Source organism: Cryptomeria japonica, chromosome 10 (genome assembly GCF_030272615.1).
Source record: "Cryptomeria japonica chromosome 10, Sugi_1.0, whole genome shotgun sequence".
In the NCBI taxonomy this organism is placed as follows: Eukaryota; Viridiplantae; Streptophyta; class Pinopsida; order Cupressales; family Cupressaceae; genus Cryptomeria; species Cryptomeria japonica.
In genome coordinates, this window is record NC_081414.1 from 227,510,850 (window position 1) to 227,627,192 (window position 116,343).

Below are 116,343 nucleotides of genomic sequence, written 5' to 3' on the forward strand. Positions count from 1 at the left end.
ATGACAAAATAATGATATTAAGACAGTAAATATCCTTAATCAGTTATATCCATAATCATCAACAACCTTCTCAATATCCTTATTGAAATGCCAACAATCTCTCATTGTCTGTTATAATGTCAACAATCTCCCCCTTTGGCATTGATGGCAAAACCAATTTATTTGACCTAATTGATTCGGATTCAGATTGCTGTGAAATGCTCTCCCTGTTATCAGATTTCTCCCCCATACATTAGTCTTCTCCTTTTTGTTCATCGATCTTCTCCCCCATATATTAGGTTTCTCCCCCTTTGACAACAATGCTAAAAAGTAAAGAACTAAAACATAATTTCTTTCGTTGAGAAGTGAATTCCTTACTGATATGTGTCAACTCAGTCTTGGTCAGAGCATTTTGTCTTCAATTCTTGTTCCCTTTTTATTGTTTTCTGTACACCTTTAGAAAACCTCCTTAAGTGTGTAAATCAGCATCAACTCCTAAAAGATATTTTGTAGAGTCATCGAATTGATGCTTTCACCAAACTCGGTAAGTGAATGGAAGATAGGGGTAGGACCCCTAACTTGCTTCTGAGATATTCAAAAGTGTCCCTTGGCAGTGGCTTGCTGAAGATGTATGCAATTTGTTCCTTTGTGCTAACATACTCCAACACCACTTTCTTCTCTTGAGCTTCTTCTCTAAGATAATGATATTTGATAGAGATGTGCTTTGTCTTAAAGTGCATAACAGGATTCTTTGAAATGTTAATGGCACTAGTATTGTCACAGAATATAGTTGTTGGCTCGATAACTTGCTCATTTATGCCTTCCAACAATTGTTTGATCCATGCTATATTAGTGCAATTCAATGTTGCAGCAACATATTCAGCTTCTGTTGTTGACTGTGAAACACATCCTTGTTTCTTGCTAAGCCAACTCACTAGTCTTTCTCCTAAAAAGAAAGCTCATCCACTTGTGTTTTTCCTGTCATCAATGTTGTCTGCCCAATCAACATCAGTATAAACTTTTAAATCAAAATCATTTCCTTTCTGATATACTAAGCCATAATCTTTAGTGTATTTCAAGTATCTGAAAATTCTCTTGATTGCTAGCATGTGTGTTTCCTTGGGATCTACAGAAAATCTTGCAACTATACCTACTGCATGTGCTAAATCTGGTCTGCTGTGAACAACATATTGCAGTTTACCAATCATAGATCGATAAAGTGTCTCATCAACAGATGCAGAATCATCATTCTTTGATAATTTACAGTTGGTAGTCATAGGAGTATTTACTGGTTTTGAATTCTCCATTCCAAATTTCTTCAAGATTTCCTTTATGTACTTGGATTGGGTAATGAAAATCTCATATTTCATTTGCAGTATCTGTAAACCTATAAAATATTTTATCTCACCGATTAGTGACATCTCAAATTCTTTTCTCATTTCATTTCCAAAGTTCTTGCATAGAGTCATTTCCACAAAATATAATGTCATCAACAAATATGGCTGAGATCAGTATTCCATTGTCTTCATCATTCTTCATGTACATATTGTTGTTTTTACTTGTTCTTATAAAACCAATTTTGATCAAATAAGAGTGCAATCTCTCATACCATGCTCTAGGTGCTTGTTTCAAACCATATAAAGCTTTGTTAAATTTACATACCCGATCTTTATTCTTGTCTTCAACAAATCCTTCAGATAGTTCAATAAAAACTTCTTCTAATATACCATTCAGAAATGCAAATTTGACATCCATTTGATATATCAGGAAACTCTTGTAAGCAGCATATGCCAACAATGTTCTTACTCCTTCAAGTCTTGCCACAGGTGCAAAAATTTCACCATAATCAATTCCTTCTTCTTGAGCATAACCTTTGCAAACTAGTCTTGCTTTATTTCTAATGACCTCACCTTTTTCATTCAGCTTGTTTCTAAAAATCCACTTTGTACTTATTCATTCTATCATTGTAATCATCAGATTCATCAAGATGAAAAGAACTAACTCAAAAGCATGTAGCTTACCAATGGTAGCATCTAAAGAAACTGACATATTGGGTACAGACCTCAATTCATTGATTGCAAAGACTCGGATTGCATAAGCTGGTAGAAGGGTTCTTAACAACTTACTTGTTATATCATTTTCTTCAATAGTTCCACTTGCTCCTTTGATTTGATTGACAATCTCTTTTAGCCTTGTACTGTGTTGGAACCCTAAAATTTGCAATTTTTAGAATTCCAAATTCCAAGACAAGGAGTAAGAAATTTTTTATATATATATATATATATATATTGAATAGGTACAAGTAATATATTTTATATTTGTTGCACAATATGAAACCATAACATAAAAACAATAATGGGCATAAAAAATGGAGTGTGAAGCACCAAAGAGGGTATTTACATCATTTAAAGACCATTTACCCATTATATATCCATAAAATAGCCTTAAAATACCTCTAATATGCCTAAACAACTTGTAAAGTGACAATTAATTACATAAACTAAGGCAATTTCGGGATTTGGAATTATTTTTATTTAAAAGGGGGGTGTCTTTTCACCCAAAGGGGTATGAAAACCATTCAAACACATATATATGTGTGATGTAAAATGTAAAAAGAGAAGAAAAAGAGAGAATAGAGATACAAGAGGTGGAGACAATTTTGTACTTTTAAACTTTTTTATCAAAAATAACCAGTTGCATTTTCTTTCTCATATGTGTTGAGAGTTAACATATTTTCAGAAGGCAGTTGTTTGTGATATTATCTAAAGGAGATAAGGTTATTTGTGTTCTTCCAGTGAAATTTTGTATTTCATATTGTAGATTTGGATCAAAAAAGATTTACTTGTGAATTGTAATTGTTCCTTGTATTTCTTCCTTGGATGGTCTCTTAAAGTTAGGGTTAAAATCATTCAAGCGGTTTACAATATAGACATTGAAGTAGAGCTCATAAGAAACAGTAACTGACAGACTCGCCGAGAGGGGGTGGGTTTAAAAATTGTCTCATAAGTTTACACAATAAGTCCTGAAGCAATATAAGACTCAGTAGCCCAAATAAGAGGAAAGGCACTGATCATTTGTAAACAAACCCTTTAACCATACCAATCACCCTTTACTTTTAAGCATTAGGATTAGTAGAGTAGGTATAGTAGGTAATTTAGCCAAAGTGTAACATATATACTTTTGTAAGATACATAGATCAATACACACATCTGAAATCAATCTGTTCTCAGAAAATTATGCCATTCTGAGACTAGGAGATATCAGATTAAGACACTAAATCTGCTATAAAAAGCATTAGTTGAAGGAACAACTAGTGAGTAGGTATACCCGCCTAGGTCCTGCAGAGCCTAAAGTGAGAGAGTTAGTAACCAAATAGGTTCACTCTATAAGTTGGCCAAGTCAATTGGAGGGTTTGATTATAGGAGTTGGCATTTCCTTAGAACCTATCCAATCTGTTGATTTGAGACCCAACATACTGTACTGGGTTATGTTCTCACCTTCATTCATCCTCATAGATTCAAGTTGTCCTCTTAGACTATCCACTTTAGCTCTTTGAACACGTTCATCTCCACCATACACAGATATGAGCTTGTGCCACATTGCATTTGCATCATTGCAGCCTTCTAGATCATTAAACTCTGAGTCGGTCAATACAGATGTTATTTCAATCATTGCTTGGATATGTTCTTGCTTTGCCTTTATCTCTTCCATTGTCAATGGATAGGTGTTCAATGTAATGAAATCATTCTCCAGATAATATACAACATATTCTCCAACTCCTGATAAGTGCAGTTTCATCATTTTCTACCATGTAGAGAAAGTTGACTTATTCAGCTTCGGTGCATCCCTCTTATACATCTTTGGATCTTTTGCTTCAAGTCCCTTAAAACTTTTTTTCTTCTTGAGTCCAAAGCTCTGATACCAATTGATAGTTCTGATACTAAATGTTTAGTACAGATGCCAAGCTAATAAGATGGGGGGGTGAATCATACAAACTTAATCTTCCATAAAAACAACAGATTCAACCTCGGTAACCTTATCAGAAAAACTGTAAAGCATGCAAACTCATAAACAGATAAGATCACAAAACACATAACACCAGATTTAACGTGGAAACCCAAATAGGGAAAAACCACTATGGGATTTCGGACCCACTAAAAAATATACTCTTCTAGAGTATGCTCGGTTAAAAGCAAATCTTGTTAAAGATTACAAACACATTGCTAGATGTGACCCGGTTAAGGGATTTCCCTCAGATCTGTTAGGATCTTCACTTTGTTAGAAGTGACCTTATCAAAGGATTTCAAACACTCTATCAGAATGTCACCTTGCAAGAGGATTTACAAATAAGACTGTTAAGTCCACTCGGTTAAGAGATTTTTCTGCTACTTCACAAAATAACAGTAATAAAAATCTATCTGGAACTTCACATCTAAAATGTTAAAGGAGATTCTTATTTGTTCAATACAGTCTATTCATAGGACTTATCTTGTCCTTCTGCTGGGCTCTATACTCTGTTTCTTAAACAGGTCTTCAAGCTTCTGTGTTCAGTCTCAAACAGGGTTTCAAGCAGATCCGAAGCAAATATTAACTAGCAATTATATGCAGGTTTAAATACAAAAGATAAAGGAATAAAATAGGACACAGATAACACAGAGATTTAACGTGGTTCACCCAGAATGGGTTACGTCCACCATACACAGTCGTCCAATCTTTCTTATTATCCAACAAAAATAGTACATCAACATTACAATGCCTTAAGCATCTCAGTCGCTTATAACATGCGTTTTTAGGGCAACAAACAAAGTTGGCCTTTTTAGGGTTTTATTACAATGTCGGTTTTCATCAACAAAAAAAAATGACAAAAAATACGTGCTGAGTGTACAGTACTTTGCTGATCAATCACCATATTTCAACAATCTCTCACTTCGAGACTGATCAGGCTCCACACCGAACAATCTCCCACTTGGAGACTGATACTACACGACACCATTGTACATGCAACATCCTCTGGATAAAACACTAGGACTCGACTGGTATAAATTCCACAATTATCAATCAAGAAGACCAATAGAAACTGATGAAGAAATCAGCTTATCATGTGGAACTGCCTTTGTGAACATATCAGCAGGGTTCTCACTTGTGTGAATTTTCTCAAGTCTTAATTGACCCTCCTCCAAAACAGTCCAGATGAAGTGGTACCTGAACTGAATGTGCTTTGTCCTTGAATGAAAAGCAGAGTTCTTCGCAAGATGAATGGCACTCTAGCTATCAGTATACAATGGGCGATCCTCCTATGTCTGACCCAATTCCTCCAGAAAACATTGTAACCAAATCATCTCCTTGCTGGCTTCTGTAGCAGTAACATACTCAGCTTCAGTGGTTGAAAGTGCAACAACCTTTTGCAGCCTAGAAATCCAACTGACTGCAGTTCCCCCTATAGTAAAAACATACCCTGTAGTGCTCCTCCGTGAATCAATATCACCTGCCAGATCATCTCCTTGCTGGCTTCTGTAGCAGTAACATACTCAGCTTCAGTGGTTGAAAGTGCAACAACCTTTTGCAGCCTAGAAATCCAACTGACTGCAGTTCCCCCTATAGTAAAAACATACCCTGTAGTGCTCCTGCGTGAATCAATATCACCTGCCAGATCAGAGTCAACAAATCCACTCAAAGCAACATTAGATCCTTTGAAACATAATGCCTTTGTAGTGGTTCCTTTCAAATACCGAAGGATCCATTTTACAGCATTCCAATATTCCATACCCGGATTACTCATAAACCTACTCACGACTCCCACTGCATGTGCAATATCTGGCCTTGTGCATACCATTGCATACATCAGACTGTCAACAGCTGATGAATACGGGATGTTAGACATTTTCTTTACCTCTTCCTAGGCCTTTGGGCACATCTCCTTAATCAATTTGAAATGACTAGCCAAAGGTGTACTAACTGCTTTTGCATCCTGCATGTTAAATATTTTCACCACCACCTTTATATACTCACTTTGGAACAAATTCAAGGTTCTATTTTTTCTGTCCCGTGTAATCCTCATACCCAGAATTTGCTTAGCTGCACCCAAATCCTTCATAGCAAATGACTTGGCCAATTTATGTTTAAGATCATTTATGTGTTCCATGTTAGACCCAACAACAAGCATGTTATCAACATAAAGCAATAGGATAATATAACTATTATTATCCAATCTCTTAAAATATACACAATGATTAGAATGACATCTATGATAACCGTGTTCAGCCATGAAGCTATCAAATTTTAAATACCATTGTCGAAGTGCTTGTTTTAGGCCATACAAACTTTTCTTCAACCTGCACACCACATTCTCCTTACCTTTGACCTCATATCCCTATGGTTGCAACATGTAAATTTCCTCCTCCAAATCTCCATGGAGAAAAGTTGTTTTCACATCTAATTATTCAAGATGTAAATCATCTGCAACCACAAAACTAAGTACAGTTCTAATTGAAGTCGTTTTTACAGCTGGAGAAAATATTTCATCATAATCTATACCCTTTTTCTATGCAAAACCTTTTACCACAAGTCTGGCCTTATATCTTTTCTGACCTCCTTCCTCCTCCTTCAGCCGATAAACCCATTTGTTAGGCAAGGCTCTTTTTTCTGCAGGTAAAGGGACTAAGTCCCAAGTCTTATTTTTCATCAAGGAGTCCATCTCCTCTTTCATGCCTAGCTCCCACTGTTGTTTGGCATCCACCTGCATTGCTTCTTCATATTCTTCTGGTTCACTAGAATCAGTTAATAATATAGAATACAAAGAAGGAGAAAATCTTTCAAGGGGTCAACTTGACCTCATAGAATGTCTAACACTTGCAGGAGTTTGTGGGACATTCTGTTGTTGCTGAGCATCAGGTACCTGTGGCATTTCATTTTCAAGAATCTCATCCAACACCACATTTTCTTGCTTGTCATGTTCATGCTTCTTTTCCTGCATCTATTCTTTATACATAACCTTCTCATTGAATATAACATCTCTACTTCTAGTTATTTTCTTATTTTCAAAATCTCATAACCGATAGCCATATTCATCTATCCCATATCCAATGAAGGTACATTTATGAGATTTAGCATTAAGCTTGGTTCTGTTTTCTTTATCAACGTGGACAAAAGCTTCACAACCAAAGGTTTTCAGAAAAGAATAATTTACCTTTTTACCAGTCCATACCTCCTCTGGAATACCACCATCCAAAGGGGTTGAAGGTCCTCTATTTATCAAATAGATAACAGTATGTACAACATCTACCCAAAAATGTAAAGGCAATCCAGCATGCAATCTCATGCTCCTCGCGCATTCCATGATAGTCCTATTCATTCTTTCTGACACACCATTTTCCTGTGGAGTTCCTAGAACTGTCTTCTGCTTTCTAATCCCATTTAAGAAGCAGTAATCTTCAAATGCCTTGCTGCAATACTCACCTCCATTATCCAATCTGAGACACTTCAACCTTTTTCTTGTCTCATTCTCAACCAAAACTTTCCATTTCTTAAAAATTTCAAAAACATCTGATTTTTGTTTTAGAAAATATACCCATGTTTTTCTTATTGAGTCATCAATAAAAATAACATAATAACAAGAGCCACCAAGAGATGATACCTGAGCCGGTCTCCATACATCTGAATGCACAAGCTCTAACTTCTCACTCTTCTTCTCTTTCCCAACCTTGAGAAATCTGACTCTTTTCTGTTTGTCATAAACACAGTTTTCACAGAACTCTAAATCAATCTTCTTTAGTCCTGGCAATAGATTTTTGGAGTGAAGAATTTTCATCCCTTTCTCACTCATGTGCCCAAGCCTATGGTATCACATTATCGAATATGTTCTTGCAACATCTATTGTTGTTGTCCCTGCAGTAACTTTATCTGTAGCAGCTAAGGTAGAGTAAGTGTTACCGGTACATAGATATAATGTGCCTACCTTCGCACCTTTAGCTACTACTAATGATCCTTTACTGACCTTCCAGATACTGTCTGAGAAGGTAACTATGCAACCTTCACTACCTAGTTGCCTTGCAGAAATTAAATTTCTTCTTAAATTAGGAACATGTCTTACCTCCTGCAGAAACCAGTCATTACCATTCTTCAACTTGATCTTTATCTTTCCTTTTCCAACAATTTGACAGTGCTCATCATCACCCAAATATACCTGTCCAAAATCACCTTGAACATAATCTAAAAAATATTTTCTATGGGGTGTAGCATGAAATGAAGCCCCATAATCTATTACCCAGGAATCATTAACATTATCCAAACATAAGATTAAAGCCATCTGTAAAATATTACTTGCAATATTAGCTTCCTTACTGTCGTTCTCATTTTTGTCTCCTTCTTTGTTTTTCCGAGACCAACAGTCTTTCTTTAGATGACCAGACTTTCCGCAGTTCCAACAACCTTTCTTTCCTCTAGATTGAGAGCATCCTTTCTTTGACTTCCCTCGTGACTTCTCATTCCAAGGGCTTTTTCCTCTTTCTTTTGATCTTCCTCTGTTCTCCACATTCAAAACACTACTTGATGATGTTGGAGACTCACCTGTGTTTTTCCTTTGCATTTCCTCGCTTAGGATAACACCAACAATATCATCAAATACCAAAAAAAATTTTCCAGAGACAGAGTTACTTACAACCATAACCAAGCTATTCCAACTTTCTGGCAAAGAACATAAAACCAAGAGAGCCCTAACCTCTTCTGCAAAAGTAATTTTTACTGAAGACAATTGACTGGTAATTGTATTAAATTCATTTAAGTGCTCCGCTACAAATCCTCCCTCACTCATTTTCAAAGTAAACAAACACTTCATAAGAAATACCTTATTCAAAGTCGAGGGTTTCTCATATAGCTTAGCCAATGTCGCTGTCAAATCTACAGCCATTTTTGCTTCTGTTATATTGAAAGCTACAGATGGTGCAAGGCACAATCGAATGGATCCCAGTGCCTTTCTATCTAAAATGTCTCATTCTTCATCTGACATTGTGGTCGCTTTCTTTGCCTTTCCTTATAATGGCCGCCACAAATCCTTTTGATACAGGTAATCCTCTATCTTCATTTTCCATAACTGATAATTCTGCCCGTTAAACTTTTCGACCTTGAATTTGGAATCCTCCATTGCTCCCACTCAAATCTGAAAGTCCTACCAATTTACAGAAAACCTCGCTCTGATACCAATTGTTAGGGTTTCAAGCAGATCCAAAGCAAATATGAACTAACAATTATATGCAGATTTAAATACAAAAGATAAAGGAATAAAATAGGAAACAGATAACACAGAGATTTAACGTGGTTCACCTAGAATGGGTTACGTCCACCATACACAACCGTCCAATCTTTCTTATTATCCAGCGAAAATATTACATCAACATTACAATGCCTTAAGCATCCCAGCCGCTTATAACATTCGTTTTTAGGGCAACAAACAAAGTCGGCCTTTTTAGGGTTTTATTACAATGTCGGTTTTCATCAACAACAAAAAAAGGGCAAAAAATACGTGCTAAGTGTACAGTACTTTGTTGATCAGTCGCCACATTTCAACATGTTGGTGTTGGAAATAAGCCACACCCAAACCAACGATGGACTAGTCCAAGAGGGGCCAGTAGGTCAATGGTAGAGCACTCCAGTATCGTATGGAAGGTCCTAGGTTCGAGTCCTAGCTGGTCCATGTCTCAACATGGTATCAGAGCTATAGTTAAATCGAACCTGAGGCTATTCAATTTTACATAAAATTCAAATCAAATATATATTCAACATCACAATCCTATCAATGTCTAGCGCTATCAGATTTGAAGACAGGCTTGTAGGAGGTGATGAAACCTGAGACTGAACCTGATCAAGCAATTTGGAGAGAAGGAAATGATAAGGCTATCAAAATAATAGTTGATGGGGTAAGGAACAATATTATGCCCATTATAAAGAAACATGAATCAACCTTCAACATGTTCAAAGCACATGAAGATGCTTTTGAGATATCTAATGCAAGTAAAACCTTGACTCTAAAAAGAGAGATAAATCATATAACCATGATAAAAGGAGAATTAGTCAATACCTACTTCCTGCGGATATCTACCTTAAGGGATGAACCAGCAACCCTTGGATATGAGATCCAAAGCAAAGAATTAACCCTTATTGCTTTAGAGGGGTTGCCTAATATCTGGGAAACGTTCGTCCAAGGCATCAGTGTAAGGGATAACTTTCCAAAATTCGATAGACTAAAGGTTGACTATCTCCAAGAGGAATCAAGGAAAAATAAGAAAGGAATCAAACAAAACAATATAGATGAAGATCTTCAAGTTCTAACTACAAACTCGGACAGAAAGGGCAAGAAGAAGCAATTCAGGAAGAGAAAAAGTCGTCATAGCAAGAACTCTTTCAAAAAAGACCTCTCTCAAATTCAGTGTTACAGATGTGACAAATTTGGGCACTATGTTGCCAAATGTCCAGAAAGAGCTAAACAAGCCACATTTGTCAAATCAGGAAAATTGAAAAAGGAAGAGGACTCCGAGAAGTATGTACTCTATTCAACACTCACACATCAAACATCAAACAAAGTGAACTCCTTGGTGATCGACAGTGGCTCATCCAGACATACCACGAGATTCAGAGAAGTACTAGACTTCATGAAAGAGAAAAATGATGAAGAGGTGACCATCGGAGATGACTCCACACACCCTGTCAAAGGAATTGGAAACTGCACCATCAAACTAAACTCATGTGTATCATTACAACTTAGAGGAGTGTTATATGTTCCAAGCATTAGGAGGAATCTTGTCTCAATATCAGCACTGGAGGACAATGGATACAAAGTGACTTTCATGGACAACAAAGTGTTGGCTTGGCCAAAGAACTCATCTATCAAGAAAGCTAATACAATTTGTCAAAGACAAGGCTACCTATATGAGCTATGCACAAAGCCCAACTTAGCCCTAATTCATGAAACTACAGATGCCAATGAAATCTGGCATAGAAGACTAGGCCACCTAAATTTTAGAGCTTTATCATCAATGGGAAACCTTGTCAAAGGTTTACCTAAGCTAAAGCAATATCATTCAGGGGCGTGCACAGGATGTGCCCTAGGTAAAAATACTAAGGGTGCTTTTTAGAGTAGTATTAGGAAAACAAGTAAAATTTTAGAGTTAGTTCATTATGATGTATGTGTATCTATGTCTGTAAATTCATTGGAGAGATTTTTGTATTATGTAATATTTGTTGATGACTACTCTAGGAAAACCTGGATCTACTTTCTGAAATGTAAAGAATCGGAAGAGATCCTTAATAGGTTTAAAGAATTCAAATCATTAACAGAAAACTACTCAGGAAACAAAATTAAAACCCTAAGAACTGATAATGGGGAGGAATACACATCAAAATTATTTAAATAGTTTTATAAAAATTCAGGGATTAAGAGGGAGTTAACAATACCTTACAACCCTCAACAAAATGGGATAGCAGAAAGGAAAAATAGGACAATTGTTGAAGTTGCCAAAGCTATGATTCTTGATCAAAATCTAAATATCAATCTTTGGGCAGAAGCAACTAGCACTGCAGTATACATTCAAAACAGATGTCCTCACTCTCATTTTGAAGACAAGACCCCTGAGGAAGTCTTTACTAAATCAAAACCAGATATAAGACACGTTAGGATTTTAGGATTCCCAGTCTATATTCATGTACCTAAGGAGAAAAGATTAAAATTAGAGCCCTCTGAAAAAAGGGGAATCTTTGTAGGATATAGTGAATCCTCCAAAGCTTACAGGATATATATACCCAGTCAAAATAATATTGAACTAAGTAGGGATGTGATCTTTGAAGAAAACTTAGCCTTCAAAAGAGCCCAAAGCTCTCTAGATCCTAAAGTCCATATTCCCAACCTCAGCTTAGATAGAGATCCTACTCTTGAGCTTCAGAGGGAGAATCCTGAGGAAACTATGAGTGAAATTCTAAGTCCAGCTAGAGAAAAAATCAAGAAAAGACCACTATGGGCCACCAAAACTATAGAAGAAGCTCAGAAGTTTGTTGATCCCTTAGGAACCTTCAGAGAAAGAAAAGGGCCTAATAAATTCACTAGCTATGTTGCCATTCTAAATTACCTCTCTAAAGCTGAACCAAACAATGTATCAGAGGCACTTCAACATCAAGTATGGAAGGATGCCATGTCTGAAGAGTATCAATCCATTATGAAAAACGATGTTTGGGAAATTGTTCCTAGGCCAACCAAGAAATATGTGGTTTCATCTAAATGGTTGTTCAAAATCAAACATGTTGCAGACGACAGTATTGAAAAACACAAGCTAGATTCGTAGCCAGAGGCTTCTCACAAAGGGAGGGAATAGATTATGAAGAAACATTTGCACCTGTTGCTAGGTATACATCAATAAGAGTTGTATTAGCCATTGCAGCAGCAAAGGGATGGAAGGTACACCAAATGGATGTTAAGACAACTTTTCTAAATGCTGAGATCTCAGAAGAAGTCTACCTAGAGCAACCTGAAGGTTTTGAAATTCATGACACAAAGTCTCATGTGTGTAGACTAAAGAAAGCTCTCTATAGGCTCAAACAGGCTCCTAGGGCTTGGTATGAAAGAATGGACACCTATCTCTCAAGACTAGGCTTCTCCAAAAATGATGCAGACCCTACTCTCTACTACAAAAGAAATAAAGGTGACATGCTAATATTTATTTTATATGTTGATGACTTATTAATCACGGGAAATGATCAACTTATAAAACAATGCAAGAATGATCTATCCAAAGAATTTGACATGAAGGACTTAGGACTCCTTCATTACTTCCTAGGATTGGAAGTATGGCATAATTCTGATAACATTATACTAAACCAAGGAAAGTACACCTTGGATATTTTGAAGAAATTCAAAATGCTAAATTGTAGACCCATGACCTCTCCTATGGAAACAAACTTACATAAACTTAAGAAGCAACAACAGAGTCACAACCCACTGATTCTACTCAATACAGACAAATGATTGGGTCCTTGATGTACCTGGTAAATACAAGACCAGATATCTATTATGCAGTTAATGCTCTAAGTTAGTTTATGTGTGAAACGAAGGAGATACACCTGGTTGCAGTGAAGCACATTATGAGGTACCTACAAGGTACTCTAAACCTTAGTCTCAAATACAAGAAGGTTGAAATAGACCTACATGGATTTATAAATTCAGATTGAGCTGGAAGTGTAACAGACAGGAAAAGCACTTCAGGGTATTGCTTCAGTCTAGGTTCAGCTATGATATCTTGGATCAATAGGAAGCAGTCTTCTGTAGCTTAAAGTTCCACCGAGGCAGAATACATTGCAGCTTCTATGGCTGCCCAAGAGGCAGTATGGCTTAGGAAGTTGCTTGTGGGATTGTTTGGAGAACCTATGAAACCCACTTTTATACATTGTGACAATCAGAGCTGCATAAAACTTTCAGTAAACCCAGTGTTTCATGACAGATCCAAGCATATTGAGATTCCATACCACTATGTGTGAGATATAGTACATAGGAATGCAATCCAACTGGAATATGTTTGTACAGGAGATCAAACTACACACATTCTGACCAAACACCTTTCCAGAGTGAAGGTTGATCACTTCAGAAAAGGCTTAGGTATGACAGAAAGGTAATTTGCTTTGTAATCTATATTTGCATACCTATAAGATGTTTAACGTGTAAACCTCTTTGTCATGTTAGGACAATTTTGGATTCTATCCCCTGGGTTCACATCTAAGAGGTGACGATCTCTCAAGATAGTGAACACTTGTATGGGGACATTATAAGGTGACGATCTTATAATGTCCAAACCAGTTATCATGTTGGATCTTTGGTATGTCATGGATGTGCCATGATTGTGTTATGATAAAACATTTGTATACAGTGTTAGTGCACTTATCACAACTAGGATAAGGTGAGAAATTAATCTTTCTCATATGATTATCCTTAAGTATTGCGTGTGTAGGCAATATTGATATCACATGCGTAGGTGATATCCTGTCAATCACAAGATTGATGTGATGAATTCAGTATCACGTGTTTAGGTGATACTTCATACCAAATGATTAGGTGGTATGATTTCCCATGAATGACTAAAATGATTACTATCAATTGAATTGCGATGCTTGAATATATTGTCTACATTCATCTTACCTAGCTAAGAGGGAGTGTTAATGCATGATAGCTTCAGTAAGATAAATGATTGAATGAGAGATAAATGAAGTCTCTCATTCAATCATTTATCATATCGATAACTATGATAAAAACCATCAAGCAATTAATTCATCCTTGATAGTCATTCCACATTTGCATATAAACAACCTATTGATAATCATACTATGTATTTTTCTCATGTTCATTGATCTAATAAATCTTGTATTTAGATGTATATCGATTAACATAAATAATGATGACACCGATTAATATATATCGGATTGTATATATTATATCAGGTTGCATATAACATATCGAGTTGCATATAATATATCGGGATGCATATCGGGTGGCAATATAAAGGTCAACAATAGTTATCGGTGTGTTAGTCTACACTGATAGTTATTGGTTGTCAAGGCTAACACACTGATAATTGTCGGTTGTTAGCATTGGGCAATCATCAATAAACTTTGGTTATAATCCTACTCCACACCGATTGGCATTTACGGTAAAACATGCATTTGTTAGTACAAACAAAAAGGCACGATCAAGTAATGTCTTGATCGGTCATGACCGATCAAGGCATTGCTTGATCGTACCCCATTTGTTATATACTTATAGTGAGTGGCATTTGTGAGATAGGATATAGAAAATATTAAATGTTCCTCTCATCTGCCACAAGCAAGAAGATAGTTAGATATATACAATAAGGCAATAATAAATACAACAAAATTAGATAATAGAATATAACTTGCATATTGAATGTAAATTGGAAATCATTTACAATTATTGTTGGGAAATGTACCATTAGTTGTGAAAAAATAACCAATCATGTGATGCCACATCAGTTGCACAAGTATTGGGGCCTCTTCTGCACGCCTATTGGTCTCACTTTTTGGGGGGGTTGTTTTGGACACCTTGGCAAAAAGCATGCTAATGTGGCACCATACTTGATGATGTGGCCCTGAAACCTTAGTTATAAGCAGGGGACTTGCCAAGTAAGCTATTGTAAAAAAATGGGAGTGATTTGAATTTTCAATGAAGGATTTTGAGAGGCACGAAGTTAGGGTGTAGAGCTACTGGGTCCTCTCCCCTAAATGACGTTTATAAAATATGTAAACAAAATCCCTATTTTTTGTCCTATAAAACTTTTATATACTTATTTGTCCATAAATTATTAACTAATTTTGTCACTAAATTTTTGGACAACATTTCTTCAAAAACATTAAAAGAAAGAACATTTCTTAAAAAAAATAAAAGAAATAATTCAATTATCTCTAATTGAAGCAAATTAAAAAATATATATATTACGTCAATTATCTTTTAGAAATTTGAGTCTACTTTTTTCAATCTTGCGCTTGAAAAGTTGTTTGTCGTTTTTCATCTTTTCATGATGGTCGGTTGCATTATTCTGAAAGATTCTAGAAACTTTACATGAGATACTACCACAAAGGTCAAACATATTCTTTCCTTTGGTCATATATCAATTGTGGCTTTTGAAAGAGTCAATCTTTCATATTTATGTATTGTTAATGTCTATGCCAACTTTAATGGTAATTGAAGTGTTCTACCCCTTTATATTTGGTTGATCTTCAAATGGTATTCCAAAATAATTGTCAAATTCAACCATCACATATGTAGATGGTTCAAGTGGAACACTTCCTAATTTGTAAACAATATTTCGAATATACCCCAGAGCTCTATTTAAAAGACTTGCCTTTATCCAAAGATTTGAAGTTAGCATCACCCTTTAATTCTTGTTGATCAATAACACTAATCAAATTTCTTCATTTGAACAATCTTATATTGTATTGAAACACTGTGTGCAACAAAATGCTTCAATGAATATAACATTATCTTGTTATGATTATGGACATTGTCATTTGTTTAGAATAAATGGACAACATTGTCAAACTCTTTGTTGCTTGCAAGATCTAAGTTAATAGGGGTTCTCATAATAAACAACTTCTAATCAACTTTTATGTTTGCATCTCTTAGATTTGTCAAAAGTTGACGAGAATTTTTTTGCTAAATGTTTTCTCCATCTTCTTTGCTTACTTTTATCTAAAGTAATCACAATTCTAAATTCTTCTCACAATAACTTTGCCTTTCTATTGCTATCATATGACCAAAATCATAAATATACCTAATAAAAAACCAAAAAAAATTGATTTCAAAATATGTACTAATATTATATCAATCTAGTGCATATGAATTATATTAAATATTCTATAAAATAGTTGGCTTCATTAGTAATCATTGAAAGTATATATGGAAAACTTTGTCTACACTTTGTGGGAATGCTTGTCTGAATCGAGAATCTATATTTTCTCGTTACATATGACTTTCTCGTTCCGACTATTCCTTGAATTATTCATTAACAAAGACACTCAATTTTGATTACTATAGAAGTGTTTCATACTTATGTTGATTATTTTTTGTTGTTTATCACTGAGTGTTGTTTATGAAATTGATTGCATTAATTGTGTGCTCTTCACTTTGATATTAATTAAACCAATCTATATTTCTGTTAATGTCTCTTCTGCCCAACATATCTATTTCAAAAACTTGCATATTTTGACCACTATGCAATCTAAATATAATTTATCATTCCAACATATCTATTTCAAAAACTTGCATATTTTGACCACTATGCATTCTAAATCTAATTTATCATTTATGCTCTATGGTATTTCATTGAACAACTTCATTTTCTTCAATTTCAAAATCACTAGTGTTTTCAACATTTTTTGTAGTTGTTGTTCATTGCACATGCTAAGCATTATAATTTAATGACTCTCACTTTTATATTATGGAGTTATCATCCTGACCAATATCTATTTCTATGTCACAAAATGACTTGTACAATAATATTAACTCTGTAAAACAGAAATCAATCCATTTATCAGGCTCACATGAAAAAATGGATACAAACCTAAGTAAAACTCTGACAATGGTTGTTATTTCCTTTGGCTTTCATTTCTTGTCTCTTCTTCTTTTAGGATTATATATCCATGATATAATTGCTTTAATTAATGTGACACCTTCCATACAAATAGGTCTTGTTTTATATCTAACAATAAAAAAATTTGTTTGTTCATCATTGTTCTCATTATTCACTGTTACAGGGGAAAGACATTTAAATTAACAAATCTTCTATTTCTTGTCATCACGAAAGTTCTAAAAGTATGTGACATGTTTCTTGAACTCTAATGTCTCTTTCTATAACAGTTTCTATCAGAAACCTTCTATATGCTCATGCAACTAAACCATTAGAGTTTTGCATGTTTGAAAGATGCATCAATATATGGTGATATGTTTTTGAGCTTTTCTTAGCTTTCGTTGCATATTTTGCAATGTACTTGATTACTGCATGTTTAGAAAGAATGGGTTGTCAATCTATATTTGCTTTCCATAATTGCAGTATGTGACGATTATGTGAATTCACTTTTATCATTTCTTGTTGATTCAAGTTTTTCCTCTATTTTTATTTCTTCATACAATTTTGATCACCTCAAATTTAATGGCCACTGAACATTATACCTATAATTAACATCAAGTCATCATATATTTTATTTTTTTGCTTGATGTATAATTTTGATATACAAATATTACTTGATAAAACAATTACCTGCAAACCATCCTTCTTTGTTTTTTCTTAGGCATGTACCATCCCTGCAAATTGTGTCATTATACATAGTTTAATATCTCTTCATAGTCATGGTCAATATCCATGCCTACAATATATATCAATTTTATTGTTAACTATATAAATAGTTAGTTTCATCTAATATATTAGATATCTATGTCTAAATATTTATTGAACATGATATATTTATTTGATGCGGATCTTCTATAGGATTTCATGCATGAATGGTACAGTAAAATACCTCTCGACATTTTTTTGTTCTTTCTCATTTGTCCATATTAATAGCTTCATTGATTCATACAAATCCATGCGCATGTGGTGAATCCCTATGTTGTCACTCATATCTACACCAATAATCTTTAACATTCATTCATTTTTGTAGAATCTATTTTTTAAATATTGTATATCTTAAATGTATGTAATGTGCAACTATATGAGGATAGTCAATAACATTATGATTTCTCCAATTTTGAACATCTTGTGAAATAGTTGATGATGTTTTTGGCATTAATGCATACAAATCAAACCAATACATATTTGTTGCATTTAAAGTAAAAGAATATTGTAGGAAAGCCAATTTGGTGAAAGCATGTCTGTAAATTTTGCATGACATTTAGCACAATATGATCTTATACCTCTCAAATTTATTTCAAACTGTATCAACCTATCAGCTAGATGAAACTGTGGTATGTTTTCTATATGTTGTCATAACTCGTTAATGGTGATAGGCAGTCTTGTAAATTTCCTTTTTGCAAACAATGTAGATGAATTATGTACACAATATCTCATTATCATGTTCATCATAAAATATATAAATCTTGGATGTTTACCAAAATGATGACCTTATACTGCAACAGATGCTATACAAATTCATGCAGATGCACTCACCTCATTCTTGGTTCTAACCGGTCACATCTATTATCATGAAACAATGTTGCAAATACCATATCAAGCAATCCTAATGTGACAATCATTAATTGGAGATGCACCTATACCTGGTCATTCAATTAATGTTGTTGTATTTACATCAGGATTATTAACCCCTCCATGGATTAATTTCATTTCTCTTTGGCCATTAGATAGTCTCGAATCTATTGACATTGTGTGTTCAACTATACTACCTTCATCAATCTCCATGACTAGACCCACTAATGTGATTTCATTTGCATCTGAGTCAAATTTCATCTGCACTGTTTTCAATTTGTCAAAAATATTTTCATCAGAATTTCTCAATAGCTCATTGAGAGCATTTTCATCTGCTCTGTATTTAAGTGTTTTATACACATGAACTCTATTGACCATAAAGTGGTAATTTGTACCATGTAATTCCCTTCTTTTAACAATAATAATTAGCAAATTATTTATTTTATGTAGCAAAATATTTAAAACATGCTCCACATTTTGGGAAAAACTAATAGTATGTCCTTTATGTTTATATGAAGGACACATGATAAGTTTTTCACAAAATGTAGAACAAATTTCAAAAAAATTGCCACATACAATGGAACATTTGTCAATTACTATTGCTAGAAGAAGAGACCAACGTGAATATCGTGTGTATAAAACTCTTAAATACAAAATAGACTATGACAAGTTTTATTCAGATGTAAGAATTAATGAAAATGCTCTCAATGATTTGCCAAAAAATTATTTTCAACAAATTGAAGACAGTGCACATGGAGTTTGATTTTGATGCAAATGAAGTCATATTTGTTGGTCCAATCATAAAGACAGATGAAGATAATATAATTGAGCACATAACATCAATGGCTTCAAGACACTTAATGCCGAAAAGGAAATAGAATTAATTCATGCATGGATTAATAACCCTTGTGCAAATTCAACAACATTGATTGAATGACCACATAGCGGTGCATCTCCTGTCAATGAATATGTCACATCAGGATTAGTTGATATGACGTTTCCAAACATTATTTCCTGATGGTAGATGTGACTAGCTAGAACCATGATTGAGACGAATCCATCTAAATGAATTTGTGAAGCATCTATTGCGATATAAGGATCATCGTTTTCACCAACATCCAAGATTTAGATATTTTATGATAAACATGATAATAAGACATCGTGCACAAAATTCATTTGCAATGTTTGCAAAAAGAAGTTTTCGAGACATTTTGATCACCATCAATGATTTGCGTCAACATATAAAAAATATGTCACACAATTATCTAGTTGATAGATTGATGCAGTTTGAAACAACATTGAGGGGTACAAGATCATATTAAGCTAAATGTCATGCAAAATTGACAAATATGTTTCATCAAATTGGCTCTCCTATAATATTTTTCACATTAAGCACAATAGATATGTATTGGTTAGATCTGCATGCACTAATGCTAGGAGCAACACCAACAACTCCATGTGAAGCTCAAAATTAGAGAAGACAAAATTTTATTGACTATCTTCATATAGTCATTCATTACATGCACTTAAAACATTCATTATTCAAAAAATAAAATCTAGAAAAAAGAATGAATGTTAAAAATTATTGGTCAATATGAATGGCAACATAGGGGGTCGCCACATGTGCATGGATTCATATGACTTGATGGAGCACCCAATATGGACAACATTGACTAGACAAATGAGAAGGAACAAAAAAAAATTGAGAGATATTTTCATTCTATTATCCATGAATGGAATACTAGAGAAGGCCCTCATCAATGAAATATAAAGACATGTTTATAATTATTTCAACATATATATCTAAAATTATACGACATATAGTACATAACTTATCATTTAATTGATATGTTAATATTTTCTATTATCACTTCTAAGCATTCTAAAATTTGGCCAACATCCATGTCTCAAAAATACAACACAACTTGCAAAAATAGACATTGACCATGACTATGAAGAATGACACATGGTCTGTAGGGAGGATGCATACCTACGAAAAAAAGGAAAAGATGGTTTGCAATCAAAATTTTCATCAAATTATATTCGTATATCAATATTATATATTGACTACTTAAACAAATAAATGAAATACTCAACTCGTTCATGATAGGTATACTGCTCATTGAATTTGAGGGGATAAAGACATAGAAACAAATGAAAATAATTTGAAATGACAAGAAATGATGATAGAGTGAATTCACATAACCATTACATATTGCAATTATAGAGAGCAAATATAGATTGACAGAGAATTAGAACTTCCATTGATGAAGAGTAGTAGAATATTTGTTAATCTAAATGTGTTAGGTGAAATGTTCAAACCTGTAACAGTAAATAATGAAAAGAATGATGATGGACAAACAAAATCTTTCATTGATGGATATAGAACAAAGCCTCTTTCTATGGAAGGTGTTGCATTGATTGATGCAACTAGATCATGAATATGCAATCTTAAAAGAAGAGACAACAAATGGGGACCAAGACAAAGAACAACTATTGTCAAAGTTTTTCCTAATTTTTTAAACACTTCCACATGAGTAGGATAAATGGATTGACTCTTGTTTATCAAAGTTATTACTGTACATACCATTTCATGATATTGATAGAGATATTAGTCGTGTAAATGACTCCATAAAAGCAAAGTGGAAATCATTTAATTATAATCCTCGACACATGGAAAGAAAAAAATCGCAAAAAAGTTCAAGCTACCAATCATTCAAAAATTGAAGAAAAATATAGTTGTTAAAAAAAATACCACAACTTGCATGAATGGAAAATTATATCTAAACTACATCATGGTCAGCATATGCAGCTTTCTAAAATAGATATGTTGGGGAGAAGAGACATGGATAGAAATATAAATTGGTCTAATGAATATCAACATGAAAAGAGGTGAAAAGTACATAGTTGAAGCAATCGGTATCATAAGCAACATGAAAGAGCATGAATATCTCATATATGATGATATACCACAATGCATCAACTACACAACCTTCAGAACAAGAAAGTCATATCTAAGTGGTGTCATTAGTCAATGTTTATAAAATCAGCAATGTCATGTCATTCTCCCCTTCTATTACTTGCACCAACAGGAGTTATAATCCTCAATATAGGAGCATCTATAATTCATTCAAAACTGAGAATTCCAACTAAAATGAACAAGTCTTGCAAGTTCTCAAAAATAAATGGCACATATCAAATATATTTTTATGGATGAAATGAGCTTTGCAAGTATACTTTCAATTAGTACTAATGAGACCAACTATTTTTTACAATCTTTAATATGACTCATATATATCTGATTGATATAATATTAGTATATAATTTGAAAATAAATTTTATTGATTATCTTTTAGGTATATCTATGATTTTGGTTGGAAATTTGAGTCAGTTGCCTCCTGTCAATAATGGACCAACATATGATAGCAATAAAAGAGCAAGGTTTTTTAGGGAAAAAATCAAACTATGATTATTTTAGATAAAATATTCAGACAAATGGAAAAAACATTTAGCAACAAAAATTTCGTCAAAAAACTGAAAAAATTGATGACTGGAAGTTGCTTATGATGAGAACCATTATAAACATAGATGCATTAATTAAACAATGACTTTCACAATGTTGTCCATTTGTTTTTTACAAATGAAAATGTTCATAATCATACAAGAGAATGTTATATTCATTGAACTATCTCATTGCACGTAGTGTTGCAACAAAAACAATTAAAATTTAAATAGAGCTCTAAAGTATATTCGAAAAATATTTTACAAACCGGGAAGTGCTCCACCTGAACCACCTACATATGTGATGATAGAATTTCACAGTTATTCTAGAATGCCATATGTAGATCATCATCCAAATACAATTCTAATAACATCAATACAGAGGAGCAAAACACTTCAATTACCATTAAGATTGACATGGGAATTGATGCAGAGAAAGTATTAAAATCCTCTTACAAACACAAACAATCACTCACTTAGTACTTTGGACAAAGATCATTAACCATTCCTTAAAAATCAAGTCTTCTTTCTAGTAGCCCTTCAAGAGGGTCTGACAAGGCATAACTCCCCACACAATCTTCATATCCAAAATCTAAAAACATATTTGGATACACTTTTGGCCATTTAAAAATATATATGGAAATGAGTGTGGGTTACTTTGGAACAAATGACTAAAACATTGACTGGTACTGCTACTACAAGGGTTCAAACTCAGAATTTTCATTGTGAAGTGCAACGAACAATCATTCATAACTTCCACAAAACACAAAAGGAGGTCAATCGCTTAGGTTAGATTGTAGGTAAAATAGGTACAAAAGTATTACAAAATTTACATAAATATCTAACAGTGGAAAGAAAAGTTATGGCATTTTTTCCCAAAATGCACTAAAATGGCCATAACTTGGTCTAAACTCCATGGAATCCTACCAAACTGGTTGCAAATGAAAGAAGACTTGAATCTTTATCAGTTCCAATTAGTTTCATGTCATTATCAAGTTGTACCTAACCATACAAATTGCTACAACTCAGAAAAATAAGAGGAAAATGACAAGAAACATGGACTATTTCATTAATTTCAATCAAATCTTCTTCCACCACATACTGCTCTCTCTTTCAAATGACCACATAAGGCATATTTAACCATTTTACAAATCTTTCCAAATTTTTTTCACCTTCCAACCGCTCAGCTACCTAATAACAACCCTTGACCTTACATATTCTTAACATGACAACTTTTCATTTTTAACAACTTGACAATTTCTTTTACAACATTTTGCATACTTTGTCAATTTGAAATCAAATGACCCTAAAGACATTATAAATGGTCTTTTAAGATCTTATTACATCACAAAATGACTTTCTTATGCCTAGACTCTAACTACTTGACCCCTTACATCAAAATTTGAACATGTTTTAGGTGCTCCTGCACCACGAATTAACAATACATAAATCTCATGGGTTCACTCTTTCAAAAACTAAAATTGGTATAAGATCAAAAGAACGAATAGGATTGACATTTGTTGCAGTATCTCATGTGAAGTTTCTAGAAGGTCTTTGAATAATGCCACCATCCACATATGACCATTATGAAAAAAAAAAGAAAAAATGGCAAATAACTTTCCAAGTGGAAGCTTTACAAAATAGACTCAAATATTTAAAAGATAATTTGATGTAATATATTTTTGGTCAAATTTGCTTCAATGACTATTAAGTAATGCATTATTAGTTGATGCAAAACATTAGATTCAAATTTTCTTCAATGAGAATTAAGTAACATATTATCTGTTGATGTAATACATCGTGTTCAAATTTGCTTTCAAATGCCTACTAAATGTTTTCATAAAATATGTTCAATTTTTTTTCAATGCCTATTAAATATTTTAGTAAATTATTGTACTTGTTTGATTGTTATTTTGATGCAGGAGCATCCCTGGTTCACAACAATCTTGCATCAACCAAAAACATTTTCGTTTATGTTTTGTTTCCTATTTGCAATTTCAATTTTTCTTTTTGTGTCTTGGTTTTGGCTCACCCGTTCCTGTGAGGGTGGATTCTACTTGAAGACTTGATCATCTTGATTGCTTTCTAACTGCATCTCATTTGGATCACTTTTCGGCAAGATATCGCTACCGATTTCCTTGATATTTTCTTGTTACTAGTTGTTCCTTTGTTACTAGTTGCCTGAGACCTATTCTAGTGATCTACCAGAACCCATTCTGAAGCTTGCAGAGCTTTGGACGCTGCTCTTGATGTTGCTTTGTGTGTGGCCGACCTTTTGCATTTCATCCTTTGGATTTTCTAGAGGAATCTCTTGGCAAAGGCCGACCTCATTCACTTTTGCACGTTAGGGTTTTGATCCTTTTTGGGCCGACCAGATCCTTTGGATCGACATATATATTTATAATCATGCTTTAGAATGTAATCAATCAGAGAATCAAGGAGTATCAGATAGATAGACTGTGCCTCAAAGATAGATCTTTTGATTCAAGGTCTCGGTGTGACCTATTCTACCAGGCCTGTGTGTCAGTATGTTGTAACCCGGTTGGATGTAATTAACTTTCATGCAATAAAACTATTTGTTATGTATTGCCTCCATCATATCTGTTATGTATTGCCTCCATCATTCCATTTAGATCTTAGAATCATTTAAATCTCAATCTTTAGGTTGTCATCTTAAAGAATCAAGTGCTCTTCCAAGCTAAAAGCCACCATGAATCTTGAAGATCCTTGGAGATAGAGGAACATGGAACAATTTTAAAGAGTTTAGATTCATTTAACTTGCTTTGTTTGGATTTCTAACCTCTAATGCAATGTTTCATGTGTGTGTTTGAATTGTTTTCTCCTATTATAGGTTGACACAACTTTTCCCGCATACATTTCTGGTGCCCACCGTGGGGCATAGCCCCATTTATCAAATCGTTTTTGATATAGGACTAACTCTGCAGGTACGCGAAAAACTTGAATCGACGCGTAGCGAGCATCCTCTAGCACATCTGGTCGGTACTTTAGCGCATCTAGTAGATTGTTTAGCGCATCTGGTAGACTGTCAAGACTAAACTTTAACGCATAACAGTTTTCCTATTTCCTGTAGGTCTCAGTGCTTTAATAAATCAGTCTAGCACATCCAGATAACAGTTTAGTGCATCGGGTCCTTCAGCTAGTGCATCAATGTCTTTCTGTAGCGCATCGGTTCCATTCTGTAGCGCATAACAGACACAAGCAGAAAAAAAAATTGTAACAGAGGCTTAAATTAGACTTGTAGAAGTCTACAAAAGGGAAAATTTTGATTGCTAACTAGTTTTACTATAGGTAACTAACAATTTCTTTGCAAGGTTTGGGAGATTGTTCTTCTTTTACTAAGGTTTTAGGCTTGGAGTTTAATTTTGCATTTCTAACTTTGTTAAGTTAGTTATATTAAATTTTCTTCATTTCCTTTATTGAGTAAAATTGAACTCACCTTTCATTTTGGGGTACCTAAAACGAACAACAAATAAGAATCATTTTCTTGCTTTCTTAAGAAGAAAAACACTTCATTTTGGAAAGCTATAAAAAGAACCAAACAAACTTTACTTTTGCAAATGTTTTAAAAAGAACCTCACCATCCTTTGGTGTTTAAAAGGATTCACTTTACTTTGCAAGTTAAAAGAACCTCATTTTAAGAGTTTTTGAGGCAAACCAAAAGAAGGAAGTCCTTCCCCTTTATCGATTTCATTTTGTTGACCAACCCGGACACTTTGCTTTGTTGACCAGGATTTTATTACTTAGCTTGGAAAATCATTGATTTGGGAGCTAAAAAGAACACCATGCTTTTTGGAACAACATCTCCAAATAGAAGTTAGCAAAACCATTATTTTAAAGGTTAAAAAGAAGATTATTTGCCTTGTCTCGAAAGTGAAAGGTATATGCTCTCCCCTTAACTGGGTGATCAAAAAGTCAAACCACTCTTACGCTTTCTTCATTTCAAGCATTTAAGTCTTTTAGCAAACCTGCCCTCCCGAGAAGCTAAAAACTCTTAAAGCCATTTTTGGCCAGTGTGAGGGGAACGACCTAAGTGGGAAACGACTTTATCGCCAAGTTTTCCAACCCACTATAATCAAAAGTGGAGGGTGACGAAAGTCCCTTTCAACGATTTCGCACAGCGATTAGCTTTCCCCCAATATCTTTACGATACGTAAAGCCTTTGTTCTAAAGGTTGGGAAGCCTCCTAAGGGAGTTTATCACTGACAGCCGAACAGGAAGCTTGATTACGAACCTTAGCATTAAAAACTTTGAGTTAAGTCAGTCACCAAACATTGGCAATATCATAGTCCAAGGGTGGAGAAGAATCTGCACCTAAGATTACTCATCATATATCTCCCAAGATAAATATTGAATTGTGAAGCAATTGACTTTGAGTTAATTTCTTGAAAAAGGCAAAAAAATGAGCGCCCCTTAGGTGGTGACAAAGTTGTTTGAGCTAACGGAGTATCGAGACTAATGGGCTATGATATTGCCAATGACCTTTGAATAAAGAGTCTATCTGATGTGTCTTTTGCTGTAAATCAAACCAGTGATAACATCGGGGATTTGAACACATCCTCAAAAGAACATACACTCAATGTTTAGCATTAGGATGACCATTGTCTTCATGTGTGTTATGTATTCTTGTCACAAATGTTAAAATATATTGCAAAGTATCCAACAATCAAACTCAAAAGTCAGTTCAAACAAGGAAAAATCATAAAGAGGAGAAGATTTCCAAAACCAACAAAGCATCTTTTGAGATGGTTATCAACATTTCAACTATCTTTAGGAAAGACTTTAATCCAACAAGATTAGGGGAATATCAAACCAAGTGATCAAGAGTTTATCTATTCGACTTAGTAAGTTTGAGTATCCAAAACAAAATCATACATCAAAATCACGTGTTAAAATTCAAAAATAGCAAAAGAAGAGCAATCATGGCAGTTTAGCATGCAGGAGCAACTTCCTAGCGCATCTGGAACATTCCCTAGCGCATACAACCAAGTCTTAGCGCTTTCATCAATCAAAATAGCGCATAACCAGTATCATATTGGTGAAATTTTAGGTAGCACTTGTCAGCATCAGTCTAGCGCATTTAGACATCAATGTAGCAATTCAAGACATATCATAGTGCTTTCAGTCCAAACAAAAGTGCGTAATCAGGACATATTAGCCCATAATCCATCCAGACCAGCCAAAATCAAGCAATCCAAGTTAGCACATAGAAAAGGCATCTTAGTGCATCAGGGTCTTCCTGTAGCGCATTTGGATCATTCTTTAGTGCATCTAGTCTATGGCTTAGCGCATGGTCAAAACTCAGAAAACCAGAGAGCAAAACAAGCCTTTCTGGAAATTTTTATCAAACTCCTTGAGCATCCTTTCAGGTCCAATATTGAACATGGTCATAAGAAATCAAATCAGAAACACTAGAGAAATCATTTCCAAATCAAACAAGTCAATCTTAGAACAAAAGTTGTCAAATCTAAAACTATCTAGGGATAAGACTTTATCCTATCAAAATCATGTATTATCATCACCTTGATCAAAAGGCCCATCATCTAACAGATTCTATCAAACAATTATACCTAGTTTAGACTGAAGTTGTCAAATCAAGTTTCCATATCGGGAGACTTTATCCATATCATTTGACACACTTTGTCGTGGAGGCGAATTTAACTAAGCCTTTACTTGATAAAGTAGGCTTCAATTTTCAAACGAAGTATCCCAATCCAAACAATCGAAGGAAACCATTGATCAATCGTGTATGACCACTCCTCATATTTTGAGAAGAACAAGTCTTCATCACAAAACTAAGTTGAAGAAGAGACAACCTAGTCCTAGGGCCCTTACCAAAAGGAGTAAATTTCTCTACATCAACTTTGATCATTTGTATGACCATTCATCATCAAATTGAGAAAAAGGAAAGTCAGTCAAAGGAAATGAGTCCTAGTGTAAATCAAGATCAAGATATCAGGATTTCCCAATCTAATCCCATCTTCGATAAAGATCCCACCTATCAAGAATCTTATGATGATCCCCTAATCTTTTGGTATTCCATCCATGATTATCCCCTTTCATCTCAAGAGAAGATTCTCATTCAACATCCATCTCCTAAGCAAGAGCATGATATCCCTTCCATCTCCTCCACTAATTTAATTCCAAATCAAGACGAAAGCACAAACTCAAATGGTCCTACACCAAATCAAGATCAAGATCAAGGAATCCTTTCATCCTCCAAATCTATCTTAGGTCCTTTCATTCCAAAGTAAAAATTTTCATCTTCCAAATCTATCTTAGGTCCTTTCATTCCAAAGTCACTCTTCTTCCTTCAAATCTATATTAGGTCCTTTCATTTCGCAATCAAACTCTCTATCCCTTCCATCCATCTTGGGTCCTTACCTTCCTCCATCCACCAATCCATCACCTCAAATGATCCATAAGCAAGATCAACAAAGGAACACATCTTTGAACTTCTTTCAACCCTCTATCTAAACATCTTTCCAAAATTATTCTTCTATCATTTTCTTTATCTATTTTTGGGTCCTTATGTCCCAAAATTCCATTTTTGTCTATCACTTCATCACTTCTCAAGTTGCATACCAACACTCATCTTGAATACATTTCCATCTATCCTCGCACAAATCTTCAAACATTCTATCTATTATCCAACACCTCTTTTCTATCCTTCAATCCTTTGCATAAATCTTTCATCTGTGAAATAGGCATGTGTCATCTTGTCACATACTTGCCCATGCTCAAATCTAATGTTCAGTCCTTTTCCTAGATATCTATTCATGAAATGCTTCAGAATCTGAGGTTGTTCCTCTTTAACATTTTATTTGGTTGGGATACACACTCAATCTAGAAAAGAACCACTTATCGTATCTTGGTACCGACATCTTTTGATTACTATATCTCATACACTTAATTGATTGCTCTAAATCATTGTGATCTCTTAAATTGAAGACTTGGCTAGTGAAAAATCTAAAATCTTGCTTCAACACCACTATAATTATCAGACCCATGTTAGTTTCATCACTTACAAGCCAATGCAAGAAAAATAAAGCTCAAAAAGAAATATCAAAAGCATGAGCAAAAAAAAAATGAATATCAAGAAAAGCAAAATGTAAGGAAATGCAAGGGAACATGCAAGTAACTCCATTGGGGCTATGGATGCCTGGCTGGCAATGGAGCAATATTTGTGAGATTACAGTGATAACCTCATCGAGGCTATGGACGCTCGTTGGCAGCGAGGCTCTATCCAAGATGCTTTTGAAGTCAAAGTAACTCATGTAGCTAGCCATGCTAGATTCTGAAGATTACAATGATCATATGAGCCGGAATAAACCCACTTGCACACACATGGGTAATCAAAGACTAAGTACCTTGATCCAGTTTGGGATTCTTCTTCCCTTTTGAGTCTACTTCCCAATTGCTAGAAATGTTCATTTTAAATTTTCTACAGGTTCTAAGTGTGGATTGGGTCTCTATCTTTGAAAAGTTTAGGAAAACTTATTCAGATGGTGCTAAATACTGTGACAATCTTACATATCACCTCTTTGCAAATGGAAACCTCTATGCTTGGGGGCAAATTTCATCCACTATATTATTCCTACCATATCTCCCATTATCCTTCCTCCAATATCCATTACCCTATCTAACTTCATCATTATCTACGATCTTGCTTCGCTTTATCCATACCATCTATCCTATCTATTCATTTCTTACATCATCTAGTATCTTGATTCACCTTATCCATATCCTCTAATCCATATCCATCTATCCTATCTATTTATTTCTTCCATCATCTAGTATCTTGCTTCACCTTATCCATATCCTCTAATCCATATCCATCTATCCTATATATTTATTTCTTTCATCATCTAGTATCTTGCTTCACCTTATCCATATCCATCTATCTATCTATTTCTTTCTTTCATCATCTAGTATCTTGCTTCACCTTATCCATATCCTCTAATCCATATCCATCTATCATATCTATTTATTTCTTCCATCATCTAGTATCTTACTTCACCTTATCCATATCCTATCTCTATCCATAGCCCTTTTCCATCCTTGATCTTGATCAAAACTATGGACAAAAAAATCCATTTCCACCTCAATGGTTCAATCATCCATTCATAACATTCCTTGTCTTGATATACATTGGGGCAACCAAATACATCTTTCTTCTAATCCAAAAAATCAAAAAAATCAAAATATCCAAAAACTCAAAAAAAATCAAAATATCCACAAACTAAAAATCGACGAAATCAAATAAAAAAATCAAAAATAAAAAACATGAAAGCATGAACCATCCATCAAATCAATTCAACAACAGAAAAACTCTCAAAGTCTACAATCAAAATGATCACATGTCTTGTTAATCAATTCATTACTTGAAATCAACATCAACATCAAACATGTCTTATACAGGGATAGGTACACTCGAAACCAAACAGATCGGTCTTATATGGGGTACTCACTCTTTGAAACCAGACATTCCTATCAATCATCGAGTCTTGATAATCAATCCATCTATCAACATCAACATCAACATGTCTTATACAAGGATAGGTACACTCGAAACCAGACAGATCGGTCTTATACAGGGTACTCACTCTTTGAAACCAAACATTCTTATCAATCATTGAACAAATCAAAACAATGATATAGATCAGTATAACTGCTAGATTTTGTCCTAATTAGCCTTATCTTTATCAATTGATGGTAGTACATGTTTCACAAATCATATTGTACATATCATATTCACCCATCTAAGACACCACCACAAATTAACAAATGCTTATCAATCTTGGACATACTTAGCGTAGTCATTGTCCTTGGTTTATCTGAATCAGTTATCCAAATCATATCCCACCATGGCTTGGAGATCAGTGTACATATCCATATCGAAATCGTATCAACAACGAGGGGAAAAATACTGACTTCGCTAGGGGCATTTCGCCTTCAAGATTTTCAACATCAGACCAAACACGTAGCAAGACAAACAAAGATCAAAACAACCAACAAATGACAAACGACAATGCAAGAAGGCTAGACATCATGGACTTGAACTAATTTCAACTGAACAAAAGATCTATTTGCAAGATGTTTTAATTAACAAGAATACATTTCCAATAGCATGCATGCTTACTTATGCTTGTTAATTTTTTCTTCTCATATCTCCTAAGTGACTCCAGGATGTCTCAACGACTAGAGAAGCAAGGAAGGAATGTGATGTTTTATTTATCTGCTATCTGTGAGAAGTCTTTTACCATGCAATTTTGTCCTACGAAGCAATCAGGTGGCATATTGTTGAGGACATTTCAGATTTGTATGGGAAAAATGGTTAACTCTTGTCTGTTTTACACAAGCAACACTCGAGTCATCTTGGTTCAATTATACCTCGATGCTTGTGTCGTCTTGCAATATCAAAATCTATGTAAGTTATACTCAGGTCATTATGGTTCAATTATACCATGAGGCTTGTATCAACTTTCAACAAATCAAGGCTCGATGATGAAAACAAAGGAAGCACTGTCACTTTGATCACAATAGATGGCAACATTGAGAACGAGAATGCATATTAAGATTTGCATTAGCTGCACATCATTGTCATCTTACATCTCGCATTTAGTTGCATAACATTTTAAATCTTCCATTTAGTTGCACATCATTATCATTATCATAATCATACATCTCATTTTCAAGATCTATCTCATAATCATCATCTAGTCACATTCATCATTGCATCCGTCGCATGCATATCTATCGCATCATCATGGAATCTTTCTTCACTTTCATATCTTCATCATTATTCCAAACTATCTTCTATCATGTCTTATACAGGTTGTATCTTTCCTGAAACCAGATGTTTTGATCAGGTCTTATACAGGATATATCGTTCCTGAAACCAAATGTTTTGATCAACTATTATACAAGATATATCGATCTTGAAACCAGGTGCTCGATCATCCATGTCTTATACAGGTGGTATCATTCCTGAAACCATATGCTCGATCATCCATGTCTTATACAGGAGGTGTCATACCTGAAACCAGACTTAATCTCAATCCAATCAATCTAATCAATCTTATCAAACTCATGCATGTCATCACTATCCACTCTTCTATATTTCAAATAGCATTCTTCTTCTTTTGAGAGATCATTTATTCCCTTAGTGCACGAACGATCTCCCGAGGGGGCATTATTGTATCAAATCTCGACATCAGTCTCATATAAACTTTTCATATCAACTCAATTCTTCATATCTGGAGCATCATCAATATCAATCATCAAATTTGGGGCATCATATCGACATTTCAACACACAGCATCATATCGACAAATTTCGACAGCATATCCGGCAAATTTTCTTTGAATCAACATGTGCCTACACATCACTTCAAAGAGGGGCAAAATGTAGACACCTAAAAGTTGCATAATGAATTAAGTGAATTTTATTCATTTAATTATTCTTAATTCTTCCTATTAATTAAATTAAGATTTAATCAATATCTCTATTCTTCTAATCGCCTATTAACTAAATTAAGATTTAATTAATATACCCTTCTTCTATCTAAGCCATTTAATTAAATCCCCCCACTTGCAAAATCCTACAAATGCAAGTTGCAACCACAATTGAAATAAATTAATTTTATTTTAATTAAAATATATTTTCCTCACCCACTTGAAAAATCTTACATCTCCCACTTGCCTCTTAAACCCCCTTCCCAAATTCTTCTAGAACCTATCTAATCATAATCAATTAGCCTAAACCCTTCAATTATTCTTTTTCCCTAAATTTGAGGATGTCACTTCTCAAATTTGGAGGAAAATCTTCCAAAAGCAATATAGCCTTTATGTCTTCAACAAGCTAACTTGTTGAAATCCTCCAAATTTGGAAGGACTCTTACAAATTTGTCCCCAAAGTCTTCCAAACCTTTAATGGTTAACTCAGCCTTGTGGCATGGTTAGAGACTTTTAGTCTAACTCAACCTTCATCTAACCCAAGGGTCTCATCAAACACTCATGGCTTTACCCTTGGTTATCCCTTTAACCCTTGCACAAGAGTTTATCATTTGGGTAAAATCTTTATCCAATGGATAATCCTAACCTAATCTTAACCCTTACCTTCTAAGGTAACCATGAGGTCTTTTCAAGCATTTAATGCTTCTTACAACTCCTCTCAAGCAGTCTTTTGTTGACAATTGTCACCATTTCATTGGTGAGAATTGAAAACATGGATTGATTAACTTTCAATCCTGGCCCTCGATAAGATTATCCAATCTTGACAATCCATTGCCCTATTTTCCCTATAAATAGAGCTCATTCCTTCTTCAAAACAATCAAGTCTTTGTGCATCAAACTTATAGTCTCATAACATTAAGCATATTATCTTTCTTTGATGGAATAGTGCATTTTAGATCATTTTGATAGCATTATAATCTTAGATATATCATGTTAATCTCATATCATGTTAGCTTCATGTTAGTATCATTTTCACATTAGTTTAAGCTTCATATCAATATCCTACATCATATCATCATCTAGTTTCATATCTAAATCATCACTAGGATCTTGGTTGCATTCTATTTAGATTTGAAAATCATTTAAATCTCATTCTTTAGGTTGTCATCTTAAAGAATCAAGTGCTCTTCCAAGCTGAGAGCCACCTTGAATCTTGAAGATCCTTGGAGATAGAGGAACATGGAACGATTTTAAAGAGTTTAGATTCATTTAACTTGCTTTGTTTGGATTTCTAACCTCTAATGCAATGTTTCATGTTTGTGTTTGAATTGTTTTCTCCACATATATTTTTAATATTATTTGTCATACATCTGGTTTTTTTAAATGTGTGGAATTAAATATATTTTAGAAGTCAATGTGTGGAAAATATATATAAAATATATATTTTTAAATGTTTACAAAAATTTTACACATTTTGTCCCCTATTAAATTCAATTTTCAAATTATTTCAAAAATATTATAATAGTAAGGCTCATGTTTACAAACATAATTGTGACAATAGATAAGACTTCTAATTCTAATATTAATTTTCATGTGATTTTCTCTTTAACCCTAACATTTTCTCCTTACTCTTAACATTTAATTATGTCGAAAGGCATCTACAATGATTCCAACACAACTTTTTGCATGCATGACTTTAATAGATTTATATTCTTGGTGTTTAGTATTTTAGAAAAATATTTACTTTACATATGATTCTCTTCTATTATAAGATATCTCTAGGCATATTTTACATATATTTTTTAAATATAGATATACTAGCTATATTTCTAACCCTAACCCTAATCATGATTCTAACCCAAACCCTAACCATAACCATAATATAATGATTATAAAAATAATATAATACTAATTTTAAAAAATAATATATTAATAACAAAAAAATTGTAATACTATTATATACGGTGAAAATGGATAGTGAAAACAACAATATTGAAAGACTAACAAAGATCCAACCACAAAACCCTAGCCTAACAATGAAAATGATCCACCATACACAAATGAAGATACCTAAGATCATGCAAACAAACAAAATAAACCAAAATATATCATTCACACGTCAAGTAGAGTTTTAATCTTCATTGTCTCTTATCTCCATTGATCTTGTTTGATATATCTACTCTCAGATTTTATGTGTGCACAAGTGCTCAACAAAGATTGGAAATGTGGTTGATAGCTTGATCACAACAAGGCTTAATTTTGTCGTTAGGGTTTACAATGAAAGAAACATCTTATATAAAGAACAATATAAGAAGTGGAGAAATAAGATTAAGAGGTGTAAAGATAAATGGTCCGCGAGGACTAAAGGGTAGGTAGAGGAAATAATTAAATGATAAATGGGTAGGTAAGAGAAGAACTAAGAGATTAATGACATGTGTCATGGGTGGAAAAGGCTAATGAATTAATTTAATAAATAAATATTTATTTAATTAATAGAGGAAGTGGGATCAATTAAATAAATAAAATATTTAATTTAGGAAAAAAATAATTTAAATAAATAAAATTATTTATTTAAATGAAGAAAGGCTTAGAAGAGGATTAATTAATTAAATAAATAAATTATTTAATTAATAGAAGACTTAGGATAAAATAACTAAATAAAATATATATTTATTTAATTAGACAGGACAATTTTAGGTGTCTACAACTATAATAGATAGGTTAATGAAACCTTAAGTCTAAATATTAGTAAACATTAAATCTTATTAAATAGCACATCTAATTAAATCATAATTAAAAAAATTAACCATAACACTAACTCTAACCCTAATCATAACATTATCATAATTATCATGCTAACCATTACACTAACCCTAACCCTAATCATTAACTAAAACCTATTATAACTATTATTAATATCTCTAATACTGTGACTCACTATAATCTTAACCCTAACCCTAACCTTAACCCTAAACCTAACTATATCTTTAACCCAAAACCTAATCCTATGCATAATCCTAACCATGATGTAAAAACCCTAACACTAACCATAATCCTTATACTCACCCTATGTCAAACCCTAACAATAAACCTTGCCATAATTATTAGTTTAACCCTAATTGAAACATAAACATAATTATCATGCTAATCATAATAGTAACCCTAACCCTAATCTTGAACTAAAACCCATCGTAACTATCATTCTATCTCTAATAATATCAATCACTATAATCTTAACCCTGACCTTGAACCTAACCTAATAATGACCCTAAACTTAAATATATATCTCTAAAACAAAAAACAAAACTTAATCCTAAGCATAAGCCTAACAATGATATAAAAACCCTAACCTTGAACATAACTTAATAATGACCAAGTAAACTTAAATATATCTTTAAATAAATAAATAAATCCTAAGCATAACCCTAAGAATGATGTAGAAACCCTAAAAGTAACCATAATCTTAACACTAACATGAACAATAATTATAATTCTAACCCTACCCTAACTCTTATACCTATCATCACATACCATCTCTAATGGTAATATTAACCCTAACCCTAAGCCTAACCTTATAATGACCCTTGACCTAAATATATTTCTAAACCAAAACCAAAATGTAATCGTAAACATAACCCTAACGATTATGTAAAAACCCAAAAAGTAACCATAATCAAACACTAACACTAACCCTAATTATAATCCTAATCCTAACCTTGACCCTAATATAATCCTAAACCAAACCCTAACCCTAATCCTAACCACAGTTATAATTCTAACCCTAACCCTAACTCTTATAGCTATCATCACATACTATCTCTAACTGCAATCTTAACCCTAAGCCTAAGCCTAACCTGATAATGACCCCTAACCTAGCCATATCTCTAACCCAAAACCTAATCCTCACCATAAACCTAACTATGATAATCACCCTAACCTAAACTCAAACAATAGGATGGGGTGTCAGGTGGTCTTGAAATTTTATGGAAACACTTGGAGCTATCAGTCAATCTATTGAAGTCTTAGTCAAATTAGACAGCAGTAAATGCATCTACATACCGATAAAAAGAAATGAAAAGAATAATTTATGGAAGAAAATAGTTAAGTTTATCAAAGAACACAGGACATGCAAATTTATTTTGGGTGGGAACTTCAATACAATACTCGAGGCAACACAAAAACAAGGTGGAAACTCAAATATCAATCAAAGTATGTTAGGTTTCAGAGAATTCGTGGACAAGGGATTGGTGGATTTCCATACAAAGAACGACGTATATACACAGTCTAATCGCAGAAGAAATTTCCTTCACATTGCAAAACGATTGGACAAATTCCTAGTACCTTCGGAATGGCTTAATTACAATACCCAATTCTGCCTCAGACCATTTCCCGATAGAATTTCAGATTTAATGGCAAATGTGAAGGTGCTAAAACATGCTTCAAATTTGAAAGTATGTGGTGGAGAGATGAGTAGTTAGTCAACATGATTCAAACATGGTGGAAAGATTGTAATGTAGGAGGATCGCTCAGTTTCAAATTTCCAAAGAAATTGCATCATGTTAAAACAAATTTGAAGGTATGGAACAAATCCGTATTCAAGAACATATTTGCAAAGATGGTAAGATTAGAACAATAACTTGAGAAATCAAATGAAAAAATTATTAGGGATGGAATGTTCAAGCAAGAATATGACAAGGAAAAACAATTGAAGGAAGAGCTAAAAGAAGTTCTATGTCAAAAAGAGATCATCTGGAAAGATAATTCTTGAGAAACATGTCTCAAAGCAAGATATTCTAATACTAAGTTAATCTCGAGAAACATGTCTCAAAGCAAGAGATTATAATACTAGATTATTTCATGCTTCTGCTAATGCACAAAGGCAGGCTAACAAAATAGAGTGAATTACCAAAAATAATGGAAATATTGCTTCGGGTTTGGATAACGTGGGTAAGGAGGCTACTGATTACTTTAAAAACATTCTTGGAAGTGATAGTGTTAAATGTGAAGGCGGCGGAGCTTGATGCAATACCTAAAATTCTGAGAGAAGTTGACAATAGCATGTTATGTGAACCTATGACAATGGAAGAAGTTAAACAGGTGGTATTTCAAATGAATCCAGACAAGGGCCCATGCTCGAACGGTTTCCTTGCGAAATTTTCTCAAAAGTGTTGGCATTTTTTGGGAAATAACATTTGGAAGATGGTTGAGGATTTCAAGAAACACAAAAGATTCATTAAAGACAAACAAATATTGTCATCACTCTGATTCCCCCCCCAAAAAAAGCATGCTCCTCTCTATGACCACATGCCAATTTCTCTATGCAACACAAAATACAAAATCATTTCCAAGGTGTTGGAAAACAAATTAAAAAAGCCCTTGAACAGCATTATATCTGAAGAACAATATGGGTTTGTACCCAAGAGAGATATTACCGATTGCATAATACTCACCAATGAAGTAATACATTTGATGAAGGCAGACAAGAACAAAGGTATCCTGATAAAGGGTTAATGCGGGATCAAGGGGGGCCAAAAAGTGGCGATGTGAAAAAAATAGCCTTCTTCACTCGACTAAAAATGCAAAATTCTGTGTTGACTTTTTGCTTGGCCTGGGTGTCTGTACACCTTGGCTTGGTAATTACCTATGCAAATCGGATATCGAATATCGGATAAAATCCGATATCCGAATTTTATTTGTAATTTTAATTTAAAAAATATATTATATGTTACGTATTATATAATACAATATTATATATAATATAATATAATATTATATTATATTATATTATATTATATTATATATTATATTATATTATATTATATATTATATAATATTGTATTATATATAATATAATATAATATAATACAATATTATATTATATATAATATAACATAATATTATATTATATAATATAATATATTATATAATATAATATAATATTATATTATATTATATTATATATTATATATTATAATATTATATTATATTATATTATATTATATTATATTATATATTATAATATATATAATATAATACCATACGTATTATATAATATATTATTATATTATATATGTTATTTAAAAATAATTTAAGTGTTGAAATTGGATATCCGATTTTCAGAGACTTTTATATTTTGACAGTGACAGTCCCGTGAGTCATTTTTAACTCACGGGTCACGCGAATTCGTCAAAATCCGATATCCGCTCCATCTGATATCCGGTGTTTTGACAAAAATTTGCTAAAAAATAGATTTAGAGGTAAGAATTTTGTCGTTTTGAATCATTTTCATTCATTTTTTGTATTTTTTGTGAATGTTTATTTGATTTTTCATTGAAAATATTGTTTTTTTCATGAAAACTAGGTTTTTTTTAAATCAAATACCTGATTGTTTAAATTTGTTAACTAAATTTAATTGTTTACATTCAATTAGGTTAAAAATGGGGGATAACAATGAAAACACTGACCAACCACAACTGTAACAACCAAACCCTCATTTGCCAAACCCCCCCTCAATTCAAGATTTGATTGCACAAAATTTGAATGAATTGAGGGGGATTGTAGAAGTATATCGTAGGATCCCTTGTCTAAACCCATTGTTAGATGACTGAGGAGCATGATGCCGCCCTTTTGTGGCAAGATTCTATGAAGGAAAAATATGCAGATGGCTTGTCGTATAAGGATATCAAGGATCTTGAGATATCCAAAGCCGAAATTGCCTCATTGTTTGTCAATCCCCGTATTAGTCAGCCCGTAGATCCCAAAAAAAAAAACTTTCTATCAAATGGTGCACAAATGATGGGATTGTGAAAAGATTTTGGGATCGTTGGTGGATAGTTTTCGACAAACCACCCAACAACAATCTTGATATCCCCTTCTATTTCATAAAAAAATTGCATGATGAGTTTGTTTTACACAAACATGTGAACTACTTTGACATCCAACCTTTCTAGGGTGTAGGTTTAGGTATGCCCCAAAATAGACCTGGGGCAGTCAGAGTAGTCCAGAGCCCATATGTCCCCTCTCCTCCTGTTGATCCCCCACCTGCAGTTCAGCATCCTGATATCATTTGTGAGGCGGCTTCACGGACCATATCGGTTATTCACTCTTTGAGTAGCCTTTTGGTTTCTCAAGCTGCGTCAGTAGCTCAGCCTACTCTTGATGGTAGCGATGCATCCGGTGCCGGTGACACATCATCCTCGGCTCCACACATATGCATGCCCCATAGTTGTGTCATGTGTAGACACGTATGCTTGGGTCCAGTTGGACAGCCTGTTGATCATCCTGTGGATAGTGCAGATTATGAGGTGCATGATGCACTAGATGTTATTACACAGACTGGAGGATACCCTGGGAGTCCTCACATGCTAGAGGCGAGGAGGCACCATCATCATACATTGATGATGTAGTGGTAAGATTTGTATTTTCACAGTTCATGTTATATTTTAATTAAATATTTATAAATTAGATAATATTAAGTACTAATTTTTATTTACATGGTCTATTTAACTGTTGATGACCGAGGATGAGTTCAGATAGATTCAGCAGGGCACCTTGTCAGCCATTTCATTTGGCCTGGATAGCTTGATAGTACATATATTATTGCACCTAGTCGTTTGTATTTTATTGTACATGCATGTTCATCATTTATATTTGTATTAATTAGATTATGTAGTAACTTGCATGTATATCTTATTTTACTCTTGTAGGGCACAAGCAGCACGAGTGCGGTGCAGTGTGATCTAGGATCTGGTAGTGCAATTGGAGACAAGGGAAAGGTAATTGAATGCAAATATGATTGAATGAATAGTTTAAATAACTTATAGTGATTATACATGTCTAGACATAGATTGATGGTTTCATATACTTCTTGTGTATATATACAGAGAACTCTTGGCTTCACATCCTTGATGATTACACCCAGTATACCTAAAGAAGAAAAAGAGATGCCTCAAGTAGATGTGTGTTTATTTTATTATTTGATTAGTAGATATAATTTGTTATTATCAGTGACAATTATATGCTAACTTGTATCAATGTCATGTTTCTGAACATATGTAGGTTGTGTATCAAAATATTCAAAACATACCTCCTCTACCCAAGACATACATTAAGAGTCCTGCAAAGCTGAAGAGAAAACGTGGAGATGAGGTAAACATGAATAGTTCAATTAAATAGTTCAATTTTATGTTAACTTTTCGAATGTGAATTATATAAAATAACTAATATTAATCGTGGTTTGTTTTTCTTGTGCAGGATCCTTCAGAGCCGAGCAGTGCGGCGAAGAGGATCGATTTTGATGATCCATCAGCAGCTTAGGATGTTATAGATAGTTTTGGGATGCTTACATGTCTAGTTGGCATGTATATTTTGTATATGGACATACATTCACGTATTTAGACATACATTTTATTTCAGTTGGCGTTCATGTCATATTTGTGTATGGACATACATTTGTAATAATTTGACATTTTTATATATACAGAAGTTGATATTCGATCATATAAATTATTGCTCATATGTGTGTGGTGTTATCATGGAAATCTTTAATCTTCATTCCAATAATTAACAATGGTTAATAATGGCTATTTAATGAACAATACAATTCATTTAATCAACAATACAATACAATTCATTCAATGAACAATACAATTCATTTAATGAACAATACCCTACGCATGCTCCTATTTTGCCCCCCCACTCGATCGAACGCTCGGGGTCATACCCTACCGGCGTCGTCCCTTGAGCGCCTTAAGTGCTCAAAATTGTCAAACACATACGGGCCCTAACTCGAAATCTGTGGCACCTGGGAATGATCCATTTGAACCTACAGGGCCACGAGAGGGGTCCCTACAAAAGCCTATCTTGGTTTTTCAAGTTTCCCTACGGTTTTATTAGGGCAGCAATTTTTCGGTTGGCGAAAAAATCGTCAGTCTCACTCAATCGAATGTTGTCGCTTGGCCAATTTCTCCTTCAGCTCGTCGCGATGATGAACCGTCAGCTCCGACATGTCCAGTTAGGCATAATTACCCTACGTATGGTCTTGTTTTGCACCTCCCACTCAATCGAACGCTCGGGGTCATACCCTACCGACGTCGTCCCTTGAGCGCCCTAAGTGCTCAAAATTGTCAAACTTTGACGGGCCCTAACTCGGAATCCATGGCACCTAAAAATGATCCGTTTGAACCTACGGGGCCATGAGAGGGGTCCCTACAAAAGCCTATCTCGGTATTTCAAGTTGCCCTACGGTTTTATTAGGGCAGCAATTTTTCGGTTGGCAAAAAAATCGTCAGTCTCACTCAATGGAATGTTGTCGCATGGTCGATTTCTCATTCTGCTCGTCGCAATGATGAACTGTCGGCTTCGACATGTCCAGTTAGGCATTATTACCCTACGCATGCTCCTATTTTGCCCGCCCACTCGATCGAACGCTCGGGGTCATACCCTACCGACGTCATCCCTTGAGCGCCCTAAATGCTCAAAATTGTCAAACTTTGACGAGCCCTAACTCAGAATCCGTGGCACCTTTGAATGATCCGCTTGAACCTACGGGGCCATACGAGAGGTCCCTACAAAATCTTATCTTAGTTTTTCAAGTTGCCCTACGGTTTTATTATGGCAGCAATTTTTCGGTTGGCGAAAAAATAGCAACCTCACTCAATGGAATGTTGTCGCGTGGTCGATTTCTCGTTCTGCTCGTCGCGATGACAAACCGTCAACTCCGACATGTCAAGTTAGGCATAATTACCCTACGCATGCTCCTGTTTTGCCCCCCCACTTGATCGAACATTCGGGGTCATACCCTATCGATGTCGTCCCTTTAGCACCCTAAGTGCTCAAAATTGTCAAACTTTGACGGGCCCTAACTCGGAATCCGTGGCACCTGCGAACGATCTGTTTGAACCTACGAGGCCATGAGAGACGTCCCTATAGAAGCCTATCTCAGTATTTCAAGTTGCCCTATGGTTTTATTAGGGCAGCAATTTTTCGGTTGGCGAAAAAATCATCAATCTCACTCAATGGAATGTTGTCGCATAGTTGATTTCTCGTTCTGCTCATCGTGATGATGAACCGTCGGCTCCGACATGTCCAGTTAGGCATTATTACCCTACACATGCTCCTGTTTTCCCCCCCACTCGATCGAACACTCGGGGTCATACCCTACCGGCGTCGTCCCTTGAGCGCCCTAAGTGCTCAAAATTGTCAAACTTTGACGGGCCCTAACTCGGAATCTGTGGCACCTTTGAATGATCTGTTTGAACCTACGGGGCCATGAGAGAGGTCCCTACAAAAGCCTATCTTGGTTTTTCAATTTTCCCTACGGTTTTATTAGGGCAGCAATTTTTCGGTTAGTGAAAAAATCGTCAATCTCACTCAATGGAATGTTGTCGCGTGGCCGATTTCTCGTTCTGCTCGTCGCGATGATGAATTGTCGGCTCCGACATGTCGAGTTAGGCATAATTACCCTACGCATGCTCCTGTTTTTCCCCCCCACTCGATCGAACGCTCGGGGTCATACCCTACCGGCGTCATCCCTTTAGCACCCTAGGTGCTCAAAATTGTCAAACTTTGACGGGCCCTAACTCGGAATCTGTGGCACCTGCAAATGATCCGTTTGAACCTACGAGGCCACGAGAGAGGTCCCTACAAAAGCCTATCTCGGTATTTCAAGTTGCCCTACGATTTTATTAGGGCAGCAATTTTTCAGTTGGCGAAAAAATCGTCAGTCTCACTCAATGGAATGTTGTCGCATGGTCGATTTCTCATTCCGCTCGTCGCGATGATGAACCGTTGGCTCTGACATGTCGAGTTAGGCATTATTACCCTACACATGCTCTTGTTTTGCCCCCCCACTCGATCGAACGCTCGAGGTCATACCCTACCGACGTTGTCCCTTGAGCGCCCTAAGTGCTCAAAATTGTCAAACTTTGATGGGCCCTAACTTGGAATCCGTGGCACCTATGAACGATCTGTTTGAACCTACGAGGCCACGAGAGAGGTCCCTACAAAAGCCTATCTCAGTTTTTCAAGTTGCCCTACGGTTTTATTATGGCAGCAATTTTTCGGTTGGCGAAAAAATCGTCAGTCTCACTCAATGGAATGTTGTCACGTGGTCGATTTCTCGTTCTGCTCATTGCGATGACGAACCGTCGGCTCCAACATGTCGAGTTAGGCATAATTACCCTACGCATGCTCCTGTTTTTCCCCCCCCACTCGATCGAACACTCGAGTTCATACCCTACGCATGTGACATCCATGAAGGCATATGAAGGGATATTTTGTAAATAATTAGAAACCTTTAATGATAATCAAGTTGAAGCCTTGAGATTTATGCAATATGGTTCAAGTCCAAAACTGTACCCTGAAGCCACACACTTTCCCTCTCCCAAAGTTAAACATAGAATCTGGAAGGATTTGATGAGAGCGTTTTGATTTTACTTATGTCTTGTGTATTATAATAAAGACCAATTTGCCAATGTGACATCTTCATATGAGAGAAAAGCTTCATTTTATCTCAATACAGTTGTACCTATTTCATTATTAGAAAAAATAAATATACAAAGATCTGTTATTAGTATCCTCTATATTATGGATTTGAATTGATGTTCTCAATTAGTTATTATCTATTCAACTTTTCTTCATAAGGCACAACCATGTGGTGGTTATCATATCAAGACAACCATCCATGACTTTCAAAGTAATTGATATTTATTCCTACACCTCACACTCACAAAATTAATAATGAAATGACATTTATGATTCATCAAATGCTAACAAAGTCTAATCAAATTTCAACTTCAAGATGTATACAACATATCATATTCAACTTCAAGATGCATACAACTTACCATATTCAAGCTCATGCCAACCACTTGGATATTGTTATATGTCGATTAAAGTACAATATATGTAATAAAACTATATAATCTTACAAAAAAGCCATCATAGACCATCTATGTTGATTAAAGTACAATTCATTTGTAACAGGGGCACACTCACAATCTGAAGTTGCAAAGCCCTGTGGGAAGCATCAAATTAGAAATTTACTAATCTGACTCATACTACTGTCAAAAGCATCAAAGATGCTACTGCTAGATAACACCATGCTCCATTGTGGAGAGAATATTAGGTGCATCTGATGTCAGCGTTGGAAAATGAAACAATGTTATTCAATTGCCAAAATCTAACTGACTTTATTTTATAAACCATTAATGAATAAAAATAGACAAGGTTAGCTGAGTGAAAGTTCGATGACCACCTTGACTAGTAGGTGTACTCACTATGTGCATGCAAAAACCGTGTTGCCAAAAAAAAACGTTCATCAATAGACCTGCATTTTGAACACATCCTTAATATACATGTAACAAACTTGAACATTAAGGTTTAATGATCATTGTTTGAAATGAAATGCATGATAAAAAAAATAAGGCACCATTAAAGACCTACTGCTCAAGTGTGCCTGAAGGGTCATCTCTTTGTTTAAGAGTATCTAGTATTGCTTCATGATCAGCAGTAGTCACTGTCCATAGCTCTTTGATCTTCAGTTTTGCTTAATGCTTCAGCAACTTGACATTTGTAGCTATAATAAGGTGTGAATACATTATAATGGTTTTGTGTCTCTCATAATCTTCAAATGCAGGTATGCCATTCTTTCTAATCATGTATGTTCGCAACCAAGTTCCCACAAAAACAACTGAACCTGTAGGATATGTGAACCCATCAGCATCTGTCACTGGTTGTGTTAGCTTATGTTTTCCCTATACACATTGTGCCAACCAATATTTTGATCTCTCTTCATTCCCTTGCGGTGCAACAACTACAAAAACATGTCATGGCTATACAAGATCTGATAGACGATCATACTCAAGTGAACTTTCCATGTCATCGTTTAACAAGGATATTGTTTGAGATAAAGGAGTTAGATAGTGGGGAACCCACGTATCAACCCACTCACTTGACTCGCACTGATCCCAATCACACCGAACACAACTCTGACAAAAACAAGCCAATGCTCGTGTCCAAATGGTCCATGTACTTGCATCTGAGCTAAGAAATGAATGCATCTTTGAAGAATCCTTAATTGTTTGACAATCCAATCTATCTCCCACTATTCCCTCCTCAACCAACCAAAAGAATTTGCTCACTACTGAATCAAGAGTACCTCCATGTGACAATGCTAAACTACACCAATCAACAATAGAACGTGCATCAGAGAAATTTGCACCTGAAATCCTCAATTGTTGCTTAACTAGAGCTCTCTTCAAACATGTACCTGCTCCATCATGCTCTCCCTTCCCATGCCCCGCCTCAAAAAAACACCAAATATGAGGTATACGCCTCTCCACATGCATTCTACTCAACCAATAAAACATACACGCATTCTTCAATTGACCCGTACAGTTATCTGACCATATTATATGTCGGTCAATTGCAATATCTTTCTCATGCAAGAACTCAAAAAAATTCTCGAAAGAATGTTGCACATACTCGGAGGAGTGTGATCTATCATCACTCATATAAAAAAGATACTCCCTGATTATCTTCATGTCCTCTTATGTACTATCAGGAGCATGTCTATATGTAATGTGAACAAAAATAGCAATCTGGACTGAATTGTAGTACTGAGACTGTACCTCATTCTATGGCTGCAATGTATAGTTCTCTGCAAAATCAACCACCGATACAATAGTTCCAATCAGGAAAGAGTTCTTACACATCCTGAACTGTTGATCCAACCACTGAGACCTATGGGTGTGCCTTGCATACTTGTAGAAAAGATTTTCCTTAAAATCCAAAATAAAATCAGCAATACTCACTTCTCTTGAGACTAATTCGCATCTAGAACCTTCACCTCCACTCTTCAAAGTATATTTCACTGTCTCGTATCTTTTTTTTTCAACATAATTATTTCCAAACTCGTGTTCGTTGCCCTCATGAAAACATGAAACAAACTTTGACAACCCACCGCATTCTGAGCACTTCTCATTCAAACAATCATTTCTATAGAAATAGCAGCCATCATCTCTAGGGCATAAAAATAGATCTTGCAAGTCTCTTGATGATCTCAGAAATAGCATTGCACCACACTCTTGCAACATCTCATTAGTATGCATCGTAGAACAAATATGACATAAAAGTTCATGGTACATTGAAAACTCCACATGGTACTTGCAACAACAGGTATTGTGAATCTTAAGAGGAACACAATAAAATGGTTTCAAAGATTCAAAGGCCCTTTGTGATATTTGCAAAGTTGGATGTAATTCACAAAAAAATTTGTACAACATTGTTTGGCTTGATTCCAAGAAATGTTTGGGATGCGGTGTGCGGTCTTGGTTGCCGATTCTTAATTTCAAAACGTCCTTTACATTGGGTGACACTCTAGAATTAGAGTGCCAAAATTGTTGAATCTCTTCCTTCACATTGTCAGTCAACTTTCTATCAACATGTGGAAGCCTCCCACCAAATGTCCATGTATCTTGTTGAAGTGGATCGTCAAGTCTTTGTCTTAGTGCAAGTGCTCTATCCAAAGTTTTACGGTTTATGTTAAAATCAACACAAGTTTGTCTCATTTGACGAGCCTTCCTCAATTGATGGCTTACTAAGGAGGTTGCAATCACTCTTCGAGCGGCTCTCTTATCTCTTTCTTTGGTATTCTTTCCAATAGAATTGAGAGCGTCAAATAGATTTTTTGCAATAATAGAATTTCTCTCCGTCTTCTTGTTCATACGAATCTTCAATTTCTTTAGCAATGGTCTCATATTTATCATCTTTAGCAATTGAACAAAGAGTTGGCATTGCTCGGTCAATGTCTTATTGCTAAAATTTTGGTTGAAAAGTTCTGTAGCCCACAACCGAACGGTTCTTGTTGACCTCTTGCCTTCAAGATTCGTAATAATGTTCTCATCGATTTCAAATAACCATTTTGGGGTTCTTGAAGGTCTTGGATTTGGAATTTGTCTTTCATCCATGAGAGGGTCTCCATTTCTAAAGTAATTAGGTGTTACATATGGTTCACTTGGTGAGGCAATTCCACATTCAATGTTAAAGTTTTCCACATTTTCACCTCCTATGTCAAAATTTTCCACATTTTGAGCATTTTCATTATCACTTTCAACATTTTCAAAATTTTCAATATTTTCACTTTCAAAATTTACATTTTCATTTTCAATAACTTGTGGCGCATTTTCAATTTCAATTTCCTCTTCAATTGAAGTAACATTAGCAATATTTAACATACCTTGTCTTCTCCTCCTATTACATTCTCTATCTCTTTCTCTATACACTTCAACTTGGTCATTTGAAAGTTTTCTTTTGCGTTTAGACTTCCGACAACTACTACTCCCCATTTCCCTCCACACATATGCTCCTTCGTGATTGACAATGTAAGTTTTCACTTTAAGAATCTCCCAAAAGCACAAATTTGTCTCTCGCTGTCTGAAACTCCGTGATCCTCGACAGAAAACATAAGACCCAGATTGTCGGCCGTTGGAATCTACAGAATGGCCCACAAACCCTTTTTTTTTGGTTTTTAGTACTAAAATCGAATATCGGATTTTATCCGATATCCGATTTTTGTACAAAAATATGTGGTCCCCCAAAAAAATTCTCGTTGCCGCCACTTATGAACTGTTGCCGCCATTTATGAACTAAACTACCACATGGCAAAAATTCGATATCCATTTAAATCGGATATCAGATTTTATTGGTCATATTTTAGAGAGAGAGAGGAGGAGAGGGAGAGAGAGAGAGAGGAGGAGAGAGGGAGAGAGAGAGAGAGAGAGGGAGAAGAGAGAGAGAGAGAGAGAGAGAGAGAGAGACGAGGAGAGAGAGAGAGAGAGAGAGAGAGACAATATGACCCCTAATATTATGATTTGGTGTCTTAAGGGGTCCTATGGTGTCGTTAGAGGTCATATTGTGTCTTACGGGGTCGTAGGACACAATATGACTCCTAACGACATGATTTGGTGTCATTAGGGGTCATATGGTGTCTTGGGACACCATAGGACCCCTTAAGACACAATATGACCCCTTAAGACACAATATGACCCAAAGCGACCCAATATGGTGTCATTAGGGGTCATATGGTGTCCTAAGAGGTCATAAGGGTTCATGGGACACCATATGACCCCTAACAACACCATCAGACCCCTTAAGACACCAAATCATGTCATTAGGGGTCATATTGTGTCCTACGACCCCGTAAGACACAATATGACCCCTAACGACATGATTTGGTGTCCTAAGGGGTCCTATGGTGTCATATGGTGTCCCATGAACCCTTATGACCTCTTAGGACACCATATGACCCCTAACGACACCATAGGACCCCTTAAGACACCAAATCATGTCGTTAGGGGTCATATTGTGTCCTACAACCCCCGTAGGACACAATATGACCCCTAACGACATGATTTGGTGTCTTAAGGGGTCATATTGTGTCCTACAACCCCCGTAGGACACAATATGACCCCTAACGACATGATTTGGTGTCTTAAGGGGTCCTATGGTGTTGTTAGGGGTCATATGGTGTCCTAAGAGGTCATAAGGGTTCATGGGACACCATATGACACCATAGGACCCCTTAGGACACCAAATCATGTCGTTAGGGGTCATATTGTGTCTTACGGGGTCGTAGGACACAATATGACCCCTAACGACACAATTTGGTGTCTTAAGGGGTCTTATGGTGTCACAAGACACCATATGACCCCTAATGACACCAATTGACCCCTTGAGACACCAAATCATAACATTAGGGGTCATATTGTTTCTGACGGGGTCATAGGACACAATATGACCCCTAATGACATGATTTGGTGTCTTAAGGGGTCCGATGGTGTCGTTAGGGTCCGATGGTGTCCATAGGGGTCATATGGTGTCCCATGAACCCTTATGACCTCTTAGAACACCATATGACCCCTAGTGACACCATATTGGGTCGCTTTGGGTCATATTGTGTCCTAAGGGGTCATATTGTGTCTTAAGGGGTCCTATGGTGTCCCAAAACACCATATGACCCCTAATGACACCATATCATGTCGTTAGGGGTCATATTGTGTCCTGTGACCCCGTAAGACACAATATGACCCCTAACGACATGATTTGGTGTCTTAAGGGGTCCTATGGTGTCGTTAGGGGTCATATGGTGTCTTGTGACACCATAGGACCCCTTAAGACACCAAATCATGTCGTTAGGGGTCATATTTACACCATAGGACCCCTTAAGACACAATATGACCCCTTAGGACACAACAATATGGTGTCATTAGGGGTCATATGGTGTCCTAAGAGGTCATAAGGGTTCATGGGACACCATATGACCCCTATGGACACCATATGACCCCTAACGACACCATAGGACCCTTTAAGACACCAAATCATGTCGTTAGGGGTCATATTGTGTCCTATGACCCCGTAAGACACAATATGACCCTTAATGTTATGATTTGGTGTCTTAAAGGGTCCTATGGTGTCATATGGTGTCCCATGAACCCTTATGACCTCTGAGGACACCATATGACCCCTAATGACACCATATTGTTGTGTCCTAAGGGGTCATATTGTGTCTTAAGGGGTCCTATGGTGTAAATATGACCCCTAACAACATGATTTGGTGTCTTAAGGGGTCCTATGGTGTCACAAGACACAATATGACCCCTAATGACACCATAGGACCCCTTAAGACACCAAATCATGTCGTTAGGGGTCATATTGTGTCTTACGGGGTCGTAGGACACAATATGACCCCTAACAACATCATTTGGTGTCGTTAAGGGTCATATGGTGTCCATAGGGGTCATATGGTGTCTTGGGGCACCATAGGACCCCTTAGGACACAATATGACCCCTTAGGACACAATATGACCCAAAGCGACCCAATATGGTGTCACTAGGGGTCATATGGTGTCCTAAGAGGTCATAAGGGTTCATGGGACACCATATGACACCATAGGACCCCTTCAGACACCAAATCATAACATTAGGGGTCATATTGTGTCTTACGGGGTCGTAGGACACAATATGACCCCTAACGACATGATTTGGTGTCTTAAGGGGTCCTATGGTGTCGTTAGGGGTCATATGGTGTCCATAGGGGTCATATGGTGTCCCATGAACCCTTATGACCTCTTAGGACACCATATGACCCCTAATGACACCATATTATTGTGTCCTAATGGGTCATATTGTGTCTTAAGGGGTCCTATGGTGTAAATATGACCCCTAACGACATGATTTGGTGTCTTAAGGGGTCCTATGGTGTCTTGAGGGGTCCTATGGTGTCTCATAGGACCCCTTAAGACACCAAATCATGTCATTAGGGGTCATATTGTGTCTTACGGGGTCGTAGGACACAATATGACCCCTAACGACATGATTTGTTGTCGTTAGGGGTCATATGGTGTCCATAGGGGTCATATGGTGTCTTGGGACACCATAGGACCCCTTAAGACACAATATGACCTCTTAGGACACAATATGACCCAAAGCGACCCAATATGGTGTCACTAGGGGTTATATGGTGTCCTAAGAGGTCATAAGGGTTCATGGGACACCATATGACACCATAGGACCCCTTAAGACACCAAATCATGTCGTTAGGTGTCATATTGTGTCTTACGGGGTCGTAGGACACAATATGACCCCTAACGATACAATTTGGTGTCTTAAGGCCATATGACCCCTAACGACACCATCGGACCCCTTAAGACACCAAATCATGTCATTAGGGGTCATATTGTGTCCTACAACCGTAGGACACAATATGACCCCTAATGACATGATTTGGTGTCTTAAGGGGTCCGATGGTGTCGTTAGGGGTCATATGTTGTCCATAGGGATCATATGGTGTCCCATGAACCCTTATGACCTCTTAGGACACCATATGACCCCTAATGACACCATATTGGGTCACTTTGGGTCATATTGTGTCCTAAGGGGTCCTATGGTCTCTCTCTCTCTCCCTCTCTCCCTCTCCTCCCTCTCTCTCTCTCTCTCCCTCTCTCTTTCTCCCTCTCTCCCTCTCCTCTCTCTCTCTCTAAAATATGACCAATAAAATCTGATATCCGATTTAATCGGATATCAGATTTCTACCATGTGGCAGTTTACTTCATAAATGGCGGCAAAGGGAAATTCTTTGGGGACCGCAAATTTTTGTACAAAAATCAGATAATTTTATCCAATATCCGATTTTGGTACTCAAATTTTCAAATTTCAAATTTCGGCTCGGGAATGCTTTGGTATTAGGCTTGGAAGTGACAAGCCTGGAAAGTCAACTGAAAAAACGGGTTTTTCAATATTCCTTGATTTTCCAGACTTTACACTGGTGGCTGACGACTTTTTTTGTAGCCAAAGTTGATAAAACAAAAAGGGTTTTTTAAGGGCGTTCCCAGCTTTCCAACAATATAAGGCTTGTCTTATTTCGACTTTAGTAAATAATTATTATTTATTTTCTAATTGAATTCTGACAATAGTCCTGATTGATATACTGATTGAAAAAAACTCATAACTTTCAAACGGTATAACATTTTTTGAAACCGAAATATGCGTCACATCCTATGCTTTATCTACTATAGGGAAAAATTAAAAAAAAATTAAATTTCATAAGGTTTTGACCAAGTTAAGGTGGTCAAACGTAGGAGTTTCTGAATTTCTGAAAAGCTGTAGTAAAAAAATCATAAATAATTATTTAATTCATAAAAAATTTTAAAAAAATATGTGTCACATCCGGACATGAGTCTAATACTTATATTATAAATATTATAAAAAAATATTAAGATTTGATTGTGATTAGGGTGGTCAGACAAACGTCTACTTCTTATTTTTTTCCTGAAATTTTAGTACCACTGCATTGAAATTTGAAATTTTCATCAAATAGGATTTTTTTTTTCCAAAAAACAACTAGTAGCTTAGAAACTACATTCAAATTTCTATATATTCCCTTCTTACATATTTTAAAAATAAAGTTCACAACTTATTCAAATTTTCATGTCAAGTTGCATAACTCTGATTTTTCTGAAATTTCATTGCCACTTAAAGGCCTGTTTTGGCACACCATGATCCTGCACATACCCTAAAATTAGATGTGACTACTTAAGGCATATGATAGAGTTGCATGAAAATTTTCTACTAGCAGTAATAGAGAAATCCAAATTTTGCCAACAATGCATAGAATTAATTAGACATTGCATATCATCAATTCAATTCTCAGTTGCTATCAATGGTGCAATTTCTGGGCTTTCCAGCGCTACCAATTAAATACAACAAGGAGACCCCTCTCCCCTTCATTATTTATAATAATGGCTAAAGCATTTGGAAGGTCCATCAGGGGGAGCAAGGAAACAAGATTATGGAAAGGAATAAAAGTGGTTGAGGATGTAGAACCAATTTCCCATGCATAGTCTGCAGATGATATGTCACTATTTGGGGAAGCAAAATCTAAGAAACAATCAAAGCAAATTATAAATAATGAATACGGAAAAGTCAAAAATCTTGTTTTTTAAATATAAGCAAGGGGATACAAAGGAGAATCGCAAGAACACTGGGATTTGAGATTGCGTCCTCCCTTGTCAAATACCTTGAAATGCTCCCATATTGGAAGGCATATGTAAATCCAAACATTGGGACGATGTGGTAAAAAAGTGCAAATCGAGAGCTTCATCTTGGGGGAATAAGTGGCTATTGTAAGGAAAGTAGTGCGTGAAAAACGCTCTCCTAACGTCAATTCTAAGGAGATTTGCAAGAAAGGAAGTATTTTAATTTCAGTTTGCAATACATTAAGATAAAACACAGACAAAAGATTAAGATTAACCAGACAGAATAGCACCAGAGAAAGACATCAGATATACGTGGGAAAACCCTTACGGGTAAAAAACCCACCACCAAAAAAGAGATCTCTTTATTCAGTAAACAACATGGTTACAATAAAGTACTCAAATCCTCTTTTATGGACTCTATTCTCATAACTATGTTCTCACAACATGCAGACACCTCTACTCGGCTCGGCTTCTTCAACTTCCCTCAATTTCTCTTCGGCTACCATCACAGTATTTATGCACACCCATCTACTCGTCGGTTAGATCTCTGGCAACCGCCATCTGCCAAACCAATCGGCCTTAGAGCATCGCCGTCCAGTAATAGCCTATTAATTCATGAATTCGTGAAAAACATAGTATCCCACATTCATCCGGAAGACGGGTCGGTTCGTATTCAAATACAACCGACAGAAACATTCCAAGTGTCTGCCTACTAGTCTTTGGTCCAAGCGACATCAACCCGATCGCCGAAGGCGATTCCATCGGGTATCGGAAAGACAAACAATCAGCTATCCCGATTGTCAAATCTTTCTCTCGACGCTCCGCCACGTGGCACCCCCTGATTGGTTCTGGGTCCCTACTCTGACATCTTAGCACGGCCTCACTATCCGCCCAGAATTCTTCTTTATTGTTGGGTTGCGATGGATATTCTAATGAGCAATTTCCCATCACGACCTAGCAACCACCGTCGGATCTTCTATGATCATCGTCCAATCATCTGCGATTTGCTCGACCTTTAACACGCCTCAGCCTTTCACCTGTTGGGTCCCACCACTTGGTTGCCATGTCGCGAGGGATATTCCAACAAGCATTTTCCCATCGCAACCTAGTGATCACCGTTGGATCAACCTTGATCACCGTCCGATCATCCTGGACTTGCTCACCAATTAACTTCACTTGAGTGCTCTCTTGTTGGGACCCATCACTTAGTCATCATGTCGTGTGGGATATTCCAACGAGCAGTTTCCCATCGCAGTATAGCGCCAACCGTTGGATCTTTTCGCCCGACCGTCAGATCTACTCAACTTGCTCACCCAATAGCCGATCACAAGAAGAGGATTCCACAGGTCCATTTGCAAGATTCAAATCAACAGTTGTTCTAACGAGATAGGTCACTCCGATCAACCCAAACACTGGTCAGGATAATTTGAAGCATATTTCCAACAGCTATCGCTTGCTAGGAGGATAACCATGTTACGATTTGTTGGTTGCGGCGAAACTGGCTCCAAAACCGCACATTAATAACATGAAAAGTCAATAGCACGATTTTTTTCAAAAATTACAAATCATGATCAACAGATTTAGTTGTGGCTTTGATTTTTCGTTTTTTTTTTTGGAAAAGTCAATTACACGAGTTTTATAACCCCTTTTTAGAACCTATGATTTTTTGATTTTTTTTGGAAAAGTCAATTACATAAGTTTTATAACCCTTTTTTAGAACCAATGATTTTTCAATTTTTTTTGGAAAAATCAATTACACGAGTTTTATAACCCCTTTTTAGCACCAGTTTAGCCGCATCCCGATTTGTTCTATTAGCTATTCCAACATACATTATGTCCTGCCTGCCAACGACACACAAGGTTGAGGCAAACACAGAAAATATCCTAAAACGGTTTGTATGGGAGGAATCGAAAAATGACAGGAAAGTACCATTGGTAAGCCGCGAGGTGGCGTGGAAGGACAAGAGGTTGGATGGCGCTTGATTGAGAAGAAATCGAAGACAAAATTTGACACTTGGAGTAAAGTTAACTTGGAAAATGTATAGATGCCCCCAATGAACATGGCGTCATACATTTCAGAAAAAGTATTTAGATAGTGATAGGGCTAAAAGAATTTTAACGATTGCAAACACTACCAGAGGATCTGCTACATGGAGATTTCTGTGGGAATCAAGACAAGTAATTATTAATCATCTGACGTGGAAGATCGATAATGGACCAAGTGCAGAATTTTGGACAAAATCATGGAATGGTTATGAGAAACTTAATGATTAGGTCGATGAAACAGAGTTAATGGAAACTATGAGACACGGAGTTGGGTCGAAAGTAATTAACTACATTGAATATAATAATGATTGGAAGAATGGATACTCATGGAAGAACCTAAGTTTGGATTTCCAGAGGGAAAGTGGGAACACCTCAAAAAAGAACTTGAATCTAGGAATTGTGCTATGCAAAGTAGAGGGTGGAATAATATGGTGCAGTGCAAAGACGGGTAAATACAAAGTAAAGCTTGGTTATCAAATTCAGGAGGAACTAGAAAATAAAACTGAATGGCCAAACAAACTATGTTGGGACAACTCGATACTACCAAAGGCTGGGGCCTTTCCATGGATTGCTCTAGACAGAAGAGATGGTTAACAGGGAATCGATTGAACAACATTGGCATTTCGAGCCCATCATGGTGTGTGATGTGCAGGAAGAACTCTGAAACCACAAACTACCTACTTTTAAACTATGAATACTCATCATTATACTAGGATTGGTTACTAAACTCCAAATCATGGAACTGTCTGAGACAATACCGCCTTAAAGAATTCTTACAAAGATAGCCAAAAATGCATAAAAATTCACTATGGGCGTCTTTATGGACAATTGCACCATCACAATTGGTATGGAATATCTGGAAAGAACGGAATAGAAGGATTTTTAAAGAAAAAGAAATGCAAATTGAAGATATCATCAAAATGATTCGCAATGACATTATAGAGGTAGTGAACTCCAAGGTTAAAATTCAAGAGCAAAGTGGGATGAGATGGTTAAAATTCAAGAGCAAAGTGGGATGAGATGATAGCAGTGGCCTAAATTGAGAAGACCAGTAATCCCTAATGCAAAATCTGATCAAAATATGATTAAATGGAAGTGTCCAATGAAGCAAAGATGGAAGTTAAATTTTGACGAGGAAGATAAGAGTAATCCTAGCCCAGCTGGTGCTGGCTGTATTATCAAGAATGAGAAGGGTGAAGGTATCTGGGGTGTATCAAAGAATATCGTTGTAGCTACAAATAATGGGGTGAAATTTTGAGGCTCTTATTCTTGTACTCCAATTGTCCATATTAGACAAAGGTATTCGAAATATTGAAATAGAAGGTGATTCACTAATCGTGGTATGTGCGGTCATGAGGGGAGAAATTCCAAATTGTAAGCTAAAGAATTGGCTAGAAATAGCCAAATAATTATTATCAAATTTGGGGGAGTACTCCATCTCACATGTATTCAGAGAGGCCAATAAAGCTGTGGATTTACTGGCCAACTTGAGTGTGACACAAAATCAAAAGATAGTTGTGGACTGTGAATATAAGGTGTGGGCAGTGCTGGAAAAAATCTGCATTGAGGATAGATTATTCTGCTCTACATGATATGCTATATTTGGAAGGACAGAGATGTGACTAATTCCTCCGTGAGCGCAGGAGGCTAGACATTGACTGAAAACGTTGCATTCTATTAGGAGGAAAGTACATTAAGCTTGCATTGGACAAAGATAAGATGCAGAAGGAAAGAAGCAAGTGACGGCAACAAGAAGACGCGATAAGCTTGTGAACTGATAAGATGGAATCACTAGTTTATCGAGTAGATGGCCTAGATGTGTGAAAAGGCAAGCGCAAAACTTACTATTAAACAAGGTCAAGAATAACCATTTTTAGCACCTATCAATGGTGCATATCTTTGGGGTTAGTTGTTTATGCAGGGAAGAGCACATCAATGACCAATGTCGCAGGCTTTTCAAGGTGGATGGGGGATTGGACTGGGTGGCGCTCAGGAGAGTGATCTCGGCTTGCCTGGGCAATGACCAGCACTGGCATGATGGCCAGATATACCAAGCCGTGAATTGCCCTTTGATTGATATTCTAGAATCATGGGAGAGGGGGATTGAAAAAATAAATGGCTTTGTTATTGACTATAATGGCCAAGCAGTTGCTAATGCAGCCCTGGAATTGGAACAAAAGAGGTTTACTAGCGCACTGGGATTCTACTTTGACGATATAGATATGGACGATGAGGAGAATGGGGAGGAAGATGTTAACACGATGAGGAAGGCTCTTCCCTGGGGAAAAGGAAAAAGCAGAGGGAAGTGACTATTAAGGCATGGAACGCATTCAGGAATGGTGTGAGCAATAATGACTTTGCTGATTTGTGGGCAATCATTGGGTCGAAGTAGTGGTGGATGGGAGAAAATAGTACCAAACACATCATGAATCTGGGGCTAGAGTTGGCTTTGTTTTACCGCATACTAATCAGATAAGAATATAAGAGCTTTGTGTTTATGGACTATGTGCCTAAGTTACTAAGGTTAATAGTATATAATATAGAAGCTTACAAGGCATGTGTGCCAATACTATAGTAGGTAAAAAAGTAGGCTTTCAAATAGGTTAGACTATCTATGGTTGTAATGGGAGCTATCTCCTATTTTGATAGCACTTATCAATCAAAAATAAATAAATAAATAATGTTCAACTTTTTATATATTATACATTTAAATAGAAATTATTGTACATCTTATTATATATTTACATATAAAATATTATATATACTATACACTTTATAAATAATAAAAAAGTAACATAAAATAATATTAATACAATATTTAAATAATATAATAATAATAAATAATATAAAATAATAATAATAAAATAATTCAAAATTAGTTATTATAAAAATATTATTATATATTATTATTATTTAATGTAATACTATTATAATTATATATTACTATTAATTTATATTATTACAATTTTATTTAATAATGTAATACTATATAATTACATATTGAACGTTTTAACATCTTCCATGTTGTGTCGTGGCTGCTACTAGCTTATATAGAAATATCATTCTAAGGTGCTCATTAAAGTTTAGGGAGAAAAAGTATTTACAATAGGTGCTTCAAAGAAGATATCTCTCTAAGCTAGTTTTTAACTATGTACATAATTTAGAACAAATAGTATTTAAACTAATTTAATCTTTTTTTCCTAATGAAAACAAAGTATTTTAAATTTATCTTTTTGACTTTTTGAATAAAAGATAAAAATTCTTAACAATGAATTTTTATTTTTCATTCAAGAAATTAAAAGACAACTAAAAAAAATACTCTTTCTTTTGAATAAAAGTATGAAATTAATGTCATTAAAGTTATTATCTCTTATTTTGGATTTTGTGATGGATCTTATGAATCATTCAAATATGAAATTATTTTAAAATTTATAAATATAAAAGTTTATAACACTTTCAATAAATTATCAAAAGGAAGATTTTTCTATAATAAATCCTTAAAAAACTCAAGTTTCCAATTTATTTATTTATTTATTTTCTTTCTTAAAAAAATCTTTTTTTTTAAATTATGAGAGTTTTTTTAATTATAAATCTTAAAAAACACTATGCTACTTTTTGATTTAATTCTTTCTAAATTTGTTTTTGTTAATATCTTAAATTTCTTTACAAAAGCCACACTTTATTTTTATAAATTAAAATTCTATTAAAATTTGTTTTTGTTTTATATAATTTTCTATATGATTTTCATATTTATATGCTAATTTATTCACAATTTTGAATTTCATAAATTTGTTTGAAAAATTTGTTTGAATTTATTGAATAGTTTTATATTCCTATAAACGAAATAGAAAATGATTTTTTTGGTTATACATAGTAATGTCTATCTTTAAGGTTGTCAAATTTATTTATTTTTTTCTTTATAAATATTATACCAATTATTGTGAAAATGGTCATGCAATGCAATATTATACCAATTATTGTGAAAATAGCAATTGAGAATATTTTAAACGAGAAACATAGATAGATAGCTTTTTATAAATGATACGAAGGGGTGCTTTACAAGAATCTCAAGAACATGCTATCATGACTATGTTTCAGTGATAGCATAATAAGAATATTGAACAAATATTATAACTACCATTTAGCTATTGTGTTTTGGGATAAAAATCTTGTTTAATGATCTTCTCCGATGTAGTAAACAATATTGTAGGTGGTTGTAGATGAGTAATTTCTCAATTATGTATCTCATATAGTCAATTGATAATGAATTTCAAAAGACAAAAGGGGTAAATGGTGTCAGAAGTATATGATTTGTTATCATTGATGTCAAACAGTGTGGTTCGAACATCAACAAAAGTGTTGAAGTGTTTGCAGTTATGCTTTTGGACCGGACGTTGCTATGGATTGGTTCTATGGTTTGGACAATTTGGACAGGTTGCATTGGCAGTTGATCTGATTGATATTAGCTTATTTGAATATTGTTGATAGTGAGGACAGTTGGAAGTTTGTTTGTTATGGTGCGGTTGTTATGGTGCGGGTGTTAGTTGTTTCGGTTCAGACTTTCGCTATTATGAATTGATATGATTGGTAGATGTGTTTGGGGCATGTCAGATGTGACATATATCTTTAAGTCCGACAATGATGTGTGAAGTATTATTTTGGTCCAGAGTTGCTTGATTGGTTTCATTTTTGGTCCGGATTAAGTTGTATGCGTTTTGAATATTTTGGTGAATTTGAGTGTGGTATATAGATGAAATGTGGAACACAGTGATGATATGTGTGTGTGACTTGATGTAAAGATGACGATGTGAGTAAAGTTGTTGCTTTAAAAGGTATTGCACTACAGAGGTGACAGTTAATATAAGAGCAATGATCCGAAGACTTGGAGGTCCAGATATTTCGATCAGGTCAAAAATTTTGCTATAACAAAGGTTGTATTCAACATACTAAGATGCCTTTATTCATGCAATTCTTTTTCTATAAGTTGTAATACTGTATCTTGTCTTGTTGTAGTTAGCATTAGGTTTGCAAGTCCTTTTTGTATCTTGCCCCAAGAGCAGTTAGCCTTGGTTTGCAAGTCCGGAGCAGTTAGCTCCCTCCTTGTAAAACATTTCTATATAGTGGATCATTTTTGTGAGTTGACGCTCACCATAGTTTTTCCTAGTTTGGATTTTCCACGTATCAAATATTGGTGTTCATCTGTGAATGGTATGACCAGTTTTATGATGTTATCATTTAACTTTCTTTGAGGTGATTGCTTGGATAAAGTTGTTAGATGTACAATTGAAGTGTAAAATTTTAGTTATTATTGATTCACTCCCCATGTGTTAACAAATAGTAACAAATTGATTAATGACATGCAAAATACAAAAGGGAAGAGAGCAAATATAACTATTGTACGATACTAATTAACTATAGCAATCATTGTAAATAAAACAACTGGTTCGAATTTTGTTAGCATAGGCAAAAAGATTAGAGCTTTCATATGAAGCCTTGGGTTCCAAAGACAAGATATAATATCGAAATCTATTTAAATACAGCATCAAACTTAGTGAGCAATGCAAGGTAAAAAAAGTTAAGGGGAATTCGATCATAGAGAGACCTCTCTATCACGGAAACTATGACAATGATTACAGATAACTTCACGAGCATGATCCATGAACATTCTCGATACCCAAGCTTTCTCTCGCAGATAGCTTGATCAGATCATGCGCTAGGTTCAGGGAGGAAATAGGCATGAGCTTTTCCTATCATATGAATTTTAAGCTTTGCATTATACCACTAAGAATCTATCCAAACAAACTCAAAGTTCTCTGTCAATCAAATTTCTTATCTTGTTTAAGTCTCTATTTCTCTTTTTATTAGATCTGATAAACAATGTCATCAGTGAAGTTTTAGCGTTAAGCTATTTCATAACTCTAATTACATTTATGTAAGGTTTTGTAACCTTTTCTTTAATTCATTCCGTGCTTATGGATTCATGCGACTTCGCTTCCATTATTGCATTCTTTTATTTTTCATGGCAATTTCATCTACAAAGAAACTGTTTTCTCTTTGCATTAAACCTCCAATGCATTACAGTAATATGCTTATGCTATAGTGCATGTATAGTTAAACCTATCAAATATGGCATATATAAAATAGCTCTCATAGTTCAAGAATTTAGCCCAAGCACATTTTGGATTGATAGTTCTGCACAATGTAAAATTCAAATCGAATTGAATGAGACCGCATAAAAAATAGGGTACTTGTATGCTGCAAGTGCAAAACGTGGCCTACATGTGAAATGGCTTTGGAGACTGGTTTTCAGGCTGGTGAAATGGCTTTCAAGATTGTTTTCCAGGAGTCCAAATATTGCAGTTGTTCAATACATATGAAAGAAAAGTAAACTCAAAGACAAAAACAAACGAAAACAAACTTATATTAATCAAAAGCCAACATACATTGTTATTTCAGGAGTTTCAGTATAACAGAGATTGTAGCAATTGTGAGTTAAAATGGAAGTCTTTACTTCACTTAGATACATGATATCGAAGGTGAAACAGGTAACGTCTGCTCTTCCACCTCAACAATAAAATGTAACGTCCGCTTTTTAACTACGACAACTAAGTGATTTCCAAATATAACGTTAGGGAATTCATATTTCATTAAGTTCTCAGTTAGCGGATTCATATTCCATTAAGTTTTCATTCACTTATGACTTTCTTTTTATGTACACGCTGTGTTGGGGCTGTATAGGGGAAGAGCATCAATAGATAACATAATTCCAATAACCGTCATCTTATTGTCCGTCATCTTATTGTCATAGTGAAAACACCATTAATAAATTTGTTTTGTACCAATAGCCGATCTTTTTTTGTAATTTTTTGTTCATAATTGACCCATTTGCGCACCACTATTGGAACATTTGTGCACCAAAATAGAGACATTTGTCAACAAGTACTAGCGATTTTGAATTGACCAGGTGACACTTTGAAATGTGAACTTTTTGACCTTTGAGCGCATAACTGATACCACAGCGTGCATCGTTACTACCCAAAAGCCAAATCAATAGCTAGAAGTAGTTAAGTCGCATACAAAGACAACTAAAAAAAAAAAATCAAAATCCGATGTACCGTTTAGAATCTGTGAAATTAGCTATGACAACTATGGGTACTCTTCCCCTAAGGACGCCTTTTAGTATATTAAATAAAATAAAACAACTCTTATTATAAGAAAGGTGGAAAGCCAAGCTTTTCTATAAGAGTATTTGAAATGGGTATAGTGTTGGTTGTAAGTTTTTTTATAGAATATAAAATTATTACTTGCATTGATATTGATTTCCAAAATAAAGAAATATGTAATAAAATTATTATTTTTTGTTATCATTATGTAAATAAACTATATATATATATATCATTATCATAAACCCAAAAAATTTCTAATTCAATTAGTGTAAATAGAAAAATATCAGATTAATACTAATGTCATTTAAATCTAAATAAAAATAAAATAAAATTCAAATACAAAATTAAAAAGAAATAGAAATATATATATATATATGTAATAATAATAAATAAATAAAAAAATTTAAATACACATACATACATAGAAGTAAATAAATAATAATAATCTAAACTTTTAAAATAAAAAAAGGTTAATTTTTTAAGGTTTGATCAAACTTTTAAAAAATAAAAATAAAAAATCAAGTCGGCATGGTTCAAAAAAACAATACAAACTAAAGCTTATAACCAAATTAACAATAATGTCATTTAAAACTAAATAAAATTTAAATACAAATTTAAAAAGAAAAATATCTGAATATATTAAAAACAAATAATTAAATACAAAGAAGTAAATAAATAATAATCTAAACTTTTAAAAAATAAAAAAAATTGATTAGTTTTTTTAATTTAGTTTAGGAAGATTTCAACTTTTTAAAAATCAAAAATCAAATTCGACATGGTTGGAAAAAAATTCAAAAATTAGTAAGGTGTATCCGAATTGGGTAAGACAGTGCACGCGCACACCAAGGAGCAGCATGGGCGTATCCAGCTACTCCGATAAAATGTTATAAATTATAAAAAATCATTTATCAAAACCAAAAATGTTAGCAAAACCGAAAATTCTAAAGACAGCAAGCGTAAGTGTAACTGTTTTTAAGAAATATTATCGAGAATCAAACATCTACAAAAATAAATTAATAATAATAATAATAATAATAAAAACAAGAGCATGGAACGAATGCATACACAGTAATTGTATACAGAGTGATGAGCAATGAAGAGTAAACGATACTTTTGCCGTTTCAAATACTACCTTATAAATATTTAGAACTGAAAAAGCTTTACGTACTCACATACTTCGAATTCAAAGCACTTCATTGGAATTCACAGTAAAAAGAAGCAAAATATTTGGAGAAACAAATCTCCAAGAACAAGAATAACAGATCTGCTGCTTACAAAACATATCATTGGAATGAAAGAAACCTACCATATCTGCTGTGTAGTACAATCGCCTCTAAGATGCATTGGATAGTGTCCTTCTGCACCAAAAATAAAATGCCTATGTTACTCCATAAGAAATGTTATCCTCAGAATTTTTCGTTTAAATCAGGTGTTTTTATTGCTTAGTTATGTTAGTTATAAACGAGCAAAGAAAGATTAATACAAAACAGCAGAAAGTTAATAACATAAACACAAAACACAAATTTAACGTGTATCATCATTAAGTGGCTACGTCCATCAGAAATGCAGGGAGTTCTTCTATTAATCAATAATGCAAATACAACTCTCTACAATACATTCACATTCAGATTTGGAATGAAGACTCTAGAGAAGAAGAAAGATCGTAACTGTTGGACTTCACATCCCAACAAATTGCATGTCCTCAAAAAACATGCATAAATAAAGCAGGGAAAAAAAAGTTGCATTGAATATCTGAATGTTTCTATCCAGTTATTTTCTAACCAATAGCAAGATTTATTTCATGAGAATAATTAATACAGTGCGAAAACACGCAATGGATTTCAAAGAATTGATTGAATAAACAGAATGAGCAAAACGCTCATAAATAATACAAGTTATTTACAAGAATAGCAAGTTTCTAAAAAAAAACTGCTGAGAAGATCGAAGACGATCTTTCTAAAATAGAATGTACACTGAATGAGCATTAATACTAAAATTAACATATTTTAATATTCTATTACCCTCCCTTAATGCTCAATCTATTAACTACACCTATAGTCCCCCTGAATTTTACAAATTTATCAGGACCAAGGGGCTTGGTGAATATGTCTGCTGGCTGCTCCGAGGTAGGAACATACAGCAACTGGATGGATCCGTCTTCAACCAGCTGTCGAATATAGTGACAATGCGTTTCCACATGCTTGGTTCTTTCATGGAAGACTGGATTTTTGGCGAGTTTGAGCACTCCCTGATTATCACAGAACAAGGGAGTAGGACCTGCCTGGGAGACATGCATATCCGCAAGCATTCGCCGAAGCCAAACCGCCTCACAAGATGCCTTAACTGCTCCCCGATACTCTGCTTCCGTCGAGGAGAGAGCCACTGCCTGCTGCTTCTTACTAGTCCATGTGACAGCACCAGATCCCAAACTAAACACATACCCTGCTGTAGACTTACGGTCATCAACCGAACCTGCCCAGTCAGAATCTGTGTAACCACTGAGTATAGGATCAGAACTCCGAGTGTACAGAAGTCCATAATCAAAAGTGCCACTCACATAACGCAGCACACGCTTCACTGCTAACCAATGATCAGCCTTGGGAGCTGTCATGAAGCGTGAAATGTAGCTCACTGCAAAACTGATGTCAGGTCTAGTAGCAGTAAGATAGATGAGACTGCCCACTAGTTGCCTGAACAGAGATTCATCCACAACTGGTGAGGATGACTGAGCTGAAAGTTTGAGCCCGGGTTCCATAGGAGTAGAGGCAGGTTTGCAATCCTGCATTCTGAACCTTTTCACAAGACTTCTGGCATACTTGGACTGAGAGAGAAAGATACTGGTCTCAGTCTGCCAAACTTCAACTCCTAAGCAGTAATGTAGAAGTCCCAAATCTGTCATATCAAAAGTGCGGCACAAATCTTGTTTGATCCCAATGATCAAATGTGCTGAACTGCCAGTAATGATTAAGTCATCCACATAGACAACCACAAACAGAATATCATTACTAGTATGCTTGATATACAGGTTTGCATCAGATGGACTCCGCTGAAAGCCATGATCTGTCAGGTACTTATCAATTTTCATGTACCAAGCTCGAGGAGCTTGTTTCAGACCATAGAGTGCTTTGACTAGTCTACAGACCTTCTGTTCTTGACCAGCAACCTTGAATCCTGGGGGTTGCGTCATGTAGACTTCTTCCTGTAAGTCACCATTCAAAAAAGCACTCTTTACGTCCATCTGATGGACTTTCCAACTGAACTGGGCTGCCAAGGCAAGAACGAGCCGTATGGTACTCATTTTGGCTGTAGGAGCAAAAGTCTCCTCATAGTCAATGCCTTCTTTCTGTGAAAACCCACGAGCAACAAGACGAGCCTTATACTTGTCTAGGGTTCCATCAGCTTTGTATTTTACTTTGTACACCCATTTGCAACTAATGGGCTTCTTCCCTGAAGGAAGATCAGAAAGGGCCCAAGTGTGATTCTTCTGAAGACTCTGGAACTCAGCTTCCATAGCCTGTTCCCACTCAGGTATACCTTTAGCCTCTGAATATGTCTGAGGTTCAAAAACACTGTGTATGTTAGCCATGAGAGCAAAATTGACTGTATGCTGCTGTTTGCTCTTATTACGGGAGGTTCTACCCTCAATGAGCTCAGTATCCCTGAGATCACCAATGGTTTTGGCCCACCATTTAGGCCGGAGAGTAGAAGTGCTAACATCTGGAGGAGCTGGAAGAGGCTCAGGATCAGGAACAGGAGCAGCAAGAGGAGGATTATTCTCCGGAGGGAACTCAGGTAGTGCATCATCGAAAATAGATTCTGCATCATCCCTCCCATCAGGCGAACCTAATGGAATAAGAACACTGTGAGGCTGACCCTCAGAATTCTGCTCAGAAGAAGGGGACTGAAAGAATCCTCTGTCTTCATCAAATACAACATCACGACTGAAGATAAGACGTTCAGTGTCTATATCTATCAGTCTGTAGGCCTTATGGTGATCACTGTATCCTGTCATCATGAGTTTCTGACTTTTGGAATCCAACTTGGAGCGCTTAGCATCTGGAATCCAAACATAGGCAACAGAGCCAAAAACCTTCAGGTGGCTGATCTGAGGCTTCCGACCAGACCAAACCTCTTCTGGAGTCTTCCCCTTAACAGCCTGAGTAGGAGAGCGGTTAAGAAGGTAGACAGCAGTAAATACTGCTTCAGCCCAATACTTATTCGGAACACTCCTGTGTTGTAACATAGAACGGGCCATCTCAACAACCGTACGATTGCGCCGCTCGACAACACTGTTTTGCTGAGGAGTGTAGGGTGTAGTCAACTGGCGTTTGATGCCATGGGTATCACAGAAGTTGGAGAATGCAGAAGAACAAAATTCCCCCCCGTTATTTGTCCTAAGAGTAATGATACTTTGTCCAGACTCTTTTTCAACAAAGGACTTAAACTTCTGAAAGATACTAAATACATCTGATTTATGTTTAAGAAAGTACACCCACATCTTTCTACTAAAATCATCTACAATAAGCAAAAAATATTTGCAACCAGTAACAGAAGATGTATTCATAGGACCACAAATATCAGCATGAAGTAATTGAAGTACCTTAGATGCGCGCCAAGACTTTCCATGTGGGAATGAAGTCCGATGCTGTTTGCCAGCTTGACAGGCGCCGCATACTCCAAGATGCTGAGTCTGAATATCAGGTAACCCTGAAACAAGTCCCTCCTGAGACAGCTGAGAGAGATACTGAATGTTGAGATGTCCATATCTCTGATGCCACAAAGTGCTAAGAGGAGAAACACGAGCTGCCAGAGCCACTTCAGGAGAATCACCAATGTCAAGGAGCCTATATAGGCCATGATCCTCTAGACCAACAGCAACAGTAAGACGAGTCTCCCTATCAATGATGGAGCACTTGTGAGCACTGAACACCACATCTAGTTGAGGAGAATTCCTCATAATCTGGCTGACAGAGAGCAGATTAAGTTCCATTCCAGGAACATAATACACATTCAGAAAAAGGAGAGTCCTGCCACCAGACTGTATCTGAACAGTGCCTCTGCCAACAACAGTATACTCCTCACCTCCGCCAAATACAACGGAATCACTGAAAGGTGAGAAGTCTGTAAACCAGTCACGCCGATGAGAAAAGTGACGTGATGCACCAGAATCGATGTACCAAGCAGAAGACCTGGCATGATCTGAAGACCTCTTAGCCATAAAAGCATAAAAGGCGGACTCCTTCTGCTCGGAATGTTCCACAACATGCGCCTTCTGGTGTGACCCTCCCTGCTTCTTTTGTTCAGAAGCGAGCCTCTGACGGCAATCTTTCTTCATATGGCCGTACTTGTGACAGTAATTGCACTGCACATTTTTCTTCTTAGCTCCATCCTGAGAAGAGCCTTTCTGCTGAGAAGACTGAGAGGACTGAAATTTGCCTTTATCCTTCTGAAAGGATTGAGCTGTGAAGGCATTTTCCGAGGAGGCTGATGTAGTACTACTACCAAATTGCTGTTTCCAGCGATCCTGCTGTAGAAGTTTGGTGCACAGTTCTGAAAACTTCAGATCAACATTAGTGGAAGTAATATTGAGAGTTTCAATGAAGTGTTCATACGATTTCGGAAGACTTTTTAAAGTGATTACAACCATGTCTTCTTCCTCCATAGTCCGACCAATAGCTTCGAGTTGATCTCGAATGTCCTTAATCCTCGTGAGGTGCTCCTGTAAGGACATACGTTCGTCCATCATAATGGAGAACAACTGATTCTTCAGAAAGAATGCTCGGCTCTTGTCGGATGTCTCATGCAATTCCTTCAGATGCTTCCAGATGTCAGAAGCTGTCTTGCCGGAAGGAATCTGCGGTAACTGATCATCAGTTACTGAGAGTTTGAGAAGCATGACTGCCTCCCGATTGCGTTCATCAAACTTATCTTGATCTGCACCAGGTGTACCAGGACTGAGTTCTTTGCCCAAAACAAGCTGGTCAAGACGCCTATATTCAAAAATGGTCAACATACGCTGCTTCCAGATGTTGTAGTTGTGACCATTAAAGCATTGACTGCCTTCTAGCATCAGATTGGTGAGAGAAGCCATTTGCACGGTTCCCAAGAAAAATTCCTGGCTGACCCAGAAAAATCCAAGGACAACCCAGAAAAGCGTGCAAAAAACCCATAAGGATTCTCCTGTCAGAATCTGGATTCGCGAGCTCGAAAATCGAGGCACGAAAATCAAGGCACCCAGAAAAAAAGAACAACAACCCAAATTAGGGTTTGAAAAACCCACCACGAATCTGCAAGAAAAACTGAACTTCGATAAAAAAACGGAAGGGGCAGACAGAAAAGGACGAGTTGCAGAGGTTCGTTTCCACGCGATAGTGCAGAAAAAAGGCGCCGCGGAGGTGACAAAGGCCGAAGCCTGCAGACGCGAACAGATCACGCGAAGTGGCGTTGCAGGCGGAGGTCGCGGGAGCCGAAGTCAAAAACACGATTTTTGGAAAAAACGCGCGCCTAAACCCCCAGAACAGAAAGCCACAGACGCCAAATACAGTGCGGCCACGAACACAGGAAACGAGGGTGTGAAAAAAAACGTGAAAAAAGAACGCGTTTTTAGACACCCACAGGAAAATACTCCGAAAAAATTTTGAAAGCAATCTTCACTAAACAAATTTAGAATTATAAGATTGCTCCAAAAAAAAAAATTTAATCCTGCTCTGATACCATAATACAATGCGAAAACACGCAATGGATTTCAAAGAATTGATTGAATAAACAGAATGAGCAAAACGCTCATAAATAATACAAGTTATTTACAAGAATAGCAAGTTTCTAAAAAGAAACTGCTGAGAAGATCGAAGACGATCTTTCTAAAATAGAATGTACACTGAATGAGCATTAATACTAAAATTAACATATTTTAATATTCTATTAATAATATTGAAAGCATACTGAAATAGTTTAGTACCAGAGGAAGGCAGGCCTTTATCCAAACCAAGTTGTAGGGTTCGCAAATACTGTAACTCGTAAAGCGCTGTGAAAAAAATATTTAGAAATCAGAGTACTGCAAAAAAAAGGGAATCTTAAAGTTAAATCAAAATCACTTAGCAAGACGTTTTTCTGAAAAAAAATCTAACAGCGGTTTAGTTTATATTAAAGATTTTATGTACAATGTGAGTTCTATAATGGTAGCAAGGTTTATAGAAGGTTTTAAGAAAAACAACCCAGACAACATGAACATATTTCTATTTAAATATGAATATACTAATTAAATTATTCTTTCCTTTTAACTGTACGTCTTCGCCTTGCTCTCACCTAATTGAAAATTATATGCAACACAATTTGGGGGTACCAAAAGCACATTCAAGAGGTTGATAATTATAACAATTTTTCTACTTACATACTTCTTTTTATTTATATAAAGAATTGCATTCTTTTTGGTATAACAATTACTTCTCTACTTGTTTTTCCTTTTCTAGTTTGGTCCCTTATATGGCTTGTTATTCCATAGTCCCGAGTGTGTATTTCAGTCCCATTCATACGTTGATCACTTTTGCACATAAATTTAATACATTTCTTTCGTCATTCCATCAACTTGGTATAAACTTTGCTCATGATCACAGTAAATAATTGTTAAGACTTCTAATAATTGGTGTATTTTGACTACAAATCAATGTAACCCGTCTATAAGAATGCACATCATATACAGCAGATTATCTGCATTAGTGGTATCTGGCATGCTTACGGTGGCAGGTGATCAAAGAATTGACTAAAGTAGTCAGTGAATTGAAGTTATGAACTTACTGGAAGAGGAGAAATTATGAATATATTGCAACTCTTCAATGGGCTCACCCTATATGATCTCTCCGACAAATTTGTTGTCATTGCCATTGGTGTCAGTAGTACAGGTATTTTCACTCAATTTCTTAATGTATGCGAGCCAGAAGCATTTTGGGAAACTTCCAATGTAATTCTACACTCCTTGGAAACTTGATCTCAACTCTGCTATCTCTGTTTATTTCAAAGTTTACTAGGCATGTTTGCTTTCTGAATGTTAGATATGAGGAGCACTGATATTGGACCTTGGTTATGGATGAAATTGATAAAATCTAAAAGCTATGTTTCAGCCCACTGGAGCTCCATGATGGCAGGGCAATGTCCTACCACTGTTGCTACCGTGGGAATATTTATAGCGTGTCCCTTTTTAATGGGGATGCTGAGGAAATATTGGGACATCCTCAAGATCCTCAAGAAGTTCAACCATGTCCTAGAACATCTAGAAAACTTGCAGCCATTCTCACATTTGGCATTTAGATAAAAGACATTGTTTGAATTTTTTATCACTAATCTTAATTCTACTAGTCTTAATGTACCCCACTCACATCCTATGAAAAAAAAAAGGTATAAAATTACATAGCCCTCATCATTTACATTGGTCAATTTTTTTAGTTTCACTCTTAATTTCTTATAGAAATATTAAAGTAGTGAGAAATTGATGTGGGAGAAAACATTATAATAAAATTATGAAAATGTCATGCATAATGAAAGTTCATGTGTTATCAAAGGAATTGATTTTATCTCCATGGTAGGGATCTTCCCCTCAACCCCACCCTATACCTTAACAAGTAGACTGACCCTCAAACCCTGCAAGGGAGACTGACCCTCAACCCGCTGACCTTGTAAGAGATACTGTCCATCAACCCCATTGGGAGCTCCGCCCACAAACCTCCATCGATCAAAAATTTCTCTTCGTATTCTAATTGAATGAACTGTTGTTTAAAAATATATGATGTTCTCCTTTGGTTATGCAGTTTGTATTTAAGGAAACATGTTATGTTTTTCGAAGTAGGGTAGTAGATGATAAAAAAATTAAGTACAAATATTATAAAATGAAATATTGTTGTACAGATAACAATATAAATATATAAATATATATCGCAGTGCAAATGTTTATAAAGGAGTTTACTTTTGAACATCCATACAACTTCTCTAAATTACCATAATCTACTCTATGAAAAACTAACTTTCAACTAATTAAAGATTATAATTATACTAAATCACTAAAATAACTTTATAGTTTATTACAATATATACAACACAGTTTTCTATTAACGGAGGATATATCATATAACATATAGACTTGTTATGCAAGCTAGAGTATAACATAGTTTAGAGGTAGAGCAGGTAGAATTAAATTAATTTGGAGGCAGAGTAGTTAGAAGTAGAACTATCATATTTACAGTTATATCTTCTCTAAACTGTCCTATTCTACCATACAACTAATTAAACATTATAATTAATACTAAAATGACTTTAATTTAAAAAATGTAAACCTTAATTTTCTATAGGATTATTCTGCAAAACAGAGTCTAACATAATTTAGAAGCAGAGCAGCTAAAACTATCATATACAGTTGTACTTTAAATATATGTCTCTCGTTCTCCATTACTATATCCTATAAACGGCTCCACAAAATTGTATTGTCTTTATGTGGTCATTTTCCTGGATAGTAAGTGTCGTAATTTTTGAATTGTTGGGTACATTCAAGGACGACTGCAGATGTTCGATCTTTCTATTTTCTGAAAATAGGGAAAGTTCATTTCATTTTTAAGAAGTATTTGGGTGTTTTCACTTTGCAGGGAGAATGGTGCGGATTGGGAGATTGACATTAGAAATATAAAAGCAAATATTGGTTTGAATTTACAATTACGGCCTACTAGCTTTCTTTCACTGTCACAAAAATTTCTCTTTCGACTTTCTTCGTGTTCTACCGTTTATATAACTATATGTTGATTGTATGTTGTTCCCCCTCGCTATAGCATAAAGGTCTGCTCTGCAAAGCTAATAATGGCATATTCCAGAAGCAGGTCAGCAGAGGCTATGCATCAATTGAATTGGATATAGGCTATAGCATATAGGTCTGCTCTGCAAAGCTAAGAATGGCATATTCCAAAAGCAGTTCAGCAGAGGTTCTGCATCAGTTGAATTGGATATAGGCTATAGCATATAGGTCTGCTCTGCAAAGCTAAGAATGGCATATATTTGGAGATGGAGCAGCTAGAACTATCATATATCTTTTAAATATACGTTTTCCACACGTATTGAGCAGCCATTTAAAAACATGGAAATCTAAAAATGGACCCCAAAAGGTTTGGGGAAAGAAGGCTTCTTGTCTACTTAAGGAAAACAATTATAGAATTCAAACGATATTAGTTGAGACCAACCATGCTGCAGAAAGTAGTACTATGGCAAGTTTGCATAGTTGTGGTTAAGGATATGCTCCCCTATTAGACATTTACCTGAAAATAAGTTGATAAGTTCAAGGTTGAGTGTCCCTAATATTTGTGGATTAACTTCCTGTCACATACTCATTAAAATGGATATTTCATGTAGTTAATAAAACAAATAAAAAGAGAAAAGAAAATTTGGTTGGGGTCATGGCATTTTCCAAAAACAATCCAGCAAGGATAAGGCCGCCATTTATGGAGCCATCTATCCCTCTTACGGCGGGGAGACAACTCAAAATAAATGAAAATGGTATGGACAAGGACCAAGTATGGCACATAGGGAAAGGAAAAGGACACATGACCCTCCATAAATCTGGATATTGGGCTTTGTTTCGAGGGAGGGACGGAAGGCAAAGAGAGAGACTGTATAAGAGAAGGAAGGTAGAGAGAGAATGTTTGGAAGAAAGAAAAAGGTAGAAGGAATACAGGAATAGAGGCGAGTACCTTGGGAGATGGCACAAAGAGAGGAGAAAAGATGAGGACGGGTGTCATTAGCGATCACAGTAAATGCAAACCTGTATTCTCAAAGAAATTTACACTCTTCTTTCACTCACAACATATAGAGGACATGGGTATTACAAGTATAGGCTATTGGTCTGCATGTTAGATGCCACAATTCTGGGTGAAACATGTTTCTGAGGTCTCATATAAATTTTCCAGTGTTAATAAAATGTCCATGACAAATTGTCTCTTAATCTCAATACCCAACATGAAAGCTTTTCTTTTGCACTTATCAATTTGGCGAGAATCCACAAAAGTGGCTTGTATATAGGAAACGGAAATTATAAGATGGCCATGCAAAGATAGATTGTAATTCAATAAAGAAAAGGAAATTTAGAACAGTCGTCTTTATTGCACATTTTTTCTATTCATTTAAAATTCGAGCCGTAAAAGAGGCATATTTTCACCTAATTTGTTTCCGGAAAGCTCGGATTTATTTTAGGTCAAAAACAAAATATTGAACTAAGCAAGAAAGATAAGTTTAGATACAAACTTACGATAGCATGTATGCAGAAGGGGTTTAGTCCGTATTCCCCAGGCAAACACCTCATGCGGCCATGTATTTCCCTCGAAGGAAATGCAGCAATTCCAACGGTTTCTGCGCATGCTTATCAAAAAATTTATGAAGCAATTGGCCCGCATAATAAGCATTTGGTTTGCTTGGATCTGCAGGTTCCTTTCTGATAATAAGCATTTCAGAACTTCCATATCTGGGAGACGAAAAAGGGATTACAAAAGGCGACTCCATTGCTAGGGTTTTTCATGCCCCCTTTCAAGCTGTGCTTCTTTATTTCCACTCCCTCCAAAAACACATGAAAGAAACGCCTATTTTGAAAGTAACTGAAATCTGCGCAGTTTCTATATTAAGGAGAGGTGGCAACTACCTATGCAGTCATAAAACGCATCCCTTAACATCTATGCACATCTCCCGGTCTGTTTTATATGGCTCTTTAAAAAAATTCTATCCCTTTTATGACAAGGAGACCTCAAAATGAATGGGAGTGGTATGTCCATATGTTGTGGAATAGTTGCATAGTCGAAATTTATGGTGTTTCACCTCTTTGGTCGTCCAAAATTTTAAGGCAAGGACCAAGTATGACACATAGGGAAAGAAAAAGGACTCATAATTTATGGGGCTTTATTTTGAGGAGTTAAGGGAAGGAAAAGAGAGAGAATTTTGGGGAGATTAAAAGGTAAAAGGAATGCAAGAATAGATGTGAGTATTCTAGGAGATGGTATGGAGAGAGAAGAATTGATGATGAGGCATGTCATTAGTGATCACAGTGATTACAAACATATATTCTTACGGATGCACTTTCACGTTGGAAGAAAGAGTTCACGTTGGAATCACTTACAACATATTAAAGACATGAGTATTCTCATGAGGTAGTCACATTATTTCACTGTATGCACCAAATAGACCTTTCCAACCTGATAAGTTCACATTTTTCAATATATTTCTACCTTGAGCCAAAAAGGGAGCATTGGAACAAGTGATGGATTTTTTATGAGGAGAGGCAATTTTTTAATAGAGGTTACAACAATTTGGAAAAATAAATGTAGGGGGAGTCATATGGTCAAGTGCCCCTCAATGCTATATGCATTATGTCTATTAACATCCTTGTGCCATTTTGACCCAAGAGTTCATCTAAAACATTTTGAAAGGTTTTACAAGTCATTTTTTCTAAGTGGCTCATCCCACAATATTGGGTCCCAAACATGGGGCGTAAACTTTTTCCAAGTGAAAAGAAAAATTTCTTGCAAGTACCTTAATTTGAAGGTGGACCTTTAGACAAAGATACACCTTTTCTCGAAGGTACCTTCATTCAAAGGATCTTTGAATGAAGGTCATTTGCTAGGCCTCTCCACTCTCCCTCTTCAATTTTCCTCAAAAATTCCACATTCAAAGCTCAAGTTGGGCCTTCAAATGGAATGATCTTGACAAACTAATTTGCAATATTTTAGCCCTCAAACTAAGCTTTCCAACAAGTATAATTTTAACACATTTTGCTTTTATTATATATTTCACCAAACATCAAGTTTTTTGTTCTACACATGTGAAAAAATAATAAATTAGTGAAAAAAATCTTTAAAATATCTATGCATTAGGTATTGATGTCTTTCTTCCAACAAAAATAAATGAATGAATTTTGATACATACAAAATAATTTATGGATTTTGACATACACCTACACCTAAATTATAATTTTTTGACTTCAAAACTTAATTTAAAATATTGTGACAAAATGTCGTGTAACAAAATGGAAATATTATATCACAGGGGCTTCACTGACTAGGCAATATTATATCACGTGAATTCATATTGGGAGGTTTAATATCCCAAAAATGAGGGTACAATAAATTGCCTATCGGTGAAAAAAGGGGGGTTTTAATTTGGGCTAAGAAAAAATGCAATATTTGGTGAAAATAGGGGGGCTTTTAATTCAGATTGTGTATTGGGAGGGGGCGACAAAAAAGGAGTTTAGGACAATATATTAGATATTGTGTTATTTTATATAAAAAAAAAGTTATGTGTTATAACATAGACGTCACTTTTGAAAAATGTTGTTTACTATAAAAAAACAAGTTATTAAAAGTTACATGAAAAATTTCATAATTATATTTAAATATATTTAGAATTTATAGACAAAATTCCACAATTCAGTAGTTTGCATCATCTTCAAATTCTTAATAATTTAGCTATTATAGGTGTCAAGAAATGAAGATTTAGTTGAAAATGTTGATTTCAATGTCAAGTACTTTGGCCAAAAAGTGGGACTTGTTATATTGGGATTGACTAGCTATAGTTCCTAAAGGCACAAGTTGTTGGTATGTGGTGACTGATCATGCACTATGCTTAAATTTTGGTCTTTTTGAGCCATGTTTTCCTGTATATCAATTAGTGTTTATTCGTGAGTGCAAGGGGTTGTAGGGAGGTACCCCCCTTGTAGGGTTCAGGGGCTATGTGCACTAGCAAGGGATTTCAGGGGCAACACCCCACAAGCCACATTTTATGTATAATTTGTCATTGTAAATCTTAATCATTTGTCATTAGGTCATAGATCTAATAGTGGATATTTTGTGTGCTTTGTTTTCCCTAGAAGGCAACCCTATTTTATGAGGGTATTGTATTAGAGTCGAATATCATATTGTAATTTTCTCTTTGTTGGATAATAGAAAATAAGTAGATGATTCTTTCTCTGGTGGATGTAGCCCACTTTGGGTGAACTACGTTGAATGTTTTTGTTATTATAATTTGTTATTTGTGCCTCAATTTTTTGCATTATATATAATATTGTTTATTACTCCAATTTGCCTTTAAAACCCTAACAACTGGTATCAAAGTAGCATATTTTTTTTTGTCATTTGAAGGATTTGTTGTATTCAAGTGGAAGAAATGGCAGAATAAGGAAAGCTTGCAGTTAAGAAGTTTAACATCCAAAACTATCAACTATGAGAGATGTAAATGGAAGATTATCTATATCAGAAGGATCTTTATTTACCATTGGGTGGAATAGCTAAGAAGCCAAATACAATCATAGAATCACAATGGGAAGTTATTGATAGGAAGGCAATAGGAAAAATACGGTTGTGCCTAGAAGGAGGAGTAGTTTTCCTACACCCAAGAAAAGTTTGACTCAACCAAGCAATACAACTTCTATCATTTATGCCTCAAACTATTATGTTGATAGATATAAAGTTGTACACCATAAAGAGATGCCTTAGGGTATGATTTCAAGAGTTATTGCATGTTTTTGAAACAACATTGTAACCTAAAACAAGGTTCTTTTTAATCTTATTCTTGCATGCTAACTTAGAAAGTTCAATCCTATGACTAAAAATTTGATGTACACATATTTCTTTTTCAATGAATACATGACATTTTCAAGTCTTATTTTTTTGTAAGAACAACTTTTCTCAATAAAACTAAGTGATCTTCCCTTCTCAAAATATGTTGACTGTGTGCTAAAATAATTATTGATGAATATAACTATGTTTGCATGCAAAAAATCTAATTTATGTCCCATTCTTGTGCCTTTTAATAAAAACCATATTTTCCTTGTAGGTTGTAGGGTGTATGATTGTTAAAAAAACTAGTTTTGAAAACTTCATTTTTCTTCTTAAATTGTGAACACTTTTACCTTTCTATGAAGCACTCATGAATGGGCATGTGAAAATCTTTGAGTTGTGTTTTAAGAAATAGTTGAATCACTAAGCATATGCACATTAAAATAGAAGCATAAACGTAAAACATACTAGTGCATCACCTTACTAAATCTTAGGTTTCATTTTCAAGGCATTTCTCTTTTCCTTTACTCAACGACAACTAAATGTAAGATAGATTAGATGAGCACCAAGGGAACCAACCCTCTTTGGAAGTTGATCTCAAGGCACTACAACCCACACTCTAAGAGATCATCCCATGTTTCAACATATATCTAGGTAGAGTACTTATCTACCTCTAGGGTGTATATATGAGTGATAACAATGTCAACTAATATGTTATATTAATGTTTGAATGAATCATTATTGATTCTCATGAACTTATTAAACCTTTACTAGTGTTGGGATTTGCCTTGCCAAATTGGATATGGAATGTTTAATGAAATTTTAACCTTAGAAATCATAAATTTACAAGGAAATATTGGTAGTTAAGTGATAATCAACTATATCTTTCTTTGCTTTGACAAATAGGGGTCAAACCACAATAGAGTGTGCCTCTTTTTTGGTAAAGTGGGATACTAAAATCAACATTTTTTTAATCACATTTTCACTTTTTATCACCCATAGAAACCAAACCAATAAGAATTTTAAGATGATTTGAACCAGTGGTTTTTGAGATTTTTAATGTATATTATAAATGTATTTTTTAAAAATTTAAAAGATGAATTGTGGAATTTCTTGTGTAATCTTTAACAAAGTTTTTGTTATAGTCAACAACATTTTTTTAAAATAAAATTTATTCGATATTGTAGACACCTAAAATTGTCCAGTTTAATTAAATAAATATTTTATTTATTTAATTATCTAAGCCTATTTCTTCTATTAATTAAATAAATCTTTATTTATTTAATTAATTCATTTATCCTCTTCTAGCCTTATTTCTCATTTAAATAAATACATTTATTTATTTAAATTATCCTTTTCCTAAATTAAATAAATATCTTATTTATTTAATTATCCCACTTCTTCTATTAATTAAATAAATTTTTATTTATTTAATTAATTCATTAGCCTTTTCTACCCATGACACATGTCATTCATCTCTTAATTCATACACTACCTCCCCCTTTCATTATTTTATTATTTCTTTTACCTACCCTCTAATCATAGCCGACCTCCTTTTACACCTCTCAATCTTATCCCTCCATTTCTTATTGTGTCTTCTATATAAGGAGATGCTTCCTTCATTATCAAACCCTAATGAGCGAATGAGCTAACTACTTGATCAATTGACTACACTACGATCCTACTTGCAACCACATTCCGTTCTTTGTTGAGCTCTTGTGCATATAAAATCTGAGAGCAAATATATCAAGCAAGATCAATGGAGAGACGAAGAATGGAGATCAAAACCCTATTGGACATGTGATGGTATAATCTTTGTGATTTCATGTGATTTGCATTGTCTTAGGTAATCTTCATATGTTATGGTGGATCTTTGTTGTTGTTAGGCTAGGGTTTTGTGGTTGAATTCATTTAGCCTTTCAATATTGTTATTATTGTTATCCATTTTCACCATATACATTTACAGTCCAGCAAACAAACACAGTCAGTTTCGGATTTCTTGAGCTTCCTAGGTCATTTCTCCAGGGTTTCATTTAGCATTCAACCTATCTTTGGGTCTCACAAAATCCATCATTGCTTTACACCTTACATTACATTCACATTTGTCTAAACTTGAGTCAAAAGGTCACTTGCTTGTCCTCATCATACTTTGTCAACACACTACATACAACAACACTTTGCTAAGTGGTCCCTCATCAAGGTTTCTTACCTTTGGGTCTCATTTGGTTTTACTTAGAGTCAAGGTCAACTTATCTCATCAAGAGAAACTATCCTCTCTTTGGAAGTCACACCTACTCTACTACATACATACTTGGTCTTACACTTTGGACATTGCAAGTACACTTCAGACTCATTTACATTCCATTCAACTCTTGGTCTTCCATACTCTTTCCATTTTTCATCTAGTCTCTCACATCTTGGTCAATACCTAGTTCATGGTTGAAACCCGTCTTCAAAAATCTAGGAGAGAAACTAAAGAGGCTCAAGAGTCCGCAAACACAAGTTCTTATGAGTATGACAATGATATCTTTTTCAATTCTGATCATACTACATTACCTGACATGGATGCTCATAGAAACATTCCAAATGTTGAGAACATGGATACTATAAACAACAATGCTACACACAATGACAATGTGGACAACTTTTCAGTACATTCAGTAGATGTGGAAGAATCCATTATGAATCCCCATTTCAATCGATTGGTTGAGGAAATAATGAGGAGGGATAGACAATACTTCTTACAAATGATGGCACAAAGTGGAGCCAAGATACCTCATGATTTTGACATGTCTCAGATAATGGAACATAGACCTTTGCAACAACCTCACTCCAACATGGATCAAAGGAGACCTAATAGTGGAGGAAATAGAGGACCACACATGGTACCTGAATCACCATCAGCTTTGCTTCAAAAACCAGTGGTCCCACATACACATGGTCAAACATATGATACTTACCTTTGTAGACCATTATGGAAATTTTATGGAGAAAAATATGCTCAATCACATATCAATGCTAAGGACCAACCACAAAAGCAATGGGATATTCCAAGACAAGCTCAAAATTTGGACACAAGGAAACCTCATGTCAAATTTGGGGGCAACACAATGGAACATGACACGCTTGTAGAATATGGTATACATGCGCAAAATAGATATGGTGTTCCTCAACATGAATCTATACCAAGTGGTCCATATACGCAGTATCACTATAGACCTCCTCCATATGAACATGTGTATGATCAATATCATCCATATATGCAACATGCTCCTCCTCCAATTGGCGCCTCAAGCATGGGGTATGGTCCAAGAAGTCGATCTCCACCTAAGAGCAATTTGGAGCAACAAATCAGGGACTTACAAAAGAAAATGGAGGACATAAATACACCGAAGCCAACATACACAATGAGAGACATATGTCCTTATCCATTTGACAAGAGCATTCCAATGCCTCCTTTTCCTACACACTTTGTGACGCCTAAATTTGATAAGTATAGAGGAAAAGGGGATCCTAAGACACACATAAGACAATTTTTCACAGCTTGCATTGAGGTAGCAGCAGAAGAGACATATTTGATAAGATTATTCCCACAAAGCTTAGGTGATCAAGCTATGGAATGGTTCTCCCAACTTCCACTTGGAATTAAGTCATGGGGTGACTTAGCAGAGGCATTTATTCAACATTTCTCCTACAACATAGAGACAGACATATCAGTCACTACTTTGTGCAATACTAAGCAAAAAGACGGAGAATCTTTTGCATCATTTTTACAAAGATGGAGAAATCTAGCCAACAGATGCTCTTGTGAAATTCCACAAAAACAAATGGTAGAGATGTTCACACAAAATGTTAACAAAGACATTGGCTATGATCTAAGAAAAGCTTGTTTGTCCACCTTCAAAGATGTTATTGAAAAAGGCTTAGCGACAGAAAAGGTCCTAATTGAACAAGGAGTCATTAAGATATTCAAGGAAAACAAAGATGACTTTAAAGGAAAAGACAAGCCAAGATTTTGGAATAAAAACAAGAACACAGTCAATGATGGTGTTGTTGATGCCAACACAATGCGACCCAAATTCATTTTTTCTGGATCAAGTTCTACAAACAATCAAGTGAATACTCAAACAACTTCCAGATCACGAAGGAAGTACACCCCATTGGGAGAACCACTTGAGTCAGTCTTCAAGAAGCTAGTGGCAAACAAGGTAATCATAGTTCTAGATTTTCCTCCATATGAACCAAAGGTTAAACCAAATTGGTGGAACGATGATGAGTATTGTGAATTTCATAAGAGCAAGGGTCATAAGACAGGAAATTGTCATCGATTGAAGAACATAATACAGGATCTCATTGATAGAGGTGACATTGAGATTGAGGGACATTCCTCCAATCAAGAACATGAGATGTTTAAGGAACCATTCCCAAAACATGACAAGGGAAAAGCTAAAGCCACAGAGGATCAAACCAACTATACCAGAGCATCCTATAACTATGATTCAACTATCAATCACATCTCGATGGACAATTACGTCTCTACTATTATCATCAAGGACAAAGCGTCTGAGAATTCTACTCAGAGACCCAGGATTGTCCTAAAAGGTGTTGGATCTTCTTCCGAACCTACCTTTGAATGTCATGTTACAACCCGTCGAGGTAAAATCACTTTGCAAGGTGCTCCAACTAAAAACACAGCTTCTTCATCAACCAAACCTGAGTATGACCTTGTAGAACAGTTAGGGAAGACGCCCGCGCTCATTTCAATTCTTGAACTATTACGCATATCTCCCGCACATAAAGCCATTCTTGACAAAATCTTGAGAGATACTATTGTCCCTACTGATCTAAACGTGGACCAGTTTCAAGCCATGGTGGGATACCTTTCCATTCCACACTCCCTTACATTCACAGAAGCTGATGACGCCTCTGTAAGTCAGCCGCATAATGCGCCATTACACATTGAAGCCTTCATACACAAACATCGAATAAAACGAGTCCTGATAGATGGAGGAGCAGGTCTAAACATTTGCACATTAAGCACTATCACACAATTGGGATATTCTGATAAAGCTGTGAATTCTACAAACAAGATCATTATTAAGGCATATGATGATGAAGAGCGTTCATCCAAGGGTACAGTCATCTTACCTCTCAGAGTTGGGCCAGTTACAAAGGATGTGGTCTGTCAAGTCTTGGATTTAAATCTTACTTATAACATATTGTTAGGACGCCCTTGGATCCATGAAATGAGGGCAGTCCCATCCACATATCACCAATGCATTAAGTTTCCTCATAATGGAGTGGAAGTAACAGTTAACGGTGATCCTAATCCATTCATATATTGCAATAACCTGAAATCAAAGACTGAGACCATCATTCCTAGTAATCGGGACGCTATTCCTTCGTCGACATACATTGATCCTGAGTCATTAAAACCTTCGACATCAAAACAAGGTGAGCTTAAAGGCAAGTTTAGGGACAAAGGCATGGGGGAATATACTTTCAATCAGACCATGTACTTAAGACAAGTCATGAGTTCCCCAAAAGAATATGGAAGACCACATCCTAACAAGCAAATCTCCATCATGACGCTCAAATGGGACCCTACTACCTTTCAAAGATGGGGTGAACTAGAAGAGGAAGATTTATACCAAATGCTTTTTAGAGACAATGAAGAAGAAACACAAGACCACATCAATCTACCATGTGAGAAATATGGCAAAGGCTTCAAAATTCTACAAAAATTTGGGTATGATGGAAAAAGCCCTCTGGGATTACGAAAGGAAGGCATCATTGAACCTTTACAACCTAAATTGACTTTCAAGAAGGAACGCTCGAAAGGACTTGGTTTCTTAACTTCCAAGGTCCACACCCAAAGGATAGAAGAAACCTTACAAATCAAAGCTGCCAAAATTCAACAAGAGAATCACTATTCCACAGATTCCAATGAATGGGAATGGGGTTTCGACAAGTCTTCCAGTGACTACAAGCTCACCGAGACATTTAGAGAGCTAGGTGAACCCACAGAAGACGAGGAGTTTTATAAAAAATTCAGAGTGGGTCAAGAAACAACCCATGAGGAGTCTACACAGTCCTTGTCTCAAGGTTCTAGGTTGAAATCACATAGGATGAGAACACTTGTTCCGGAATGCGCTACGAGTGACGATAATTTGGATTCGCTCGTGATCGAGATTGATGAGGAGAGTGCCATCGATGACCTCGATAATTACCTTGACATACCCAAATATAACCACATATTCACTCTTAGCGCCGCTAACTTTGAAGACATTAATGGCCTTCCCCTTGTTCACCACCAACTCATTGACTGGGATCATGAAGGACCTGCACAGTTGGATACATTCCAAAACGATGAAGCTTTTATTGACTATCTGGGCATATGAGATGATCTTCACCCTAGAGATCATAAAGCAGGATACACCATAGAACTCAATAGCATGGCATATTTTGGTGAGGGTGTTGGACCTTCCAGTCGCAAAAATGTGAAAATAAGAACAAATCAAGGGTCTTATGGTGAAAACCACATTGTGGCACTACCTGACCCCAAAAAAGTAAAAAGAAAGGACGTATCTGAGGGTGAAAACCTCTCTGAGGCGCCCGAAGATGGAAGGCTCGACATTCTCCCAGCATCATATGAGGAAAAATCATCCATGTTGGTAGAGGAGACTATCAAAACAAACATCGGTACAGAAGAGGTTCCACACAACATATTCTTAGCTCAATCATTGACAGAGTCTGAAAGGTCAAAATTCATAAGTTTCTTCAAAAAGCGACAAATCAACTTCGCCTGGTCATACGCTGATATGCCTAGATTGGATCCGGATTTGGTAATGCATCATCTGACAGTCAAACCGGGGGCAAAACCAGTAAAACAGAAATTAAGAAAAATGCATCCGCAAGTGGCATTACTAATCAAAGCAGAACTTGAGAAATTACTCGATGTCGGATTCATACGCCCAATTGATTATCCTGAATGGATCTCCAACTTGGTACCTGTCAGTAAACCAGATCGCAGCATCAGAATTTGCATAGATTTCAGAGACATCAACAAAGCTTGTCCAAAGGATGACTTCCCATTACCAAACATTGACTTGATTGTTGATCTCACAACAGGTCATGAAATGCTATCATTAATGGATGGATTCTCTGGTTATAATCAGATAAGAATCACACCCGAGGATCAACACAAAACATCATTTAATTGTCCATGGGGAACTTTCTGCTGGAATGTCATGCCTTTTGGGCTAAAGAATGCAGGTGCTACATATCAAAGAGCCATGACTACTATCTTTCATGATCTCATGCATGTAACTGTGGAAGATTATGTTGACGACCTCTTGGTCAAATCAATAGACAGAAATACACATTTGGACATACTTTCAGTTGCCTTTGATCGGTTGGAAAAATACAAAGTAAGATTAAACCCTAAGAAATGTGTCTTTGGAGTAACCTCTGGGAAGCTCCTAGGATTCATTGTATCCAAAAGAGGAATTGAAGCGGATCCAGCAAAAGTCAAAGCTATCTTGGAAATGCAACCACCAAGAAATATCAGTCAACTTCGATCCTTACAAGGCAGACTCGAGTCCATTCGAAGATTCATAGCACAACTAGCAGATAAGTGTAATCCTTTTCAGCACCTACTACATAAAAACATCAAATTCAAATGGGATGACAACTGTCAACAGGTTTTCCAGACACTCAAAGATTATCTTCTAAATCCGCCAGTTCTGATGCCACCAGTTCCAGATCAACCACTGTTATTATGCATTTCAGCTACTCCAACAGCATTGGGGGCACTCTTAGCGCAACAAATTGCTGAAGGCAAGGAAAAAGCAGTATATTACATCAGTCGCACATTGGTGGGATATGAGCTAAACTACACACCAATTGAGCGCGCATGCCTCACTGTGGTCTTTGCTTCACAGAAATTATGACATTACATGCTTACTCATAAGACAAAGTTAGTTGCAAGGATAGATCCATTGAAATATCTTCTCAATAAGGCAACACTTACTGGGCGACTGGCCAAATGGGTAATGATACTGAGTGAATTCGACATCGAGTATGTGGGCAGAAAAGCAATAAAAGGACAAGCCATTGCAGATCAATTAGCAGATGCTCCCATGATAGATGATGTTCCTCTAAGTTCAGAATTTCCAGATGAATCCATTTTGACAATGTCACATGCAAAGCCATGGCAACTATACTTTGATGGCTCATCTACACAGCATGGGGCAGGAGCTGGCATCCTCTTTATAACTCCTCAAGGGGATTCTATACCAAAATCATACCGCTTATCATTTCCTTGCACTAACAATATAGCGGAGTATGAGGCATTAACAACAGGATTACGAATTGCAGTTCAATGGAAGATCCAGGAACTTCGTGTTTTTGGGGACTCCCAACTTGTTATTCGTCAAGCAACTGGTGATTATCAAACAAAAGATGAAAAGTTAATGCCTTATAAACAAATGGTGGATGGTCTGAAACAACATTTCACAAAGATAGACTTTGAGCAGATACCAAGAGAGCAGAATCGCGCCGCAGATGCCATGGCTACAATTGCTTCATTGATCGATCTACCTCCAAACGAGACCTGCAATGAGTTCTTGGTGGATAACCTTTTGGTCCCTTCATATGAGATCATGCCTACTAATATGATATGCGTTGTCAGTCCCGAATCCCAGTTATATGGTTCCATTTTCACATACCTACGAGACAATACTTTACCTCCTGATCTATCAAATAACCAACGTCGCACTTTCATTCGCCAATCCTCTCGATATGTCATTTTAGCTGATATCCTATACCGGCAAGGTTTAGATGGCACTCTTCTTAGATGTTTAGAGAGTGACGAAGCTCAGATTGTGTTACGGGAAGTGCATGAAGGGATATATGGTCCACATGCTAGTGGTCCTACCTTGGCCAAGAAACTCATCAGGATTGGATATTACTGGCCCAATATGGAGAAAGACTCATATCAGTTTGTCAAGAAATGTAAGCAATGTCAAATTCATGGAGACCTCATACATGTGCTAGCACAAGAACTTCAACCACTTGCGTCTCCTTGGCCCTTTTGTCAGTGGGGACTCGATCTCATAGGCAAGATTCACCCTCCTTCTACCAGTGGTCATAAATTCATTATCACTGCCATAGAGTATTTTACAAAATGGATTGAAGTCGTGCCTCTCACACAAGTTACTGGAAAACAGATTGCTACATTTATCCTCAACTATATCATTTGTCGATACGGTATTCCTGTTTCCATTATCACTGATAACAGGCGTCCCTTCAAAAATCAGGATGTACGCGAACTCTGTGACCGCTTCCATATCTCCCATCGTTTCTCCACACCATATTACCCCCAAGGTAATGGCCAAGCTGAGGTGTCTAACAAAACAATCCTTAAAATCCTAAAGAAGACAGTCGACGATGCTGGTCGTAATTGGCATATTCAACTTAATCCTGCACTTTGGGCCTACCGCACAAGTGTCCGTACACCTACAGGAGCTACACCCTATTCACTAGTCTATGGTTCTGAAGCCATCTTGCCTATTGAGGTCGAGCTACCCTCTTTACGAGTCTCTTTGCAAAACATCATCAGTGATGAAGACTACAGGGTCTCTCGCTTACAAGAGCTGGAACTATTGGATGAACGAAGACAAATGGCTTTTAGTCATCTCAAAGCTTACCAACAACGAATGAGTCGCAGCTATAATCACAAGGTCAAGCCTCGCACATTTGAGGTAGGTGACTTAGTTCTCAGAGAAAATCCTAAAAATCAACAAGACAGAGAGAAGAAGGGCAAGTTCGAACCAAACTGGCTTGGTCCTTACATTATTATAGCAGCATATGGATCTGGTGCATATCAACTCTCAACTATAGAAGGTGAACCTTTGGAGGATCCTATCAACAGCATGCACCTTCGCAGGTTCTACACATAGCTCTTCAGAGTATCCTAATTCAAAAATACAAAAAAATTAAAAAAACTCAAAAATACAAAAAAATTATAAAACAAAAAAAATCGTTACTTGGTGAAAACCTGGCAAACAGGCGCCTTGTGACACAAAAAACATTGAAAAATCGAAAAAAGTAAAGAGAAATAATTTTGTCCAATGGTGAAAACCACTTCGGTGGCACCCTGGGCAAGTACCATGGTGAAAACTGGGTCACCAGTGCCATGCGTAGAGACATTGCTCCTCCCTCCTTCAGGATTCACTTTCATCCTTTCACTTTGCACACACTCACAACCTATTCGTTTATAATAAACTTACCCATTCCCATCATGGCTTGTTATTGATCTCCCTAAGATTGGTTAGCCATTCATAATAAACATTCCTTTTCATCCCTTTCCATCCATAATAAATCAGATCCTATCTGTGGCTAAGGCAAAATCCTACGTCTAGTAATGGGTGTGGAATTGAGAACATCACATGTTTCGAGGAGTATAGTTTCTTCCAGCTTCCTTCAGTCTATTCGCGCACAATCCGCAATAAAGCAACATTTGCATCACAGATCCGCAATAAAGTTTCATCTTCTCCGCAATAAAGTATCAGTTTCATGGATTTAGTCAATTTCAGATGAGACAACAAAGACAATGGGCTTCAACAAATCAAATCTTTCAACAGACTCAGACAACATTATGGTTCAGTGCTGTCTATCCTTTCTGTGAAAGTAAACATTGTGACCACAATCAAATAAGACTTATACAAGTGACAAGAGACACTAAACTTGAGGACTACAGTGGATGTTGGTGTCGAGTCTTGGTTTTCTTTTGATTTCATCTTTTTTGGTGACATGTCTTTTAGCTTTTCCGGGATGTCTTTGACTAGAGATTCTATCTCCAGGATGTCTTTGACTAGAAAGGCGAGGATGGGGTATCGTCACCTATTTGTATTTGTTGTCTGTGGATTGTCTCTTAGTAATGCTATGACTTGTCCAAGGATATGAGGACACTGTGAGTCTAGTGTGAACTAGGGCATTCCTTGTTTGTGATTGTCTTATCTCCATGCAAATAGGTACAATGACTTTTTGGGTCGAACATATGCCTCGATTGTCATAACCTATCTTGCCATAATAAAGCTCAATGATGATAACGCACAAGAAGCTCTTTCACTTTCATATCTTTTGTCTTCCATCCCCCTTTCTTGATTGACTTCCATCATCCTTCTCGAGTCCGCGTAGCCTTCTATCACATGACTGAGTATAATGACACACCAAAAACATTTGCATTTCATGTAGCTGCACCTACATTACCACATATAAGCATTTCATACATACATATCGATATCACAACCGCATCACATCCTGCACACAACACCTGTTAGTACAATTTACATTTGCATTTTCATATTCATCTGCATTACTTACATTCACATTTGCATCATGCATACACATATAAAACATAAACGAACAAAAAAAAAAATTATTGCATTGCATCATATACATATTTGCATCCATATCATAAGCATCACATAAGAACATCTCATCACATAGATACACATGCATATAGCCGCCGCAAAGAGGAATCATCTCATATATATAATCAAAAGTGTCATGATACAATGATGTCAAAATCATATGGCTACAAAAGCACCCGCAGGTGTCTACAATACAAAAATGGTACAAAACTGATACATAGGGAGCCCTCTAAGGCTATGATGAACTCCCTCCCTCGGAGCCGCTTGACCTCGGTGGAATCTGAGCCCCTGAAGGACCTACCCCAGGATCATCCCTCCTGTCTCCTCTATCTGGTGGTGGTGGAGGACCGATAACCCCACCACTCGATGCCTGTCTCCTCCGACTCCCTCCCGTAGCTATCGCTGTACGCGACGGTCTATGGAAGCTCCTCGCCCGCTGATCTACTGACACTGCACCATAGTAGAGGTCTCTCCAGTAGGCTATCTCCTCTCCTGCCCGCAGGACATAAGCGTATCCTGCCCCTGTATCCTCAGCTGCCTGTCTCCCTGCCCTCAGTGCTGTCTCAGCCTCTGTGTAGCGCTGGATAGCTTGATCCCGCTCTTGCTCAGTATCCCTGAGCCTCATCCTGAGCCGATCCCTCTCCCTCTCCAGCTCCTGGATCTCATCTGCCTGGCCCTGGCAGATCTCCCTCAGATCTAGCAGCTCGACCTCCACCGGGTCATCCCCCTCTGCCTCTGCCTGTGGCTCCCCCTGTCCAGGTGCCTGCCCCTGTGCCTGTACCCGTACCTGTACTGGTTTCTGTCTCTGTCTTTGTCCCTATGCCTGTACCTGTCCAGGACCCTATGCTTCTAGTACCTATAGCGGCAATCCACCGTGACCCCTCACCACCCGAGCCTGCCTCTCTTCACCACCCTCCCTCCGAGCTGCCACCCTCCTCTCTCCAACTACTCCCCTCCTCCTCCGTCGGCCTCTGCCCCCATCACCTCCACCATCATCATCATCTCCCCCACCATCTCCCTCCAGTGCCTCCCCAGGATCTGTCAACCGTGGGAACGGATGCTCTGCCCAATAAGCTGTATACTCGGCATCCATGTCGGCGTCCTCGATCTCTGGCCACATGTCCCAAGGTAGAGGTATCATCTCCACCAACTGTATCACTACCTGATCATACGACAACAACAACCCAAACTGTGCCTAATCTCTAACTCTGCGGCATACATGCCTGAGCCCCGGGGCATCCTCTGAATCCGACCAAACTGTCGCCCAATCTTGTCTACCAGCTGCCTCTCCAGCACATAGGGCGTCCGCCCAATCAAATACCTACTCCGGAAGGTGTAGGGAAGCTCAACTGCGTCATCCTCCCACTGCTCACAGCCCAGATATGGTCGCCATATGACCTCATCAATGTCATCAATCACCCGCCGCCAATACTCTAGCCTGCCAATCCGTGGCTGCGATGTCATCATATCATATAAATGTACAAAGCTGCGTCCATGACCCCTGCCCCTAAAGTGTATCGGTCGGGTAACTGGCAGATGCTCATAAGCCCATACCTGCAGCAGTGTCACTCCACAGCCCAATCCCACTGATCCGTGATAAACAAACTGATGAAGCTCATAATACAGGTGGGGCAACACACATGGTCCCCAGGCATATCTGGTATGCTGTGTCACTAGCGTCTCCAGTGCTCCTCCCCAGCCCATAGCCAAACCCCATGTCGCCCTGTCCAGACACAGGAAACCACTGATAGCTCCTCCGATTGCTGCCGGCAATGCTAACCCGGTGGCTTTCATGGTGTCCCATGCCACGTGTCCTGCCCTCATCTCCAGTCCAGGGTCCTGGAATACTCATCTCAGGGCCTCTTTATCGCCATCTCGATCATATGGGATCAACTCCCCATCAATCGGTATCCTCATAATCCTGTACACATCCTCCAGGGTGACTGTCATCTCACCCATCGACAGATGAAACGTGCACATCTCAGAGTGCCATCTCTCAGCTAATGCAGTCAGGAGTCCCATGTTCGCCCGAAACTCAGGCACATACAGTACATGTCTCAGACCCATCTCCTCGATAGCAGCTCTGTCCTCGAGCGACAACTCAGGTCGCAACCTCTGTGTCAACGGGAATCTTTCCCGTGACTCTAGCATCGGCAAATACTCCTGCAGTCAAACAACTCACTCATGTCAGTTATAGTGGCATTCACTGTTTATCACAGAATGCTACTCGCTATCTAAATGCATATGGCTATCTACCCTAGTGACACTCACTGTTCATCACAAAGTGTTGCTATTTATCCTAGTGGTACTCACTGTTCATCACAAAGTACTACGTGTGTGACACTCCCTGTTCATCACAAAGTGTTACTCACATTTGCACTCCCTGTTCATCACAAAGTGTTGCTCATATTTCAGTACTCCCTGTTCATCACAAAGTACTCTATCTTGGTACTCACTGTTCATCACAAAGTGCCTTGATCTATCCTAGTCTTCCTAGAGGACCTGCTTGAGTGTATCCCCTCAGCAGCTTATCCAATCGACAGCGTATGTTCATCACAGAACTGTCGATTTGACCTAGAAGATGCAAATTCATACTTTTCAAACGCAAACGTGCTTACATGACATAAACGCGCTCAACGACTGCATAGACGCGCCTTGACAACACAGACGCGCTTGCCTGACACAGACGTGCCTATGCTCTGCATAGACGCGCCTAGTTGACATAAACGTGCCTTCTTGGCACAAACGCGCCTGAACAGCACAGACGCGGCTGCAATTGACGCAGACGCGGGTCCAGACATAGACGCGCCTGGCACAAACACAGACGCGCCTAGCGAACACAAACGCGCCTGGCACCAACGCAGACGCGCCTAAGCGTTTTTTGACACTTTTTGGACCCTAGTCTAAGCGCATTTATGACCCTATCTAGCATGCATTAATGATAAAAAATTAAATGCGTCAAAGTACGAGGAGGTTTGGTGGTACTTACCGGCTCTCCTGCCTCTGCTGGCCTCTGAAATCGACGAACGCGATCGAATCTGTGAGTGAAAGCCATCGCTGCTGACTACTCCTGCTCTATTCTCGCTCTGCAATATGCTCTTGTGGATGTGTAGATGACAATGAGGATGTATTTTCCCCCGTGGTCTATTTTATAGCCCACCCTAGCCCTCACCTTCGTTTCCCGAGTCAGTCTTCATTATCCTGTGACTCTGTCACTTTATCTGGTCAGTCCATTCTAGCCTCTCTTTCTTATCGAGAGATTGTCTGCAATCTTTTCAGACATTTTCATCCAATCTCTCGAGGGGGCATATTATTTCCATTCTGGGGCAACTTTGTATCAGTTCATCTTATCTTCCTTGAAACAACGCGACAAGCCGCATTGTCTCAAAGAGGGGCAAAATGTAGACACCTAAAATTGTCTAGTTTAATTAAATAAATATTTTATTTATTTAATTATCTAAGCCTATTTCTTCTATTAATTAAATAAATCTTTATTTATTTAATTAATTCATTTATCCTCTTCTAGCCTTATTTCTCATTTAAATAAATACATTTATTTATTTAAATTATCCTTTTCCTAAATTAAATAAATATATTATTTATTTAATTATCCCACTTCTTCTATTAATTAAATAAATCTTTATTTATTTAATTAATTCATTAGCCTTTTCTACCCATGACACATGTCATTCATCTCTTAATTCATACACTACCTCCCCCTTTCATTATTTTATTATTTCTTTTACCTACCCTCTAATCATAGCCGACCTCCTTTTACACCTCTCAATCTTATCCCTCCATTTCTTATTGTGTCTTCTATATAAGGAGATGCTTCCTTCATTATCAAACCCTAATGAGCGAATGAGCTAACTACTTGATCAATTGACTACACTACGATCCTACTTGCAACCACATTCTGTTCTTTGTTGAGCTCTTGTGCATATAGAATCTGAGAGCAAATATATCAAGCAAGATCAATGGAGATAGGAAGAATGGAGATCAAAACCCTATTGGACATGTGATGGTATAATCTTTGTGATTTCATGTGATTTGCATTGTCTTAGGTAATCTTCATATGTTATGGTGGATCTTTGTTGTTGTTAGGCTAGGGTTTTGTGGTTGAATTCATTTAGCCTTTCAATATTGTTATTATTGTTATCCATTTTCACCATATATAGATATCACATAATTTTTTGACAAACAAAGTATTAAATTATAAATTATTAAACACGGATTGGTAACACCAACATTTATTGTGCATATATTTTTTCATATTTTTTGTTGTATATTTTTTTTAATTAATTAATGCATTCATTCATTTGCTAAAGTAAGATTAATTATAATTTATATATAAGTTTAGGGGGCGACCCCGAGTCCGATTAGTAAGTATGAGCTAAGGCTTTGGATTCTTCCCATGTAGGTCCAAGGTTCACATCTCGCCAATTTTACCTAATGACAGTAGCTTTCAGGTTGTTGTGCTCATCTTGGTTTGCATCTAGTGCAAAAAATATTATATATAATTTTATTCGATATCATATAATTTTTTCTTTATATATCCAAATTAACATTGTTTTTCTTTCTTAAAACAAGGACATCGATTTAACTAGTGCACATGTAGTTTTAGGTATTTTTGTCCCCATTTTTCTTTTTTTGCATGTTTGTAACAAATATCTTGATGTTCAATGAAAACCCTACATTCAAAAGTGTTAGAAAATAAATATAATTATTAAATTAAATATATTTCAAATTATGATTTTTGGGAAGCTTATAATAAGGGCTACATACTTACAAAATGGAATCTTTAAATGAGTGCATTCGATCACTGAAAAGATGAAGCAAAAGTGTTTTTTTGTCATTTTTTTGATAGGTGCAAAGAAGACTATTAAGGATTTGATTTAAGACTAGGAGTTTCTACTGGGTGTTTGATTTAACCCTCTTCAATTAAAACCCTTTATATGGAACCTCTCAAGACTTGAATCATTATATTTTCTAAAAAAATATGTGTTTCAGGGAAAAAAAAATAGAATGTCCCACAAGTGGGACACATTATTGGAGAACACCCATATGATATGCATAAACTGTTAAAATAGGAACATAAGCTAGGCAAGTTATTTGTTTGATAATTTTTCTCAAATAAATGTGACCTTCAGCAAAGGCCTATGTAACTAGATGTGCCCAAAATGGTCTTGTTAAAAAGGCTCTAGAAACTTTCAATTAAAATTAATGGCATCTTGCTTGCTTATGCTCAAATTAGTGCTTGAAAAAGATGGTAAGGATAGTTAGAAAATCCAATTGGAATGGATGTTTGTCAACTATTATAGTTGAAAGGTTATCATGTATTAGGTTAATTTATTTATAAATTTATCCACCTAATTTAATAAATTTTAAGTTATGCCCAAGTTATCTTTGAATTATTTTGAATTGTGACTAACTTTCTCATAATTTTTTATTAGGATATTCTATAATTGAGGATATGAAAGTTAGTTTTATCATGGGAGATGTATAACTGCTATATAGTAAAATTTAATATAAAATAATTAGTATTTTGACAATAAAAATGTTATTAAACATATATATACACACACATTATCATTTTAGCAACATTTGATAGGTAATATATGCTTAGTCGATGAAGTAGAAATCAAACATCACTGCATATTTTAATAAATTAAGTTTACAAGCAAAGGTAAGTGGAACTACACTAAGAAAGGTAGCAACCAATGTTTAGCTATTGATTTGAACTATCAACCTCTATAATTAAAAGTTGGGATAAAATTATTGTTAAACATGTAGTGTCATAAGTGTAATCTAATGATATGGATTTCGCAAGGTTGTCAGTATAATTAGTATTGTTAGGGTTCAGATAAACCAAAGAAATAGACACTATTAATTATAATGAAAAATAAGAGGTAAAATAATAATTCATATCACCCAAATTTAACAATGTGGTTTACCTAATAAAGGCTACATCCACAAAGAAATAGTTATCCACTTTTATCCCACTTAAAGATTGATTATGTAGTAATACCATTATACTTGTAGCTCCCACTAGATTGACATGTCTGAACTTGTCTTGTTTCTCATTTCCATTATCATGCTTGAAGGCCAACAAAAATTAAGAAGGAAATCAATTTCTCTTGACTTACTACCTTCATTAACATATCTACATGATTTTGGCTAGTTTGCATTTTATTTAGCTTCAATTGTCCATCTTCTAAAACTAATCCTATGAAATGTTACCATAGCTATATATGTTTAGTCTTAGAATGAAGGGCTAGATTTTTGCAAATGAATGACACTCTAACTATCATTGTACAACTTGTTATTCTCCTATTGATTTTCCAATTCCTCCATAAACCTTTGTAGCCAAACCGTTTCTTTACTAGCCTTTGTGGTAGCAACATAACTTGCTTTTGTTATTGAAAGTGTAACATCCTTTTGCAATCACAAAATCTAACTAATTTTTATTCCAACTATTGTAAACATATACAATATGGTGCTCCTCTTGCTATCGATATCACTTGCCAAATTTGAATCAACATATCTCTGTAGAGTAGAATGAGAGCCTCAAAAATATAATCCTTGAGTAGTTGTACCTCTCAAATACCTGAGAATCACTTTATTATATTCCAATTCTCTTTTCTAGGATTATTCATATATATCTTCTCACAACTCCCACAACATGTGCAATATGTAGCTTGTACACACCATGGCATACATCAAGATACATACTAATGAAGAGTATCGAACCTTGGACATGCAATCTAGCTCTTCTTGTGTCTTGGGACATGTTGGTCTCTAAAACTGATGTCTTAGAGGGAAGTTCAGAAGTTTCACAAATGTGGGATTATGGCCTATGAAACAAACTATAAGATTTTAGAAGTTGACTCTTCTAGTTTTAAAGAGGGGGAGAAAGAGGGCAGAAATATACTAAAAGAAATAAAACTGTAATTCTATCTTAAGGTGATATGCTATAATTTCAACTAGGGTCACCTTCATTTATGCATAATATAACCCATAACCATCAATGAATTTGAATAGAGACTTTAAAAGAGCATGTGCATGATTTAAAACTCTTCAAAATGTGGCTAAAAAGTTAAGGATTATGGAAGTAGATTTAGAAGTAACAAGAAATGAGTATAAGTATATTTTATAAATAAAATTTATGTAGAAGATGCTGAGAGATATCAAAATTTAAATTTTCTAGTTAAAACAAATATAGGACCACATTGCATTAATCAATTGATAAGAAATTGAAGCCTTATTTACAAAATAGATACACATGCAAGAAATTAAATGCAATAAAACCTACAACTTAGCAATATAATCTAATAAAACTCTTCCTTTTTTTTAAAACTATGCCTAGTAAACTTTTTAACGTGACCGGTGATGCTAACATGACACACCTCCATCTCCTCGTGAAACACTTTTGACCTAAATCTATGAACCGATGAGGCCACAAATAGGGGACCTCATCCCCACACTTCACTTGATCAAACCCGCGAGCACAATGGACCAATGAAAGTACAAGGCATGCGAGCTCATGGCCTAGCAGGGATTTGAACCTTGGTGTCTACTTGACTAACGAAGTGTTTTGATCGCGACACTACATGTCCTTAGACAAAATCTAATAAAGATTTACTTTCAAATGAATAATCAAATTTCTTCTATTCTTAGGACTATACATTTAACCCTTTGTTCATCTTATAAGTCCCTTCTTTCACTTCAAGTTTAAATATGTATTTATTGAAATGGACTTTATGTATAATGACTCCAAATTTGACATCATCTTCATCTTTATGCTTCATTATGTTTTATTTCTTTGTTGTAACACCCATAATTTGTTCTCTTGCCTCTTCAAAAGTAGTAACACAAGTAAAAATAGTATGATCTTGGACTTTGCAGTGAAACATATATTTATAATCACATTAAGAGAAACTCTCATGACATCTTTCACAATAATAATTCTATGCAGTTGAGTCCAGAAGTTTATCTTATGAATTTGGTGAGTGAGAACTCAACTAACACACTATTTAAAATGTAATTACAATGCTTTACAAATTTGCATTGGTAATACAAACTATGCAAAATTAACGAACAATAAAATTGTAATGCTTTTAAATTGACTCCAAATCAACACTAGCTCAATTTAAGATTATAAACTCACACAATTGCAAAAATGATATAAAAATATATTACCAAACCTAAATCCTTACTACACTATACAAAACACAAAAACAAAAAACAAAAATTCAAAATATGTAAGAATTCTTTTTAAATATTCAACACAAAGAAAACAACCCCAAAAAAACAAGAGACACATAGCGTCAAGTTCTTGCCTATAGTTATTATTTTAGGATAGAGTAGTTGTTAATAGTTATTTATCATATGTGAATATTATAATTGATTTAACTATAACTATCAAGATTGAAGACCAAAAATTGGTGTTATCATCAAAAAGGTTTAATGTTAGGTTTAAAGTTAAGATAATAATTGAGAGTAATGGCATAGGAAGTAGAAAGTCTACAAATTTATTATTTGATAGAGAAAAAAACTTAATATTTACTTGTTGGTAGATAAGATTTATTAAGATCTCTATTAGTTTTGTGATTTTGTCAAATTATTATTTGCACATAAATTAATAAATTTACATATTTATAGTTGATGAGATAAGATTTTTGTAGATATTTTTCTAAATTTTATGATTTTTATATCTTATGAGATGAAACGCCACATTTAATGTTTAAGGTAAAATAATTACTATATAGAATTGTAAGAACTTTTATTGACATCAATAAAACTAAAAAGATAAGGAAAAACACTATAAATATGAATTATTACATTCATTAGTAAGATAGTAGTCGCATTTTAAGTGTTGTGAAATTTCAACATTTTGAACATTTGCAATACAAAACATTTTAACTATTTGATGGAAAACCTTGAAATATACAGTAGTAGATGTAGATGTTCTTGCACATGTAAGAAATATACAAATTCTTTAGAATAAAAATGAGAATTAGAATTTTGGAAAAAAATATCATGAATAATTTTAGGAGCTTCTTTCTATTATGCCATTTGTTATTTCATTGTAATTCTTGGCCTAACTAAAATTACGGTAAATATTAATCAAATTGTGCAATTACATTCAGCAAGCACATGATTGACAGGGTTTAAGGCCAGCCAAATGGCCAAGCCAAAATAGGGGGGTCTATAAATTATCATAAAATATTATATCAAACTACACTTTGCAAGCTAAATGTCCAACTATCTAGCACATTAGCTACAACGCTTGAAAGTGGAATTAATTAAATTTTCAAGCAATACAAAATTTCAGACATGATATCTTGAAAAGGGAATGAGACTCAAATAGTTGTCAATTTTTACCAAATAAAAAGAGCATAACAGAGAGAAGGGAAAAGCGTTTCACTTTGAAGTCTATGAACGAACATTGAATTGGCATTGCTATTCTTAGAAAGGCAACTTCCCATGCTCATTAATTGTTGATCCTTAACCACATTAAGCAAAACTAATAAGCATGTAATTATGAAAGAAAATTCAAGATGAACCTTGTAGCTCGTCTTCTTCTCTTCGAAAATACCCTTGAAAGATTTGCCTCCAAATTAAGTCCCACTTCGGCTCTGTAGTGATATGTTGTTAAAGTTACCAAAGCTCTGTAATGAATTAGTGGTCAATTAATATGAGGTTGTGTGCAAAGAATTTGGCTGTGTTTCCATATTTTTTCATAACAAAACATAAACAATTATATAAATATATCGATAAACCCGACAAATTAAGTATGTGGGTTAAAAGGAGAAAACTTATCTTGATTGCAATCGAGATAGACAATCAAAATAAAAAGTTGTAGATTGTCCTTTTTGCACTATCAAAGATAAGAAGAGAGTTGGTTGAAGAATTTGTCCATGAAGAAGCTGAAAAATTGGTGTGACTATCTATTTTGTTGTGAGGTTCTATAACTGAAAATTTGTAACTATTTTGTTTTATTGATACAAGTAAAATAAATACGAATTCCAAGAGCCCAGAAGATCATGAGAAGTACACAATGCTACCATCTCAAAGATCTTTCAAACTTACAATTAAAGAAGAACAATAATCTTACACAAACCCTGTTGTTGCATAACAATAATCTAATAAGTGGTGCATTAAGAAGAAAATACAACTAGCATATGATTTGCAAGCACAAGGTGATATCAAATACTTCTCTGCCAATAAACCAGCTTCACCCAACATAGAAATTGGAGTTGATTCCAAGCAAATTCTGCAGATTGGATCAAACTGCTCACCCCCTGTCATTTTCTCTGGATATAGTTGCACCTAAAATAGATTGCTAACCTTATAATACATGGATAATTTTAAAATTTAAAGGTTAATATAAATTAAATTTTAATTTTCTCCAAATACGTTCACCATTTGAAATAAAAATTCTAGTTGTCACAAAACTCTTTGTAGGATTGATGCATGTGCTTGTGATTCAAACTGTTGCACCATGAACACAACAAAACTAATTGGTAATGGAGCTAGAAGAGGGACATGGGAGTCAAGAACACTGTGGCAAAAAAACATACCAGCGTATTAAATAAATTGACAAATTTTTAGATAAACCATTTAGAAAGGGTTGTTGCAAAGAACTGGTGGCACCAATTTATAGAGACATCACCCAAAATTCCTCTTCAGATTTCCAACCAGAGTCTTTGTCCTAACAAATTATATAAAAACATTTCTATAAAGCACATTAAAAGTACTACAATATTTCATATTAATAAACCTTTGAGACATATCTCTCAAATAAACTAGAAAACCCTAATATAAACCAGATCTCCAAATTCCTTCCATATAACAGAAGTACTGCAAATGATTCAAACTGTTATGATTTATTTTTTGACATGTCAAATGACAAGTGTTGGTTATTCGGTGCAATGCCAATACTTATTAGCAACAAGAAGCGGAAGCACCAACATAGAGCCAACAAAAAAGAAAATATTCCCATACCTTTTTTCTCTTTCTCTCTGCGCGTAGTCTTGTTGCAAAGAACTGTCTGCAATGATGGTCAAATAGAGAGATGATAGAAAGTAATGAAGGCAAAAGAAATAGAGAGGAACATTCTGGATTCAACAAAGGCTAATCAATACACTGAACAACTGCACAAAATTGATGTGCATGCATTAAGCAAGAGAGGATGTTTCTAGACATTTACTGTAGCATTCATATTTTTAAATTTAATGTGGGAAGTGCATATACAGTAAAATGTACAATTATAATAGTTCTATGTATTCAATAGATATACAACTGTCAAAAAAGTATATTAGTATGCATTGAAAATACATCCTAACAAAAAATATTTTATTTAGATTTTTTTGATCTTATTGAATGAGATAAGATTTTGGTACATATTTGTGGATTTCAAAGATCATCTATCATAATCAGAATTTATTGACACTTTGGATGGTTCTAAAAAATATTGACTAAATAATTGAGGAAAATAGATTTTTTGGAATGATTGTTTCCAGAATACACCAATAAGAAAGCAGATAAATAGTATTATTTGAATTCTAAAAAAATATACAAAAATTAAAACTATAGAAATATGAATAAATTTTAAAAAATAGTTTTAAATGATTGACTGACTTCAAAAAAAAGAATGCACCAAATAGATGCATTAGTAATCTCGCCTACAAAGAGGAACTAACAATAACATGAAATCAAAAAATCAACCAATTGAATTTAAAATTTACCCACACATCCTCACAAAACATGAACATACAACCAAATTACCAAAAAATCTTATACAAACCATTAGCAGAGCTCCTCTTGACACATCCACAAAATTCTTCTACAATCTTTAGAATTGCCACGAAATAATTTAGAAGCCTCTCGAAACTTCTGGAATTTCTTTCTGTAGCCTTTAAAAAGCACGTCGAAGTCAAGAAACGCAAACTTCTGGAATTTCTTTCTGAAGCCTTTTAAAAGCACGTCGAAGTCATGAAACCCTAGGTAATATGTTATGAGTGTGTTTCGCTTTACAACAGGCTTCGCAGAAGAAGAAAATTCCCCTGCGGAAGCGTCACTGGATTGGACTTCTACGCACTTATAAATAATTTTCTGCCGCTTCAGCTATCGGTATACCAGCCTCGGGAACTAAAACTGCCTGTTTACAGTGGAAATAAAACTGCTTAGCATTTCAGAGAGCGCTTTCAGAGTATTCGCTTGCTTTGTGTTTAACGTGAGAAATTTTCAACTCCTATATTCCTTCATTAAAATTCTTCATTGCACAGCGAAACTGGTAAATTTGAGAGTAAATTTTGAAATTTGGACAATTTTTTTCAAATTTCCTTGTGTATTGGATGATTCGATTATGTTTTGAAATTGAAAACCTAAATCTTTGACTGTTACAGTCACATTATTTTTACTACTAAAATCTAAAGTTCTGAGTAATTTGCAGGCACAGCAAGTTTACATTAGACGTCTAAACTTTAAATGTTTTGCAGGCACACTGTCTTTGTATTCAAAACCTAAAGCTTTAATATGCAGAAGAATCAGGAATCCGAAAAAGAAGAATTTGTTGACAAACCGATTGCAGAAGATAAATCACTTTATTCTATGACTAAGGTCGAGGGAGACGTGAATCTAAATGACGAAAACCTTTTCGAGCTGGAGAGCACGTTTAGTAGGTTAATTTGCGAGGATGATAGCCTCGAATTCGTCTCTCTCTTTAAGTGCATTTGCAAGGCCAGGATTTCCGGGCTAATCACCGGCACCGACGGAAACGCAAAATGCAGAGATAACGAGGATAAAATGAGCCGTCTTTTGCAAAAACTTCTGCATTTGGCATGTAAGCTTGATTCTGTTGCCTGTGCACGAGCTATAGTTGAAGGTGAGATCGGTCCTTCCTTACCTGTTAACGGGCTTGATGAAAATGGTAAGACCGCGCTTCATTACGCTGCTCATTCTCATTCTCACAATTGCATAAATTTCTTACTTCGTAATCAAGCCCGCACCGACATCAAGTCCAAAGAAGGTCAAAGTCCCTTAGATATGGCTTTGCTCTCCAAAAGGTCTTTATCCACCTTGATATTTAGCTTTACAGGTTCTCGAAAGATTTATTTATTCGTGTTATTAGTTTAAATGCTTATCTAGCCAAGTTTGCAAAACAGGATGCAGGTTGACTGGTCTTTGGCTAGCGGTACAGCTGAGCTTCTCAGATTAATCGGAAATAAGGTGAAGAAATATTGTTGTTTTATGTGCCAAATTTACTGAAGTGATTTTAAAATGATTGATTTTTCAGTAATTAAGCTTTCATCCAAATCTTTTAGATAATTTTTCTCTCATTTAAACATAATCACCAATTTAAATGTCAAAAAGTTTGCTTATGTGCCAAAAGTGATGTAAAATTACTGCTAATTAGAAATCAATTTATCCTGCTGAAATGATATATTTTGTCTCGAAATTTTCTGAAATAGGTAGTTGCATCAATTTGAAGATTTAATTTTGTTTATTAATAAAGATCCGAGTTAATAATACAAGTACTAATCAAAACTTAATTTGTTGACGAATTTGTTAAATATTGTCCGCATATTTTAAATCTACTTTTAGTTTAGTTGACATATCATTTGTGCCAGTGATGATAATTTAATCAAAACTTTGTTCACGAGTTTGTTAAATATTGTCCGTGAATATGTTAAATATTATATTTAAAATCTACTTTTAGTTTAATTGACATATCATTTGTGCCAGTGATGATAATTTAATGATCTGGTTACCAAAATTTCAGGACATCGCTGCAGTCAGAATTCTTGCAGTGAACACTAAAGACATTCATCAAATAGCCTACAAAAAGGCCCTAGATGGACACATAGTTTCTTTCGCAATTCTGGTTATTGCGGCTACAAATTTGGTTCTTTCTACATTGATGCAAAATGACAATCAACCTCAAACAATCTTTGAAAGTTTGGTAAAAAATGCTGTCTCACTTTGGCAGATCGAAGCTCGGAATAGTGATAATAACAACTGTGATGATTCTGATAAGGAAAGCACGAACAGCATAACTCTTTCAAAAATTCAACAACAAAGGAAAGTGCTTCTCAGTGAAATCGAACTCCTGCTGCACTTCAGGGAAAGTGTCATAAAACCTATCAGAGACAACAAAAGATTGTCTACTAATGCTCTATTCTTGCCACTTGTTCGAGCTTCTCAGGTCGAATAATATTTTGACTTGAGCTGACCTTTGAAGAAGTCGTCACAAAAAATTCTGCACATTTTCTTGGTAAGCTGTTAGCTTACTAGTTTTATAGTTGATTGCAGACTGGAGATAAAGAATTGGTGAAATTGCTATTAAATGGAAGCGTGGATCCTAATGAGGCAGATAGCGATGGAAATACTGCCCTTCACTGGGGCCTCAAAGCTACCGCAACTAATCAAGATACAAGGTTCTTTCATTTTCATCGAATCTTTCTTAGCTAGTTATCAATTGTAATTGGTTCTGCAGAATAATTCGTGTATGAAATCTTGGACCAGGCTTATAAGTTTACTTCTTAGTCACGGAGCTTCCGTGAGCGCAAGGAACAGATTAGGTCTGACTGCCGTACACGTGGCAGCAAATTATGGTCACCTTCAAGGATTGCAGGTTTGAACCCTTGATATAGATCTTGATTTCCTATGTTTAAATATTTTTCAAATTTTCAATGCATTCACAACAATTAGAATTACGGCTTTCGACAGAGAACATACAAATTTAAAGTTCCTTTTTAATTCGATCACTATTTTCTACCTTTCCAGTGATGGGAAGTCGTTTATTACAACTCCTAAAGTTCCTTTTTAATTCGGTATTTTCTACCTTTCCAGTGATGGGAAGTCGTTTATTACAACTCCTACTTGAGCTAAATTTAAACTCTTTTTTGAGATCACAGATGCTTTTGATTCAAGATGCAGAAGCAGTTGACATGGTTACAGAAACAAAGGAGACCCCTCTGTTTTATGCAGTTAAAAATAATCATTTTGAATGTGCTATGCTTCTGATTGCTTATGGAGCCAATCGTCAAGCATTAAATCTAAGGTTATACATTTGTTTCTTATTAACTTAGTTTCCATTTATGTTTTTGGCTATACTGTAATAAGATAACCTTGAGTATACTGTGCAGGAAACAAAGGCCTGTTGATGTAGCAAAGACACAAGACATGCGAGAGATGCTAAATTCTCAATCCGTCTTTCAATTCGGTACGTAAAGTTCGATTTTATTTTATTTTATCTTATAATAAAATGGTTATTCAACAAGCATCATCATTTCCCCTTTCCATAGGTAAATTAAAGGAGTATCTGATGGCCCAGGCGTCACAAGAGACCACCAGTGAGAAATGTCTCGATAATTCTGCAAAGCCTCAATTAATTAAAGCTGGAAGCGGAAATCAGGATCGAGATCAACACGAAGACAGGTTATAGACTGTTGTTCTTAAAACAAATTTTGCTCAAATTATGTATTGCTAGCATATGTACATCAGAGAGGAATTTGACATTTGCTTGTCATTCGTCAGTTCAAAATTACCATTGTACACCAAAACAGAGATTTGCAGGTACTATGAATCTCCCAGTGGTTGTGTCAGAGGGGATAAGTGCTATTTTGCTCATGGAGAAGGAGAATTGCGACGAGTCAAGATGTTCAGAAACACTTCACAGGCTAGTTGTGGGATACCTTAAAATTTATCATATTCATAAAGATTATTGAACTTTGTTTGTTACCTTCCTTCACAATTTATATTTTTAATTCTCAACTACTCCACATAATAATAAAATTATAACACCGTGATATTCTAGCAGCGTATCCCTGAGGATTTAAACAAGAAGGTGTTTATTGGAGGCCTTTCCCCTTCAGTAGAATCTGGTCTGTTAGAAATGTTAATGTTTTGAGATAAAATAAAGTTCAGATTTGAAGTTTACAAACTAGTTGATTCTAATAATAATGGGTCTACTAACCGACAGAGGATCTGAGAGATATCTTTGAGAGTAAATTTGGACCAGTTATAGATGCAGTAGTCATCGGCAGTCAAGGTGGAGAGCACCTTCACTCCCGTGGCTTTGGCTTTGTGACATTTAAACACCAAGAGTCTGTGGCCGCTGCTGTGCGAGCACATTATATACCAATTTTTGGTAAAATGGTAAGAAATTCTATTCCTATATCACACATTATAAAGTGTCTGACTGTTGCATAAGTGTCTACAGGTGGAGATTAAAGGCGCAGTTCCCAAGTCCATGCTGGAGCCCATGAAGGGAACTAATGTTCAAGAGGATGAGATGCATAGAAATGACACAGAATTTGACGCTAGAAACCAAAGTATATCATCATCATCATCGTCACCATTGGATAGAGATCATTTGCCAGGGGATGTGCAAGAAAGCAGAGATTCGGCGCATACTAATATACCATTATTATTGCCAAACCCTGTAGAATATCCAGCCTGGGTGGAGAAATTTAAAAGGTGGCTGCCGGTATTCCTAGGAGAAGTATCAAAGCGGCTCAAGGAAAGGGAATGGTATCCCCTGTCTTCTCTCAAGGGAGATTTCAGAGCAACCTGTGGCTTGGAGCTGGACCATATTTCTCTTGGCTACATCAAGCTTAGCGACTTCATCCGTTCTATACCAGGCTTGTGCAGGATGAAAATTGTTCCTGTTGGAACGGGCCCTGCTACCCACATGGTTATTCTCCCGGCACTTTCAGTTCCAAAGCCTGAATATCCTCCAAGGCATCAACAAACTATTGGAAGTGGGAAGAATTCATTTGTGGACAAAGGACGCACGTATGCAGATGCTGCAGGACAAATCCCACAAGGAACATCGATATCTATTTCTGCCCCTCTTCAACCTACCCAATTAATTACAACTCCTGAGGCCGAGACCCGCTCAAATGCTGATTTTTCTCAGTCTGGCCCTTTGCTTTATCATCAATCAACTTCTACGGGCAAATGTCCAATCAGAACCAAAGAAGATGTTCGATACCTCACAAATCTTTTGGATGACTTCAATGTGAATGCGGATGGGACGGTTCTTACTAGCGCAAATCCAAATACACTAGTCAACGCTTACACTGTGAATCAACCTGCTGCACCCAATAATTCTTTCGCACAAGCCATGGAAAGCACGAAATTACCTGTGTGTTATAACATCATGGATATTCCTCGTTCAAATATTCAGCTTGCTCCCCCTAATCAATACAACCCACCATCGTCCTCTGAATCTGGGCAGGGACAAGGACATCCCTTCTTAAGTTTTCTACAACAGGGAGGAACTTCATTTTTCACTCCGTGGACTCAACAGAAGCCTGAGGCCCAATTATGGACATCCACTGTCAGCCCTAAATTATGGGAGGTAATAAATAAATTACTGATAACTCAACAGGCATTCTCTTATTTCTGACTTTTTGAATTGATCTTGACGTCGTAATCTTACTTCTGTTTTAGTTTTGAAATTTGACAGAAGTCGCCTCAGAGCGTTCTGTCCCCATACAGCCCAGCATACTCTTCGCCCTCAGAACTGGCTGAAAGCAGTATTGGTAATGGCAATTGCAGAGTATGTAAGGAGAGGAAGGCAATTTGGATAGCCGTGCCATGTGCTCACAAAACCCTATGCACTGATTGCCGCAATAATATTAAACTTTCTCAGAGGCCCTTGAATTGCTCTATTTGCAATCACCCTGTGGATAAGTTCATTGCTATGTACTAAAGACACAGTTTGATAGTCTTAGATTTATGTGTGTGAAAAAACCTTGATTTTTGTATATAGTGCACAAGCTTCCAAATTTTTCTAAATTTCTGTTTCTTATCCTACAAGATATTATTTTCGTTAGTAGAAATTAGCATGCTTGTAAATAGGATTTGTAGCTTGAGTTCAATTGATTTAACAAACCAATTCAGACGCTAACATGTAGCATGCTTTCTTACTTTACCAGTGTTTTTTATCTTTGTCATTTCTGTCCTTTCTATTTTTCAGTCACATTCTTTCCATTCATGACCATGATATATGAATCAAAAGGGAAATGGCCCCTTTCTGAGAGCTCTACACTGAGATTAAATTGACATTTTCAAAGCAGATTTTAATGCTAGCATATTTATATTTTAAAAAATTGATGTAAAATAATTAAAAAGATATTTTATTTTAAAAGACTTAGCCTTCATTATAATTGAAAGTATTTTTTAAATAGCTAAGATAACTATCAAGACAGTTTAAGATCAATTAGAAGCATTATTCCTAATTGTATTTAAAAAAAAAACAATCAGACATCCAACTCAAAAGAAATACAAAAAAACTTATAAAACTCGGTGTGTTATGAGAGAAGAAAACATATGCTTTATGTGTAACTAATCACAGTTCAAAAAGAAAACCAAAAATAATTTCATAAGAACAATCTTCATGATAGAAAATGAAATTGGAATTGCATTAATTTGAAATCCATGTGCATGGCAAATAGTAAATGTCTAAGTAGAGATGGAATAGAAACGAAAGAGTATATACAAATATCTTTCATTATTAGAACGCATATTTGATAGGTAAGGGAACACAATATGTACAATTCTTCATGTCAATTTGAATAGATCATGAGACGATTCTTCTGTCAATTCACAATGAAGTTAATGATGATAGCAATTTACTATACCTAGTGCACATAAAAGAAACCATAATGGTGGTAATTGAAAGAATTTTTTTTTGTTGGAAGGATAAGCAAACTGCAAGGTATCCCATAATTGTATTTAAGGGATCCATTGGCATATCAATGTGATGTCATTTGTGATTTCTAGGAAGTTGGTTTCCAAAGTTTTCTCTCATTCTATAGAATAGCCTAACAATTTCTACAACTAATTGAAGACAAACGTACTACTTTTAAAGTTATACATGAAAGAATGAAAAATTGAATTCATTGCATGACCTTTTTGACAATACCAATATATCACAAGGATATTTTGTGTACATTGTCATCTCTGAAATAGAAACTTGGAAAAAGTTTGAGTTGATTTTTATTATTTTTTTAATGAGATCTTCTCTTCTAATAACATAATTGTTCTCCACCACTGTCTCTACCTTTTAAATATAAGTGAAAGTTTGCTTAAAACCCACCATAACTGAATTAAATTAGTAGAAATCATAAAATTGGTAAAATGTATCTTGTTTTTGTAAAACCAAATCATCATTATTTTTCTTCGAAATTTCAATTACTCAATCCATCTATTACTATTCAAACCATTCAAGATAGTCAAACATTATGAATGGAAGTAAATATAAGGATATGATAATAATAGATTGGGAAAGAAATAATAAAGGAAGTGGATAGCAGTTTCATTTTCTTTGAACTTCGCCTTAAGTCCACCCACTTGATCTTGGTAAAGAAGGGTGAGGACATCGTTATTCTTGTGCTTGCCAAAGCTAGTATAGGGGTACAAGCCTCAATTTCATCATTTATTATTTGAACACTTCATTTTTTTGACAGAAAGGTGTTGTGAAGGATCAAAGAATCCTTTGTTTATGTTTTGTTTTGTAATAAGGTCCTAATTGTTCATTTTGTAAGGCCTAGTGGCCTAGGGTGCATTATAAACCCTATGGTCAACTGTGGTCAAAGGGACTTAGGATGAGTAGAATTAGGGAGTCAAGGTTTTTTTGGTCTATTTAGATCCATTTCAATGTGTTTAGGTCCCTAGGTTGATAATAAAACTAGTTTGAATGGCAAAATGCAAAAATTGTCAAAAATTGACAAAGTTGTCAATTTGTAAAGCAACTTTTCAAAAAGTTGTTGTAATTGGTTTCCCAATGTTCCTAACCATCTAAAATCAGTTTGAAAATTTTGGAAAAACTATAAAATGTCTCAACAAACTCATGTGGGGGTTATTGTGGGTGGAATTTGTAAACTTGATATTTGAAATCAATAAAAAACTGCATTTTTCCATAAAATTTGTTGTTCTTTCGGTTGGTACAGAATTTCACGACCTCCAAACTGAAAAATTATTTCATGGGGAGTTAGAGGGGTAAAATACCTTTCTTTTGAATCCAACCAGAGGTCTGGAGGTGGAGTATTGAGATAAAAAAGTTGTAACAGATCCAAACAACCCGTGAAAGTGCCTTTTCCTAGGGCTTCAACTTCAATTTCCCATTTCTTCCAAATTCACCATGGGAAAATTCTAAAACTTGGTGAAATGGAGGATTTGGGAGTTTAATTTAAGATTCAAAAGGTTTAAAAAATGGAGGAAGCAGTTTGGGTAATATTTTGGTGAATTTGGCCAGGCATCTCCATGTGACTGGCTATGGGAATTGAACAAAATTCATGAACAATCCCCATAAATTTAGTTTTAATGCAAATCAAAATCTATAACTTGGTATTTGGTGATGATTTGGATACCCCAAGGTGATCCAATAGTTAATTTGTTGGAGTTGCAGGTTTGGAGGGTAGTTCCTTTGTTAAGTGCTTAAACTAGCCCTTATTAGCCTAGATGAGGGTTTATTAGAAATGGTACTTGCAAGAGGTTCCATAAATTTTCCTTTGGTAGAAAGTGCTTCCCTAGGTTGGTGTTCAATAAAATCAAACAATATTGGCCTTTCCTTTAGATTTTTTGGGTGGGAAGCCAAAAAGTGAGTTTTGAAGGCTAATAGGTCTAAGGAGCCAATTTGCACTTTGTGACTTTTGGGACTTGAACAACCAAATCAGAGGGTTTTTCAGCATCATTTGAGATTGTAGGAACCTATAAAACCTATCTTGAGCCTTTGTTGTCCTATAGAACCACAATTTGAGCCATTTTGAGCACTTTTGCCTGTGGGGTTTGAAACCAAATATTGATAACCTTGCACACTGTCCCATTGTGGGGTTATGAAGATGAAATTAGGTGACTTGGGATGTTGAATTGATTCTCATAAAGGTTTGAGGCTTGGTTGGAGTGAATCCTTGAATGGAGGGTTTTGTTGCTTGGTTGAGCAAGTGAGCAACTTGGAGCATTTTCAAGTTGTTTGAACCATACCTCTACATCAAAAGCCTAGTTCCAATTCCGAAAGGTGGGCACTCCAAGTAAGAATTAAGTTGCGCATTTCTTATATCTTCTTAAAAATATTCATTTAGGTAGTTGCTAGGTAAGCCAAGAGATCTGTGCTACTAATTCTAGCAACCTAGATGGTGACTCTATTGTAGCATCTATTTAGGCCAGGAATGCTTCTCTACAATAACTTCCCATGAAACAAAAAACAATTATAAAGAAGTCAAATTATGCAGAACTAGAAAAAAAATTGAGATTCACTTTTATAGAACTCAATTAAAGAGCAATTGAAACTTCTTTAATTTCTCTTTTCAAGACTCCTTTACTATTATTTCCTTGAAACTTATAGAGTATGATAGACATGCATGCAAGAATATAGTGTTAGAAGAAAGTAATTTCTCCCACTAGTCAATTTTAACAAAATTGTTGTTAGATTATTACATGTCAAGAGTAGTAGTTTGCATTCCCACATTTTCTCTAACTATGAAGTCAACATTAAATAAAATGTTGTTAAGAATTTCTCATGTTGAAACTATTAAGCTAGCACTCATATTTTCTAAAACTCTACTAGTAGTTAAGTTTGTTTTACATATTTGTTAATGATATGGTGCATTGTTTCTCCACATATGCAAAAAAAATTGTTGAGTTAGAGAGTTTGTTTGGTTTCTTATCTCTAGCCTAAAAGGTGTGAAATCCTCTATAAAAGAGGTGACTATTGTATATGAGTTAATCAACCAATAAAATCTATTTCTATCAATTATAGCAATTGTTCTCTTTTCCCTTTCAAATTGGTATCAAAGCCAATTATCAAGGAGTACATTTTAAAAGTTTGGTGCAATCAAGGGAGGTTGAGACTATAGTCTCGACAACCCTAAAATCCTCCAAGTCGTGTAAGTCAGTAGTATGTGTTTCATCTTCATGTGATGCAAATTAAGGAGATCGTTGTTCTTTGTTTTTGCAATTGTGTTAAGGTCTGTAGGAAGACAATAAGAAGAATAGCATATCACTATATTTTTCAGAGCTAGAAGAATTTGGTGAAGTGTAAGCCAAAGTTGCAGTAAAATGTCGATGTTTATAAAATAAATTCTTGATTAAGGAAGCTTCTGAAGAAGACGAAGTAGCCTCTGATAGTAGGCCAAGAGTTTAGTGTGCACAATCGTTGGAAGATAAAAATGTTATTGAAGAAGCCTAATCTAAAATAGGATATCATAGTTGATTTCAAACGAGATGTGAAAGTTAGCCCAGAAATTAGAGTCAATGTTTGAAAGGCATAGATTGTAAGAAGTCTCGGATGAAGACCACAAGATTTGATATTTGAGAAAAGTTGTATTAAGTTGATTGTAGAACTATTTTCTTATTTCTCTAACTCAACAGACTTTTGTAGATTAAAGTCACACATGTAAAGAAATCTATTGAGTTATGGTGCATTTGGTAATTTGGAAGAATTAAAGTCACCCTAGCAATAGTTAAGTCAAACGGTGGTTGTAGATGAGTTTTTTTTATCAAATATAGAAGTTCAAGAAGAAGTCATTGAGCTTCTTAGTTTAAATGTTGGATGCCTCATATGCAAGGGGTCACAATACAAGAATATTTGGAGAAGAGAAGTCACACAAGGTAGATGAAGCTACAATTTCAGAAGTTTGAGTGAAGCTATCAAAAGTTGAAGAGATATCATTAGCAAATGATTAAATAAATGAAGGGGAGAAAAACAATATTGTCAGCCTACAAATCATAGGTCATTGATGCAAATAAATAAAAAAGGTCTGAAGAGCACTAGTTGAGAATTTGAAGAAATTGTTGCAGCAATTGAAGAGTTTGATGTTGAAGAAATTGGAGCACACTAAGAAAGAAAATGAAAAGATGAAGAGTGTATTTGAAAATAAAACAAAATATATCACAACCACCAAGAGATAGGAGATTGTGTAATGAGGAAGTTGCTCCAGTTGTAGTTGTTCAAGTAGTAAAGAAAGATTTCAGTTTAACGTCTAGAGACAAGGAGTCAAAGACATAAGTCACTAAAGAAGAAGATCATGGCTAGTAAAAAGCCATCAGGAAAAGTAAGATCAAAACAATCTAGGGAGATCAAGAGAAGCCCTAACATTTGGAGAACTTTGAGTATCTACGAGAAAATCTAGAAATGATGGATGTTGAAACTATTAATGGTAGAAATTAAAGGGGAGTGTTAGAAGAAAGCAATTTCTCCCACCAATCACTTTAACGAAATTGTTGTTAGACTATTATGTGTCAAGACTAGTAGTTTACATTCCCACGTCTTCTTCGTGTATATAGTCATTTTTATATAAATTGATACTAATAATTTCACTCATGTTGAAACTATTAAACCAACACTCACATTTCCTAAAACTCTGCTCTCATTTATATTTGTTTTACATATTTGCTAATGATATGATGGATTGTGTCTCCATGTATGCAAAAAATCTATTGAGTTAGGAAGTTTGTTTAGTTTTTTATTTCTACCATAGAAGGTGTGAAATCCTCTGTAAAAGAGGTGACTTTTGTATATGAATTAATCAGTCAATAAAACATGTTTCTATCTATTGTAGCAACTGTGTTAATTTTGGTTCTCTCTGCCCTATTATTTAGTGTCTTTGTAAACGTGCATACATCAAGCTTCTTCTTTTCAATACCCCTTTACTATTGTTTCCCTGCTCTTTTCATGGCATTCCCTTTGAAATTCCAAGATTATTCAAATCTGCAACATAAAGACTTAGATGTATCTTGCAGATATAAAGACCATATTATAGACATTCATAGAGAGCATCAAGTAATTATATAAAGCATATTATGATTTTTTTCAGGTCAATTTGTATATGGTCAATAAAAACCAACAAACTGAGCTTCTTTGCAACACTTCAGATATAATGTAAAAACAAGAAGCATTTTTTTCTTGAATACCTCATAGTAATCCAATATTCACTTTATATGATTTTTTAAAGAGAATATTTTCATTAACCAAAACATTTTTTGTAATTAAAAGTATATAATTTTGAATGGCTACCTTTAGCTTCTATTAAACTAATGTATTAGAATCAATTATATATTCTTAAACAACTATTGCAAAAAAAATTAGTCTTCAACTATCAATGGCAGGGAACCATGCTCACAATAGCTAATTTAGTATTCCACTACTTTGTCAGTTAATTTCTACTCCTAACAATTTGGACAACAATGGCTTGAGGGGACATGTGTCAATTTAATTTTTCTATCAATTTATGTACACAAATATGTAAAACTCTTGCTGCAACTAAATACACCTCTCGATATAATAAATAAGAGTTGCAGAGCAGTGAAGTTCCTGCCAAAAGAGTGGCAGAACAATTTTGTTTTTGTTTGATTGAGGGTTTTGCTAGATGTTATAGTTGCCAGTGGCTTGGTAGACATGTATGCAAAACATAGACCACACAATGACTAAATTGTAAAGATGTAGAGTTATAGAACAGAAACAAATTATAATGCAAATATAATACTCGATTTCATAATACAAATATAATACTTGATTCCAATTAATGCATTCCTTTTGGAAGGAGTACAAAAATGACTCCTTGAAATAGGACCAATTTATAAAAGTGCACTATGTATTGAATAATCTTGAATGGATGTACAATATCCTCTATTTTAAACAATATCTTGATTCTAGTATATACAATTGATAACAACTATTTGTTGGCCATATCCAGTACCTTAAAAAGGTACATGAGATGCAGTCAACTATAGATGTGTCCAAAACAAAGAATCTTCTCCCACTAGTTCTTTTGAAGAATAAGCACGATGACAAAAATTTAAGGAATCAAGGCATCTACAAAATTTATGTGAAAAGAATTCATAATAGCTTCAAATTTAATTATAGTTTTTAAGAAATAAACATGTTGTAACATAGTATAGAAAACAATGAAAGAAGCAATTTCAAATAAAAAGAATAACTATGACTTACTATATAAAGTACAAAGTAGTCCTTCAAGTGTTTGTTGCTGAAATACCAAACCTTGATGTCAACATCTGGATCAAAACTTGACCTGTAGATGCTACACAGGCAGAAAAGTAATTTTAATCTTATAGTTTCCATATTAAGTAGAAAAAAAGGCCTTGAAAATTGAATTTCATTTCTATTTGAGATATATCAGTAAAAAGGGAGGGTATAATACACCAAAGAATCATTAATTGTTTGGGGAATTAATCAGCAAAACAAAAGTATAATATTTTTTGAAAAAATTGAGAAAAAATCAGATTTACAAAAAACCATAAAAAATTGTAGAAAAATAATCCAAAACTACTTTTTTTTTTTTAATATTTAAGGGTATTTCCATATTATAGAGATAGTGTAGGCAAATAAAATAGACACTTCAACAAATGAATTGTAGACAATAAATTTGTGTTGTTTATATTCATATTGTTGATTTTACTACACAAAACATACCACAACATAAATAATATATTGATGGTGATAGATGTCAAAATGTCAATTATAAAAGTAAAAAATATAAAAAGTTGAATAATGATTTTATGGTATTTGGTGAAAAAATAAGCAGGTGCCCTCGACTTGCAACCAAAATGCCAACACCCCTCCCTGTCACAAGGTTTGAATTCAAATTTGTGTTTGGTGATAATAAGATTCGAATAAAATTCGACAAGGCAAAAAATTCGTGATTAAATTTACCTATATAAATTTTAATTTTTTAAATATAAGTAATAAAAAAATTATATTAAATTTGAATACAAAATGATAAATTAAAAAATATTTTAATATAAATGTATTAAAAAACTAATATTTAAATAAATACTATAATATATATAATAAATGTATTAAATTTTATATGTTAACTAATTATAAGTAAAATTATAATTTAAATATTTTAAACTACTAAATTTAATACATAATAAATCCATAAAAATATAACAACTGAATACATTATTTATAAGTATATTTAAAATTTTAATATAAATATTATTAATAATAAAAAATAAATAATAAATACATGGAATTAAAGTTCATATATCAAATACTAAATATATTACAATTAAAAAACTAATTTAATATTTAAAAATATTTAATTTAAATATTTTTTTAAAAAATAAAAAAATGAATTGACATTGTTTTAAAAAAACAGACTCTTGTCTACTCTATATTTTCTTTATGTTTGCACTATATTTCCGTCGTTTTGGCATCGTTTAGGGTTTTTTGTTTTTTTCTATGTTTTTTTCGCGTTTAAATCGCATTTTTTCACTTTTTTTAAAGATTTTTTTTGAAAAATCGTTGACCCAAGGTTGACTGATAAAATCCAATTTTTGGGGTAAAAAATCGGTTTTGCTTCTTTGTAATATACTATCTGCAACCATGGCACCTGTTAATACTAGTATCATAGCTGAATCTTTATATTTCATAGCAAAGTCTTAGAACAAATTAAGAGGCATAAAGTGTTTAACAATGTAATGAGAATAATAGGGAATGAGCAAACAAATGAGTGAAGCCATGCCTACAATTATCTCTTACATTTATGTCAAAGCAGAGCATATAGTAGATGACTGCAAGCCTGACATGTACATATTAAACAGTCTAGAAACCTTCAAAACCATTATAATTGTCTAGATCTGATTTCTAGAATTTGAATAAGTTGCCATCATAAACACCTTTGATGGTCGTTTTCTCCAAGAATCCCTTTTCATCCTTGGCCAAGTCACAAAGAGTCCCTATTCTACCTTGACTAGAATCTTGCAAAGTCTACACCCACAAACTTCGCAAACCCATTTTCACATTTCCTAAGAAAAAGAATTGCGACAATGAAGAGGAAGATTGAACACATTCCAAACATGATTGTGATTGGGAAGACATTGAACTTACAAAAAAGAAGAAATGGTTCCAAGTAACTCACATCTAAGTGAAACAAATGATTCATGCCAAGACAAAGATTTAAATTGCAAAAACATATTAATCCTAAGTTAGTACTAGCAAAAAAAGTTCATAATTGTGCTTTGAGCCTCTTCAGGAATATATTGTGATTGTATTTTCATTATTGAGGGCAAGAACATCCGCACACAAGCCTCAAATATGCAAAATCCAAGAAGTTGGACATCGTGTTGTTGTAATACTTCCACCCTTTTTTGTGCTAGCCTCCAAGAAAAATTGTTAAAAATAGGCAATGAAAAAAGCTTGGATATCCAAGATGCTCATGTACAATCAAAAACCAAGAAGACACAAGAGGCAGTTTAGAAATGACATACACTTGTTGTAACATGAAGGAGTAATATTGCAGTAGAGACAACAAATACAATGTATATGTAGCTTTCCACCTTGAGTGTTGGGTGAGCCAGAATTTTAGAGGTCGGGGAGCTTTCCATTATTGAAGCCAACATAAATGTTGTAAATATGAACCCATGAGGAATATCCTGTTCATTTGGACTCAAAGCAGGTATCCAAAGTAACACAAATGTGTGCATTGAACCTTCAAATAATGATTGTATATACTAGTACATTTGGCCCCAAATTTTGACGGCAGTTTGTCGGGATTCTAACTATAATTTGTTGGACTACCGACGAGCAACGCCGTCGAAAACTTGTAGTCGGACATTTTCGACGAAGCCGAAGACTCTTTCAACGACGACCATGACTGTGCTTATCCGTCGGTAAAACTTGACAAGTCATCAGAATTTCGACGCCTTGCAAGTAATGTTTTGACGACTCAGGTGTCGGAATAAATTGGAATTCCAACGGCCCCTCATTGCTTAGTCGTCGGTAAAACTTGATATGTCATCGAAATTCCAACGGCAACCAAGGCATCCGCACCGACGAGGATTTTGTATGTGCGACAGTTCGGGCATCTGAATTCAGACGGCCCCGTCACTGTTTAGCCATCGAAATTTTGATGG

General features: G+C 35.5%; 2 protein-coding genes across 8 annotated transcripts; one reads left to right on the forward strand and one right to left on the reverse strand.

Annotated features, from left to right (window-relative positions):
- Positions 1-17,317: 17,317 nt before the first annotated feature.
- Positions 17,318-74,204, reverse strand: LOC131859641 (uncharacterized). 5 transcript variants are annotated; one of them, XM_059213626.1, is made up of 5 exons: positions 73,720-74,204; positions 69,403-69,468; positions 63,751-63,802; positions 17,781-17,824; positions 17,318-17,692 (listed from the first exon to the last, which is right to left on the reverse strand). In XM_059213626.1, the coding sequence occupies exons 1-5, from the start codon at positions 73,928-73,930 to the stop codon at positions 17,670-17,672; spliced, it is 396 nt and encodes a 131-aa protein (XP_059069609.1). In that variant the 5' UTR covers positions 73,931-74,204; the 3' UTR covers positions 17,318-17,669. The 5 variants fall into 5 exon arrangements, with proteins under 5 accessions (XP_059069609.1, XP_059069612.1, XP_059069610.1 ...); XM_059213629.1 differs by lacking the exon at positions 69,403-69,468; XM_059213627.1 differs by lacking the exons at positions 17,318-17,692; positions 17,781-17,824 and adding an exon at positions 22,290-22,516 and having other exon boundaries at positions 73,720-74,201.
- A 26,142-nt stretch (positions 74,205-100,346) lies between these two features.
- Positions 100,347-106,372, forward strand: LOC131077811 (uncharacterized). 3 transcript variants are annotated; one of them, XM_058015373.2, is made up of 14 exons: positions 100,348-100,747; positions 100,953-101,519; positions 101,619-101,682; positions 102,236-102,658; positions 102,766-102,890; positions 102,979-103,087; positions 103,371-103,516; positions 103,602-103,678; positions 103,761-103,893; positions 103,993-104,134; positions 104,273-104,339; positions 104,438-104,613; positions 104,678-105,820; positions 105,929-106,372. In XM_058015373.2, exons 2-14 carry the CDS (start codon positions 100,990-100,992, stop codon positions 106,172-106,174), a joined length of 3,381 nt encoding a protein of 1,126 aa, XP_057871356.1. In that variant the 5' UTR covers positions 100,348-100,747; positions 100,953-100,989; the 3' UTR covers positions 106,175-106,372. The 3 variants fall into 3 exon arrangements, with proteins under 3 accessions (XP_057871358.1, XP_057871356.1, XP_057871357.1); XM_058015375.2 differs by having other exon boundaries at positions 100,347-101,519; positions 105,913-106,372; XM_058015374.2 differs by having other exon boundaries at positions 100,349-101,519; positions 104,276-104,339.
- Positions 106,373-116,343: the final 9,971 nt, after the last annotated feature.

Excerpts from the sequence above, each read along its gene's own strand:
- LOC131859641 (XM_059213626.1), bottom strand. The coding sequence starts at position 73,930 with ATGGAAGTTCTGAAATGCTTATTATCAGAAAGGAACCTGCAGATCCAA. Across the intron at positions 63,803-69,402 it reads TAAAGGCCTGCCTTCCTCTG|AAGGACACTATCCAATGCAT; the intron begins GTACTAAACTAT and ends TTTTTGGTGCAG. Across the intron at positions 17,693-17,780 it reads CAAAGAAGGATGGTTTGCAG|GTATAATGTTCAGTGGCCAT; the intron begins GTAATTGTTTTA and ends TGTTAATTATAG.
- LOC131077811 (XM_058015373.2), top strand. The coding sequence starts at position 100,990 with ATGCAGAAGAATCAGGAATCCGAAAAAGAAGAATTTGTTGACAAACCG. Across the intron at positions 104,135-104,272 it reads TGTTCAGAAACACTTCACAG|CAGCGTATCCCTGAGGATTT; the intron begins GCTAGTTGTGGG and ends GTGATATTCTAG. Across the intron at positions 105,821-105,928 it reads TCAGCCCTAAATTATGGGAG|AAGTCGCCTCAGAGCGTTCT; the intron begins GTAATAAATAAA and ends GAAATTTGACAG.